The sequence below is a fragment of the Centroberyx gerrardi genome, chromosome 24 (genome assembly GCF_048128805.1).
Source record: "Centroberyx gerrardi isolate f3 chromosome 24, fCenGer3.hap1.cur.20231027, whole genome shotgun sequence".
In the NCBI taxonomy this organism is placed as follows: Eukaryota; Metazoa; Chordata; class Actinopteri; order Beryciformes; family Berycidae; genus Centroberyx; species Centroberyx gerrardi.
In genome coordinates, this window is record NC_136020.1 from 3,755,285 (window position 1) to 3,899,463 (window position 144,179).

Below are 144,179 nucleotides of genomic sequence, written 5' to 3' on the forward strand. Positions count from 1 at the left end.
TATTCTGATTGGACATCTAGAGATGAGGTCATGTTTTCTCTCTCGTAGACCGATTATTACCGGCTTCATGGGACCGTTTTACAACCGACCCAGCTCTCCCACTTTGGAGAGCCTAAAAATAAGTGGAGGTGTCACTGTGCTCCGGAGCCCCGGGTCAGGCCAGTCACCGCCCCCCTGCTCCGGTGTTACCCAATGGGCACCGGCCTCCCTATCTCCGTAGGATTAGAGAATACCCCCGCTGTAGTTGTATATGGTCATGACAGGGGCATTCCTGGGAGTCCAGGAGAGTGACGCCGAGCTTTTTAAACCCCAGCCTGGCCCGGAGCTTCATTTATCCACCCAGTGTCCCTGTCCTCACCAGGCCTCCAAGGCGCTGCTAGAGCGCGCATCTGTCATCCCGGACCAAGGCGTCTGTCCGGGGAAAACCACTTTTCTTCTACTACTACTACTTTTACCAGCAAACGAGCCGATGAGCCGCCCAGAAGAGAGGATAAACTGATTCCTTCATTGGCCAGGACACTAACCGGAGCGCATGGTTTCACCGCTTCACCCCGCAGCGCAAGTTTGGTAGCCGCACAACTTTCCCATCTTTTCTTATTCAGTTCTCTCCTCGTTGAAGTTTGTCACTCCCAGCGGGCTTGGCACTGCCCCGCAACACGTTTTTTTCTTCTCTCTCTCTCTTCCTTTCTTTTCGTCCCACTGATTGTGGTATAAAAGGGGGCACGGGAAGCGGCGACATGATGAGCAATAACAGTTACTACGAGCAGCAGCTGCAGCCGCAGCCGCAGTACTACCAGGGCACCAACAACGGGGAGGAAGAGGAGGAGATGCCGGCCACCGAGAAAGACCTGGCCGAGGATGCGCCCTGGAAGAAGATCCAACAGAACACCTTCACCAGGTGGTGCAACGAGCATCTCAAGTGCATCAACAAGCGGATCAACGACCTGCAGAAAGACCTGAGCGACGGGCTCAAGCTGATCGGGCTGCTGGAGGTTCTCAGCCAGAAGAAAATGTACAGAAAGTATCACGCCAGACCCAACTTCAGACAGATGAAGCTGGAAAATGTGTCCGTCGCGTTGGAATTCCTGGAGAGGGAACACATAAAACTGGTATCGATAGGTAAGTTGCGCAACGGGCACCGTGTTTGGACACTTTACGCAAACATTACGCACCGCATTTACCGGAACAGGCAGCGATAAAAAAGTTATTTTGCCCAACTCTGCATGGACAGTATGAGCGAATGGTTAGAGGGCGTGTGTGAGCCGAGTGAGAGGCAGAGATTCAATTGCGTACAATACATGAAATATACTTTAAATATACTTTCATAAACAATTCAGTTACTGTCATGCGCCTGGCTGAAAAACAACATATAGAGATTGCAGTAAGGTTTCTCAAATGTTTTATAGTTAATTTATCTGAAGCAGAGTGCTATGCAAGCAGTAGGTGAAGTCATCTATATTACTATATTATTAGTCTGGGAAGAGTCTCACAGCGCTGCTCCATGCATGCTTGGTATTAATACTAACTCCTGCATTAGACACATTAGACCTGGTCCTGCCAGTAGAGACCCATTGCAACCTCAAGTTTAAACCTCCTTGTGTGTAAACAGCTTGATGATCTTAGAGGGAAGGGACAGATTCCAGTTTGTACATGAGTTAATGGATGCGGATTTCTGACTTTCTGACTGCATGAATCAATGGCAGCAGTTTAAAAATGGGTTTTCCCAGTGCTGCTAATGTGATTTGGGATGGAAGGATGAATCAGTGAACAGATATAACACAATTTACCGCATAATTATATCTGGCGCTCTTTACCATGTTCTAAGAGACTCTTGGAATTCATACAACTGTATTACAGAGGATGATGTCAGATGAAGCACATTTGGATGAAAGTGTTATGATAATGAAATCAGGGTGCTGTTTTGTCCCTGTTGCTCTTTTGTGAAGTTTGTGTTAACTTGGGAGGAAAAGTTCACGGGATCCTGTCAGTCTCTTGATGATGAACTTTGACCAAAGTTTTGTTGTGTCATTTAATCAGAACAGAGTCATTGGAGAGTATATGGAACATTGATACTTTAATTTTTAGAGGAAATAATGCTGGTCTCATGGTCGTCTTCTTTAATTGATTGGCTGTAGTGGTGAACTACTCAGTTGACCCACTTTTCTATTTGCAGAAAGTTTAACCAACTTTTTAGGCCAATATAAATATTGAGAGAGAAAAGAGAAGCACACTGGCAATCAGTCAGTAATCAAATCACATAGTCAGTATGAGGTAAGGCTAAAATATAATAATCAGTCTTGTATTGTTTCTATCTATTTCTTCTATTTGTTTGTTTCTATCTGTTTATTGCCTATGATGAACTGCCATTTGTATTTTGTATTCTGATTCTATTGCTGCATTCACATCATGTGGGAAAGATGATAGATACAAGCAAGAAAATACTGTTCACCTCAGCTTTCAGATGGCAAATACTAACTTGGGAACTCGGTTTGTGAGGTTTTTGGTGATGGACTCTGATAGTCAAGTGTAGGGAATTATATACTCATTTCAACCAAAACCAACAGAATGACACATAAGTCATTTTGTGATTAGAACAGAAAAAATGTGTGTTAAGTGTGAAAAAGCTGATCAGGAGCATCCATAGTCTACAGAAAACTTCAATCAAGGGGTCTCGTGTGAACACTTCCAAATTGTTGCTAATATGGTTATTCCCATTTCCCATATGACGTAAATGCAACGTTCAATCTTGTTATCAGGCAGTCTTCACATTGCAGCCTCTCTGAATGCTATGCCACTGATTAGCGGCCATCAATGTCTGTATGTGTGTGGGTGTGTGTACATACTCATCCCATCTCATCACCTCTCCATTATGTTGCTTTCATGTCGGTTGCATGTCTGTTGTCAGTTGGATGATTAGGTGGAATATTAGCCTGTAAACACATGGAGAGATGCTGCAGCTAAGAGCTCCAATTTCCAATCAATAAGGAAATAGTGGGACTGTAACAGTATAACAGAATCAATATGGATCAATAATCTACTGAATGATTTGCTACCACTTATGTGCAGTAAGTGCATTTTTGCGGAGACAAATCAATGCTGCATATTCTAGTTTTACGTGTACTTTTACTTAAGGATAATCACTTAAAGACATATCAGATTTGATGGACATAATGTGTCTTGTTCTACAATAAAACAATAAATATGAAATCCATGGGTGGAAGTGATATAAGAATTGGAAATAACTCAACAACCCTTTACGGCATGGTGTTGCCATATGACAACAATTACTTTTGCCTCGCGCACCTTCAAGCCAATCTATTTTTACTCTTGTTTTCTGATTTATTTGTGAAGAGGAAGGTCTCAGTTGTCCATTGAAGCACTTTGGTTGACTTCAATCCCTTTCTTCTACTATCTGTGGTGCTTTTCCCTTGCTAACACAGCTGAGTTGGTGGCTAAGCTGGACTTTCCTCCTACAATTGTACAGATTTTCTACAGTCCCACGGTGAAACTGTGGTGATGACACATAGACCTTCTTAACTATCAGTTTTGAATGATAGTTAAGCCTTCATAGCCTTAATCTCCTCATAGCCTTCATCTCTTCTATGGAAAAAACAATAATGTTAAGCTACTTAGCTTGCTAGCTAACATTAGGAACTGAACTGTTAGCAGACATATAGCATATTACATAAATACATAGAAACACGGATTATACCACAATGTGTTTTGTTATAAAATGCTAGTGTATGTGTTGTCTTACAATCATAAAAAGATATCACAATATAGATAACTATATGGCAACAGTCCATGTAAACTAAGACAAAGAACCTAGAAGTAAGTTCTCCTGTCGAAACTCAATTGGATATGAAGAGGATTATAGGAGATTACAATTACAGCTAAGGTGTGAAGTTGTATTTTAAGTTAAATTTTCACATTAGAACAACTTATATTTTGTTTTATTAATTATATACTGCTCAATAAAGAACAGGGTTGATTTGAAATTGAAATTGTGAAATTTCATAGCTGCTAGAGGAGTGTCTCACTTTCTGGTTGCCCTGACTGAATTTGGCTCTTGAAGACCTCTGCTGTGGTGAAATACTCAATCTATGGTTAATTAAGAATCATATTGACAAATAACAACAACATCTAACTAAGGAAACAAAATATACAATCAGACAATAGGCGAATCTATACACAAGATTGGTCTGAGACACTTTTTAACTGAAAGAAATGCTGTGATCATCATTATAACCCTAGTCATTAGTTTGCCTTTATGTATTGTCTATTTGTTTCATTTTTGTATGTTAAGAGCATGAATTCAGCCTCTTCCATTGGTGTCCATTGTAAGCTGCAAATATTGCTTGGATGTCATTTTATAGTCTCTTTACAAATCTGTCATGTTTGTTCATAAATCTTGAGCTACAGCAGAATAAAATAAATCAAGTAGCATAGATATGACAGAGGTCTACAAAAATGGTGGAAATATATGAAATATGACGGAAATGCATAATTTTATAACATGGTCCATTTGTCACACAGTGTCCCTTTATGAAAACAACAAATATTACACAATTTTTTTTCATGGTTCCTCTGTAATTCTTGTAGTTAGGGTAGAGGAAGGTAGGATTGTAGTTCTTGTAGGGTTAATTAACACTGGCTGAAGTCTTTTCCAAACAAATGGGGAGAAGTATTGAGGGCAGCGCAGGTTGGTAACCCAGGCTGACTGAGCGGCGATGAGAGCGGATCCTTCCAGAAGGGCAACTTCTGTCTGTGGCAGAGTGTCGAATAACAGAGGAACAGGAAAACACACACACTTAAACACACACACAGCGCTGATCCAGGAAGTAGGCGAAGTGAGAGTTGGAAGTGAGCGTTTAACACATGGTCACGTTCTTTCCAATCTCCGCGCTCTGCCAGGGGAAAGCCAGGCTAGAGTTTCCGTATGCTCTCCTCTGATTCCCCTTCATAGTCCCGTACGTCACTCACCGCCCCGGCCTCCCCTTCCCCAAGTCACAGAAACACACAGACGTTTCAAGGCACTTGCAGTGGCGGTAACATACAGGACAGTAACAACTAGGGTTAGGGTTAGGGTTAGGGTTCTTGATGAGTAGTGGCAGTGTGGGATATAGGGGCTTTAAAGTCTTTGCAGTACCTCAAAATGACAAAAAAAGAAAACAAACTACTAAAAAGACTATCCAAATCCAAATCTACTTGAACTACCACTAAGCCGCTGCAAACTGCAATTGAACTACTAGTGTAATTACATGTAGTTACACATGTAGGGGCCGGTCCAGACGTGGAGATGGGGGAGGACTTGGGTGGGTGGGTGAGGGGGGAAGGGGGTCGGGTTGGTGGGGCTGATTGATGGCAAGACAGCTGAGCTCTGGTCTCCCTCCACTAACAGCTGCTTAAAATAGACCCCAAAGGCCTGGAGTGGCTGTGGAACAGAGGGAGAGAGAGAGTAGGGGGGTAAACCATTAGCAAAATGCTTAGGGGAATGAGGAGGAAGAGACATGTTGGGGAACTGGAGAGGGTTTAGACCCGGGGTTCTCGAATGTTTTCATGTCCGGGACCCCCAGAGAGACACACATTAGACCCCACGCACCCCCATTATGATTTTGTCCCAGGGACGCATATGGGAAGATTTTTTTACTGTTGTTGACTTAGTGTTGGATTGTATAACTGTCTATACCATAGGTGGGGGAGATAATAGAGATGAGAGCAAAACCTGTGATTACAATAGTCATTGTCTAATTTCTTGTCAATTAAATTATAGTGAAATTGAATTATTCCTCATATGGGACCCACTGGAACCCCCTCAAGGACCCCTGGGGGTCCCCGGACCCTACTTTGAGAGCCATTGGTTTAGAGACTGCTGCGGTACAGGAGGTGTTACATGACACAGCAACAAAGACACAAACAACGGGTTAGTTTGGGGAATCTTGGGTAGAAGCACATGTACTTGCAAGTGGGTGCCTGAACCCTGAAACTCCATGCCTGAACCTATCCAACAGTATAGACAGGTGATACTCAGAGGTACTGTGGGTGAGTCAACATACAACAACAACATCAGTAATAATAATAACAACAGTAATTCAACAATAATAAGTCAAATACTAAGAGTCAGTCCCTGTCTGTCAGTTTTCTCTGGTAGGATCATATCATTCCTGTCCTGCTGGACTGGAGCAGCAGCTGAAACAACTGTGTCACGAGATTGACAGTAACAATAGGATGCTGCATCGTCTCTTCTCTCTCTCTCTCTCTCTCTCTCTCTCTCTTCCTGTCTCTCCATCCGGCTGACTCAGTGATGACGGAAACAGCAACCGAGTGATCTTGGCATTTTCTTACGGCTCACATTCGCTGCTTTTTAGCTCGCACCACGGCTGTGATTTTAACAGAGGAAAGTTGATGAATCTCCAGGTTATGCTCCGGTGGTAATGTGTGTGTATGTATGTGTGTGTTTTAGCACCCATTTTCCTGGATCACTACTCAGGGGCTAAATGTCTGTGGTTGTGCGAAGGGCCTCAGCAGTAACTGTTATGTGGTGGAGAGCAATGATAAAGAAAAGGAGAACAAGGTGATGCAGTTCTCTTAACAAATATTTCACCTGGTTTTGACCTGTAATTGTAGCGCCCCCTTGGGCCAATCTGTGTAATATTGAAAATACCAGAGTATGGCGGTGAGATGCATCATTCCCCCAAGTTTCGTCAAAATACATTCAGCAGTGTCTGAGATATTGCGTGTGATCAATGGACAACGGAACAAACGGATGAAGGAACGAATGGAATTTCATTGTGAGGGACAAAACCAGCAGGAGACAGACAGAGAGAGAGAGAGAGAGAGAGAGAGAGAGAGGATGGGGGTCGAGCGAGACTGTCAGTTTGGAGGTCACTCTCCCATGCGAGCGCTATACATTATCTGTATAATGACACAGCGAAGCAGTGTAGCGACCTCTCCAAAGCAACTTCTCCAGTCTTTGAAATATGTGTGAGTCTCGATGGACCAATATTCTGGATCCTTCTTCCACTAGCTCTCCACAAGCTGCACCCCCCTCCTTCTCTCTCTCTCTCTCTCTCTAGCAGTATACCTAATTATTACCATGTGTCGTAGGCAGTCAGCACAGAAGAATGTTCGAGCAATGCCAGGACCCCCTCTCTGTACGCACACGCACATGCACTACACACTGGGTTAGACCGATATATCAGTTCGCCGATATATTGCCGATATATCAGTTTGTGGATATATCAGTTCGCCGATATATTGCCGATATATCAGTTTGCCGATATATCAGTTCGCCGATATACCATAAATCCTCTAATATTGGCCCGGGCCTTTATTTACCTCAACTGCAGAGGGTACCAGGCCTTTATTGGAAGCAGGCTTATATTAGAGACAGGCTTTTATTTCTAATTCCCTCTGTTTGATAAGTATATTTGCTCATATTTTAGTACGAAGCCTCCTTGTTTTCTGATCTGCTTCTGTTGGGGTACGTTAGGCAGACCTTTTTTTGTTACTACAATGCATTACGATAATTACGGTAATCGACGACGGCATGCTCCAGAGACTTCCGCCGGCCGAGCTATCCTGTGGCACTTGTACGTTACTACAAACTACAGTTACAAACAGGCACCAGGAGTTTACTGGTATCTACCGTTGTTTGCATGTAAGCTGAAGCTAACTGAAGCTAACTGAACCTAAGAATAGAATCTATACAGTTATATCATATCGGCGTTTATTTCAATGCATATGCGTGAGCTCAGTCCACCTGACAGCCCTCTGTTCTGTCGGCGGAGAGAGAGACACAGACAAGCATGGAGGTTTTGGCGTGCCCCCAGAGTTTCCCGGGGGCACGGTTCCGGCCAGTGCCGACAGCTGGGCGCCGATGTGTTCCCGGTGATCCGGCCGAGATTTCTGCGGGGGTCCGGGGCTTGGATCGGGAGGATCAATGCGGGCCGTGGGCGTGGTGGAGAGGACAGCGGCAGAGAGAGGAGACGGACACGGTCCAGCCATATACTAGGTTTTGACCTAGTCTTGTTTCCTTTGTTTTTTTCCCTGGCCTGCATTTGAGGCCGGCCTTTATTTGTTCGTGTCGACCACGCCCCCGGCCATTATCGGAGACCCGGCTTTTAATTGACTACAGGCCACTATTAGAGGATTTACGGTATTGCTGATATATCAGTTCGCGGATATCTCAGTTCGCCAATATATTGCTGATATATCAGTTTGCCGATATATTGCCGATATATCAGTTTGCCGATATATCAGTTTACCGATATACTGCCGATATATAAGTTTGCCGATATATCAGTTTGCCGATATATCGGGCCGATATTGGCCTTTATTAAAAATCAAGCAGTCAGCATCGTCCACCTCTGATATGATGGATATGATGCAGTTTGTTTGGTTGCAAATTTATTGTAGGATTAGATCAATACTGCAATAATTGTCCTTAACATGAATTGATTCTAATGCGATATTTTGATAAGATTCCACACAAGAATGCATGAGTTATTTTTATTTTTATTCCACCCTGCCAAGAATAAAAGTCTGAGGGAAACACTGAATAAAGGTATTGAATATTGCCACAAAATATTACCTACTGGCAGTTTTAATCTAAAAGTATCGGTATCAGTATCAGCCTTCAAAAACCTGTATCAGTCGAACCCTACCACACACACATACACACCACTCCCCCCCAGCAGCGATAAAGCAGACTGACCAGTCATTTGCCACATCATGACTTCAATCAAAACACCTCTACCCCTGCAATATTTCTTTATGAATCTGTTTCTTTATACTGGAAGTCCCCCGCACTTTCAGTTTTCAGCACACATGTCGATGTAAACTGAACTGCTATAAACTGAGGAAAAAGGCTTTCAGCACCTACATAGTTGAAAATGTCCCATCATTATTGAGCCTGGTGTTTAGTGTTGCTGTGTGCACAGTGAGAAGGGAAAGGCCTACGTATTGACTGAGACTATTTCTCATTACTTTGCATGCTTTTGAAAGATATGCATTTTTGTATTTCTCTAGTAATGGTTTCTGATTCAGAATGAGGTGTAAATGCTTGAGCTTGGAGGGAACAGGAGGCATTCTTTCTCTGCTCTTGATTTTTTCATTGCTAAAAACCAAAATCACTTGAATGCATAACAAGTTGTACTTTCAACTTCTGAACTCATAAGTACGAACTACCTAGGAGTACTTGAAGGCAGCATAACATAAACAATTTGCCTGTCAAAGAAGTGCCACAAAGGAAATGCAGCATGATGTTAGCATATTACTAATAGTAAAGATAAATGCTGTTAATTAGGGATGGAGCAATATATATCGAAATTCAATATATCGCAATGTAAAAATGTGACAATACGTATCGTGGGGGACAAAAATGAATAGTGATATCAGTTCCATTTTATTCTGTTGTAGTAATCACAAATGAGATGACTTGCCCATCACAATTTCACAAACTCTTCATCCAAAATATATTATTTGCTCTTTGTAATGACATTTTTAAATTGTTGTTTACATTCTAGCAGCCAATGGCATCGCTAGAACGATTTGTGGCTCAGAAACAATAATTCTGCACAGTCAGACTTTGTTGTCACTGAACTTTTATTTATTACATCGTATTGTGGTTGTATTGAATTGTGACCCCATATCACGTATCAAATCGTATCCTCCCATCCCTGCTGATGCTAATGATTAAGAAAAATTCAACTTCGTTGGGATGGAAATAAAATCGTTAATAATATGAAATAGCTGACATTATCTATTATGTTATACCTAACATCGGTTAATGTTATGAACATCATGGATGTTCCTTCAATCCAGTTGCTGTAGTCTTTGATTCTCCAGCTCTCCTCACCTCTCAACAATATTGAATGATAACGTTTATTTTCCAAAGACCAGTTGAGTTTGCCTCTGCTTCACTGCCTTCCAGGTATGATGTAAATACGTTTGCAGGGTGAATAAGGTGAATTGTCTCTGATTTTTAAAGTGTGTGGAATGACGTGCAAGGGCTAAACAGGCATTTCCGCAGATTAAATGTTCCAAACAGCTATCCTTGTTAAACTTTATTACTACCAGAACCACAAACATGGTCAGGCCAAGTACCTGGACATATTTACAGGAGAGGGAGCAAGGCTGGACAAACAGAAACAAGAATGACTGTACATATCATGATTCTAAGGTGTTAAACAAGCTCAAGCTCTTTTGGGTCCAGTCATTCATCGCTATCAACTGTCATTTCCGGTTTGTTTTGCTGAGACATAGTCTGGCATTCATTCTTATAGGTAATGGATGATAGTGTCTTCAGCGCTCTCTCTTATCCGCTCCCTCGACAGTGTTTAACTCACACTGCATACCTATTAGTTTGTTGCTCTTTCCAAATTACCCTTGCACAAATGCTGTTACCGGAGTCTCCGGGGCATCAGGAAGGTTGCCAGATTTTCCAGTTCTCCCCCTCCTTCTCAGCTCCTGACAGATGGGATGACTTCATGGTTCCTGGAGGAAACGGGGTATCGGGGGGAAAAATCCATGTGGGCCTCAGGATTAGACACTGGTTATTAATGATGAGAAGGTGACGTAGTGTTATGGTATGGAGGAATGGATGGAGATGGAGAGAAACAGGACAATGGACAATCGTCCCGTCCTGCTCTTCATAGCACCCTTGCATTTCAATCAAATCAAGATCAAGTTTTGGACATGTATTACTGAACAACTATTATCTGGACAAGTAGTATATGCCAGATGTTTTGAATCTTACAGCTGAAATATCTCAGCTTTCAAAATGTCCCTGTATGACTTTTCTAGACTATCTGTATAAACCTTGCTGGCCTTCTCTCAGCCCCCAAATCCCTTGGTCTTTCTAGTGTTAAATGTAAGGTTGTCCTTTTCTACATAACACCCTTATATTTAAACCAAACAAAGGTCATCTAGGAGTCAATGTTAAGTTACAACCTGTGTGTAACATGTTCAGGGAATAAGGTTTGTAATGCTGCATTCATATTACGGACTGCAGAGACAGCACAGTAGGTGCTGGCTGAGAGGACTGGAGAGTGACTGGTCACTGTGGGCGGTCATAGTAGAGGAGTGATGAATACTGTGGTACAACATAGACTAGAGCAACCTATGGGGCTCAGAGGTCAAAGGTCAGGGGTCAGGTTCATAGTGGCTCCATGGTAAGTGGAACCGGAGATGGAATTAAGCTGACCTGGCGACGGTTGTCTGGAGGAGGGGATGTAGAAGTATGCACTTGTGTGTGTGTGTGTGTGTGTGTGTGTGTGTGTGTGTGTGTGTTCCATCGAAAATGAGTCACTTCCATCTGGACAATGTGAAAGGTGACATCACTGGCTGCGTCTCCATGCATGGGGAAGTCCCTTCTTAACCCGGTTACTCCAGTAACCTGGTTTTGGGTTGAAGCATGTAAACATCATAACTGGGTTAGTAAGTTCATACTGTGATGATGACAAACCTGGTTAAGATGCCTGGCTTACTCCCATATTAAACTGGTTATTGTGGCATGGAACCATCTTACTGCTTTAATTTTTGGTTTTCATCATCAGCGAATACTCAGACTCATTATGGATACAGTTTGAAGTAAACCTCAAGTCGACATCTTAACCTGAATAAGACTTTAACCAGAGTATGGCCAATAGCTGCTGTGCATGTGAACATAGCCAATAGGCTGACAGGAAACACTTTGTGATCTTTTAGTGGAAGGGTCTTGCTCTTTTTACTTTATCTGTCTCTCTCGTCTCTCCCCCTTTTCCTCTGGTTTTCGTCTCACTCACTTTTAATGAGGGCATGGGTTAGCTGTCGCTTTCTGCTTTGTAGCTGCCTGTCTTTGTTTACATAGGATGCAGCACAAGTAAAGATAAGACATCCCGGCTTTGATGGCAGTCCACTAGCCTTGTCTAAACAGCCTTTGCTGCATCCCAGAACTGAACCGCATGTCAAAATTCATTCTGGGTAGTTGGTATCAGGCGCAGTAGCTGTCATCAGCTGTCCCACTCAATGAAATCAGGGGGAGAGGCTATGGATCGGCCTCTGTTCATTTGTCAGTTTGTTTGTTCGTTTATTCATTTGTTCATTCAGTTGTTTATTTGTTCCTCACTTGATATCTCAGACACCGCTGACTGGATTTTGACGAAACTTGGCCGAATGATGCATCTCACCACAGGATTGCAGCATTAAAGTACACTGATTGGCCCAAGGGGGCGCTACAGTTGCAGATGGACCAGTCTCTATTCATCCGTTTGTTTGTTTGTTCATCTGTCACATGTGATATCTCAGACATTGATCGGATTTTGATGAAACTTGGGCGAATGATGCATCTCACCACTGGGTTGCAGCACTTCCAAAATTACACTGATTGGCCCAAGCGGGGCGCTACAGTTGCAGGTGGATCGCTCTCTGTTCATTCCTTAGTTTGTGCATTCGTCGCACGTGATATCTCAGACATTGATCGGATTTTGATGAAACCTGGGGGAATGATGCATCTCACCTCTGTGTTATGGCGTTGTCAAAATGACACTGATTGGTCCAAGGTGGGTGCTACAATTCCAGGCCAAAACAAGGCGACATATTTCTTACATTCGCCCAGAGAGGGACTGCATCATTCGCGGGAGACGACATGTTTACCGTTGCCTTGCTTATTAGGGATGACTAAGTGCTGCGGCTTATGTTTTAGTTATGAGCGTTTCTCTCTTTTGTCCTACTGTCATCAAACCCCTCCAAGAGACGCAGAGAAATCACATATTCCATCAGTCCACGTAATAGTTGTTCAGTAATTCATGTCCCATATTCGCCCACAGTCCTGCTTCCTTTGAAGCTTTCCAAAACAGCTGGCTTCGAGTTGTGGGGAAGTGTAGAGGGAGTTGATATTGGAAACCCCTCTCGCTCCATCTGTTGCTCCTGTCAGCTGGTGTCCCACTGTGCTTTCTGAAGAGCTGACAGACTTTGCTTTCCTCTGATGAATAGCTGTTAGGTCTGGGTGGTGGGGAGGGGGAGGGGGGGGTGTTTGAATGAATGAAGCTTTGCCACTCAAAATATGTTTCGTTTAAGGGCCTGTAAACGCAATTGACCTAGAAAAAAGCACATGGACACACGTATGCACACTCACAGAAACACGCATGCACATGTGGACGCAAGCAACGACACACACACACACACACACACTCATACACACCAGGCCTAAGGGCTGCCATGTGTTTCCTGTTGCAGAGGTGCGGTGTTTAATGGTCCCTCCTATTCCCACTCTAACGACACATTCTAACGACCTCAAAATGTTTCCTGGATGAACGGCTGATGAATTCCTAAGATCTGATCTTTATGTTGTAATGCGTTATGTCACTGTATGTAATGTGGCTGGAGTGAGTGGCTGCCTGAGTCTCCCCCTCTGTTACTCTCTCATAGTCATCGACTATGTTTACATGCAGAGAGTAACCCGGCTATTATTCATACTCTGGTTAAGGTCTTATTCAAGTTAATCTGTTTACATGAACCTTTGATACCCAATGATTGAGTCTCCCTGTTACCATGAATAAACCAGTTAACAGAATATTCTCCCTCCCTCTTTGACTGAGCAGTAGTAGCTTACTGCTAATACAAGGGGAATAAATGATAATAGTAATAGTAATGGGTAATAGTAATAGTAGTACTGCTTGCTGCCATGTTGTTTGTTGACATCAAAATGTACCCATAATGCTGTGTAAAAACCAAAGCTGGAAGGAGTGCAGCAACTGGATAATGTAATAACTTGTCAAAATGCAAAATGTCCCTCTAAATGGGTCAAAAATGTAATAACATCACATTATAACATTATCTGGTGATTATTACTTTATAAAGAGTGTAAAATATGTTGAACTGATGATGTAATAATATTGACTATTAATATACCTTGAGTTATTACATTTGTGCTATTGTCATGAATTATTGCATTAGTCAGTATTATTATAACATCATCTCTAAAAATGTGTTATACCCCGTATGACAGTAATAACCGTTACATTACGTTTTACATAAAAAGGTTTTATTACATTTTCAACCCATTTAGAGGGATATTTTATTACATTTTGACAAGTTGTTACATTATAAGTTGCTACAAGCACAGAAATGTTTCATGCCAAAATAAACTGTTTGATATGGGAGAAAGTCAACCAGGCTTCTCATAATCAGAGTATGAGCTAAACCAGGTTATTCTAACCAAGTAATGATGTTAACCTGATAACATCCAAAATCAGGTTAAAGGCATGTCACACTAGACGATTTTTTACGTTGACTCTAAGCCATCCCAACTTGGGCCTGACAGTCAGTCAGATTCTCCTGTGGTGTGAATAGATTCAACATTCCCGACAACTCCAGACCAGACAGGATTTTTTCCAGCGTGTTTGATTCGTTTGGTCAAGTCTCGCTGAGGCGGTCCAAGACTCACCAAGACTGAAATCTGGCAGTGATTCTGGCAACAGCCAATTGGGATTTAGCTCAAGAAGGAAGAAAAAAAGAATAGAAGTCAACTCCCATTGACGTAGATCGTCTACATCTGTAGAAATTCCCAACTCCACTTGCTCCACTCTTGGTAAGTTGCTATTTATTTGGAGGACCAAATCTCATATAAAATTGGTATAAAATACCAACATGCCTGGATCAATCCTTATGTTATCAAACATAAGTATGCAATTACAAATTAAGTGAAAGAAGTCTCATACAAAATTCTTTATCAATGTTATTGTTGCAATACACTAATGTCACTTCAAAATACATTTGTAATGTAAATGTATACTGTAGCTTCTCTACCATGAAGCAGCTATTTTGTAATTATATTTACATTGAACTGTTCTGGACAAATGGGAAATGCGACGGCAAGCAGAAAAGTCATGTAGTTTGAACCAGGCTTAACTTGAGTAACAGGGTGATGAGCTAGATTCTCCCTGCATGTAAACATAGCCAGTGTGTGTGTGTGTGTGTGTGTGTGTGTGTGTATGTGTGTGTGTTTGCCCTCTCTACTGTCTGCTGACTGTCACACTGCTGACCTACCAACTCATCTCTTCCAGCATTACTGTGTATTTGGCTCTCACAAAGCGGTCAAAGGAGCGCGAGGCTAATAGCATGATTCAGTTTGCTCGTTTAGTCGCTGTCGGCTGAACGCGTTGCTGCAGAAACCGCCATGGCTGCCAGTCCAGGCCAGACCGCATGGAGGGGGGGGGGCAGGGAGGGGCAAGACAATGCTGCCTGTGTGTGGGAGTCAAAGGGAGGAGTGGAGGGGCGAATGGTCGAGAAGACAGTGAGTGTGTGTGTGTGTGTGTGTGTGTGTGTGTGTGTGTGTCACTGTCTGTCACCCTCTCTAGGATTTGTTGACCCCTCCAGCTGTTGGCTGGAAATGCCTTTGAGCAACTGTGATGGCAGCTGACACTGCATGGGAGGGTCACTGGTCAAACACACCACCGAACACACACACACACACACACACACACACACACACACACACACACACATACCACGTACGCATAACGCATCATAAGCACTTCATAAGCACCTTGTGAGTGCATGATAATTGTTATAATCAGAGCATGATGTATTAAACACAATGTGCAAAATATTAAGTGGGTTGAATACTTTATGGGGCAACAGTGTAGTTAATGACGTGATGTTAAATTTGTAATTTTCTGATGTTTGTCTCACAATTTTACTGCAAGATAAGTTTATCTGTGCTTCTAATGGGCTTATAATTAAATACATCATTTGTAATGCATCACAGTGCACTTCAAGTAAACTGTTACCTTTAAAGGGGAAGGGCTCCATTTTTAAAGGGGAAGGGGTGTTTGTGCTTGTGTCCAAAGTCGATCACAGAATGTGCTTTGGTACAACTCAAATCAATAATAATAATAATAATAATAATAATAATAATAATAATAATAATACATTTTATTTGTATAGCGCTTTTCTAAATACTCACAGACACTTTACATAGTAAAGGAGATACGAAACACATAACAGACAATATCAATGAATAAGACAGAGAATAGAACATTTCAGACAGGGAGAAAGACAAGAAAGTTTAAATTAAAAGACCAGGGGGCCGAAAGAAAGTTAGAGATTAAAAGCAGTTTTAAGTTTTTTGTGTTTTAAGAGATTTTATGAATGGAAATCAACTAAAAACGCTGTAAAAATACACTATATTCATTTGAGGCAGAAATAATCAGAGGGTGACAAATCATCCTTTTCCTAAAATTGATGGGGACCTGTTCCCTTTTCTCCCTCCAAATCTACCTACAAATTTCTAACACTCTGTTTTGAAGCCACTGCTGACTTTGGCTAAACTTTCCCGAATCAAATCTCTTCCCTCTGCCCAGTGTGGCCAGACAGGTGACGAGTCTCTGCCGCTAAATCAGACCGAAGAAAAGCAGGAAAGACAGCGATCTGTTTTTCCACTCCACTTTTGTGTCGGTACCACGGCTGTTTTAGACACACTTCTGGTTTCCTGCGGGCGGGTTGGGAGAGTTTTGGCCCCAGAAAGAGAGTTAAAGTTTCTCTGTGACAAGATTATTGCTAAGTGTTATATAGCATTTACTTTGGAGTCGGCGTCAGGGCAAACACTCAGCGTCCTGAGGGGGAATCAGGGAGTTGAGTAGTGGCTCTCAAAGTGGGGTCCGGGGACCGTCAGGGGTCTTTAAGGGGGTTCCAGAGGATCCTTGAGGGGATTCCATGGGTTCTTGAGGGCTTGATCGGGTTTTAGGTATCCTTGAGGGGTTCCATGGGTCCTTGAGGGCTTAAGGGGGATTTGAGGTCTTCTTGAGGGGGTTCCAGGGGGTCTTTGAGGGGTTCCACAGGTCCTTGAGGGCTTGAGGGGGTTCCACGGGGTCCTTGAGGGGGTTCCACAGGTCCTTGAGGGGTTTCATGGGTCGTTGAGAGCTTGAGGGAGTTTTAGGAGTTCTTGAGGGGGTTCCAGGGGGTCTTTGGGGGGTTCCAGGGGTCCTGAAGGGCTTGAGAGGGCTTTTGGGGTCTTTGAGGAGATTTTAGGGGTTCTTGAGGGGGTTCCACAGGTCCCCAGTAAATTTAGGAATATTTAATTTCACTAACATTTTATTCACTAGAAATGATCCCAATTAGAGAAAACCTGGTATAAGAATAGCAATTCAATATTAAATCAACAACAACAATCAGTAGGACTTTCCTTGAAGCATATTGTGATCACTGTATTTTAAGCATATGCACAATTCTTACATTAGATTCCGATTTTTTTAATGACAACTTTGATAAGTCACAGGAGGTGTGTGTGTGTGTGTGTGTGTGTGTCAGTGTCTGTCACTCTCTCTCGAGGATATTGACCCCTCCAGCTGTTGGCTGGAACTGCACTCTTAAGTCTTTTATAAGTCACAGGTGATGCGCGCATGTGTGTGTTAGTGTGTGTGTGTGTGATCCCCTGTTCTTTAAATAGCCACGGGTATTTTAAAGCCATACACTCTCATGGCTGGTCAGGATAAACAACACACACACATTTATCCAGCTGCTGCTGCCACCTATCCACTTATTGTGTGTGTCTTTGGGAGGCAATGGGTCATCAACTGGCCTGCATCTGTGTGTGTGTGTGTGTGCGTGTGTGTGTGTGTGTACATGTATGTGTGTGTGTATGTATGGAAAGCAGAGAAAGAAGAAAGCAAAGCTAATGGGATCTGTACTATGTCTGTATATTTTGAAATAATGTGTATATGAATAAACTATTTAAGTGTGTGTGTGTCTTCTCTTGGAGTTCAGGCTTTTGTCTGATTAGTGACTGCTAACTGTTATAACTGTCAGATAATAGTAATAACTTGTCAAATTGTAATAAAATGTCCCTCTAAATGGTGATATATATAACATCATCAGGAAAAAAATATAATATCAGGTTTTATTACATTTTTGACTCATTTAGAGGGACGTTTTATTACATTTTATTGTTACAAGTTATTACATTATAAGTTGTGACAAATCTGAAGTCTGAAGATGTTATTACATTATCTGGCAAGTTATTACATTAACAGGTTTTTATTACATTTTGACTAATTTACAAGAGCATTTTACAACATTTTCACCAATTACATTATCCAGTAGTTCGTACATTATGAGTCACTACAGTCACTAATCATCCTGCTTTTGCTGTTAAAAACAGAGTTGTGTGTGTGTGTGTGTGTGCGCGCATGTGTGCACAATCTCACTCTAGCAACTGTTTGAAATTGCCTCCAGCTGTAGTGTGTATACAGTATGTGTGTATGTGTGTATGTGCATGTGTGTGTGTGTGTGCGCGCATGTGTGTTTTCATATTTGGACATGCTTGCGCTGACTTTGGGAAATCCTGTGGAAAATATGTGTGTGTGTGTGTGTGTGAAAACTCTAGTTCACACACACTACCCGTTTTTTTCCATTGTCTTTTCCCTGTCGTGGATACAATCATGGAATCACATTTTCCTTCTCTAGGCTCAAATGTCTGTTATTCACTGTGTCCTTTCCTTTATTCATGTTGACATGAGTGTAAGGGGAGAAGCACACATAAACAAGGACAAGGACACACACACACACTTACATATCTACAGGAAAACCCAATGTCCAGTGATTACAAAGTGCTAGTCTGCAAATATGTTGTGAGCAGAGCGTCAATCTAATCCTTCCCCAGTTGGCAGGAAACAGGAGTTGCTACAGAATGTGTGGTTTCTTCATGGAGTCCTCATGTGTTTTTGCTGCTCTGGCATTGCCGGTAATATTGTGTGTCGTTTTAACGATTTAACATAGCTAGTTGGCAAGTGCTAATTAGTGTTAATCAAAAATAAACAGAAAAAAGATGGATCTAACCGTTCTCCAAGCATTTTTGTGTCATTTAGTCCTGCAGTCTTTCAAAGAAAAGTTGTAGAGAACTGGGAAGCTTTGAATTGCTGGAATCAACTTCTCCATTTTGCACTTGCTGCTGGGGAAACAAGGAAGGAAGGACACAAATTTGATTGGCTGTTGACTGACTTTGTACGCATTTACCACAAGCAAACTTTTACTGAATTGGAACCATTATTTACATGTTTGGAAAAAAAATACAGTTTTGTGAATTTTACCGACAGTTGTAAATGTGTCATATGCTGCGTTTGCTTGTTGTAAATACATACAAAGATGTGGCATGACAAGACAATAGCCACCTAATGGTGCAAGACCCTCATTGCACAGGGCAAGACACTAAAATACTCTCTATGTGTGCCTAGACCAGGCTAATCCAGTCAAATCCAGTCTAGCTGTCTTGCCTGATAGCAGGTCAGGAGTTCTGCTGTTACACTTTACACATGTAAGAAATGAGTGAAGTTAACATGAATGCTTGAAAATGATTTGATCCTTCCTATGCAGTCTGGTGTGGTGGTAGCCTTGGTTAAAGAAGAGGGCTTGTGACTGAAAGGTTGCCAGTTTGAATCCCCAGACCAGCTGGAAAAATGTGGATGAGGAAAGTGAATGTGTACACTCTCCCTTAACTACTGTCAAGATGCTCTTGAGCAAGGCACTGAACCCCCAAGTGGTCACCAGTAGACGACTGTGGTTATCCTGGGCATCTCCCAGTATGACTGTGTGAAGCTGTATGAATGTAAAGCAGGGTGTTGCGGGAAAAGAGTATGGAGCTCAGTCAACAAAGATTTAAAAATAATTAGCGGGCAGTTATAAATTGCTGATAGCATGCCAGTTGTATAAGACCATTATTGTACCAACACAGACATTATCCACTTCAGCAGTCAGAAGCAAGACAGGCAGTGGAAAGCAGAGAGAGAGAGACAGAGAGAGCTGTTGAAGAAAGAATGGGAGCTGGTGTTCTGCCAGACACCCTCTCAGCTCCACAACAAGAGGTTTGTTTGAACACAGCACGTCCTGTGAATGCTGTTCACCCATTAGGGTCCGACACCCACTGACAGTTACAGCGGATGGGTGACATTCGCCGGTCGCCCAGGGTTACCAAACAAACAACTGACCCAAACGAGAAACTTAAAGGTCACCTCGCTACAAGACGGCGGGCAAAACAATGGCCTCCGGATAGAAAGGCTGCATTGTCTGTGGAAAACAAGCTCCCTTCATCGTCACCCCCCTCCATGTCTCTGTCCCTCAGGGTGACTGGAGAAAATGTGTAATGTGTGACGTTTTGAAAGCAGGGCTTTATGGGACTGTGGAGTAGAAAGCGGAAAAGATGGAGGGAGAACGGAGTTGGTGGGAGAGTGGGAAAGAGGAAAAGGGAGCTGACAGAGTTCGAGAAAGTACCAGAATGATGACGAGGGAGGGAAAGGATTTTTAAAGAGCAAGGCATCAGTAAACATGCTGTCCCCCACGAATGAAGTAGACCCCTTCTGGGCCAATTAGAAACAAATGTGTCACCTTATTTTGACCTGTAATTGTACCCCCTAATCAGAACAATTTAGAAAATGTCAGAAAAGTGGTGAGATGCATCATTCCCCAGAGTTTCACCAAAATCCGATTCGTGGTATCCAACGTATTGTGCATGACACATATACACAAATAATGTAGGGCCTCCCTTAGGTTAATCAACGTAATTTTGAAAATGTATGAACGCAGTGGTGAGATCCATCATTTTCGCAAGTGTCTTCAAAATCTGCTTAGCGGTGTCTGAGATATTGTGTGTGACATAGATTAAGAAGTCACCTTTTTTTGAGCTGTAATTGTAGTGTTTCCACCACCTTGGGTTAATCAGAACAATTTAGAAAATGTCAGAAAGTGGTGAGCTGCATCATTCCCCATAGTTTGGTCAAAATCCGATTTGTGGTATCTGATATATTGCGCTTTGGGTCAATCAGCTTCATTTTGAAATTGGCTGAACGCAGTGGTGAGATGCATAATTTCCTGTCAAAGTAGCGTCAAAATGCGATCAGCAGTGTCTCCTTGATATCCTGTGTGACAAATGAACAAACAAACAAACTGACGGGCACCGATCCATAAACGATTTCATTGTGGGGAACAATGAAAAGCTGTAGATGGATGAATGTAAGAAGTCCTTGAAGAGCTTTTGACAGACTGAGAGACTCCAGATGTCTCCAGAGGTGGGGTGTGTGTGTGTGTGTTGTAGTCTTTCTTGGCAGGGTGTGTTGATCAGCGCCTAGCACAGAGCGGTACAGCATGGTTAACATCAGCGTGGGAGGTTCTTCTTATCTGCTCACCAGGCAATCCCGAGGTCAAAGACATGTGCCACGGAAACCAGAGAGAGTCAACTAAGCTTTCAAACTCAGATGGACATTGTGTGAAAAAAGATGTAGTGTTTATGTCAGAAACACCCAGCTTCTCTACTCTGCTCTACCTGTTTCTGGCCCCTTCGTGGAAGTTAAAAGTTACTGCTATTGGTTCTGTTAAGATGAAACTTTAATGATCCCCATGGGGAAATTGGGCCACTGCAGCAGCAAATGGTAATAAGATACAGTGAAGAAAAGCTAAATATAAACTAAAATATAGCCAATGAATGAAAAGTAAGGGGGGAAAGTATGGATTACAGCATTATCAGAGTATGCTACAGAAAATGAATGTAATGCAAAAATATCAAAATATATGCAATATATAACAATGAGAAGGATATGGGAATATGAAGAAAAACATTAATTTATAGTAAACATACATGATGTGCAAAATGTGTGTGCGTTTATATAAATAGGTCTGCAGAAGGCCATACATATGTATAGAGAGTGGCTAGGTGTATAGATGTGTATGATATAAACAAGGGTTAGACTGCTATATGGGGCTGCCATTGGACTTTTATTAAATATCAGATATTGGCCTGTCAGTATGGTTCATCCTGAAAATCCTGACATGAAGTTGTTGTTGTTGTTTTTTTTAACATTTTATATATTCATTTGATTGTTCAATAATATTTTTGTAAAATAATTCTTCATTTAAAGGCCTAATATACATGATTTTTTGGCATGAAAAATTAAGTTAAAGATATTGAATGTCAGCACAAAATATCAGCTATCAGTTTAAAAATATTGATATTGGCCTTTAAAAACCGATATCAGAACTTCACACCATGTTATTATATCCACTATTTCCATTTATCCACTCTTTCGCTCTTTCTGATTCTGTTTGAAATCCTGTCTCCCTGTCTCGGGGTGGTTCCTGGTTCCCAAGCCGTCACTCCATCACTGTTTATTGTTCTAGGCTGACATGCCTTCTTCCATGCCTGCCTGCTGTGTTTGATCCAAACTGAATTCCTGACCCCATGGTTATTAACATGGGCTGTTGTTTGAAAGCAGTTTGTTTGTGCTGTCTGAGGTCAGCGTGAAGCTGAGCGAGAGGAAGCGACTCATTCAGTCAATTATGGTTTGGCAAGTGGGAAGTGTGCAGGTCTGCTGCCTGGAGTGGTCAGCTGTGTCCGGATAAATGAATTTGAATTACCTGAGCCTGGGTAAGATAAAAATTGGGTTATTGCAACGGCAAATAGTGGTAGAATACAGCAAGGAAAAATTGAATATAAAACTAAAAATAGAATATTAACAAGAATATAGTAAATTGGGGGTTATATTAACATATGCATCCAACAATTTTAACAACATGTTAATATGAATGTATGTGGGAAGTATGAGAAAAAGTCTGGATTACAGCATTAATAAGGTGTGCAAAAAAAAAGCACTTATTGAGGTAAAGAAGAAATGAGAGCATAATATTTATATGAAAAATAGGACAAAATATGAAATATAGTTATAGATATAAATATATGTAGTATAACAAAAATGAGATGGATGTGGGAGTCTGAAGAAAGCAGATATGGGAATTTACAACAATATAAATGATGTGCAAATGTGCGTTAACACATGAACAAATCTAAGTCTCTCTCTCTCTCTCTCTCTCTCTCTCACACACACACACACACACACACACACACGGACTGACCACTACTCTGATGCAGTCTTACACCACTGACTATAATGTGTACACCAATAGTATATGACTGAATAAGCACTGCTGTCTCTTATTGCATTCATTGTCCGATCTATGTGTGATAAGTGTGTGTGTTGCTGAAGTGTTAGCATGGAGCACCGGAGCCAACGATCTACCGTGGACACATGGATGATTTTGGTGTCTATGTCTCCATCACTTAACCGCAAGTTGACCAACAGGACAATCTACCAAAAACACAATGTATTCCTTTAACATGCCTCATAGGGAGAACATGAGGTTTTCATCACGTATGTTCTGAGCGTTCAGATTAAGGATAACACTGTTCCATATGGTGAAAACATAATGACCCAGATCCAGTGTTGGGGAGAAGAAAGGAAGAGAAAAAATAGATAGGAGACATAGGGAAACAGGATTGGCAGTGTAGGGTCATGTTGCAGAGGTTTGGCTAAGATTGAGGTGTGTGAGTGTGTGTGTGTGTGTTTCTTATTTAAACTGACCTCATTCCAGAGACCTAGGGTTGAATGACATCATCCTGTAGTGCTGCTGCAGTTCTACTTTGCTGTCCAGCTCAATGGATACCTCGCATTACAGCTCTGTGGGAGAAAGTCTCTTGACATCTGAAGCCAAGCTCTCTTGGCGAGCAGTTCTCAGCCTTTCTGGTGCCAAGGCACACTTGAGCAAAACAGAAGAGTTGGGAAACCAGCTTATATGATTTATTGAAACTGCGCCACAACATCATGTATGATCACAGAACAAGAGAAATCACAATGCACTGCTGAACGGCTCCTTAGATTGCTTTAGCTTTGAGTGTGCAGCGTGATAAAAAACCTCTATGAATTGAAATTTAATTAGTTGAATACAGTCAATTTGAATTTTAAGGACTTCAATACCCAGAAATCCTGTAAGGTGACGTCAGTAAACCGCACTCATGTTTGTGATTTAGGCTTGATTTGTACATAAAACATCTTGCCTAGTGCAGCTTTAAGTTTAGCTAATTATCAAAGAACAGCTGAGTTTACTACATGCTAATGCAGCCTGGGTTCAATTGCAGGTTGAGCACTATTTAAACCCCTTACAACTACATATACTTTAAAATCTATTAGACGCACACAATCGGGGGACAGACACAAACACTTGATGTAAACCCCACACTTACCAAAATGGAGGCCAAGCAAATCCATACAGACCAGACGCAATGATCTGCATGTGTGTGTGTGTGTGTGTGTGTGTGTGTGTGTGTGTGTGAGAGAGAGAGATTGTGTGCAGACTATGGAGGGTAAACAGCATGATCATGAGTAGAAGATGAATGAAGCACTCAACGCTGTGAGTGATTGTGTGTGAGCTGTCTGTGTGTGTTTTCAATCTCGTACTTTTGCTACACTGATCACAAGCAGCAGGGCCGGCCAGGGGGGCAGCAACAGCAGAGTAAATACAGATGTGTGTTGTTGTGCCAGCAGACTGGGGCTGAAGACCTGATCCCACAGCTCTGCTCTGCCTTTAAAGCACATTGGTTTCCTTAATAAGTGAAGGCTAAGGCTGCTCTAGTTCACTTGGTGTACAGAACGTTGAGACACAAGCAAATGTTAGCAGGCGAGATCTGTGCAAGTCTGGTATTAACTGTTAACATACAGTAAGTTCAAAAGGTCCAATAGGTGAGACAGTTAGCCACAGTGGTGAATGAGGTCTTGGGTCTTTACATACAAAACAGGAGCCCGATGACTGATGGATGATCTTGTGGTGCCTGGGAACTTGATTCCTTTCTTGATAAATCTCAGTTTCTTATTTTACATAAATGTGTGTGTGCTCACTTGCAGTAAGAACCATTTACTCTCCTGCTATCCAAACAACATCAAACCTGTGCACCTGTGCATATTTATGAATATATTTATGAATTGTGTGAACCACCACCAATGCAATTCCACTTCCCCCAATGGTTTGGGAGTGTTAGGGCCCAAAACAACAAGACCAACCTAGACAAACTTAAAGCACCCATACTGGCTCCAACAGTAGCTTTCTGATGAAAGAGTAGAGGCACTCTTTGTCCCCCTGCTCTACCTGTCTCTCTGACTAAACACTTAACCCCTTCCTGTCTCGTCTTCCCCAGACTCTAAAGCCATTGTGGATGGGAACCTGAAGCTCATCCTGGGTCTGATCTGGACCCTCATCCTCCACTACTCCATCTCCATGCCCATGTGGGAGGATGAGGATGACGAAGATGCTAAGAAGCTCACCCCCAAGCAGCGTCTGCTCGGCTGGATCCAGAACAAGGTGCCCCAGCTTCCAATCAACAACTTCCATCGGGACTGGAGGGATGGCAAGGCCCTGGGAGCCCTGGTGGACAACTGTGCCCCTGGTAAGAACAGGCGTAGGCCACAAGAAGAGTAGTTCTATCACCCAGTTACTCTAAATAATAATAGATTAAACTGAATTTGCTCAACAATGCCTCATATTAAAGGAATATTTCACCCCAAGATGAAAATTCTGTCATTATCTACTCAACCCAATGTCAGTGGAAACTCCATTGAAGTTTGTACAACCACCAAACACAAGTTATCTACGTAGCTCCATATCAGTTTTCTGTAACACTTGAAGTGAACAGTATGGTTTAAGTTCCAAAATGTGCATGAAATGACCATCAAATTTCTCTAAACAACTCATGCAGCACAAGCTAAGTGTTTTGTAGCAAAAAAATTGCACCGTGAGTCCAAAAGGCCTAGGTTTACCTCATTATGTAGCTTTATTTGAGGTAGAGGAAATAGTAACTTCTTCTTCTGAAACAAGGAAATGGTCTTGTTTACAACCTGCCAGCCAATAGGAGAGGTTGGGGGCAGTGCAGTGGTTGCCACACTACACATGAAGAAGAAGTTTCAGTTTCCTCTACCTTGAATAACACTGCATAATGAAGTAAATGTAGGCCTTTTGGACTCACTGTGCGGCTATTTGACTGTATTATGCTGAGTTTTTAGAGAAATTTGATTTGTCCTTTTTGGACTCTAAACATCCAGACCCCATTCACTTCAATTGTTTAGGAGAAGGCTGAGATAGAACTTGCTTGTTTGGTGGTTGTACAATACAGTTTCCCGAGAGTGAATAGATGATCACAGTTCATTTTCATTTTGTGGTGAACTGTTCCTTTAAGAACAACGACAATCAGAAATGGAGTCAGTTCTGCTCTCATAAGTGCTGAAACAGGATCTGCCATATGATGCCATAATTCCAGAAGTCCTTGTTTCCTAAACAATGAGCAGAGGTTAGTTAAGGCAAAATTGACCTCACTGACTGACTGGTAGCCTTGCCTGATGACAAAGGCACTGTTTATTTATCTAACATATGACATCACTCAGGATATCCTTGGGTGGGCTACAGAGGAAGCAGATACTATGAAAGTGTTACATGAAAAAGATTCTAAAGTACACATTGGCCGCTATTCCGTTGCTTAATGTGACTCATAAACCACATTAAAAGGAGAGCTGTTTAATAGAATTTGTTCTACAAGTCTAATCAGACCACTTCAGATCACATGAGGCTGCAGTGGATAAGCAAAGTACGCTGAGTGGTGGAAGGATGGGACAGACTCTGTCCCCTGTGCCTTTTCCTACCCACAATCCTCCCTCGTTCCCTCTCTCCCTCCCTTCATTCATCCTTCAAAAATAGAAGCAAACTTTCTGTCACTCTAAAGCAATCAGGTGAGATGAGAACAGGAGGGAGGGAGAAAGATGATGATGGAGAGGAGGGTGTAATAAATGGATACTGACATTCAATCCTGCAGCCCACGAGAGAAAACGTTGCCTGTAGCTTGAAGTCATGGGGGTCAGCCAGGGGGGACTTGTGCAACAGCTGCCCCTGACTGAATGATGCTCAGTGGGGGAGCTGTCAGTACTCTAGTCCCTGGTCTTGTTGTTTGCGTGGAAGCTGCCTTTAATTTAGCCCACGTTCCTGGCAGAGAGTCAGCATCCCTAAGATCCACGTCTAGAGGTCTTTTGCCTGACCCCTCATCAGTGTAAATGTCCCTTATTCAACCGAAGGCTGATGATGCTCCATTTATAAAAATGAGTTTGCATTACATTGCATTTATCATCAATAATTGATTGCCGCACAGATAACTGCCACATGGATGAGGCAGTAGAGAGGCTGTTTCTCTTTGTTTGCAGTATATAAGCATTTGTTTTAACAGTGGGTTTGTGAGATTATTTTGTGGCCATGTTTTTATGTTTTTTTCATGAGGGGGTGAAAGTGCTGATGTAAGTGCATTGTTTGTGTGTGTGTGCCAAAGTATGTTTGCTTTGGAGAGAGGCTGAGGAAGCAGAGCAAACAAGACTCTATTCTAACTTAAATAATGCATTCACCTAACAGGCTTAGGGTCATAGAGTTGGTATCTGTTTATGTGTTGAATTTTCATGTGTGTATGTGTGTGTGTGTGTGTGTGTGTGTGTATCTAAGTGTCTATAGTGGTAAATCACTAAGATTAAACAGCCGATTTGTACTTGCATATGCTATTCCCTGCAGCTGCACAGAATAAACTAATTTCCCCATGGAAGTCACTGAAGTTTCATCTAATCTAATCAATTGACTGGCTGTTAGCATCTGCCCCTTTATATTCACAGAACAGTTACATTGTACCTCATCATTTAATTTCATTCATCATTGGTTCAAAAAGTTATCACCTAATTGGATAAAGCTAATTTATTTAAAGCTAATTTGTTTAATTTAATCGGACAGCTTAATGTCACTTTTGTTTCCATTTTCCATGGAATAATTGGGATGTGCTTATGCCTGCTGAAGATAATACAAGTTACAATCCCACAAACTTTAAAAAAAAAATACACATAGAACATACATACACATAAAACATTAAAAAGCATTTTTATTATTTGAGTTTGTGAGATATAATTAATATATAGTGACCAGTAAATGGGCAGTCACAGACAAAACCCTCTCATGCAAACATGTTTGGTTTTGTTCTGTTACCTCTCTTCAGTTAATCAGTCGTCCATCACTACATTGCAATACTGCTACACATTCTATCCTCAGTCTGTTTGTGTTTAGCAATGTTTGTTACATTTTCCATCAGTGCATTTCATGTTAACTGAGTGGGTAAAAGAATGACACACAAGGTTTAGCTTCAGTTTCCTGGTGGGGAATTAAGAAACACCAAGGAGTTGCAGGCTCACCTCAAGGACTTGTATGACAAGAGGATGCACCACAAAGAGAAAACAGTCAGATATCATATGCCGTTGTCTCGGAACAGCTCTTGAGGAATTCTAAACCCTGGGCTCTGCACACCAGAAATGTCTGATGCCTTTCTTGCCACGGGGTGCAACTCCAAAGGATACAGTAGCACCAAACCCAGTTCATCATCCCATCCTCTGGCACGACTGTTTGTGGGAATGGGCTTAGGGCTAGGACTTCTGACAGGCAAGGCCCTTCCACTCTGGAATGTACCAATGTCTAGGAGTTCAGAAACTCCTGAAGTGATACAAGAGTGTGGTCAGCTAGGGCATTTCAAGGCAGACTGTCCAGGGTTGCCTTCGAGCAAGACAGCTGTCAGACATCTAGAAACTGTTGAGGTGTCCAGAATACCACAAGGAGGAACACATTACTTGTGTTCATATTGCCATTTGAGATTACCAAGAAAGTGGGTCCTGTGATCTATGAATGGCACTTGCCTGATACATCGGAAAAAGCACGTTTTTCATGTGCACTTCTTGAAAGAGGTGCATCAGAGCAGTGGTGGGCACACATTGTTGTTGATAAGGAATTGCTGCAAGAGCAGAATTTTCCCTCCTTGGCTGAAGTCCTGATGTTTCATGATCTGAGCCACCTCAGATCAGCAGACTGCCAGGACGAGCTGGGGGCACACATGCCTCAGGAGCTATTCAGCACACAGCCTTGTTGTATAGACCTTATCAGGCATGAAATCTGTCTCCTCTCTCTACAGCAACCCATCAGGGAAACCTCTTGTAGGGTTCTGGCTAAACTCATGCCTGCACTCTAGGAGTAGGTGGAGGATTTGCTACCCATGAGAGTCAATGGACCCTTTCACAGTGATGCAGCCCAGTGGTGCAGCCCTGTGTTGCTGGTGCTCAAAAATATTCAAGATTAAGGTTCACTGTCAACTTCTCAAAGTTGAATGCATGCATGCATTTCAAACCTTTGACGTATACCCTGTGCCTCTGGTCGACGAACTGATTGAGCCCATGAGGAATGCCAAGTACCTGTCCACCTTGGACCTCTGTAATGGATGTTCTATTGTTCCTTTAGTCTTTGTTTTTATAAGTTAATGTATGCATGTGTTTGGAGGCACTGTACATAAATCATTACGCGTGGAATGCGTCCTGTTGTCCTGAGTTTACCTTGTACCACCTTCCTAGACCCTTTGGCTGGGGTAGCTTACACAATGATCTTAATGTTACTAATGCATGAGTTGCATTCTTTCTCAGTAGCACGACCTAGGGCAGTGGTTCTCAAACTTTTTGAACCAAGTACCACCTCTGATCAAAGCAAAGCGTCCAAGTACCACCTCACCTACAAGCCAACATCTCAAAGCACAAATATGACAAGTAGTATGAGCGCATAAGTACGGAGCCTGGGAGTGGCCATTTGGAGAGAAAAAAAGTTATATCGAGTCCACGATTTACTGTAACGATACAATTCGTTCCCTCGATTTCGTTAAACTGTGTATTTTAGGAAAAAATAAACGCGCACGAATAAACCAAAACGAGGGCTCATTTTAACCAGATCGAGGGAAAAAGAAAAACGAGAGCTCGAATTGCGCGCACGTTACAGTAAATCGTGGCCACGACATAAATTATTTTTCTCCCGATGGCCACTCCCGGGCTCCGTACATAAGTCATTCGGGCAGGCAGAGCCAGTGCAAGTACGTGGGCTGCGTGGGCAGAAACCTTGGTCAATTTTATAAAAAATGTAAAATGTAAAATATGAAAACATTTTAAGTCTTTTTAAAATTTTGATTATGTTGGTAAATCACAAATTAAGAATTTATAAACATTGTAATGGTTTCAGATGGTTTTTCCAAATTCTCAGTGCAACAAAAAAATTCCAGTCATCTAGCGTACCACCAGGGGGCGCTCCGCGTACCACTGGTGGTACACGTACCACAGTTTGAGAACCACTGACCTAGGGTATCCCTGTTCGTCTATAAATGGTACAATTCTGGATGAGATTCAAATTGCCCTCAGATTTATTGCTAATTGGTCATGACACCTTGGGCCCCCTGGATACTTCAAGAACGTTCATTTTGTCGAAGTGTGCACTTCCTGCCACAACCCATTTTATTGAGTGTGTGTGTGTGTGTGTGTGTGTGTGTGTGTGTGCGTGTGTGTGTGCGTGTGTGTGTGTGTGTGTGAGGAGCAATAGGAATAGGGCTGAGATGTTAAAGGAGCACAGTGAAAACAAGGCCTATTGTCTTCCTTCATTAAATGAAGGAAGGGTTTAGGTTTGGCAGGAGTCCATGGCTTGTCCTACAATGAAGCACTAAGCAACAGCTAAGACGGGATTTGCGCACAAGCATGCACATGCACACACACATAGGGCAGTTAATTAATCTCTCCCACTGCCTCTCCCAAATGCCTTGTAAAACTATCTTTGCATACAAACTTGCAAGGCTGGTACACTTGCATTTCGCCCCAAATGGAGGCACATTAGGTCCAGGCTTTTTGAGAGGGCAAAATCTACCAGTCAAATTACAGCGGCTCATTAAAGAGAATGTTTGTGTTTATGAGTGTTTGTCTGTTTACCACAAAGATAGAAAGGCTACATATTATTCTCTGTGGCAGCAATGGTTATTCTAGAAGAATGCTTTGTGGTTTATTATGGATGTAGCTCTCTCATTACATTTTGCTGTTGCTCCCCACAGAAACTCTCTTTCTCTTCCTGCACTCTGTTTGTTTAACATCCCTCTGCCTCACACCTCTGTTTTCGTTCGGCCCCTGGCAGCTAGTGAAGTTTGCTTTAGGAAGCCGCTCTGTGCTGCAAACTTTCTAGAACAACAGTAGAGGTGGCCAAAGCCAACTAGCCCGGGAGGAAGAGAAATGCAGGCAAAGCACTGGAGGGAAACTTCAAACAATGGACTTAGAAACATGTAGACAAACCTCTCCCTTATTCAACCCTAGACCCCCCCTCCCCCCATGTCCATAGTCTTTCTCAGTGTGTCACTCCTGGTAAATCCTATTACAGGCATTATCATACCGCATGCGTCTGTGTATATCCTGCATGTATGCATCGATCTCATTCAGTAAGACACAGTGGGTTAGCGGGGAAACGCTTTCACTCCCTGACCTACTATGTTGGTTGCTTCCTTCTGCTGATCAGCACATTACTGCTTGTTTCCACTGGAAAGGTAAAACACTCAGGGGTTTAAATCTGTGGTTTAAGGATTACAAGGGGAGTAGTGGACTGGACTGCTGCTTTTGAATTTTTGAAAATTGATTATTATCCTACAATATGTCAAGAGATGAGCAGACTCGGGTTAAATTCTTATTGATTGTCAGCATTATCAGCCTGTATCTTTAGTATTAGTAAGATCTTAACATGTTTCAAATCCTTGGGGCACTTCCTTAACAATCAAATTGTTTATGTTAGCTTTGTCTGCTAGCTAGTTAGGTGACTTTGGCTTGTTAAAACTGCTACTGTTAAAACTAGTTGTTAGCTACAACTTAGCTACAACCTAGTTAGTTTGGAGATAAATATAACATTGAACTTACATGAATTAGCTGACTACTAACATTAGCTAACACTATGGATCAACATCATGGATGTTCCTTCAGTCCAGTTGCTGTGGCCTTTTATTTGGACCTTCTCCAGCTCTGCTCATCTCGACAACAATAGTTTTTTTGATGAATATTACATTTTTTTGCACAAAGACTGTTTGAGTTGAGCCTCTGTTTCCATCTGCTTTGCTGTCTTCCGGGTAGGGTTACCCAACCCTGATTATGATGTCTATCAAATATGGCCGCCGTGTAAATAAAGCCAGTGGTGCAGACTCTTTTACTCACACCTCTTGTCTCCTCTCCTCCTGTCCTCCAGGTTTGTGTCCGGACTGGGAGACATGGGATCCTAGCCAGCCAGTGGAGAATGCCAGAGAGGCCATGCAACAGGCAGATGACTGGCTCGGTGTGCCACAGGTAACAGAGAAAACAATATATCCAACTCTGAACAATAGTTATTCAAAAATTGACAAAGATAAATCCTCTGTACTCTCTCTACAGAGAGATGTGCTGCGGCAGAAAAGACTTTGCTGTACTGTACTCTACAGATGCTGTTGATAGGTTGCCTGCTCTAGGCAAAAAAATAAAAATACACCTGTCTTGTCAGCCTAAATCACAAAGTGGGGTTGCAACAAAGATGAGAATTCCATCCACAATAATTGAGATGGTATAGAAATCCAAAAGTGTCTCCTAATGTTAGATCTGTTGTCTTTCTCATCCCTTTGGTATCCTTTGGTATAAAGCATCAGACCAGCTGGGTTATGATACAGGGGCATGCCTCTATCCATCCTAACATTGTGTACTGTAGTTGTCAAGTTGAATGGATCCATTCATATAAAGTGGTATCTGCAGGAGTAAAGTATGATGACATTTATGTGCAGCAGGTCCTGAGGCAAGTCTGTGTCTTTGTTTAATGTTGTCAGTATAGGAATTTCCCTTTTCTAATGAAGCCATTGCAAGCAACTAGGAAAGGTTAAGCTGGTCAAATTCTAGTTATTAAATGACCAGTTGTATTAGTTTGGAACTGCATTTGGGTTTGAGACAGAGGTTGATTAAGCCTATATTGACATGGTCCTTGGAGCGAGAGTGTGTTGGTTGGCACAAAGTAAGATCCAGATCTAATTCGACATGTACTATGTTTAACCCACAAAGTTCTCAGTAATAAATACATCAAGAACTGCTGCATATTCCAAGACGAGAAAAAATGAGTCTCTGACCTGCGCTTTGTCATGTTAAAAGAACTCGAACACTTGATGCAAATGGACTTAATCACGATCATTTCAAAGTCAATGGTTGCAGGCAGGATTAGAAAATCTGCAGAAAAAAACTCTATAAAGAATTCTGCTTTGTAGTAGTAAAGAGAGGCTGAAGAGTGAGGAGATAAATTATAGCTGTTGAGATCATGAGTGGCCTAGCCTTTTTCTCAAGCTGTATTCACAGTGTATTCATGTGTTTGGAAGGAATGGGTGGACTGGGGCTTTGTGCATGCTAGCTGTGTATTTAATAGATATTTTTCTACCTACTCTGACTTTAATAGTACAAATCAAAAAGTAGTGCTGTGCTGATCTGATCCACTGGCCAGAGTTCAACACCGCAGCATCAGGTGCTGCCCATTTAGACGTGCTAAATGCCAATATGGGCTATTTCCAGACATGCCCCATGGCCCTACAGCCAAGGGTTTAATTTAGCTGGACCACGACACAAGCCTAACAGCATGGAGGGAGAGAAAGTGAAGACAATGACTCGGTGAAAAGGGAAAGGAGATAGAGAAAAAGCAGGTTGCTCATTCAAGCACTTTGGGACTTGATGGATACAAGCCCAGTTTGCCACGAAATGTTTCGTCAAAAATATTCATTACAAGTCTAGAAATTCTCTTGTACAATACAAATAAATATGTTCAGTTGTAACCAACTACTTCAGCCTTGACCAAAATCAAAACTATAATTTTTCATCTATTTCTTTTCATTTTCATTGATTCTTTATTTTAGCAGTTAGTCTCACTGAGACTAAACATTCATAAAAATGACAAAGGAAATACACGATACAGTCCCTTGTTCCAGCTGTCAAACAGTCAGCAACATACAGAAAACGTGAGATGTTATTGCTTAAATTCTATTGAAAGGGACATGTTCTAATTTACACACCACAGAGTCCCAATGCCATTACAAAACAGACAATACACACACATACAGAATCACTCTGTATATTTGACATGAACACTCAGGTGGGGTCTTATAATAGCATATTAATTAATAGGACAAAATTATATTTGTTTTTGATGGCCGATACCGATATTTTTGTATTCAAGCTGCCAATAGCTGATATATTGTGCTGACATTTGACCATTATCATGCCAAAACATAACAAGAATTGTACTCTTGTCAGGGTGGAAAAGCAGCTCTTTAAGGCAGAGTGACCCACCTTAAATATTCAATGGAAAGGAAACTCTATACATACATTACTGCCTTTAAATGAAGTATTTACAGAACAGAAAATGACTGAACAATTAAATGAATTAATAAAATGTGCATAGAAATGGCTGATAACTGATGTTTAATAAAAAGCCTATAATGGCGCAACATATCATCCACCTGTCTGGCAGAGGGTAATGAGGAACAGGGTCCAATATAAGAGCAGCTATTTAACATTTAACAGGTCTTTCGTGTGTTTACCAGCTGCTACAGAGCGCTCAGCACTGACTCACTAACTACTATGTGTACACACACACACACACACACACACACACACACACACACATACACACACACGCACCTACACACACACACACACACAAACACTTTTACTGGCTGCCCATTATTACATTATTTTGTCATTTTTGGCTCTGGAATGACTACACTCATAAGAAGGGAGATTGTCTAATCAGTGATTACATTATGTGACTCTAAAACAATTTAACCCCGGCATTTCTTTCCACTCTCATCCCAGTCTTCTTGTTATGCCGCAGCCATCAACAGAAAGCGCATTGTGATTTTGGACACAATACAATTAGGCCTAATATCACCAGAGCCTTTTGATTTTCCACTGCTGGTTTTTGGACTGTTTCCACTGCCTATTAATTAAAGATGTTCTGTGTAGGCAGATATATCTGTTCATTAGCCTGTGCCCCCATTTAATTACCCCCTTTGATGTGGTTTTAGCAGAAAGACACTTCATTTAGCTCTCAATTATGGCTTCAATGGAATTGCTTAGTTATTAATGGGATTATCTGAGACTTGACAATAGAATGCTCAATGTGTCTGTGTTCTTTGAGGTAACCTTACGCCCCTTGTGTTCATCCTCTCTTGTAGGTGATTGCCCCTGAGGAGATTGTTGATCCCAACGTGGATGAGCACTCTGTAATGACCTACCTGTCCCAGTTCCCCAAAGCCAAGCTCAAGCCAGGCGCCCCGCTGCGGGCCAAGACCCTGCACCCCAAGAAGGCCAGGGCCTATGGACCAGGTGAGGAAGACAGGACCAAAGTCAATCCAAATACCTTAGTCCATGTGATTAGTTTGTATTTATTATTATTACAAGTGAAAATTAGCTTGAAAAGTGACCTATATCAATAACAGGTCATTACTACAACTTAACTAATGTTACTGCTAACATTCACTTAGCAAGGCCCACTACACTTACGTTACATCCTCAACGAAGGATTAGCCCACTTAAAATAAAAAAGAGGTCCAACAAACAATATACAAAACCTAAATCAATCAATCTAATATTGTGAAATTATATGAAACCAGGGAACTTGAAATTAATCCTCTACTAGCTAGCCAAACGCTTCCACAAGCATTGGCCCGATAGGAGTGTATTGGAGAGCCGCACACCCAGACAAGCGAGGAGTATGTAGCTCTATAGTGAAGGAGTCGATATCATATTGTTCAGTATTGAACAGTATGATGGAAAATGATAGGACATGTGCTTCATGAGTTATAAGCTATACTTGCCAATGGTTCAGTTGCTAATCTTAACCAGTAAGCAAAGTGCACAGAAAAAAATAAATAAAAAGGGTCTTGCAGCTACGCAGTTAGTAAAACAAGGTAAGGTTGATTTAATGCTCCTTCCCTTAACCATGTAAAAAAAATAAATAAAAGGTTGATATAATTTAACTAATGACTATATACTGCAGAGAAACAGACAGGCAGACAAGAGTGGAAAAAATGGAAACCAAAAGTATCTGCACCTTGCAAACATTAGAATTCGTCATTTGTCAGAATTAAAATCATTAGATTATCATCATTAATTATTATTGTCTGATTCTGAAAATATGTTATTTGCTCATTCCTCTACTTTTCTCTGATTTCGTGTGTTAGGTATTGAGCCTCGAGGCAACATAGTGCTGAAGCCAGCTGAGTTCTTGGTGGAGACGGTGGAGGCTGGTCTCGGTGAGGTTCTGGTTTATGTGGAGGACCCAGAGGGACACACAGAGGAGGTATTTGCTATTTATGGAACTCTACTAAACTAGTCTAGTATGTAACTAATCTAGTACATCTCTACCATTTCATTCTTTATATAAAACATACTATCCAACCCTCTTCCAACTAGGCCAGAGTGATCCCCAACAATGACAAGAACAGAACTTACTCGGTTGTCTACCTGCCCAAAGTGGAGGGTCTTCATAAAGTAAGCACATAAAGAGCATGCAGCTTTAGTTCATCATTTACTTGAGGAGTACATAGTAGATAGTCTGACAGGTCTGTGGTTTCTGCTCCTGCTAGGTTAAGGTGTTGTTTGCTGGGCAAGACATCGACAGAAACCCCTTTGCGGTGAACGTGTCCAAGGCCTTGGGAGACCCGAACAAGGTGCAGGCCAGAGGGCCGGGACTGGAGCCTGTGGGCAATGTGGCAAATAAGCCCACCTACTTCGACATCTACACTGCAGGTAACTCAAATTGAAACGTATTGATTATTGTACTATACTGCATGTGTCTGCAACAACCTAAAGTTCTTACCATACGTTCGGACAGGTCTTTCTCGTACAAGTTTGATCGCTTGACTTTAGCTCAAGCGATCGCAGTAGCTAAACTTTCTTAACAAAACTTACCTGAAACTCTGAACATCTTGCTGCCCTCCTGCCATGCCTTTCTCCTTTTTGTTTCTCTCTCTTCAAATAAATGACATTGTCCCATAGATCTCAGGGAAACCACACTATTCACCTCAGTTTGTCCTACCTGGGGCAAAGTTGTGTCCATCTCGTTCCGTTCGCCTCCTTCCATCGACTTTGCATGCATTCAAGCCTCCTCTACATTTTTGTTTATGTTCTGTCTGAACTTAAGGTTAGACATCATTCGTTTCAAATAGATCAGTGGCTCTACGACAGCTATTTGATACCGTACTAACAACTGTCATGTTCTTCCCAGCAGCCCAGTTTTTGAAAGACCTGTTCTGCCTCTAAATGTCCACCAGGTGCGGGTGCTGGAGATGTGGGTGTCATCATTGTGGATTCCAACGGCAGGAGGGATACAGTGGAGATTGTTCTCGAGAACAAGGGAGACAGTATTTTCCGCTGCACCTATGGGCCCGTCCTGGAGGGGCCTCATACCATCTATGTGACGTTTGCTGGGCAGCAGATTCCCAGAAGCCCTTTCACTGTCCACATCTCCGAGGGTAGGTTACATACATATATACAGTACATAAATACATGTACTCACACAGGCAGGTACACAATTTACACATTTGTTTTAATGATAGACATTGCTAATCCTGACTTTTTTGTTCCAGGTTATCCGTGGGCCCTTAAATAGTCTGAAAAAGTCTTAAATTATGTAAACGGAATGCCTTAAAAAGTATTAAAATGTCTTATTAGAGGTCATATTTTTTATGTAATGACAGGTTTATTTCTGCTGCATGTCCACTCTTAGATGAATACAGAACAGGGTATGTAGTTCAATATTCATTGTATCTCCTTTATTGAACACAATTGGACTTCATGTCCCTTAACAATTAGTTTCACCGTGTTGTTTTTCTTACACGGCCCATTTATTGTTTCACAACTTTCATTAGCTGTGTTCTATGGGAAATAGGTCTTTGATTCAATTCCAGATAGCATTAAAAAGGTCTTGAAATTTCTGAAACATGCAGATACCCTGTATTCACTCAGTAGTTATATCAATAATCAGCTTTTTGACCCCCCCTTCCCCCACATCTTCTCCTCCTCCTTTCTAATTAGAGTGAGTGTCACATGAATTCTAATGTCCAGACTGACTGACGAAAGAACTAAAAGTTTTTGATCTCCATAACAGTCTAGGTGTGAGTCTGAAACCTACAGTAGAGTATGTCTGGGTCCAGTTCTGCTCTCATCTCATCCTGATGGGACAGTCTGCCAGCCGCTGTCCCGGCTTCTCTGAGTAGTGGGTGTTTGGCTGCAGCTGTGCGCTCTCATGGTTTTGGGCTGCGGTGTTTCGGCCTTCTTCTGGGCACTCTTCTGGTCCAATGGTACGGTGGTCTGGAGGTCTCCGTCCTCTTCCTGCCTATGTATGTGTCAATACTGTTGTTCCCTCCCTCAGCTCCACAGAGCGGCTCTCCGGTGCAGATAGTACCTCAGGCCATGCGCACCCCACCCTCAGACAAGACAAGGAGAGCCCCCCCTCCAACACCACCCAAACCCAGGCGACCAAGTTAGTACAGGCCGGGGGGGGATGTGACTGGAGCCTGCTTGCGCTAGCCTGGTCCCTCCTACCTCAACTCAAAACCATCCCCTGCCTCAGACCCCTCTAGAAGGGCTTTCCCAGCTTGATAGCATGTGCCGGCGCTGGCTTTAGCCCTGAGCGGCTTCATCCTCCTCTACAATCCAGAATAGAGAGTGAATGACTGTGTTAAGCCCTCTCTGGACAGCATTACTATGACCAGAGGTCTGGCGATTGGTAATCCTCAGGCCTCAGAGTTTTATCCCGTATGTAACGAACACGTCAATGATTTTCTCTGGCTATTATTTTACTGTCCGGATGACAAAATCAAATTGCGGACCTCCTCTGGTAGTACTAGGGGAGGTCTGGTGATTGGTTATTATTACCTCAAGACCCTAGAAAGTTTATTACATTACATACATTACAAACATGTCAGGGATTTTCTCCACCTAATCTGGCAAAATTTAGAGTTAACTCTGATGTCTTGCACCCTGCATTTCAATTACAAGGTCTAGCCTTTTTGCAGGGATGGGACGATATATCGAAATTCAATATATTGCGATACGGAAATGTGACAATACGTATTATGGGGCAGAAAAATGAATCACGATATTCGCTACATTTTATTCTGCTGTAGTAATCACAAATGAGATGACTTGTCCATCACAGTTTCACAAGCTCTCCATCCACATTATAGTATTTGCAGTTTGTAATGACATTTTGAAATTTGTTGTTTACAATCTAGCAAGCCAATGCCATTGCTAGAAAGATTTGTGGCTCAAAAACCTCTGATCGAGGTTCTCAAATTAAATTCTGCACAGTCAGAGTTTGTTGTCACTGAATTTTTATTTATTACATCGTATCGTGGTTGTACTGAATCGTGAACTCGATCGAATTGTACTTTTTGGTTTTTGCCGCGTTGTTCGTAAAAACTACCAGTGCCTAGTAATGTCGTCTGGAGAGGGCTTTAGTGTGTGTGTGTGTGTGCAGGCCCACCTCATCTTAACATCTGGAGGCAGCACCAGCCAGCTTTTGGTTGGTTTGGACGTCACCTTTACAGTCGCTCAGCACATGGAACATACCTATCATGTGATTCATCAGATACTAAAAAACATTGCAAAAACACTACTGATGTAGTATTTTTCACTTAGTCAGAACAATTCTTTTGGTAAACATATGCAAAACATGAAAGTTTAGGTTCCCTATGTTGGACTAATTCTGCTTTTTGATTAAGAACTAATGAGTGAAAATAACATGGTTAATAGAATCTAAACAAAACTAACAATTAAAAAAAAACAAAAAAACGGTTTTAACTGCCTAGTATAATTTTTCATAACAGCAAGTGACTTTTCTTAAGTATGGATCAACTGAAAATAGAAAGGGTCCCTTGTCATTTTTTGGCCCTTGCTTTCATTTGATGAGAGTGAATGTCAGTGTGACCATTCAAATGTGTGAGCTGTTCACACTTGTGCCTTCACCTTCATCGTCATCATCATCATCTGCCTGCCATCCCCTTTCCTCCTCAGACCAAAATTCCCCATAACCCATTCCTCCTCCAGCTAACCCTGACATCAATTTACAAGCTACTTAATTACTTAATTAAGTATAACAGTGTCTGTTTAGATAACAAACTCTTAACACTAATTATTCAAACACTGTGATTTAAATCACATATTGTAAAAAAGTGGAAATCTTTTGTTCTAGGAAGACTTTACACTGAATCTCAACTTTGCCATTTATTTCCAAAACATTTTACCATTAAAGAATAGACCAAATTATCTTGTACACTTGGATTACTGTGGGTACAAAATGGTGTCAAATGTTCTATACTTCTATATTCTATTTCTATATAAAATTTCAGAGGTTTTGAACATTTTGCCAGAACAATTGCTGTCAACAGTTGCTGTCATTTCCTTGTTTTCATTCTTTCCATATCTTCAAGTCCTGAACCTGAATATCCAACTCCTTGCTCTTTGTCTCGATGTTCTTCAATATGATAACCCCTGTTTTCATTTCTGTCCTATGCCCATCTCTCCTGCTGCTTCTCCCTGGCAGCTGCAGCAAACTGTGCTTCTCGTAGCCGCTGTTCAACTGACTAACAGCGAAACCTCTGCAGCAGTGTGTGTGTGTATGTGTGCTCAAGTGTGTGTGTTCTTGTCATTTATCCTTGTAGACTGAGGACATTTTTCTGAGGTGAGATCATTTTGGCCAATCCACACTTCTACGAGGGGTTAGTTTAGGATTAAAACTTGAGTTTAGGGTTACTAAATTAAGATAAAATAGGTAAAATAGGTAAGATTAGGATTAGGTTTAGGTTAGGGTAAGAGTTTCTGTAAGGTTAGGTTAGTTTAGGGTTAGGATTTGGGTTTAGGGTTAAGATTAGAATTAGGATTACATTTAGGTTAGGGTAAATGTTTAGGTTAAGGTTAGTTTAGGGAATGAATTAAATAAATGGAAGATCCTCATAAGGGTAGAAATACAAGGATGTGAGTGTGTGAGTGTTTATGTGAGTGTATCTGTGAATACTTGTCAGACTCATTATCATCCATCTCCCAGTCTAACCAGTTCTCCATATCTCCTGTTGATGGTTCCATAGCCTGCAACCCCAATGCTTGCAGGGCGTCGGGAAGAGGTCTCCAGCCGAAGGGGGTGAGGGTGAAAGAAGTGGCTGATTTCAAGGTCTACACTAAGGGAGCAGGCAGTGGAGAGCTCAAAGTCACCGTGAAGGGACCAAGTGAGTCGATCAGGATAACGTCTTTGAGTATGTCTGAATGCACGCAGCTTCAAAATGTCTTCAAACATGTTATGGAGCGGGCTCAAGAGATTCACCCTCTATAAACAAATGGCGCCGTCACAGTTGTACAAAGATGTTTATTCGGTGGTTCCAAAAAAACAAAAGTGCAGATGGATGTCTAAAGACTAAGTATTAACAGAACATGACAAGTCCTTAATTGACAAATGTTCTTCTACACTAGTGCAAAATATATATTACATTATTCCCAATGTTAACTACAATTTAACAACAAATAAACATTTCTCATTTGACATTTTCCGTGGTGTTTTACGTATTAAAACAACATAAGTATTTTACACCAATTAATCATGGTGCACATGTGTAACATGAGGTAGGGGCATTATAGCTACCCCAGATGCAGCAACAAGCACTTTTGGCAATTTGCCTGTAATATCAAGTAATGGCTACGTGTACATTTCCCTCCTGTATATATGGTCATATTTTAGAAATAAAAAAAATAGAATTTAGAAATAAAAAGTTTTATAGCATGGCATTTTATTTCCTTTGTACATTAGGTTATTAGAATGCTGTGAATGCAGACAGCTATGACACTGTGTGTGTGTGTGTGTGGACAAAGCATTTGAAGTTTACCACTGCTCTTCTCCCTTGGTCTGATGTTATCACTGCAGTGTAATGTAAATTTGAAATTCAGGATTACTGTACTTGACTGGGATGACCAACTGTGGGTGACCTTTTTAATGCAGAGGGCCTCGAGGAGCCAGTGAAGGTGCGTGAGGTGGGAGACGGCCTGTATGAGTGCGACTACTACCCCATCCTGACAGGAAAATACATCATCACCATCACCTGGGGAGGACACAGCATCCCACGCAGGTTATTATTGTGTCATCCTCATATAATCACACTGAACCACACTGTAAAACCTATTAAATTCAGTTAACTCAAACAGTTTGAGGAAGCTGATTGCCTTGCCATTTGAGTTAACCCAACAAATATGTTTTTTAATCTTTTCTAGTCCTTTTACTTGCTGCAAATGAATCTGCCTGGGATGATAATAAAGACTGGACTCTTGTGTATGTGTTTCCTGCAGCCCATTTGAGGTGGTAGTGAGTGAGGATGCAGGTCCTCAGAAGGTGCGGGCCTGGGGTCCCGGCCTGGAGACCGGCATGGTGGGGAAGAGTGCTGACTTTGTGGTGGAGGCCATTGGCACGGAGGTGGGAACTCTGGGTACGTCTGACAGTATGGCCTACACATAGATACATAGAGGAACGCAAAGGACATTCCAACACGGGAACCTTGTTTTATTGTTCTAAAACCTAGGTTATGGGTGTTTTTCCACTGCTGCCACCATCAAACTTACACTCATACACTCAAAACCCATCAAACCTACACTCCAAATGACCCTGAACAACAAAGGACTTATTGGACGCATTGACTCTGCTGGGATGTAAAACAAATATTATTCAAGTACTCTAGGTCTGTCTCTGTGCACATAGTATTTATTCTCTATGCTAGATACGGACATTCCAAAAGATTTTGTGTTTAACCACCCGTTTCCACTGACTATTTACAGGGTTCTCTATCGAGGGTCCGTCCCAGGCTAAGATTGAGTGTGATGATAAAGGGGATGGATCGTGTGATGTGCGATACTGGCCTACGGAGCCTGGTGACTATGCGGTTCATGTCATCTGTGACGATGAGGACATCAAGGACAGTCCCTTCATGGCCCACATCCTCCCTGCAGCCAATGACGTCTTCCCAGAGAAGGTTAGAGGCCGCTTAGGACAGATTTTTTGTCTCTCGGTTGTAAATATGCTCACTCTAGAAGATAGCGAAAGGACAGGGTATAATGATAATGTATAACTGAGACTATCCTGCTGACCTCTAATGTCACAGGAACTTGTGCAATCCAATGTGCATTATACGTGCTAACCCTAACCCTAGCACCCCAGATGGGACCCCAGCCAACTACTTCATGAGACTAGACCAGATGTACATTCCCTCACCTCTCTGTCAGCAGCTTCCCTAACAGTTCCAGGACAGCCCCTTGGCTGGCAATCTTGGAAGATTCAAGACATCCAAGAAGTTAGAAGCCCTTGTGTATTGGCCCAAGATAAGCTTGGATGTTAAACATCATGTCCAGTGTGTCAGATCTACAAATCTGAAAGTCGAAGGCTTCCTGGGAAACTACAGCAGACAGCTGGACCTCATGAGACCCTTCCCTAGGAGGAGAGTGGAAATGTTTACCTACTTGTTTTTGTGGATCATTGCTTTTTATTTTGCTCTCTCTTAACAGCAGAGGCAGTGTCCTAAATACTAACTAGAGAGATTCTCACATGCTCAGAAGTATCAGATTTTGTCTGATCACGGTTCTCAATTATGTCTGTTCTGTGTCCGAAGAAACCAGTGGAATTTGATATAGAAGACTGCTGCTTACCACCCACAAATGAACCTGACAGGAAGGATAAATTGCAATTTAAAGTCCATCATCCTATGTGGGAGTTTAGGTTTGCTCTGAACTTGGCATTTCATGCCAGTGAGACACCAGAGGAGCTCAATCTAAATCATACCATTAGAAGTCCCATGGATGTGATACTCCATCCCTCCATCTTTGCACTTTTGATGCTCCAACCTACAACGAAGTGGCCCATATATTTGAATTTCAAGAGTTGGTGTCTGAAAACCTGAAAAAGCCAAGAACATGTAAAAAACTATGACAAACACAGAAGAGAGGAGAAGTACACAGACCAGGTCAGAGTCAGGCTACACACACTCACCCTTATTCAAAGACATAATTTTCAGACAAACTTACCCCAAAATGGAAAGAACCTTATTGGGTCGTCCGGAAAGTTGGTCTGCTTAACTATGAAGTAGTGTTGGAAGACTCTGGAGAAGATCTTAGTGTTTTAAATGAGGCTCGACTCAAACCCCTGCTGTCCTTCACCTGAGGAGTTGGAGATGGAAGAGGGTCCTTGAAATATTTGAAGAGGAAAGTGACGAGGAAGAGTTCCATGGTTTCACTACTTCAGACCAAGAGACAGAGAAAAACCCTGCCAGTGAGGATGGATAATTTAGCACTTACAGCTGCGTAAAATGTTGCCTTCCCTCACGCAGGATTTTCTCAAGAGGGGAGAAGCGTGATGATTCAGACTTTCACCAGCTCTCACCAAGCATTTTTTGAACTATGAAGTATTCTTGAAAGTTGAACTGTTGGGTTCAACTGGGATTTATTTGGAAAAACTACAGAACAGATTTCTTGGATATCTATTTTGTTGAACTGAATCTGGACTGTACTCTATGAACTCTTGCATGCACTCATCTATACTGATTCTTTTGGTGTCTTTATTATAATATATTGCATTGAACATGTGTGGTTCTCATTTTCGTTGATCAAACTGTCTATTTGGTTGGTAAATGGTTGTTATAGTGTTGCAAGAGTACATGAGTTGAATCTTATGGCTTAAAATAATAATAATAACTTAAATATAACCTTTAATATAACACATCTGCCTCACCTCACTGTAAACTGGCTGTCATTGGCTGTTGGCGGTCTCTGATCCACACACTACAGGACTTGTTGAGGACCCTGCAGATGTCAAGTTGTAAATACTAAACATGTTTGGTATCACTGGGGCGGCTCAGACTTTCAGTCTGTTCAGATTGCATCTGTAACTGCCTCACAGTACCAGATAATCTTCGCTGACATTGATCCCAACCAAGCCTCTGATTGAGATTTCACCTGTGGATTGTGAGGATGGGAAAATCTGATGTAAATCGCTCTGATAATCCTCTAGCGTCTCCCCAGCCTCACTGTCAGCTCAATTTACATATCAACTAGACTTTCCTGCTCAGCCACAGTATTTGTAAGTAATTTCAGTTTTATACGCTTTCTCTTGACAGCATTCCTGACTGTGTTAAATATGCTCTCCTCCTTAGGTGAAATGTTATGGCCCGGGTCTGGAGCCGACGGGCTGCATTGTCAACAAGCCTGCTGATTTCACTATTGATACCCGAGCAGCTGGCAGAGGAGAACTGAAGCTCTATGCTCAGGTGTGAATGAAAAGTCACTACATAACAGTTTTGGGATCATCTTATTAAATAGTGCTTATCCGTTTTCTCTGTTAAGGCCATTTGACTGCAGCCAAAGTCAAATCTGTGTTTGTGCTTACAGGATGCAGAGGGCTTCCCCATTGACATCCAGATTACAGATAACGGAGACAGCACCTACTTCTGTGTGTACATTCCCAGCAAACCCATCAAACACACCATCATCATCACCTGGGGCGAGGTCAACGCCCCCAACAGCCCCTTCAGGGTAGGGCACCAATACGAATTCAATAACACACTTACAGATTTAAGCCATTGTAGAAGTCCCTCTTTTTACATGCTTGCCACACTGCTGCTGCACCACTTCTCCGCCCAAACAGGAATTGTATGGAATAAGTTGCAGTACTAATATGATAAGATGAAACTTTAGTGATCTCCATGAGAAAATAGGGTTGTTGCAGCCGTAAATAGTGATGGGATACAGCAAAGAAACTATAGAATATGAACATAAAAAATAGAATATAAGCAAGAACAGAAAATTGAGGTTATATAAACATATCCAAATGACAATTTCAACACGTTTAGTAGAATGTATGTAATGCTGGATAACAGCATTATTAGGGTGTGCAAAACTTATAGAGGTAAAGAAGAAATGCGTGCGCAATATTTATGACATAAAAAGTATGACATATATGCTATATATGAATGTAAGTATAGGTAAATATAACTTAAATGCAGAATACATGCAGTGAAGAGGAACTTGTACAATGGCTACTACTGTAGTACTAAAAATCTATATTGATGCAGTTGATTCATATTCATATTTGTTTGCTTTTAACTGTAGCATTTTTGTCCATCAGTCTTATAGTGCATTTTTCTGAATCAGGTGACTATTGGAGAGGGCAGCCATCCAGAGAATGTGAAGGTTTATGGTCCGGGTGTGGAGAAGACAGGACTGAAGGCCAATGAACCCACCTACTTCACTGTGGACTGCAGCGAGGCAGGCCAAGGTTAGCCACACTATGGAATAGAATAGATAGTGTTTTCCATTAAACATGATTCTATCATTTTTGGTAGATTGTCCTGTTATTACCTGTTAAGTGATCAGAACATGGACACCAAAATCATCCATGTGTCCCCAGTAGATTATTGGCTCCGGTGCTCCATGCTAACACTTTAGTATACACTATGTTGAGTGATAGTAGGCCACTAGCATCATCCAACTTACGAAGACTGATCTTTTAGTAATAAAAGTGTTAATTAATGTCATTATACTTTGTAAAACTTGTTTTTATAGACTTTTTTGTTATCTCTTTTATATTGTTTTTACAATTACATTGGTTTTATTTTATGGTTCTGTGTTTGTGTTTTTACTTATGTGTGATGTTTGCTTTTGTTTGTTAAAGCACTTTGCAAATATGATTCCACCCAGGTGATGTCAGCATTGGGATCAAGTGTGCTCCGGGCGTGGTGGGCCCTGCAGAGGCTGACATTGACTTTGACATCATCAAGAATGACAACGACACCTTCACAGTGAAGTACATGCCCCCAGGTCATGGACAATACACCATCATGGTGCTGTTCGCTGATCAGGTGAGACGTCTCAACAGAAAATGTCTTTTTAAAATGTACCCTGTTAAAATAAGCCCTCACGCTGACCTCTCACCTTTCATCTTGAAACAGGAAATTCCCATCAGCCCCTTCAGAATCAAAGTGGACCCTTCCCATGATGCAGCTAAGGTCAGAGCTGAGGGACCTGGACTCAGCAAAACAGGTGAGGGATATCATGACATCACTATGACCGTGATATGAGTTATATTAGAGGTGCGGTGTCTAACCATACATTCAGACAGAATGCAAAAAAAAAAATTCAGAAGCCATGCGAATACATGCAAAGTCAATGGAAGGAGACGAACAGAGCGAGATGGATGCAACTTTGCTCTAGGCGGCACAAAGTGACATTGACATTGGCCTGATGCAGTAAAGCGAAAGCCAATCAGCTTCAAGAACAACTCTATCCAGGCCCCTGTAAATTTGTGAAATAGGTGGTGCTGCAGCCAAGAATGATGCAAAAGGATTTAAATGTAGCATGATAGAGTAAAAATTACAATTCTGAAGCAGAGTTTCAAGTAATTTCTTAGTTTCTACAGTGTCTCACCATTCCTAACCTTTACGAAGTCCAGAAAGATGTCAATCAAAACCACTAATCATAATCATAACCCATGATATAAGCAATACATCCTGGTGTACTTAATTTGTATATCAGTTCACTTTATTTCCCATTAATTCTCCAAGGTGTGGAGGTGGGTAAACCAACTCACTTCACCATATACACCAAGGGAGCAGGCAAGGCCAAGCCTGAGGTCCACTTCACTGGAGCAGCTAAAGGGGAGGCTGTCAGAGACTTTGAGATCATCGACAACCATGACTACTCCTACACTGTCCGTTACACTGCAGTACAACAGGTAAAACCCACTATCCTTATGATTTATTATATAGCAAATGTATTCCTATTTCAGAAAGCTGTGATAAATTATGTGTGTGTTTTTCTCTTTGTATCTCTCTCTCTCTCTCTCTCAGGGAAACATGTCCATCACAGTGTGTCATGGAGGCGACCCCATTCCCAAGAGCCCCTTCAATATTGCTGTGGCCCCGCCACTCGACCTCAACAAGATCAAGGTGCAGGGGCTGAACAACAGTGAGTACGGGCCAGCGTGGACATCTGATCCCACACTGATGTTTTGTTATTGGAACTGCAGGGAAATGAGACAGCATTTGTCATGTGGAAGAGGTTGACCCTGTGAACTCAAACCCTTTTGTCAAAGAGTCTTACCATGCAGGGAGTAACCCGGCTATTGGCCATACTCGGGTTAAGGTCTTGTTCAGTTAAGTTGTTTCTGTGAACTTTTGATACCTTGCGATTGATGCTGCGTTCCATTCAAAGTAGGAAGTCAGAAATTTCCAGTTGGTAGATTGTAATTACAATCTCTGTGCGTTGCCATGGTCCAGCTCTGAAAAGCTTGGGAAGAAACATCGACACTTGTCAGATTTTCTTTGCCCAACGTACATAAAATACCGTTACAACCCCATGCAACAGCTGTTATGTTGATGATATTTCGCATTGGCCATCTGCTATTGGCTGGCCTTTGGTGCCAGGTGATGTTACCTTCTATATAGTACAACAAGTGGTGACATCACCTGGCACCAAAGACCAGCCAAAAGCAGATGGCCAGTTCAGGACCCTACTTTTCACCATTAGGTGTCAGGCTTCACCACAGATTTGGGTTTGGGGTTTAGTTACTTTTTAACTAGCTACTAAGCATAGAATGCTACTGTAAGTGCAACTTTCTTTTCATGATACATATAAGTCATGTAATGCTGAAAATCGATCTTAAGTGGATTTTGACGATTCGAAACATGTGAAAAGTAATTCTGTGTAGTGTTTACAGTGTATGCCGCCATATTGACATCACGTTAGATAACTGCATCTTCACCTCAGGGCTGAGAAATATTGATGAATTTTCCTTTTTGGAATTCTGGCTTGAAGGGCCATACCACTGCATTTAGTAGTAGGTCAGGGAACGTCCAACTTTCTGACATCTCTGGAATGCAGCATGAATAAACCAGTTAACAGAATATTCCCCCTGTGTGATTCTCTGTGAAATCCTGGAGGGATTGTATTATAAATATAACTGTGGGTACTTTTCAGTTGCTCTGTAATGACTGATCGCCATGCTTGTGTGTGTGCGTGTGTGCAACTCACAGAGGTGGACGTTGGTAAGGATCAGGAGTTCACCATCAACACGCGTGGTGCTGGTGGCCAGGGAAAACTGGACGTGAAGATCACATCCCCGTCGCGTCGGCCAATCCCCTGCAAGCTGGAGTCAGGCACAGGCAATGACATCCACACTGTGAAGTACATTCCCCCTGAGGAAGGCCCCTACAGAGTGGAAATCAGCTACGACGGAAACCCCGTACCGGGAAGTCCGTTCACTGTGGAGGGTGTTATGCCCCCAGACCCTTCAAAGGTAAGATATACCAACCCAGGAAACAACACAAACAGGTTAGGATTAACCCTAACCCTGTGTATATTGGGAAGAAGTGGAAGAACGGGATGACATCTTATTGCTACAATTTGAAAGAGTTTAACTCGTTGGTACACCCACATCCTTGCTTTTCGTAAGTGGAATTGATTGTATTAGTGTGAACTTAGAATTTTGATTTTTATTACCTTGGACTGCGTTAATACACTTCCACAATTCGTGACCCCAAGTGGGAGATATCGGAGCCTACAAAAAGTTCCCACATGCCCTACTTGTAATCAATAAACGTTTTTTTTATTTATGGTGAAACCGAAATGACTTGAATACAGCGTTTCTTGACATGTTCTCAATAAATTGCATTTCAGAGGTCTTTAAGATAGGATGGAACTTTATTGAGTTGTACATTTTAGAAAAGCAATAGCCACTAAAGGGTGTGTAATATTGCCTGAAAGCGCTCTATAGTCTTTTCACAGCTGGTGGTCCACTGTGGACTGTCTAGAGTGGGGAAGTTGTGGACTGCAGATATCTATTTATCATTAGTATGAGGAGTGCAGTCTGTCCCTGGTGGCACACATATAATTACATCCAGTTTCCATTTCAGCAACTGTCAGAAAGTCTCCAACTCTCAGCTGGATGTATCAATTCCAAAATCCACCCTCTCTCTCTGCCTTCAAGTTCATCACACATCTGTACTTTTGCTCTCTTTTTCTTTTCCTTTCTGCATTCTCCTTCACTATTCTCGCTCTCCAAGCTATTTCTGTTCTCTTCCCTCTCTCACCTCTATCTATCCTTCACTCCTTTTCTCCTCTATCTTTTAGCCAGGCCTTAGCGTTAACTTGCCTGCCTGCTGTGGTCTGGTGTGGAGAGCTGGAATAGAAACGTTAATGAAACATATTCATCACTCTGATCACCTGAGAGGCCGGACCATATCCAGACTTTGTGATTAGACATAAATCAGGAGGTTTAGCGGGGAAGAAAGAGAGAGAGAGAGAGAGAGAGAGAGAGAGAGAGAGAGAGGAAGGGAATGAGAAAAGAAAGACATAGAAAATAAGTACATGTGAGCATATATAGCTATGGACCCGCATGTCTTGTGCAGGAAGCTACTTTGAAAGTCTATTTTTACAAGCTACCAGTTACTTTACATCGGAATAAGTAACTACAGCTTCCCTTGAGAAATATAGTTTTGTTGATTAAAGTTATTCAGAGAAAGTAGTTTAGAATATTTAAAAAACAAGGGAATGTCAATGTCAAGCAATGTCATATAATAAAAATTACATGACTGCAAAAGATGTCTTAGATCCTGAGTTTAAATCTGCCTGGGGCTTTCAAAGTCTGACTATTTTCTCTGCCTCTACACACAGTACATACTACTTCAAGATGGCATCTTATGTCTTGCCCCTTCGCTTTTGTCTTCCAGGTTCGTGCCTATGGTCCAGGTCTTCAGGGTGGCGTAGTCGGTAAACCAGCACCCTTCGCCATCGACACCAAGGGAGCCGGCACCGGTGGGCTGGGCCTGACGGTGGAGGGGCCCTGCGAGGCCAAGATCGAGTGCCAGGACAATGGGGACGGCTCCTGCTCCGTCTCCTACCTGCCCACCGAGCCCGGGGAATACGCCATCAACATCCTGTTTGCTGACCAACACATCCCTGGCTCTCCCTTCAAGGCCATGGTCCAGTCGGTGTTTGACCCCAGCAAGGTGACAGCCAGTGGGCCTGGGCTGGAAAGGGGCAAGGTCAACGAGGCTGGCTCCTTCACGGTAGACTGCTCCAAAGCCGGGGAAGCCGAGCTCACCATCGAGATCATCTCGGACTCTGGGGCCAAAGCTGAGGTGCATGTCCAGAACAACAGCGATGGGACCTACTCCATCACCTATATCCCGCAGTTCCACGGCATGTACACCATTACCATCAAATATGGAGGACACGCCGTGCCTAAATTCCCCGCCCGCGTACAGGTGGACCCTGCTGTCGATACCAGCGGTGTAAAGGTCTATGGACCAGGAGTTGAACCCAGAGGTGAGAATTCGTTGATACTTTCGTAACCAGTTCCAGAGCAAATACGGTCCTATTCAGACTGTAGAAACACATTAACACTACACTATTACACCAGGAATCAGTGAGCCAGAGGGCACCCAATGCTCATGGCTGTACTGGTGTGTAAATGAGTTCTTTGATAAAAAATGGTATGACTAATATGTATGAAATCCCAGCTGATGAGTTCAGTCTGTTCTATGCGTAGTTCACAGTCACGTGAAGCATGTGGTTGAACTCCTAGTTTCCTAAATGGCTGCAGTTCTGAGGTCTGCTTTATTATGATCTGAATCTAGCCTTCCCGTGGGTGTCAGTTGTGTGCCAGTTGCCATACCTTGCCAGCCCAAGTGGGTCAAAAATTTGATCTTGTGTTTTTTTCATTATACCACAGCCAGCCATTACACTGAACACAGGCTAGAGTCTCACTGTAAACTAAACAAACCCACAGGTTGGCCAAGAGGGATCTGACCGCAGGATGACTGACATTACTGGCTCACTTGGCCATGTATGGCTCTCATTAGCCATGGCTGATGGTGATTGGTCACATCTGAGAGTGATGGCTGGAGGATGGTTTGCGATTGTCTACCTCCGCTGTTGATTGGCAGTGATTGGTGTAATGTTCACAGTGGGTGTAAGCTGTACGACACACAGACATAGCTCTGTCAATGGTGTTTTATGTTAAGTCAGCCAGACCCACAGCTCAATTAGTCCAACCTCTTTCCCCTAGAGAGAAAAAGATTCTAAGGAATGAGACAGGGAGAGGCACACTGAAAGAGAGACGGGGAGAAATACAGTAATGAGATGGACAAAGACATATTCTATCCAAAGGCCGTACGATACAAAATAACAGAAACACCACATGAAAAAATGACTTACTCAATCCCAATTACAAAGGCAGTTGTTGATTAAATTCTGTGGTCATTTTTGAGGCCGTAGATTTGTTTGTTTAGCAACTCCCTTGTTAAGCATCTGTCTATCCATGTCAGTGAGCTTCGACTTGTGAAAACTGTTCCTCTTGGCCGATGCAGTTTTGGCATATGTTGTCATGATTTTCCAGACTTTTCCCCCTTGCTACATTAAATAATTTTGCAGTTTTTGTGTCTGATGCTCCTGTAATTCGGTTACCGACTGTTTGGCGTCTTGGGAACTCTTTTAGTCGAAAACTCACATATATCTGATTGGTGGTGATTGTCAGATCATTATTAAAGTCACAAGGAAACAGCATTCCAATGGTGATTAATTTGTAATTCGATGTATTTCTGGCTGAAACAGGATGTTGGGGCAGGGCATAACGTGGGGAGGGACTGTTCAAAAGTGGATGGGTTGGACCAGAACAAACATGGAAAGAGAAAGGCAGTGAATCTCATTGCATACTCAGTGTAGCTGGTGAATAAATCCACAGTGAAATGTCACAAATTCTGGATTCTTGAAAATGAGTAAATTCCAGCCACCAGGACACAACCATGGTGTCTTGGGAAAAGGAAACAGGCATATCATGCGGACACTGGTGTCACTTTGAAAGTTGCATATTTCGTATGATGGGAAGGGCAGAAAAGGGGTTCTGTGATGGTGTTATTAGTTGGAATTTGTATGTACGTCTACTGGTACGCCATGAATTAACCACTAAAATTTTTAATTTCATTTAAAACTAACATAAATTGTCAATTGGCATTCAACTTAATATGACTGACATCTGTAGCTGCCTTTGTAATTGTGACTTAGTTACTTCAAAGCCTTGAAAAAAGTCCCTTTATCATGTGCTGTTTCTGTTATTTTCCAGGTGAATGGAGGTTGGTATAATCAAAAGCTTTCTGCTTGACTCATGTCTTTTGTGTTTGTCTCCTCCACAGGGGTCCTGCGGGAAGTGACCACCCATTTCATCGTGGACGCCCGCGCTCTGTACAAGAGCGGCGGCAGCCACATCAAAGCGTGCATTGTCAATCCCTCGGGTTCCAACACAGAAGCATACATCACTGACAAGGGCGATGGGACCTACAGAGTGGAGTATACCGCCTACGAGGATGGTGAGGCTCTGAATATTATGGTTTATGTACCATTACATGCCGTTTCGTAGGGGCGGCAGGGTGGCCTAGTGGTTAGAGAGGTCACTCTTCAACTGGACCTGGGGAACCAGGTTGGCAAGAAACCCTAACCCTAACCCCTACTGAAGTGTCCTTGAGCAACACACTGAATCCCTACCAGCCCCAGAAGTGCTGTTCTGTAGCTGACCTCTGACTTCCCTGCCAAAAGAGAATTTTCCAATCTGGATCAATAAAATACTCATTTATTATTGTCATTGGACAGTGACCAGATCATAATATCTGGCTGTGCTGGAAAGTGCCTCTGTCAGCAAATGGGACAATCAGGATTCTCAGCAATTGGCTCAGCTACAGAGGGGGGAGTATAGGCGGTAGGAGGGGCGGTCGCTGTTTTATGAATGTTTTCCCAGTGCAGCACATCATAATTTCGAAATAAAATGCCTTGTGGCTTTCATAACATTCCTGTTTTCTCTCCCCCACAGTAAAGGGGAAAGAGGCGAGCAAGGCATTTGTGGCTTGAGTGACTTGAACACTTGAGCTTGTCGCTGCAGAATGATTTCTTCCTGTGTTAGGCCCTTAAAGGGGTAATCCTCAAGATCTTCTTTTTGTTGCGAAGCGGTCGTTGCTGTGCTGCTTTCTTTATTTTGTCTCCATCTTTGTTGCTCAGCGCTCATTGCTGTGGTGTTTCTGCACTGCACTTTCCAGAGATCACCTGTCAATCATGTGTCCAGTACTGTGACGTCTTTCTCCTTGGATTTTCTGTTGATGCAGTTTGAGTTTCTCTTTTCTTTGTCTGTTCAGCCATGGTGGCTATCACTGCTCATGCTAACTACCCAGTTCTTCTTCTGTTTATTCCAAATAAACCAGAAACGTAAAACACATCACTTCCTGTGCGACAGAGGATTTTTCCCAGTAAAGACACCAGGTGTTTAGAACAGCAAATGTAAAAGCTTTCATGAACTGGATATAGGTTGAGTCACTATTGTTTTCTATCAATCAGCAATAGAGAGTAGCAAAACAAACTTTTATTTATATGAAAACTCTATGCATCCAGAGTGCCTTTGAAGAGATATGGGTGGAATGAATATGCAGACCCTGCTCAGAGATGACATGAGTGGAGGGAAGAAAGGGAGCGATATAAAAAGACCTATACTGGCAAAAGAAGTAGAGGAGAAGTTGAGAATACAGGAATGTTGTACTGGGCCTGGAGAAGTGGGCTACAGGCAGAGGGGAAATTGGATAAAGGTAAAATGAATTAAGCCAGCGGGGCCTTTGAATGCTCTGTGAAAGAGAGAAAGAGAAGGAGAGGGAAAGGTGGGTGGTTTGGGTGGCTGGTAAGGTATTAATAGCTGGTGCCTGTCTGCTGAGGGCAGATGGTTTTCCACTGATAGCGACGTGTGTCATGTTCAAGCCCATTGGATTGTGGGACAGAAATACACAACCTTGTGGCGGCTTCGCTTGCCTGGAATTTTAATGAAAGCTCATTCTCCCTCTGTCTGTCTCTCTCTCTCTTGCTGTCACTGTGTATCTCTCTCGCTTTTCTTTCTCATTCTCTCTCACTCTTAAACACACACACACACACACACACACACACATTGAACTGGGCAGCTTCCAGTGTGAATGTGTGTAACTGTATGAACGTCACGCAAGGTGTTGCTGGAAAATAGCATGGAGCTCAGCTGACTTTCCCTGAATAAATAAAGGTTAAAAAACATAACAGCATGCAATGGTTATATAAATTGATAGTTGAGATTTGGGGTCAAAAGGAATCAATCAAACATGCTCAGGATATTTCATGTTCATCCTTTTCTTTTTGTTTATATTTATCTTTTCCCTCATTCATGGTGACTCTCTCTCTCTCTCTCTCTCTCTCTCTCTCTCTCCATCCCTCCCTCTCTGCAGGTTTGCATCTGATCGAGGTGTTGTACGATGAGGTTGCGGTGCCTAAGAGTCCGTTCAGGGTGGCGGTGGCGGAGGGCTGTGATCCCAGTCGAGTCCGAGCCTACGGCCCCGGCCTGGAGGAAGGGCTGGTCAACAAACCCAACCGCTTCACAGTGGAAACCAGGTACTCACTGCACACCGAGACATACTTACAAGAAAGGTCCGCAATGTCTAGGCAAAATGGAAATAAATTGTTCACATTTGCATAAAAGCACCAAAATGTTGTATACATGGACAGTTTGATGCCCTGAACATTTTCAGAATTGGACCCATATTTACAATGAATTTGCAATTATAAGAGAACTGAGAAAGATAAAATTTTACTATCTTTATGGTATTTTAATCATCAAATTTCTAGGCTATTAATGATAATAATTATTACATCTGATGTTACTATTCAAGCATTGGAAGAAACAATGGCCATTTGGTGTAATTTGCTCATTCCTGCTATTTCTATTTTGTTTTACTATCCTACTGCTAGTAGATTATAGGTTCATAAGTTTAAAAGCTTGCACAATTGTGATCTAAGCAACACATGGTGCACGGCAGGTTGGGGTGAGGAACGTTTTTTGGGGGTGGGGGTGGGGTGATATTTGATATTGCGATTTTTCCTAGCCCTGACTAATAGTAAAGTTTTGTTCAATAAATTCCTTCCCTCCATTCTTCTATTCTTCCTTTCTTTTTTCCTTCTTTCCCTTTGCCCTGTCTCTTCCTCAGGGGTGCTGGCACCGGGGGTCTTGGCCTGGCCATCGAGGGTCCGTCAGAGGCTAAGATGTCATGCAAGGACAACAAAGATGGCAGCTGCAGTGTGGAGTACATCCCCTTCACCCCTGGAGAGTACGATGTCAACATCACCTTTGGAGGCCTGCCTATTCCAGGTAATGGGTCTTTCTGAAAATCTGGTGCGGGACCTCTATTTTTTTTCCGCACTCTGTCTGAACGTAGGTTAATGCTTTACAGCTGTTTTCCCCAAGTTGTTATGAAGATACCTGTTGTTAAAATATCTATAACTGCAATTCCTAATTTCAGCCCAACCCTTGTGTGTGTTGCAGGGAGTCCATTTCGAGTCCCAGTGCGAGAGCTGGTGGATCCCAGTAAGGTGAAGTGTTCAGGTCCAGGCCTGGGCAGTGGAGTCAGAGCCCACGTCCCCCAGACCTTCACTGTAGACAGCAGCAAAGCTGGGGTGGCCCCCCTGGAGGTCCAGCTCTATGGGCCTACTGGTGAGACACACACATATATGTACACACACACACACACACACACACACACACACACGTATGTCTAAATATACTTGTGAGGATCTTCCATTGAATATATTCATTACCTACCTCCCTAACCTAAACTAACCTTAACCCCTAACCCCGTATTTTAAAGGTGCGACATGTATCATTTTAGTCCTAATCCTAAACTAACTTTAACCTTAACCTTAAACTGGTTGCTCCTCAGGTGTGGCTGAGCCTGTCAACATCACAGATAACGGTGATGGTACACACACTGTCAACTACACCCCCGCCAACGACGGCCCGTACACAGTGTGTGTGAAGTATGCCGACCAGGAAGTCCCTCGCAGGTCAGGGCAAAGTCTAGGGCAAACAAGAATTTTTTAGTGTAGATGAAAGTAGATTTTAATCATATTTGTCCATTTCTCACTTTTCAAATCCTCTCCTTTCAGTCCTTTTAAGATCAAGACTCTGCCAGCTCACGATGCCAGTAAGGTTCGTGCCAGCGGTCCAGGTCTGAATGCGTCCGGGGTGCCTGCCAGCCTCCCTGTTGAGTTCACTATCGATGCCAGGGATGCTGGCGAGGGACTGCTCACTGTTCAGATACTGGTGAGTTTCCTCTTCCCTTCCTGTCCTGATTTAGAACAGGTATTGCAAGGCCAGAAACAAAATGGACTACACCTAAATAGGCTTGGGTCGATATTCGATAATATATAATATTCACAAAATATCGCAATATTTTCCACGGTATCGAATATCACCCCCCAACCCCACCTGGCCGTGGCACCATGTGTTGCTTAGATCACAATTGTGCAAACTTATAAACGTATAAACCTATAATCTACTAGTGGTAGGGTAGAAAAAACAAGAATAATAATGACAGTGGTATTATGTATAATGTGTATTGATGTACCCAAAACATGTAATTTAGAAGAAATAAAATAAAATACCAAATCACTTTTTTTTAAGTGTTTTGGTATTGTTGAGTCAATTGTTGAGATAATATTGTATATCGCGATATCTTGGCGGGACAGCATTGTGATATTAAATTTGGGATATCGCCCAAGCCTACACCTAAAGGAGTTCTTAGTTCAGGACTTGGCCTTATTCATGCTTTTGAATGTGGCCCTTAGAAATGTATATAAATTAGGGATGTACCAATCAGGAGAAAGGAGGAGAAACAGCAAAATTTCAGTCTAGCACTGTGTTAAACAGATTGTTCTTATGGCTGCATGACACTGCTGACCTGACCATGTGGAAATAAATCATATTTTTAATCTATAGTTATTACATGTTACTGTGTGCTTGATTCACATTAGCATAGGGAAATGGTTTTCATCGAGGCAGTACAGACTCTTGCCCTTCGTCCAATATATTAAACTGTTTCTAATCATATAGGCTATTAAAATTCATAACACAACTGACCTGAATATATGTGAGCTGTCAGAGTTTATTATGAGTGGAAAATAGCAAATTGATTCAATAATCAAACACTCTCAAAATGCTGTCTTCAGAAAATGAAGGCCACTTAAAGAATGTATGGGCCCGTTCTTTATTAAAAAATGAAAAGACCATATTCAATTACGATCAAATGATACATGAGCATAAATATCCACTATAGGTTATTATGATTGATGGCAGATTGATCGGTGCATCCCTAGTAAAGAATATTTGTTCTCCAATCTTGGTATTCTTGCTCTTCTTTCAATTGTTTTTGTTCTACTACTCCCTTAACCCACTATACAAACTCTACACATCACTTCCTCTCCCACCCATGGGGGCTTGTTGCTGTTGCTGCAGGGTCCGGATGGGTGCAGGCGCGAGGCCTCTGTGTTTGTGGAGGACTGGGGCAGGAGGGTGTGGGAGAGACATATAGTAAAGGGCACCATCCCCTTCCGTATTCTTAAGAAAGGCTGTGTAAGGCCTACTCTCTCTTCTCTGGCCTCCTTTTTTTCACCTCCCTCCTCTCACCTTGTCTGATGTCTCCCCTTGCTCCCTTGTTCCCTTCCTCCCTGCCACCTTCTTCACATAAATCAGGGTTAGTTCTTTTTATTAGATTGAGAAGTAGTTTCTAGTCCTGCTTTGACAGAAATTTTAATAAGTCTTTTTAGAAGGAATCATTAGAGACCAGTGACCCTCTGGCTTCACCCTATTTACAATGTTTTTGTTTTTCTGCAACCATCCCCCAGTTGCTCTTGAGTGAGGAGTGGAAGCAAATTATTTCTATTTTGAAGACTGGGCATTTGTAATAGGTTTCATAGGGAATATTTTTTGAGCTAAAACCTCACTATTATGTCAGGCGAGCAAAGTGAGCTGGGTGTCCTGAAACTGTGCACATCCAAAAGTGTGGTGGCTGGTGGGACAGGAGCAGGAGTGTTTTGGATGTGGAACTTGACGTTTCGACTTTTGCCGAAGCAGCGGCTGATAAGCATAATATGCCCCAACCTCCATCCCCCTTCCCCCTCCCTTGGTCTATGTGGACTGACCTCCATTGAGTTTGGCTAATCGGCTAACAGGCAAATGTGGTTTTCAACACTCCACTAACCAGGATGCTTCCTAAACCTGCCGCCACCACCGTCCATTTCCACCCCCTTTGCTGCATTCTGTAGAGCTCGAGTATGTGTGATGTCATGTTGAGATGACAAACATGGGACAGTACATGTGAGTGCTGTGTACACCAGTGATCTCCAACCAATTCTAAACGAAAGTCTACAGCAGCTGATTACACTGATTTTCACTGACCTTCAACCAGAGAGTAAGATATAAGATAAGATGTTTATCTGCAGACTTTAGTGGTGTCAGTGATGCTGGTGGCAGAGAGTGAGGGTCACATCCTCTGAGGACTTCAATGTATTTGAAATATTTCCTTTTCTTGCCAAGTCCGGTGACACATTTACTCGTTCATGGTCGCTTGTTTATGTAGTCTGTGGTTATAATGGAATTCTGTTTTGGGAGTCAATTTGTATGGTGGGATCAACAAAATACCCCACTGCAAGTCATGGATAGACTACTATACCACAGACTATCAGACTATAGCGCTGTATGGACGTGATGCGTCATTCTCGCAATGAATCTTTGGGCTTCTTAATTGTAATCGTCAGCCAAGTACCCATTCGATGCAGCCTTGGATGGCAACTTTCGGGATCTTTATCTGCCCTCCATCCTCAGCGTTCTTTTGTTTTGGAATTGTACTTCAACTATTTTAAGCCATTTTATGCATCATGGAGGACACAAAAATACACAAGAGCGCTTATGTTGAGAAAGACAGAGGGCTGTTCGATTCCAGAAATTTTGGAATTCCAAGAGTCGATTCTGACGTTTTGTTGTAAGCTGGTCTTTTGTCGCAAATTTGACATCTTACTTTGTTTTCATGTTTCTCAACTAAAATACCGTGTAGAATTTGGCCTTTTCTCAACAGTCGGCAACAGTGTCTAATACCTGGTCTAATCTCTCCCTCTCCCGCTCTCTCACTCTTTTTCCAGGCGAACTTGAGCCACTTGTACACTTATTAGAATCGCTAGAGAGGAATTCAGCTCTGGGATCGAACATGTGCGTACAGGGAATCTACATCTTCTGTACTGTGTGGAATCGACTCCACAGCTTTGGAGTCGGTTCTCGATTTCCAAATGCCTGGAATCGAAGAATCGATTCTTTTTGGAATCGACTCCCAGCCCGAGAAAGACCCTTGCATACACATGGCACATGGTTGGAGACCGCTCGTATACAGTGCTGTATATGTGTGTACTCTCTCTCACACACACAATCACATGGAAACACACAACTCATTTCATATGCCTGTGCCTCCAGGATCCTGAGGGCAAGCCCAAGAAGGCTAACATCCGGGACAACCGGGACGGGACGTACACGGTGTCCTACGTACCAGACATGACAGGACGCTACACCATCACCATCAAGTACGGAGGAGATGAGATTCCCTACTCGCCCTACCGCATCCATGCCCTGCCCACCGGAGACGCCAGCAAGTGTCTGGTCACAGGTCAGCCTTCCCATTCACTCATGTACCGTAGAATGAGACTAACTCTAACCCATGACATGTGAGATGTTGCAGCGTCACATCCACATGGAATCACATATTTTCCTCTTATTTTTCTACAGTGTCGATTGGAGGACATGGATTGGGTGAGTATTCTTTACACTCACATATTCTACGAAATCACTGCACAACCTTTCATTAGATGTACTCTATGGATTAGGGTTTGACCGATATGGATTTGTAAAGGCAGATGCTGATAGACATTTTTGGATTGAAGCTGCTGGTAACTGATATTTTGTGATGATATTCAATATCTTTACATTTGGCCATTTTAATGCCAAAAAATAAGGTAGAAAAGCCTATGAAACAGCATTAGACCATGAGACACTAAAATTCTTCATTGAAACCCTGGATAATATTAATAATGATAAAGAGTACATATTCATGCATACTTGCATAGAATCTGATCAAAATGTTGCATTAGAATAAATTCAGGTTAAGGGCTGATATTGCAATAGTTTCTGGGATAACATCACAATATTCAATATAATAATAATAATTATTATTATTATTGATAATAGACTAGAAATTTGATGTAATTTATAAGAAATAAAATAAAGTACACATTGTATATTGCAATATTTTGGCAGGACAGCATCGCAATCTAGAATTTGGGATATCGCCCAAGCCTAGCGGATATGCTATCTTACAAACTGCATCATATCCATTATACCGGAAGTGGTGACACTGACCAGACCATATCTGTATTTTAATAAATGGACAATATCAGCCCGATATACAGTATGCCGGCAAACCAAGATATTGGTCTAACCCTAGTATGGATATGACAGGGCAGGTCCTTGGCAGCTATGATTAGCGTCCTGATGCATCGTCCATCTTGACAGGGTCAGGTCTCGGCCCCACCATCCAGATCGGAGAGGAAACAGTCATCACTGTGGACGCAAAGGCTGCTGGGAAAGGGAAAGTCACCTGCAAGGTGTCAACGCCCGATGGGGCAGAGCTGGATGTGGACGTGGTGGAGAACGCCGATGGAACATTTGACATTTACTACACAGCGCCAGAGCCGGGGAAATACGTCATCACCATCCGGTTTGGTGGAGAACACATCCCCAACAGCCCCTTCCATGTGGTGGTGAGTGTTACATGTTCTGACATGACCACTGATAGTGAGCATTGTTGTTGTTTGGACGGATCTCTTGTGTGGATTTTAAATGATTATTCCAATGCAAATCTTGACAGAGTAACATGGTACCTTTAACAACATCATGATTTATCATAAGGATATTGAGTAGCATGGTGTGTCTCTCATAACAAGTGAAAACTTGCTTAATGATAGTTTCATGCTTGCCAGCTGTGAGCATCTTGGCTAACAAGCCGTCTAGATTACGACAAATCCAAGACAGCCAACAATGGTCACACAAAATAATAACATTTACAAGCAACCTGAAAATGTAACAATGAAAATCAAATCACCAGTAATATCTCATTACTACAACTTAACAACTAACATTACTGATAACATACATTTAGCAAGACCCACTATGCTAACGTTACGTCCTCAACAAAGGTCTTAGTCCACGAACAACGAAGAAGTCCAACAAACAATATGCAAAACCTGACTCAGACAATCTAATGTTGTAAAATGATATGACTTAGCTTAACCAGGCAACTTGAAATGAATCTTCTACTAGCTAGGCTAACACTTCTACAAGCAATTTGAATTGTAGAGAAATGTGAAATGGAAAATAAAATTTTCCAATGCAACTGCAGTGAAAACTAATCTCAACAGGAGCATCAACTGGTCTATGAAGGTTACTAACACAGGCATTTCAGACCTGGCAGTTCAACAAGGACCTAATGAAAATCCTACAGGCTCTTAAACACAGCAGTACATGGAGATGCTGGACACTTCTGGCAAGCATAAAAACCCTCATTAAGATTATAATTGTGTGTGCATGGTGGTGTGGGTTCCCTAAACGTGTACCTTCCTTCCCTGCTAGGCCAGAGATACCATCCCTATAATAGAGGAACCATGTGACAAGCTACAGTTACAGCAGCCCTACGCTCCCTATGTGGGCTACCCCCCTCACTGGGTATACACCTACGTCTCCAAAGTCTGCTCTTGGGATCACCAGACATGCAAACTTTTCATACAAACTGTCCTCATCTGCATCATTTTTTTTTCATGCGTCACATGCATCTTGCAGTCTCTCTATCTACCATGTTGTATCCTGGCTTACAGGCGTATACAGCATTGCTGGTGCTTTTCCAGACCTTTCATTGTCAATAACAACCCGGATCCAATTATAGACTTTCCCCCTGTTGCCCCAGCATGGTGCCAGCATGAGTGCTTTATTTGCATGATCGTTACCTACCCGTTGCTCTGACCGCCTCTTTCAGCCTCTCTGCAGTCTGGCCTCTGACTCTGGCCTGTCCTCAGTCCCTGCTGTGATTCCACCGCCAACCCTCCCTTCTCTGTCCTTCAGCTGGCTCATATCCCAGAATTCAAATAGTAATTGCAATGCCCCTCCCCCCTGGCTCCGGTCTAGGCCACTGAGGATCCCATCACCCCCGTCGACGGGATGGAACCCATGCTCCGCCCCTTCAATCTGGTCATTCCTTTCACGGTGCAGAAAGGAGAGATCACAGGTAAGATTGTGTTTGTATACATGGCTATTTTTGAGGGGATAAAATGAATTTATCAAATTTCAGAGTAATCAGAGTATAAATGTATGAATGTGATGCAGGGTGTTATTGCAAAAGAGCATGGTGCTCAGTTGAATTTCCTTGGATAAATAAAGGTTTAAAAGTGTGACATATCAAAGAAAGATAGGCAAAGAGAAAGATATAGGGTTCCTCTGGAAATTTTTTAAATGTCATGGAATTTTGAAAGACTGGGAAAGTCAGGGAATTTGATCAATTTGATCAGTTCTTTGGGGGAGTCAGGGAATCTCAGGGAATTTTACAAATGAGCCACTTTCCCAACTGATTTACTAACCCTAACCCTCCAACTTGTTTCACATATTCATTGCATTAGCAGGCTTTCAGCCCAACTGGAGTGGAAACCAAACTGAAAAGCAACATTAACAAACCAGGGAGGAAGAACATGTTTAGGTCACAGAATCGCACTCACATCAGGGCCACTTGACTGTGTTTTGTCCACCAGGTGAAGTGCGCATGCCCTCCGGTCGGACCGCTTGTCCTCACATCACCGACAACAAGGACGGCACCGTCACCGTGAAGTACTCCCCCACCGAGAGAGGGCTGCACGAGATGGACATCAAATACGACGGCAACCACATCCCAGGTAGAATTTGCAATTCCAACTGTCAGGACAAATGAAATAGAAATGTATGAATTTGAATCAAATTGTGAAACAACGCATGTATACAGAGTTTCTTTGTTTTCTCCATCTCTTATAGGAAGTCCACTCCAGTTCTATGTAGATGCCATTAACAGTGGCCATGTGACGGCCTATGGTCCTGGTCTGAGCCACGGCATGGTGAACCGACCCGCCACCTTCACTATTGTTACCAAGGATGCTGGGGAAGGTATCCTACTATAACGTACTGCAACTGTACTAGATTCACTACATTTTACATTTTGAGCTTGGTGGCAGTTCAGCTAAATTCAAATTTGGATAGTATTTTTAGTAGTTTATTACTTTTTTGTCATTTTGAGGCTTAGTTAACTCCTGCAAATACCAACTGTTTTTGGCTATAAAAGAAAAAGAAAGGGAATTGCATTATTTCATCGGTTATATCAGACCCAATGTGCAGCCTCAGATCCTCAGGGAGGATCTTTTAAATCTCTTCCTAAAAAGCCCTTTCATGAACAAAGCTTTTTATATTTTCCACTTTATTTCATGCGTTGTGTATTTTTCTATTTCACTACCTTGATTTTATTTATTCACTTGTATTTTGCACTTAGTGACATTCTGCCTTTTTCATGCTGTAAAGCACTTTGTAACATTTGTTTTGGAAAGCGCTCTATAAATACAGTTTTTTTTATTATTAATTACACATTAATTACAATTACGCAATTGCCAGACTGAGTGTAAATGTAGGAGTGATGGACATTACATCCAACAGATATTGTGATGAAACTAGATGAGTTACTTTGGTTTTGGATTCTGGCAGGCAGCTTAGAAACACAGTCAACATTCCTTAATTTTATTTCAGATAAAATATATTTTTTGTTAACATCCTAATCTGTGTCATTTTTGCAGTAATGTGATTTTATATTATATGACATTTAATTAGCAAAACGACACTGCCTCGTTCCTTCTTTCGCCATTTCCTCCTCACTCGTCTTGTGTTCTCTCCTGCTGTCTGTCCAGGCGGTCTGTCGCTGGCTGTTGAAGGTCCCTCTAAGGCAGAGATCAGTTGTAAGGACAATAAGGACGGGACCTGCACTGTGTCCTACCTGCCAACTGCTCCTGGAGACTACAACATCATCGTCAAGTTTGATGACAAACACATCGCTGGAAGCCCCTTCACTGCCAAGATAACCGGTACTTAGCAGTGTGTGCGTGTGTGTGTTTATGGCTTTGTGTCCATCCAACTGTCAAGCGAATTTTAAGCGAACTTTTGAAATGTTGCAACAAATAAAATTAGCTGCGGTTCCATCAGCTGAGTTGAAGAAAATAAATCGGCTTCCTTATCATTAAAAAAAAAACATCCACAAGAAAAATAGAGAATATTCCAAGAACTGATTAGTTTTGAGCAAGTTGCTATTCTTTAGTGTCAGGTAATGTTGGCCATATTTCATGCTTTCATCTGAAGTTGCAAATGAATAAACAAAACACTTTTCTTATTCAAGTGAGCTTAAAAGCTTCTCTGCGATATTGAGAAATTTTATTGAAATTTGTCCTTTCAGTTTGGCTGTCATCACATTTCAATTGCAGTATAACAAATGAGATCATCGAGTGGTGTTTCTAAAAGATGAGAGGTGTTGTCTGTATCCATGACTGTTGTAGAAACACACTTTCACTTGTTAAATTATCTGCCAAGACGCTCACAGCTGACAGGCATGTAACTCTTGCTGAGCTAGTTCTCTGTCTGACCTCTAGGTGACGACTCTATGAGGACGTCTCAGCTCAATGTCGGCACGGCGACGGACGTTTCTCTGAAGATCACCGAGACGGACCTGAGCAGTCTGACGGCGAGCATCAGAGCGCCGTCCAGCAACGAGGAGCCCTGCCTGCTCAAGAGGCTGCCCAACCGTCACATCGGTCAGAGTCTTAGCAGGGCTGCATGCAAAGAGTTGAGGAGTTGGTTCAGCTTGACCTAGGCTATGATGTTCAACACAACCTGTGTCCGACTCCGTGCTGTATCTCTTTCCCTCAGGTATCTCGTTCACGCCCAAGGAGGTGGGCGAGCATGTGGTGAGCGTGAAGAAGAACGGCAAGCACGTGACCAACAGTCCGTTCAAGATCATGGTGGGCCAGTCGGAGATCGGCGACGCCAGCAAGGTGAAGGTTTACGGCCAGGGACTGGTGGAGGGACACACCTTCGAGGTGGCCGAGTTCATCGTTGACACCAGGAACGCAGGCAAGGCAGTTTCAGAGTTTATGGTGACTGTATAAAAATAGGTGTTGAGTAAAAAACCTCAAGACTTTCCAATAATTCTGAAAACTATTTTCCAATTGTATGTTTGAATGGTCTTCATGCATCCATGTAGACATTCAAATTAAGGTGAGGGACCACAGGTGAAAATGACAACTTTTCAAATATCATATCAAAAACCATAAATATATAATATATATATTTTTTATACTAGCTGCATGAAGAACACCAAGCACAAAATTACAAAAAAATGCCATTTTCCCAAACAGGACATGCAAAACCTTATTTTTCAACTTCATCTCTTCTTGTTTCTGTTTTATGGGGTGAGATTTCAGCCATTTTGTTTTTTATTTTGTAAATCAAATCGTCTGTAAATTACCACCTATTTGGTTATTCATCATGAAACGTAACTTCTATGCAAATTTGCAATTTTTTTTAATGAAATATTTACTAATTTCAGTATGTTCATAACAATAGGACAAATGAATTTTTTCTCCCTGTTCACCTGTGGAGCTTCACCTTAATTGTGTGGAAATCAACAACAATTGGAGTTACCCACTACCACTTTGCTCATCAAAAACTCCCCTTTCTCTGTCAGGTTATGGTGGTCTGGGCCTGTCCATCGAGGGCCCCAGTAAAGTGGACATCAACTGTGAGGATGTGGAGGATGGGACATGTAAGGTCACCTACTGCCCCACTGAGCCGGGAAACTACATCATCAACATCAAGTTTGCTGACCAGCACGTCCCAGGTATGAACTGGGTAGAACTGGACAGGGACCTAGAACAGAGCCTCACTGTGCCGTATTCCCAAATATTATCTCTGATGATCAATTATGACCAATGATAATATTTAGTATTTCACAGAGCATGCAGGTAGTTAGTTTGCAGTTGGGGCAACGGTAGCTAGGCTTGGGCCAATATTCGATAATATTGAATATCCCGATATTTTGCGAATATCACAATATATTGAATATCTTAATATAATAGGATATTAATCATAATAATAATAATTAGAAAATGATATTCGTTAAATGTTGCAATATTCAATATTAGGGATATATTAGGACATTCAAATTATTATTAGCCTAGAAATTAGATTAAGTAAGTAAAATAAAATCCCCCCAAAAAAATTTAAAAAAGGAAAAAAAAGAAAAAGAAAAAAAAGAAAACAATAATGGCCAAGCGATAATATCTAATATTGTGATATTCTGGCTGGACATCATCATAATATTCAATTTTGGATATCGCCCAGGCTTTAACAGTAGCCTAGGGGTTAGAGAAGCAGACTTGTGGCAGAAAGGTTGCTGATGGGAATCCTTGGATTGGTTTAAAGATTAAGACTTGTTTCAGCACTTAATCTCGGATTGTTCTATCCCAACAGGAAGTCCATTCACGGTGAAGATATTTGGCGAGGGCAGGATGAAGGAGAGCATCACCAGGAAGAGACAGGCTCCCTCAATCGCTACTGTGGGCAGCACCTGTGACCTCAACCTGAAAATACCAGGTGGGAACCAAGATTCGGGTTGATATTTCTTCCACCCAGCACGACCTCTGTCTATCCTCTTTGCTTCCCTCGTCGCTCAGTACACACTCCAGCCGCCTTCCTTTGCTTTGGTCAAAGCCCTTCTTATCCCTCGCTCTCCCTGTCTCCTCTTCCTTTCTTCTTCCTTCCTCCTCCTCCCTCGCTCCTCCCCCCCTTCCCCTTGCTATAGGTAACTGGTTTCAGATGGTCTCGGCTCAGGAGCGCCTGACCCGGACATTCACGCGCAGTAGCCACACGTACACGAGAACAGAGCGCACGGAGATCAGTAAGACCCGTGCAGGGGAGACCAAGAGGGAGGTCCGCGTGGAGGAGAGCACCCAGGTCGGAGGAGACCCATTCAGGGATGTGTTCGGAGACTTCCTGGGCAGAGAGAGCCTGACGGGCTTCAGCGGGATGCAAGGCAGCAGACAGCAGCCGCTGCAAGAGGGTGTGTGTGTGTGTGTGTGTGTGTGTACTCCTATCGTTGTGAGAACCAGTTTGAGTTTTAGACCTTCGGAGTGAGGACATTTTTGTAAAGGAGGTCATTTTGAACGGTTCTCACTTCTACAAGGGGCTAGTTAAGGATTAGGACTTGGGTTTAGAGTTAAGATTAGAATTAGAATTAGGTTTAGGATAGGTTTAGGGTGAGGAAGCTCCTCACAATTAACACAAACATAACTCTTTATATAGTATATGATTACTAATATTTTATATTTTTGCATCTAAATCCTGGCCCAACATCTCATCATACTAATTATTAAACTAGGGACAATGATAGCACCTTGATTTCTAACATCTTAGTCAGTTATGATAGGCCTATGGTTATTTTACAACCTCACTTTTAATTTAATGCTGGCTATTTTTAGTAGGTTTCCAGTGTGTGTGCATGTGTCTGAGTGTGTGTTAGATCGGGAACATTCTCCCTCTTTCTGCTCTTGTCCCAGATTGGAAAGTAATGCTGTCTGCTATAAAGCAGTGCAGCGGTGTGCTAGTGGAAAATGTGACCCACCAAGTTTGGATAGCTTAACCAGACTATCACACAAAGCTGGATCACACTTACGTAGCTGCGTTTACATGCACAGAGAATTTCGTTCTTAACCTGGTTATTCAACTAACTTGTTTTTGTGTTGATGCATGTAAACATAACTGGGTTAGAATAACACAGTTAAGCTCATGCTGTGATGATGAGAAACCTGGTTAAGATGTCTGGTTTACTCCCATATTAAACAGGTTACTGTGGCATGGGAACATCTTACTGCTTTCACATTTCTTTCCCATGTATGAAAAGTACGCTTGGGGTATCAAAGGTTCAGATTAACCTGAATAAGACCTTAACCAGAGTATGATCCACAGCCAGGTCATTCTGTGCATGCAGACGTAACCAAAGACTCTGAAGACCTCAGTCACGAGGACAAACCATCTGATCCACGTCCCTCTTTTCCCTCCTCCTCCTCCTCTTCCTCCACTACCAATCCCTTTCCCCTGTCAGGTGAGGCAGGGTCTCAGGAGATGACGGCTCAGGTCACCAGTCCGGGAGGGAAGACGGAGGATGCTGAGATCATCAAAGGAGAGGACAGCACCTACAGCGTCAGGTTCATCCCACAGGAGATGGGACCTCACACGGTCAATGTCAAATATCGGGGTCAGCACGTCCCCGGCAGCCCCTTCCAGTTCACCGTGGGGCCGCTGGGAGAGGGAGGGGCGCACAAGGTCCGAGCCGGGGGCACCGGCCTGGATAGAGGAGTGGCCGGGATGCCAGGTAAGTTGTAGAACTCTTATTTTATTTGTTTGTTTTTTGCAGGTATTAGTCAGATTTCCCTTCCGCAACCTTTTACCGCTATTCTTTTTCACTGCTATACATTTACGCTTAGGCTGGGGACACACTAGAAGACCGTTTACGGTGTGATCACACCAACAGTTTACTTCCTTTGGAAAAGTTGACTTTGTTGTATTTTTTTATTTGGTTCCCACTGCCCAATTACAAGTGAAGTGCTTGGAAGAGGGCCAAGACCCAAATTTTTAGGCAGGATGGGCAAATCTGGTGGAAATTGGCCCGATAATCTTGTAGTGTGTCACCAGCCTTATGCAGTACTGGGATGCACCACTAGGGATCAGTGTGTGATATGTGTGTGTGTGTGTCTGTTGTTTCGCAGCCGAGTTCAGTATCTGGACCAGAGAGGCCGGCGCTGGCGGCTTGTCCATCGCTGTAGAGGGACCCAGCAAGGCCGAGATCACCTTTGAAGACAGGAAGGACGGATCCTGTGGAGTGGCCTATGTGGTTCAGGAGCCTGGTGAGACACGTATAGGCTGTAGTAAAGGGATTAGATTAGATTAGATCAGATCAGATCAGTTTAGATTAGATTAGATTAGATTGGATCAGATTAGATTAAACATTCTTGATCCCCGTGGCGAAATTGGGTCGTAGCTGCAGGTAATAGGATACAGCAAAGAAGAATAGGATATAGATAAGAATAGAGCAAATGAGGGTTATATAAACATACTCAGCTGACGATACCAACACTCAGACATATTAAGTGGAAATGTATGAATGAAAATCTGCAAAAAAAAAGTCTATGTGCAATAAATATATATGTGCAATATATAGCAATTAGATGAGTATGAGGGTATGAGAGGGACAATGGGCCTCATTTATCAATACGTTTGTAAATTTGTGTGTACATTTCTGCATACAATAATATGAACTAAAAATCCACATTCATGAAATGTTCAGAAGCATCTGAACATTCACTTGTATATTTTGATGAATCCCAATCACTCATAGATGGGATTCGCATTCACAGGACCTCAGAAATGCCATATAAGGCAAAAGAGAACACCCACAAATATAAGGCTTATCAGCATACAGGGTGTGCAAAAATGTGCTGGTATTCACATTAACAGGTCTGAAGGAGGCCATACATACTGTATGTACATTAGTGTCCAGGCATGTAGATGTGTGTTGAGAAAACTATTCACCCACAGTTACCTGATTTCAGCTTAAGATTTGTGAGACACTTAAATCATTTCTCATTCATTATTAACAAGTTTCATTGCATCTTCAGCCCATTTAGAGGGACATTTTAATACATTCTGACAAGTTGTTACATTATGCTCTTGGTTCTATTCTCCAGGTGACTATGAGGTTTCCATTAAGTTCAATGATGAGCACATCCCAGACTCTCCCTTCATCGTCCCCATTGCCACCCTGTCTGATGATGCTCGCCGCCTCACCATCACCAGCCTGCAGGTGAGAAAACACATGCACACACACACACACACACACACACATACACACAAATACAGGCAAACAGGATGAAGAGCGTGCAGAAGCTATTCCTCAGCTATTCCTCAGCTATTCAGAGATTTGACAGTTTATATAGTCGCAGTTGAGTTGCTGAGGTCACAGCTATATGAATAGGCTCCTCTCTCACATGAACTATAAACTCTCCATATTAAACCCACTGATATGTCATCCTCTATATTAGAGGTGCCAGTTTGATTTGCTATGAATAGATTTATTATTAGTGGATGGGTTTGGCTGGCTTCTCTGAAACCTATATGGGAGGGGGGTATATTTCTGTGTGTGTGAGGCTTAGTGTTTGTGTGTGCTCTTGTGGAAGTGAACCTCTGCTACCTCCCTGTTTTAACTAAGCACTGTATATTTGGCGTTTGACCTTTGTGGTTAAGAGTGACAGTTAAAGACTCATTAAAGCTTTCCTTCTCACTACTTCATGCACCGTACCTCCTTCTATTTTAAGTACTCTTAGCTCATTTACAGCACATAGCGCACACTCTCTGTTGACTGATAAAATTGCTGCTTGCCCTCCCTTCTCCCTCCCCTTATTCCTCTATTCCTTGTTCAGGAGATGGGTCTAAAGGTGGGGCAGGAGGCCTCATTCGCAGTGCAGCTGAATGGAGCCAGAGGGCTGATTGATGCCAAGATCCACACCCCGTCCGGAGCTATAGAGGAGTGCTACATCACCGAGTTGGACACTGGTAAGACCCATAGATCAAGTGTTACAGCTGCACTATGCCAGATTTGTATGTAAAAACACACCTGTCTTATCAGCCTAAATCACAACGTGGGGCTGCAACAGAGAAGGGCGTCCCACCCCAACTAATTGGGACGTGACAGATTTGCCCAAATGAAATTCTGGTGTCAGGTATGGTCGCTGGTGGGAAATCTTCTGTGCACAGGACGTGACAAATCAAAATTTAAAATGAAAAAGAAAAGTATAAGGTATCAAGTTACTTAAACGGAAGACATGTCTTTTGCCTCTCTTGTCCCTTTGGTATAATTTGGTATAAAGTAGACAAGCAGTGTTGGCAACATTTCTAAGGTAAGTAGCTATTTGCTGTACAAAAAGTCGCTACAATTCATCTAATGACATCGTGTGCTAATCTGCATATCAATGTATTTGTTTCACCGAGAGAGGAAAAAGAAGGAGAGCTTGTCGACGGGTCCTCTTTCTTCTCTCATTAGCTCAAACAGGCATTTCTTGTTGCCAATTGGGGCTGCCAGCGTGTGAAAATTGCATAGTGCTGTGTTGAAATGTTAAGCACAGCCATTTTCAGCAGTGGCCATTAAGGTGGTTGAAGGTGTAATTTAGCTAAAGACAAAACAGATAATGATAGAACTGATGATAGAAAGCCTAATTTCCAAACTAAGTTGTTATTCAAGGTGATAGATCATAGAAATGTGTCAAAATCCATCATTACTGGTCAAACCCCATGCGTATTACTTCTTATTGTTCTCTTGCTACAGACCAGCATGCTATCAGGTTTATCCCAAGGGAGAACGGAGTCCATTCTATTGATGTTCGCTTCAACGGGAGCCACATTCCCGGCAGCCCCTTCAAGATCCGAGTGGGAGAACCAGGGCAGGTTGGAGATCCGGGCATGGTGTCCGCCTTCGGACCTGGCCTAGAGGGAGGATCCACGGGTAGGAATCATTCACACTGCAGTCTGCAGCCACACACATACAGGCATACTCAGTCTTTCTTATGTGCTGTTGGCAGTAAGCACTACAGTTACATTAGCGTTGACATTATTGCAGCGCACTTACATTTTGAAAGCTGAGAACTGATGTGTTTATTCCTCTGTCCGTCATCTCTGTCCCCTCCGCTAGGCGTGGCGTCAGAGTTTATCGTGAACACGTGTAACGCCGGGTCAGGAGCTCTGTCTGTTACCATTGACGGGCCATCTAAAGTGAAGATGGACTGCCAAGATTGTCCTGAGGGCTACAAGGTCACCTACACCCCCATGGCTCCAGGAAGCTATCTCATCTCTATTAAATATGGAGGTCCCCAGCACATTGTTGGCAGCCCCTTCAAGGCCAAAGTCTCAGGTGGGTCATGCGGACAGCAACACCACATAGACTGGTGATTGGATTGGACCAGAATCAATATTACTGTAAAGATGGACATTGAAAAAACAAGTGAAAACTTGTTTTGCGCTAGTTACATTCTTGCAAAGAAGTCCAACAAACTATATGCAAAATCTAAATCAATCAGTCTAATGTTGGAAAAACACTAATTGCTGATGTTTCCACAAGCAATATGAATTGTAAAGAAATGGAAAAATCAATCTTCCAATGCAACTGCAGCGAAAACTAGCAAGCAAGAGCTTCAGCAGGTCTATAAAGGTTACTACCACAGGAATTTCAGACATGGCAGTTCAACAAGGACCTAATGAAAATCCTACAGGCTCTTAGACACAGCAGCACATGGAAATGTTAGCTCCTCTGGCAAACACAAATAGGAAGCTGTTTGAGTGAAGTAAGTAATGCCTTTGTTAGACCATTGTGAATCTCAGCCTCTCAGAGTCTCCTTATCCCTACTTGACTTCTATATCCTCCTTTACACAGACAGACACATACATCATATAGATGTATGCCGGGTAAATAGTGGAGCTGACAGAGGTTTGATTTGTGTGTAAAGATGTGGAGCCTGAGACAAGGACATTTAAAATAACCCGCCACTGACCTACTTCACAACCGAGTAGAAAAGCAGAAAAAAAGCCCGACCGGACCCTCTATTTGTTCTGTATAAAGTAAATGCCATGCTAACCATATGGTGCCACTGCAAGCCTTCCATCACCTGTGCTTACGGTGTACATGGAAGTTGGACTATCAGTGGGAAACTATGGCAGGCAGTGTTGCCGTCTACTCAGATTGAAGGAGAACCATTAAAAACCCAGAGCTAGCTTGCTTGTTAATAGCCTACTGAGACTACAATGGCCAGCAGTGAGATAAAAACACAAGTTGAAGCGGCAGTGGGAGACTCCCAAGGTCTATCAGGCCATTACTGACCGCTTTCACGCTAGGGGCTTTCAATGGAATAAAAACCAGGCAATGATGAAACATAAAGCTACAATATGCCAGTTTTCTCCTTGAGGCAGGAAGTGTTTTGACAGTCCCACCCTCCGCCTCCTCATTTGGTCAAGTTCCCTCCCCAACACTTGTCACTCATCTTGATGAGCTGTTATCTAGCCTGAGGCTGAGGTAACCAGCATCCATAAAACCTCCACAGCTGTTGAAGAAGCAGATGGAGAACACAGCCAATCAGCAATAAACAATGCAATGGTGATTGATTAACACCGCGTTTGTGAACGTTTAGCTTCACTGTTCTTTCTTTTCTTACTATCATTTTTCTTCCATTACTTCCATTGTTGTTGTTGCTGTCACCTTGATGGCCACCACCAGCTCACTGTTGGAAAACATCCATATGACATACCCATATGACGCAAATAGTATACGCCCCAAAATGTCCCAATGCCCCAACATCATTGAAACTCAGCATGATTTTTTACCCAGGTCAGCTGTGTACAGAGGGCTTATATCTCTTCAATTCTCTCTCTCTCTGTAGGAGCTCGTCTATCTGGCGGCCACAGTCTACATGAGACGTCGTCCGTTCTTGTGGAAACTGTCACCAAGACGTCAGCGATGGGCGGGGCCTTTGCCTCCCTGCCCAAATTCTCCTCGGATGCCAGTAAAGTAATCTCCAGGGGTGCTGGCCTATCAAAAGCCTTTGTGGGGCAGAAGAACATTTTCACAGTAGACTGCAGCAAAGCAGGTGAGGGACAACACACCTACAAACCCACAAGTGCTTGTATGCACAGTAGTGTTCAGACATCAGAATTTTGACTTCTATACCAATACTAAGTTTAATAGCAAAAAATTCTCAATGTCACAGAACAACAAGTTTCACCAAAATCACCATGGAAAGCACCATACATTCAATATTAGTGACTTAAATAAATTTTCAACTCTGCAAAATAAATATATCAAGAACTTGAATAAAAGTGTGCCACGGAATTTCAGCTTGCCAAACACATTTGGTCAAAGTATCCACTGTTTATGAAATTAAATATTGAATTCAGTCTCTCACAATGGTATCAAAGTAATATTTGGATTATCATGACAACGCAGATGCTCATTAACGCTGATGACTGATCGTGCTGTCCTTCCCTCCGCAGGCACTAACATGTTAATGGTGGGGGTCCACGGGCCTAAGACCCCCTGCGAAGAGGTGTACGTCAAACACATGGGCAACAGGATGTACAACGTCACCTACACCGTCAAAGAACAGGGCAATTACATCCTCATTGTCAAATGGGGGGATGAGAATGTCCCTGGCAGTCCCTTCCATGTCACTGTCCCTTAAAATGGACCCTTGTACGTCCCTCTACTGTAGCTCCAGACCCTCCTACCCTCCCACATGCACTAAAGATGCAAAGACTGTTTTTTGCCTGTTCAAGGGGACAGAACTGACTATTCACGCCTGGTGCCAAATTCTCATTTATGTCTTCTTTGCTTTCAAACCACTCTTGGTGACATTACACACCTGCACCGACAGCAGTTTCATATTCAATGGGAAACAGGTACATTAGGCTTCAGTTACATACAGTGATGTAGTGGTAAATAAAAAGGAGGGTAAACTATGACCTCCAGTAGGTGATCATCATATGGCGTCACTACCACCAAGATAAACGGAAATCAACGGAAATCAATAACTTACATCAGTTTTATACTCCTTATGATGTATACTATGAATTTACATCATAAAGATGTATGTCAGACTAAAAAGGTGGTAAAAACTATTCTGCAAATAAAAATGTGATGGTTTTAGATGGGTTTACCCTCCACTACATCCCTGGTTCTATACTATACAATTACAATCCATTGTATTCGCATGACGTCAATCACCACAGCCATATGCTGACATTAGTAGCAAGAAACGTGATCAAATGGAGATCACGCTGGTTTGTGATCTTACCATCTCAAACCACAAGCCTCCACTGATTCTACAAGGAAGTTGTCAGGTTATACATTAGTCTACTTGTTGATTATTAAGTGCATTTCCTCCACAATCATGTCATGCATGTCAACAATATGGAGGTACTTCCGGGTTTTGCGAATACTATGGATTGCAGTTGTATCGTGTACGTTTTTTCCCCCCTGTTAATTTATGCATTTAGTTTTAAACAGAAGATTGTATAAAGAGGAAATAGAACTGAAATGGAGTATGTCATGTCTGGTCAAACCTATGTGTAATGGTAACAGTTTCACAGTACACAGGTATACTGTCACCCTTTACTGCAGGTTAGTCGTCCGAACAATGGCCCACAATGCTGCAGAAGGCCAAAGTGATAGCCAAGGATCAGGACAAGCTGTGATGTGACTGTGTTTCATGGAAAAACTCTATGCTTTTGATTTTATTTATTCAGACCTTCCTTTGTTTTCTTTGACAGAAAATGGTCTTATTGTTTAGAAAGAGGAAGTGCTCAGTTGATCTTTTTTCTTCTACATCGTGCCATCTGGTGACCTGGCAGCCGTTGCCATGGACAGAGAGATATGATGGGCTGAGATTTTTTACTATAGGAAGGAAGTGCGGTGTAGCAATCAATTTATTTTGTGAATGTTGAAAAAACACAGATGTTACAGTGAAACAATATTATAGAGTGACATTTTATAGTGATTTTGTATGTATCAAAATGAATGAAAGAAATGAATTCTTAATTGTTTGATATATTAACCTTCAATTTGGCAAGATTGTGCAGGCATAATAAAAGTTTATTTGCTAACTTGCCATTAAGAACCACTATGGCTTGTCTGGTGTCTAATTTAGAGATTAGAATGAAACTGAAATCTAAGGAATCTCTAAAGAAGGAAAATTAGGATCCATCAGAGCCATGCATGCGAGTGTTACTTGGAGACAAACTCTAAGGTCTGCAGCACAATTTGTATTGTAGCGGATATAAAGTCCATACCTTTAGTTTTTGAAGCTTAGTTTTGAGTTTCAAACTCGTTCTACCAAGGCAATGATACCACTAGCTGCTAAAAGATATTGCTACAATTTCAGAGCGCTAATTAGCAAAGAGTAGGCTAACTATTTGGTTAGCAAAAAACAAACCGGTCTGATTAACATTACAGATTTTCTTATTTAGCATTACTCAACAGAATAAGCTTGAGTGAAGTTAACGTTATTTGCTTCCCTTCACATTAGTGGGTGAAGACGGTCACATCCCAGAGTTGATACATTTATCCGTCAAAATTTACTATGCAAACACCCCAAACATTAGCTTGTAAACTAAATATCAGATTACTGTAGGTGTAATTAAGAAAGAAAATCTGGAATGTTAATCAGAGCTTCAGCTTGTTTTTGCTAACCAAATAGCCTACTCTAATTAGTGCTCTGAAATTGTAGCAACAATAGCTTTTAGCAGCTAATGGTGTTGTGTGTGTTTATTTGATGGTTTACAGCAGAGAAAGGCACTATTGGCAGAAAGGGGGAAGACGTGCATGACAAATATTTCCTGACAACCTGTTGTTGAGATAGACGCTGCAACAGTGTCACAAACATGGAAAGGTTAGCTAATGGTTAGGCTTAGGGTTTTAGGCCACTAAAAGTTAAGGTTTGGCAACTAAAACAATTTGGTTAAGGTTAGGTTAAGGTTTTGGTCATGGTTAAATTAAAAAACATTTGCTAAAAATGAAAACTTCACTCCCAGTGGAAAACTGGAATATGTTTGCATTTTAAGACATTATGCTCATGTCATGAAATTTCAAGAGAACTTCTAGCAACAGTATTCACCAATGTACTGTAGTTTTGCTCTTTTTATAGCTTACTACAAAGACCATAACCCCCTGAAACATGACAAATAGGATGTCTGTCTGAAAGGCAGGACCATATGTACAAATGCAAAGTGTAACTGACTTCGTAAATCCTTCTATCGGATCGATATCTAAAAGTATATATTGAATTCACCAAAGGAGTTTTATGGGTCTCTCACCTATGGCTTCTCTGTATTTAGAAGGTTGTAATTCATAACTGTAAGGAGATATCAATTTGGTGTTTTCAGCGGCCTCAGGATTTTTCTGGTGGCTTACTTTGTCCAGTGAATTATTTTTATGCAACCATCCACTTTTTAACAGCGATACTTAACAAATTTAGGAAATCATGGTTATGCTTTGTTCTACCCTGGGTAGGGGTATCTCGAAAAATTTTAGTCTCTGCCTCTGCACTGTCAACTGAGCCACCAGGACGCCCCCATGTGGCATTTATGGAAGATGCGGGACAAAGGGAGGGAGATCTGGGTTGGATTTCTTGATGTCCCTTTGGCGAACGATGGTACAGTCAAACAAAGTGAATTTTCTTTCTAACTTATGTCAAGTGAGGGAGAATTAACATTTCCTTGACCTTGGTCCCTCATTTATCCTACTTTTGGAGACGAGGTACAAAATGTAACCTTCCAAACATTCCGTGTGATCTTGCTGAAGAAAATGAATAAGTTTGGCTACCGTAGGTCTTGGCCAAGTTTTGAGAGGTATAATCCTCAGACTCACTCACCAGTAGCTCACTTTTCTTGTTGTGTCTCCCTGGAATCAACTCTCTTTCTCTCAGATGTGTTCCTGCTGTCTCAGTCTACCCGGTTTCCCCCTCGGGGATCTTCAAAGTTTCATCTAGTCGTATCAACAACAACCAGGGGTGGAAAAAGACATGCTGCTGCTGCTCAAGTAGAAGTACTGTTGCTTTGTTGAAGTTTGCTTTTACTTAAGTAGAAGTTACTGGTGTAAAAATCTACTTAAGGGAATGTAAAAAGTGGCTCATTTTTTTTTTTTACCCAGAATTTTACAGAAAGGGAACATTCGTCCATATGATCCTACCCATGCAATCTAAAAAGGACGACAGGGCAAACTAGATTCTTTCAATTAAAAAACATCTTTACGAAATAAAGCGTATAAACAAAGTAAAGCCAGATTACTCTTTTCTTCTCTGCTTAACCATTCATTGTTATTGGTTCCATAATCAGCCAATTTACAATTCTTGGAATTATAAGGTTCTATCTGGGTAGAGTGCAGTTCTGAGTTATTGAACATTAAGGGTTTGACAAACCAGCTGGCAAAACCGTTATGTACTTTCTATCTTATTAAATATGTAACCCCAAAATGTAAAATGTAAGCTTATAATTTCAAACTCACGATTTGTCGAGCTTCTGAATCATTGCTTATGAAAAACCTACAATTGTTCTCTGTAATGAATGTGATTTAAAATGTAGCGAAGGATACGACTTCAGTAAAACTACTGGCTCGAAAAAACACTCAAAAAAGTGCCAGTGCACAAAAAAGCTACTCAATTACAGTAACAAGAGTAAATGTAATTCACGACTTCCACCCTTAACACACACACACACGCACACATACATCACACGCACATACTAGAATCCGGCCATGTCTTTGACCATGCCCAATTGGTTGCTAATGGAACGTGCACTGCTTCCAATCCGTGCCTCATCCATCATTGATAGTGAGTGGAATTGATATTCTGCAGGATTTATGAAATGGAAAAGGCCTCCAGCCACTGGGGAGGCAGGACCGGTCTAAATGATTAAGCCACAGTTATAGAACCTGAGGTGTTTGTGCAAGTACACTCTGTGAACAAACTGGATTTCCTGAGAACGGGCACATATTAACATGCTGATTTACACGGGTCCCGTCAAAGATAAGGCTATCATATTCACACTCTCGCCTGTAATCCTTTTTATTGACTTGCCTTGTGTCAGGTAGTAGAGATGCAGCAGGCGGCGGCTAGGTGGCAGCAGAGCTTTAGGAAACGGACACACCATGAAACTCAGCATGCAAACTACAGTATTCCAGTGATGGAGATAGGTTAGTGGATCAGAAGGCGGTTAGTAGTGCTCGTTTCAGATATTACCACATGCAAGGTAATGTATTTACTGGGCTATATATGGTAAGAATGTAGGTTCACTAACATGTAACCCTTCATATCCAATGCCTTTGAAAGCAAAATAGCATAAGTGAGGATTTGTTGAGTAGCAGGAGATGAGTCAGAGATGGAAAAGCGGGAGATAAAGAGAAGTGTGAATAAAAAGATAGGGAAGGAGAGGTGTGGTTTAATCGATTAATGCGTTCCTGTTGGCTGCTTGCGGAAAAGGTAAAGCGAGAAAGAGAAGAGATGAAAGATCAGAAGAAAACGGATGAATAAATGGAGAAAATGGAGTGAAAACTGTGGCATTGGGAGCTTTATATCTGATATGGTCTTGCTGTCTCATGTAGTAGGTGTGTGTGTGAAGTGGCTTGTGTGTTTACTGTCTCTCCTCAGACTACTTTCTGACACACACACACACACACACACACACACACACACGCACACACACACAAACATGTCTGGTTATAGAATGCACTATTAATTTGCATAATTTTCCCATCCTCTCTCTGTCCAGTGACACCAGGGGAAACAACAGCGGAGGAAATCGAACTTTTCACCGTTCGGTTTTCTTTCCCCAGAGATGTTCCATGGCTTGAATGATCGTCAATAATCTCCCACTGAACCACCCTCTCTTTGCCGAGGCCAGCCATGTTATTTCCTTTGCCACTTCATGCCTTTAAAAACCTCAAATCATTCCACAACTAGAATCATTTTGGCTGTGAAAATTATTTCAGTTTGAAGTAGCAATTTGCAACATTTGCTCTGACTGATGTAACACAACTGTGATTCAACCTACAGCCAGTTCATGAAAGCTTTTACATTTGCTGTTCAAAACAGCCGGAGTCTGGTAGCTCTTCTACCAGAGCAGCGATAGCCACCATGGCTGAACAGACAAAGAACAGAGCGCCACCTACAGAGACTCAAACTGCATCTACAGAAAAACCAAGGAAAAATACGTCACAGTACTGGACACACTGTTTGATTGACAGGTGATCTCTGGGAAGAGCAGTGCAGAAACACCACAGCAATGAGCGCTGAGCAACAAAGATGAAGAAAAAAAAAAGGTATTAGTTGGAATTTTTGCGTACACCTACTGGTGCCCCATGAAATAATCACTTAAAATATATTTTCTAGGATGTAAAAGTGATGAGATTTTTATGTAAAAATACATGAAAACACAATTTTTATTTTTATTTTTTTGAGCATTTATTGTTAAATGGCTGTACATTATGATACCATGCAGAGATCTTTTGTTCATTCTCTGAGCCTGTTGCTAAGTGAGAATATGAAAAGGACCGAGGAGGACGTGCCAGTGTGTACACATGTTAATGTATGTACAGTATTATGGCCCCCAGCATGCAGGAGGCATTACTAAAGGGTATTATTAGGCCAAGCGGATGGCTGGTAATTAATGCCTCTCAGAGAGAAAGAGGGGGAAGAATGGAGGAAGGAGGGACGGCGGGGCAAATGGGTGCTAAAAATAACTCCCCCTTCCTAATTTAAGCAGCCGGATTTCTAATCCAGGAGAGGAGGGGAGGTGATGTATTGTCGTTGTCCACCCCCCATCCCACACACACACACACACACACACACATACACACACGACCTGTTAGCAGCATCGTAACACCCTCCTCCTCTTCCTCGCACCTCTATTCTGTCTATCAGCCTCGCCTATTCCTGCCTTCATCCTTCACCACATACCTCCATCGCCTCCCCCCCCCTTTTTTTTTTTTCTCTTTAACCAAATATCCAGTAATGTAGTGGTAAATGAAAAGGAGGGTAAACTATGACCTCCATTAGATGATCATCATAAGGCAAACAACCACCCATATGAGCAAAAATGCATGGTACATTCAGAAAAAGAATTGATTTTTGCATTTTAATTCTTAAAAGTCCCTATCTTCATTCAACTTCATTTTTGTTCACTATATATAGTCTGAATTTGCATCATAAAGATTTATATCAGCCAAAAAGAGGTGGGCAAACAGTATTAAGCAAATAAAAAGGTGGTTAAAATGAGTGTAAGTGGCTTCACCCTCCACTACAATATCCCACTTGGAGTGTCGTCCATATTGCGTATTATATTCTTTCTATTTCTGTGGTCCATCTACTGGAAAAGATGCATTGCAGAACATCCCTCCAGCATCTCAAACACACTCCCATGACCATCTTTCTCTCTCTCTCTCTTCCTCCCCCCTTCCCCCCACTTCTCACATTCTCTACTTTCCCCTTTTATTTCCTCTCTCACTTCCTTTCATCTCTTAACCCAGATTCGCAAGTTCTGACAAAGACTAAAACCTGAAGGAACCGGGTCATCTGTGTCTGCAGGGGCACAATGACGCTGTGTGTGTGTGTGCGTGTGTGTGTGTAAGTCCACTGTGTACAGCAGCGTAGGGGCGGACGAGGAGAGGGGATTCAGGAGCCTTTTCTCTGAAAGATTAGCTGGCAAGAGGATCAGTTCGCTCTCATTGTTCACCAGTGGTATTACAGGATTACAGGTATTACCCAGCAGACTCCGATGTTTGATTTTCGCAAAATGGCTCGCACTCAAACACGATCGCACGCGCACGCATGCCGCATTCAAAACAGACACTCTGCCCGAGTGCACTCCAGGTGTGCGGAGTGCTCCTTGGATGGGTTCTTCTCTCTCTCCATTGACGGCGTAACGAATGCGGCACGGAAACCGGTGAGACCGGGAGAGGACGGGGTCGCCGCGTGGAGAGGGAGCCGGTAGCCCCGTGTGGGAGGACGAGCTGTTTTGCATTTGCTAAAATGTATAAAACATCCGCGATGCATTATTCAAATGATTGAATCGTTGGCCTCCGAGCTGCGATCCCAACGGTTCCCTGGGAGGCGCGGATCCTAATTGAAAACAGCCTGGATTTGAAAATGATTATCCCTCTCTTTCTCTCGCACCCCCCCTCCCCAACGACATCACCATCACGAACAACAGCCACACACACACACACACACACATCCTCTCCGCACCCACACACATTCTATAGCAAACAAGGGAATACAGTAGTTGTTTTGCATAAAGTTACGAACTGTCAGGGTTCTTACAAACCTCAATTTTGATGATTTTCATGTTGCAACTTTAATTGAAGAATCGCATGCTCCTCTACGGCAGTGATTCACAACCTTTTTCATATCATGGACCCCTACTTTAGTCCACATTAGAGCCACGGACCCCCATTTGATGAGATGATTTTGTCTCTCGGACCCAAATCTGAGAATATTGTATATTGTTGCTGTTAGATATGATTTTGTCCAGAATTCCATGACTATCTGTATTGTAGGTAGAGAGATAACAGTGAAACTATGGTCAAAACAGTCATTCTTCTACATTCTCTAACTGTGTTAACTTCATGTAAATTAAATAATGGTGAAATTTAACAATTCATCAATTTGCTGGGGACTCTTGGAACCCCCTCAAGGACCCCTGGTGGTCCCCGGACCCCACATTGAGAACCACTGGTCTACGGGTTGAGAAAATGTACTTATGAAACTCTTTCTAAACCCGTTCATGGTGGTAAAGCTGTAAATACAGCTGTTCTTTTGAGTTCCTGAGAAGTTTTTGGAGATACAAGGTTTTCACCAGACAGCAGCGATACGTGGCTGGCTTCTGGCCAGCACACCAGCTAAATTAACATCTCAAGCCAGAGCTGGAAAGAGGCCAGGACACAATAAGTCGGATTGTAACAAAAGGAACAAGTTGGTTCAAAAAGCCAATGGTAGCTTCATAATCCATTAGTGTCTGGATTATGCTTGGTGGACTTTGTGGTGGAAATGAGGCGAAGGCTTGCGGTGCTTAGTACAAAATGGAGGTTCTACCCAAGAGTGCCGTGGCCAAGCCTCGCCTCGCCGCAGCCAATCACGGCGGTTCTGAGTGAGAGGTGGAAAATTGGGGTGAGCAAAAGAGCAGAATATTTTCTCTCTCTGGGTGCGCATTCGAGTCCTCGTGGATTTTGGAGAAATTGGAGAACCACGCCTGAGAGAAGTGTGTGTGTGTGTGTGTTGGGTGTGTGAGAGGAGAGGAGAGTCGGGGTGAATTCTTTCATCTGACAGCGAGGGAGTGAGTAGCGGTGACAGCAGCGGGGTTTACCGAGCCAATCTGAATGTCCGGCGGTGGGTCAGGTCACCTCTTTGTTCTTTTATTCATTTGCACACGCTCAGTTCGGACCTGAATGCACCTGGCGGGCTGAATTGACTCTCATGGCGCCACTGAAGCCGGCATGACTTCATCTTTTTACGACATTGTGAGTGTTTGTTTGAGCTGATGTCTTCTTTTGGAGAAAAAAAACAACAACACGTTGCCACCGCGATGGCACACACACACATGCAAAGACTCAGCCAGGCATACACTAACACACACGTTGCCTTCGCACAAAAACACACATTCCCTACTCTAAGTAGCTACTGACAGCCAGTCAAAACTGCCTGGGGTCTTTTGTTGCTCAAGCCTGTTGCCAATTAGCTACTTTGTTCTAGTCAGTCAAGGGGCGCTCGTTCCAATTAATGTACCCACTAAGCAGGCGAAGATGAAGTAATTGTTAATTACCTAGCCTGTCTTGCTTAGATTGGCCGGCCTGATCAGTAAATCGTGTAATTTCCACAGCGGCTGGGCCGGTTGCCTACATCACAGAAATGGATTCACTGTCTCTTGTGCATTGTCGGGCGGTAAGTGCCATAATGGTGAGTACACTTCATCTAGAATCAAATTAGTGAGATCACATTTGCACCGTTGTTACACCGAGCAACAAAATCCCATTCATCACCTCAAGATGATGAGCAAACACATTCGCACGCAAATACACACAAGCTCATCTGCGTTCATTCAGGCATGCAGGAATCTTAAAAGTAGAGCTCATTTGAAAATTTTGTGTTAAACGAATGCATTTATGTATGAAGAAGTATTCAAGGTTTTGGAAGACAAGAGAACGTCTCGGATTATGATGCATATCATGATTGCGTGCTAGGCTGACTACTGTTGTTGTGACCAGATAATATTGCCCATTTTGACAGTCTGGCCACTCCACATTTTGCATTAGGCATTTCCAGAATCAATGAATGTTTTTTCATTTTTTCCCTCAATTATGGCTATGGATATTTCTGTGTGACTTGCATTGATGGAAGCATACAGTTTGTCTGTATCATCTGTTGTGGCTAACTGCCGTCAACAACTCCCCCAACTCAACATCTAACATGCTCTGTCTCACACACACACACACACACACACACACACACACACACACACACACACACACACACACACACACTCTCTCTCGCTCTCTTTCTCCCCCCCCCTCTCCTCCTGGAAATGTCTATACTGTGGGACTGATGGTCAGCATGAGGTATTACAGCTCAACTGGAGTTTCAGCTGCATTTCTGAGATTGCACCAGCTCAGTGGATGGAAAAGTTTAAAAGCGCAATGTCTGAATTTTACAACAGCAAAACCCTGAAAATATGGTGTTTTTTCTTGTTTTGGCTCACGTCCATAGACCATTTCTGTACCCTGTACCCTACTGTTCACTCTGAGTGCCTTACTGCAAATGCTACTTACTGGGAACTTTCACAGTTATCAAAGTTGCAAGCACGACCACTTGCATCATCCTATCAAAAATCGGTGCTTTCGCTGGGTGTGTTTTTTTTTATTATGTAGACCTACTTTATATTTTATCCTTTTCTTCCTTTCATTTGGCCAAATATAATCCATAATCACGGGCACGTGCGGGGGGGTGGGGTGGGAGCTCTGAACAAAATGCCCCTTCCAATATAAATGTATTATTTTATTTTACTAAAATTGCACCAAAATGTTTTTTTAGGCATTGTTGGGTGCAAAAACTCGGAGAATCTGAAGTCGTAGCAATGTGTGTTTTTAGCCTTAACGGCTAATCTATTCTGACAAAAATCATTTTTGCTGGCGAATGTTTTAGTTACAACTAGAATTCAAGTTCAAGTTCAAGTCGTTTACTGTCATATGCATTAAAAAAGCAGTGCATTCCAATGCAATGAAAAACTTGTGCTCTGACTACTCTGGATAAAAAAAAATACCATATGGCAATCATACAACAGAATGAGCAGAATGAGCTTAGCAGAACTGTGTTTTGTGTAAAAGGTTTGGAATTTATCTAATTTGGCCGCTAAGGAGCAGCCGCTCTCTCTCTCTCCAGTGTAGAGTGAAGCTCCCTCGACCAAAAGGCAAAGGGAACGCCCAGGCAGCTCTCTTGAACTGTATCACTACAGAAAATGCAACAGCCAAAAGCTCCATTTTATTACAGTTGTTGAATGTTAGGAACATCATGGTGGATGATGAACATAGTACTCAAGAGTGATACTAAATAAGAAAATGTAGCCTACATTTTTAACTGGGTTGACCATCCCTTTAATAAATTGTAACGATACGACCAAAACTATTTCAGCAAATGGAAAACATAAATGAGATCCGTCTCTCTCTCTCTCTCTGTCCTTCTCCCCAGTGCACTGGGCAAAGTTAAGTGCAGTGCAGACAGAGCTGCGCTATCAGAGCAGGACAACGAGCCAGGAATAGGCCAACTACTGTGATAGGTATCGGTTAGTTTAATATGTGACTAGTTGCAGTCATTACTTAAACCTGGCGATATAACATATCCTGCAATTATTTCTTAGGCTGTCAATGAATCAATATAGCTAACTGAAACTTGGTATTTGAGTAGTCCTAGCTAGCTTGATGCTGCTGCTAATAGTGACTTTCGTAGCCTTGTAGCCCAGAATCTCTCGTTTGCTAACATTAATTTTACATTTTACATATTATATAGTGAGTTGCTGCCCAAGAAAGCAAGAAGAAATGAAAGCAGAAGGCAGCTAGAAAGACTTAAAGACAACAGGTGAGAGGCAGACTAGAGAGTCAGACGGCAAGCTAGGACAAGCTAATTTACCTTCATATTTATCATGCAAGGAAAAAAAATAATTTAGTCTTTATCATAAAAACTACCCAATGAGGATTGTTACATTTTGTTTACATTTGTCAGCGTGTACTATTATGATAGAAATAATATGATAAGATAATGGAGGTTTAGTCACTAAGATAACTTTTGTTTTTTTATTTAATTTGATATTCTGACACAGCCTTAATAATTCTTTATTGCATCTTCCGTCCAAAAACGACATGGAATAGGAACACAAATTTAAAGAGCGTGAGATTTTCAGAGCTGTATTTTTGCCCTAATGTGACTGGTTCTCACGCCGCAACCATTGTGCTCTCTTGCATAATATTATACTTTTTCAACTTTTCTTGCATTGTGGGCCTGGTTCGCGCCACCACCCATCCAGTCATGCCCGTTTACTTGCTATTCCGCCACCTATCCTGTACACATTTGGTCACTCGCTTCTCACAGACAATGAATACAACTGTTTGCCCCGTGAAATCGTGGGGTTGTGGCATTTGATTCATGAAGACGTCTGTCAACAAGACATTTGAATGGGATCCTATGAGCAGCAGAAGGTAATGTAAGCATGAATCTCTGACTACAGAAACTGAAGAGACAGAGAGAGGAGTGAATAACTCAATAACACCACATTTTTCCTTAATGATGTCATACCATGTGTTGGAGCCATTTGTAACTTCTATTTTGCTCAGCTAGATTTTGTATATTATTATTATTAACTATTATGTATGCAGATTAGTTAATGTATGAAATATTAGTGTAACCCCTAGTACAAAAACTGAGCAGGTCCTGGACCTCTTGAAGGTAAGCAGCCAGACACAGAATTATATTAAAAAAACACTAGTGTCATAAAGAGGCACGTTGGATATCCAAAATAAAATACAGTTCCTTGAGTACAACAGATGTTCAAATTTCAGCCCAATATTCATAAATGCTCCATTAATAAAGTGCATCAGTGCCACAGGCATTATACAAGCTAATACAAGCTACAGTGAATGCCAACTAAAGCGAACATAAACAACTGTAGGCTAAAGCAGTGACCATCACACATGAACAGTCCACAAATGCACACAACAGGAACCGTAATAACCTCAATGCATAGAATACATACCAAGCTATATAAATGAATACAAATACATTTACTACACGCAGCAGCAATGCCCACTCACCCACTATGGTAGACTATGCTCTAGTCCCTGGAGCTACAATGGACCCAGGACCAACAGCTAGGGCAACTGGTGCTAGGATAAACCACATCCAATTAGCCTCGCTGACACAATACATAATACAATATAATCACATAGCATACCAAAGACATACAAACAGTAAAAGACCTGCATAGCAGTGGCTTATGCATACCACCCTCCGTGAGGCTGCATGGCCAATAGTGCATCTCTGAAAATAGTTTTCTTTGTAAACTCAATTCAGTAATCAAGACACTTAGAACAAACTTTACCGAATGTGTAAATATTCAAATCATACTCACGAGGCAAACGGACTGCACAAGCCTATACTACGCCCGACAGGCCACCTGACTTGTGTTCCTAGTTCCGCCTGGCTACACTCACCCCCCCAAAAAGAGTCCCACTGATGAGGCCTACTTTCTGCTGCAAGCCCAGTACAGATGACCCTAGAAACCACTGTACAACCATGCTCAAGCTGCGATGTGCTAACGTGCTGCTATCACTGTAGACCTGCTCTGTCAGTAGGAGGCGGCATTGCAGCAATGGCCTTGACTTTTGCCTCATCTGCTTTCACTCCCTCTGAAGTGACAATATGGCCACTCTTCGTCCAGCTGATGTTGTATGGCCCTATTCAGATCGCTGGTGTCTAAGCAGACCCTTAGCTTGTTTTTGTTTTTCTTTCTCATCAAGGGTGGTTTTGAGTTTGTCCAGCACCACCAGCGGTATTTTCCTACAACCATGTATGACCGGTGTGGCATCAGGATCAATGTAAATATGGTGCTCTCCAGAGAACTGTCCAAGTCCTTCAAACACAATAGGACGCTGAGCTACCAGCTCTTCACTTGTAGCTGGTGAGTTCACATTAAGTGTGTTTATGTCTACCCTCTTTACTAGGTGCATGTCTTCACATGTCTGTCTGCCTAGTATAGGAGTAGAATAGTGTTTCGATACATAGAAAGCTTGACTTGAGCATGATCCATCCTTCTGGTTTTAGTCTTGCACCTCCATATGCGATCAACATTGTTTTTGTGGGCTGCAGTTTCAGGTGTGTCCTCTTTTCTCATCTCACTCTCCTTTTCATGTACTTGAAAGTGCTCAGCGGCAGAACATTGGCCTCCGCACCTGTATCCAGCTTAAATTTAACAGGTACATCGCCAACAAGTATCTCAGAGTACCATGGTTTGTTGCACGGCTCATTGGTGTCCACTGTCCCTGTGTATATACTGTCTATTTCAGGACTTATGTCATGGACCTTTCCTCCTTGTGTTTTAGCTGACAGGCACATTTTTGCATAATGGTTTTGTTTTCCACATTTATGGCAAATTGAGCCATAAACTGGACACTGCCTAGGCGGGTGTGGTTTTCCACATTTTTTGCACATCATGTGTTGAGGACTGCTGTCAGTGTGTTGAGCCTGTTTCTGTCCATGTTGCGACCAAAATGAGCAAGAGAGAAAAGCAGCGTGCTAACGGGGACACGCTCAGGCGCCTCGAGGGACTCCCAAAGTCCCAAGGCCAAAAAAGGTGAATGACATCACGCACCCAACTCGAGTGAGCGATTCAACTGGGTGATGCGCGCACACAGCAGCAGATTCAGATCTCAATTCAGACTCTCACCGGATGGCAGAGAAAAACCACCTGCTCACATCACCACCTACGAGTAGGCCAGATTAGGCTAACACGCCATCCAAGCAGCAAAAAGAATCATCAAAGACTATATCATGGTACTATTGTTCCAATTCCCCTTTCCCTCCATTAGATTGTATTTAATAGGCAATACATTTCTGCATTAATTGAAGAACACTTTCTCCGCTTGTCTTTTCGAAGTGTCACTATTGAAGCTGTAACATTGGTGCCGAAACCTGGGACGGATTAATCTACGCCAAACTCGAACCAGAGGGAACCATGGATTGACGCGGCTGGTAAAGATAAAGAAAGGAGCCATGGCGGAGAATATTTCCAGGCTGACAAGGATCAGAGGGACCATTTGGACAGCTAACAGTCCATTCTTCCGTGATTTGCTCCTTGTATTTCTTTGTTTTCACTGCATGTACCACTTTATCTTGGGGAACTGCACCCATAGTCTGTATCTGTGCCCTGGCGATCTCAGCGGCTCTACACGTGTCTATGGCCTTTTCTAATGTGAGATTTGGCTCACGTAATAACCTCTCCTTCAGGCGTTGGTCATTTATGCTGAACACAATCTTATCTCTGATCATGTCATTTACTGTAATGCCAAATTCACAGTCTCTACTTTTCCTGCGGCAAGTACCTTCTTTTCACTTGTGGTCTCGATATCCATGTACCAGCAAGTCAACCGAGTTAGCCAGTGTCTCCCGCTCTCCCACGGGTAGCGTCTTTATTTTATTTTTTTTATCAGTTACCTCCTGCCAGAGCATGTGAGCGGAGCGGAGCAAGAGCGAGCGGGAGCGAGCGGGGAGGATTTTGGGTGGAGCGGTGAGCAGATTTTTTAAAAAGCTGGAGCGGCGCCTTATCTCCCGCTCCATCCCGCTCCAATTTCGCTCCGGTACCGCTCACACCATGTTGAAGCATGCCCGAGTCCGACCCAGAAATGCATCTGCGCACCCACACTATTTTCTGTCAAAAATCGGCTGCTGCGAGCGAGCTCCACAATGGAGTTCATCAAGTACTTTCACAAGGAAACTGATGAGTCATACAGGTGTACTATTCCTGTAACAGTAACAGATGACGATAATGTGGAACAAGAAAAAGAATGCGGCGACATTGTTGCAGGTAAAGATTCATTTTGGAATCTAAAAAGACACATTTCTCGGAAACATGACAGTGTGTTACACGAACACGTTGGGAAGAAATCAAAAGGTGAGCTAGTTGCTGGTTAAATAGGCCCTATATATAGCCCAATATGATGTTAAAATAAATTTGTTTTGTCATTCAAAGTATAATGTTCGTTTAATTTAATTCGGACCGTCCGTGAATTTGTATTTTATAGAGAGAGAGGCACAGCAGCAGCAACAAGAGAAAGAGAAAAGAGTGGGTGAGAGTTTCTTCACTGCACGCAAAGGCCCAATGACGTGACGTCTAAATTTTCTGTCCGACTGCATTTTTTTTCAGTTAAAAAAAGGTTTAAATGCATAAAAAGATACCATATATATGTAGTACCTCTCCCATATATGTACTCACTTTAACTTTTCAAAAACCATTAGTTATTTGTAATTTTTCTGTTATTTAAAGTGTCAAAATATCATGTGGTGCAACCGTCTGGCCATGACTGCTGTTTTGAAAACTTCTTTGAAATTACTCTAAATCTATTCACATTTATTTTCTGCCCTGTTTGGCATGATTTCCAAAGTGTTTTGTAGTCCTGTACAAAATTGCAAAGCATTTGTATTTATATTTCCATCATAATATACAAACAAACTTTGTCCGATGATGTCCATTTTATGAAATATCATGTGGTGCGACCATCAAGAAATGACCACTTTGGGACTTTTATTTTGAAATCTATTCAAAGACAGGATGTTGCATCATATACCAGTTTGCCAAGGACCCATGGAAGCAGCAAGCAGGTTTGTAACTCTCTCTCAAATTTGGAAAAAAATAACCTTTTTAACGGCTGGTATGTAGTTGCCACATTTGGATATCATGTGGTATGGCCTCAAAAAAACAATGAATATTAAGTTATTTCTACAAATATATATTTTGATTATAAATTTCATAGTGACCTTTTGTGGGAAGCTAGCTTGTTTTGTTTAGGTGGCCAATTCTGTGCCTGTAAATTTTGAAAATATAATGTGGTACGACCAAATTTCATGTGGTGCGACCATTGCAGAGTGTTTTCCATGATCAATATATGTCCTAGATTGGCATTTTTTGTGCTTTTATATTCAATTGATGATTTATATACATAAAGTACTTTATTTTAGTATTATTTGGAATAGATTTTTATGCAATTTGAGTCATTTTTTCTAATATTTCAGAAACAACGGTTTATGTTTAATCTTTGTACAATATTAAGAGAAAAATGCAAAAAAATGATTTAGAGCATGTAATTTCACTTTGGTAATTATGCATTTATTATTTATTTATTTATGTATTTATTTATAACTGTTTTAATCTATTTTACCAGATGCCACTGCCAAGCAAAGTAAAAACCGCTCGCCATAGGCAGCGTGTTAATTCTGACCCTGCAGCAAGAGCGGAGTACCTTGCTAGGAGAAGAGAAAGGTATGTACATATTGCTCTTGTGTGTTTTTCATTACCTGGAGGAAATGCATTTTTTCGTTAACATATTCATCTGCTGTCATCTATCATTAGTCCAAAATAAAATAGACTATACACCGTAGATTTATGGCATGACGCTATATTACATTACTGTTTCAGCTACCAGAGAAGAAAATGGCAGGGAAAAATTCCATATGTAAAGTCAAGTAAGCTGCCAGAGAGAGAGAAAAAGAAACAGAGAGAGAAATGGAGGGCTGCATCCAGTGCTTACAGGGAAAGGAAAAAGATGGCAAACGCTGTGTTAGACCTTACACTGCCATCTATTGAGAACATTCCACCAGTTCTGGTTGATGAAGATGTAGCACAAGAGCAGCCACAAGAGCAGCCAGAAAATGCAGGTCAAGCTGTGGTAGACCCCATACCACTGAATGAGGATTTTAATCCACCAGTGTCATCCACACTAGAGAGAGATCAGAGAAGGAATCCATCTTCAGCAGAGAAACGTGGCAAAAGACTGCAGAAAGAGAAGTGTAAACTGAAAAAGCAGTCAAACATCTGAGGAAACAGCTAGCAGAGATGAGAAAACTAAAAGATAAATTCAGAAAGAGTGAGAAGAGGTTAATGGCAAGACAAAGAGTAGGCCTAAGTGAAAAATTCAAGCGAAGGGGGTGCAAGAAACTGTCAGCAGAGAGAAAGCAAGCTGTTATCAATTTTCTGTCCAGAGATGAAAACAGTCATCTTTTAGCTGGGAAAAAAGACACCATCACCAAAAATAAACAGAAAATGCAAAGAAGAGTTCTAACAAAGCCCCTCACTGAGCTCCATGCACAGTATAAAACAGAGGTGGAACAGCATCTCTCCATGTCTTACAGACAATTTGCCAGAAAACGGCCTTTTTATATCACAGAGCCGAAGACCAGGGATAGAGATACATGTGCATGTGTGGAACATGAGAATGTCCGGCTATTGGTTAACAAACTCGCCAAGAGAGGGCTGTTGAAGACAACCAGCATCTCACAGTTAGTGAGTATGATTGTGTGTGACCCTAAAAACAAAGCATGCATGGATCGTGTATGTCCAAAGTGCTGCTTTGACGAAGTTGAATTTCCTGAGACATACTGTACTGAGGTTTCTTGGGAACAATGGGAGCGGGTAACTTCAACGAACAGAGAGAAAACCTTTGCAAATGTTTTAAAACAAACATACACAGGGACAATCCAGGACTTAAAAGAGCTGTTCCACAAAAAGCTAGAAGCTTTAGCCATACATCAATTCAACTGGATCCACCAAACAGAACAGTTTCGTGACCTAAAACAAAATCTCACTGAATCTGAAGCTGTTCTTCACATTGATTTTTCGGAAAACTATGCCTGCAAGATGAGTACAGAAATACAAGCTTATCATTTTGAAGGCAGCCGAAAGCAGGCCACAATACACACTGCTGTCCTCTACACAGTCCATGGCACCAACTCGTATGCAACACTGTCAGACAGCCTCCACCATGATGAGCGGGCAGTGTGGAGCCCATACTGAAAGAGCTTCGGGCAACCTGCCCACAGATTACAGTTCTACATGTAATCAGTGATGGACCCGTTACACAGTACAGGAACAAAGCAAACTTTTACCTCCTTAGTACTGTGCCTTTCCTTTCTGGGTTCAAGCATGTTACATGGAACTATTCAGAAAAGTCCCATGGAAAGGGTACCCCGGATGGCATTGGTGGTGCCGTAAAGAGGGATGCAGATCTCTATGTTCAATGAGGAGGCGAGCTGCAGACTCCACTGGACTTGTATGAGATTGTAACGACGGGTCGCCGTTACTGGTTCCCTAGTGAATAGTAAATGCTATTGCTAGATTAAATAGGTTAATTGATGCACAGATTTGCAGATATTGGTACACAGGTTAAATAAACACACACGTGGTAAGGTAATAAATGTACTTATTTATTGATTGTTTGTATATTGCAGCTCGCATGAGTCGTGTGTTTCACAGCAGGGACGCTGGGCTGTTCCGCCTCGTCGTTCGCCTGTGAACATAAAATAAGGTGCATTGATTTGCAATTCAATTGTAGCAAGATATTTGAGGAGTATAATGTGACTCATGCGATGCTAAATAACAGTACAATGAAATGTATTGTCATGCACAAACTTACCTCTGCCTGTTCTCCTTCTCCCAGGGTGTTTGGGCAAAAGAATTCCCCGGGGACCCGCGCACCTATTATTAGTTCCGGGAGGGTTACAGCAAGCGGGGAAAGGGTAGAGGGGAGTTTGTTGTACTGTTTGAATGTATTTATTGATGTAGGTTATTTATTGGTATTTTTCATATCTATTTTGGGGTATGTAAATATTTATTATAAATGTAAATATGTGTGGTAATAGTTTATGTAAATATTTATTGTCATTCATGTGTGTAGATATTTATGTGGGTTTACATATCCCTGTGAATGGTATGTGCCAGCTCATTAGTAGAGCCAACACCCTTTATAAGGGAGGTAGTCTGTATGTGTCGGGTGGGCTGGAAGGTGTATGCTGGCAGGTGTTGGGCAAGTGTGTTATTCACGGTGCAAGAAAAAATAAATGTTTCTTGTTGGAACGCCAAACCTGGTTTGATGCTCTCCTCATTTGCCTTCTTGACCGCTCGGGCAAACCTTACAGAGATGCTGGCCAAAAAATCAGGGTCAACTATAACTCACCATTGGGTAAGTGAAGAGAGCATTCAGAAATATGATGAGCTGATTCCAGGCAAATTGACGGCTGTGAGGGGCACCTTAAAGATACACCAGGTTTTGTCTTCACAAGCTGCACAAATTAGTCATAGGGAGGTGTCATGCTTCTGCAAGCATGCAGAAATGAAGACATGCCTATGTTACCAGCCAGTAAAAGTAGACCTGAGGGACACCATGTGCCACACTGAGGATCCCTCAAGCACTCCTGAGCCACCAAGGGAACAAGCTAGTGTTCAAGACTTGTTTTGTGATTGTAACCTATGATGAGCTTCCATATGTAGGCCAGGTCCTGTGACATTATAGAACAAAAATATGAGATCATTATTTACAAAAACTCAAAAGAAATGCAAATACTTTGTTTCTAAACACTTTATATTACTGAGAAATTAATTTTAAGATAAATCACGGTAGCACCACATGACATTTTTTAAGGCTACGGCCAATTCATCTAGATGAAAAAACACTAAAATCACTTAATTTAAAATTTTAATATGAATTAATGTGTACACAGTATTCTTAATGTTTGAACAATTGCAATAGATATTCTTATTTTTTGTATTTTAAAATTGGCCTAAGGGAGCTGGATGAAGCATTTTTTAAAATCATTTACATGGATTACGAACCACTAAGTAAAGGAGAATGTGAAGGGATGCAACACTTCGCCAGTGCTGCCCAACCAGGCTACACGCCCCCCTGCTACAATACTGTCCGGGACACGCTGATGCCACATGCCCTAGAAGAGATGGAAGCCAAGCTGCGAGACCTACTGCAAAAAGGTGATGGATTTGTTCTGTCAGCTGACATTTGGACCAGTAGAAGAGGGCACAGCTTCCTTGGCATCGTGGCCAGTTTCATTGATGGGAGTTCCCGGGGGCACACGGTTTTGTTAGGCTGTGAGCACATACAGGGGCACCATACCGCAGATCGCATTTACCAAAAGTACGAAAGTGTACTGAAAAATTGGAACGTGCAATGACGTGTGATTCGGGTAGTGACTGACAGTGCCAGCAACATGATCAAGGCATTTAACCTCCTCCCTGCTGGCATTGAAAAGGAGGCCGAGGGCGAGGAGGCTAATGAGGTGACCGCAGGTGCCGCTGCCAGCAGCAGCACTGAACATGAGGAAGAGGAGGACGAGGGACTAGCTGCGCTCTCACAGGTCCAAGTGGAAGAAATAGCCAACAATGTACAAAATATGATAAACCAATATTTTACCGTGTCAAATTTACATCTGCGGTGCCCAATTCACATGCTTCAGCTGGCTATCAAAGACGCCATTAACGAGCAACTGTTACTGAAAGTCGGGCAGCTGGTGAAAGGTGTATGCAAGAGCACCCTGAACACTAAGGAAACCGACCGATTGGGAGTACACCCCACGCCTGCTTGCACGACGCGATGGAGCAGCCAACTGCGGATGATTCAGTCGGTCCTCCGGTTGTTCCAAAAAGACCCATTATGGCAAGGCAAAATCAAGTCTACTGCTCACATCACCCTAAACGAAGTATGCCAGCTGACTCTTCTTGTCAATGTATTGACACCGCTGGCAGACCTCACAGACAAAATGCAGAAGGAGCTGGTGAACCTAGGGATGATCCTCCCTGCTGTCACGGAAATCAAATCCCTGCCCTCCCGCTGCTGCACTTTCATTGGGCATTGCTGCTTTTGCAGTAACGCTTGTCAATAACGTGTCAACTCGCTACGGAAGGTACTATACCGATAAACACCTCATTTTAGCGTCAGTGTTAGATCCCCATTTCAAGACAGAGTGGGTAATCCGAGATGAGTCGTTATGCAACAAACTTGGAGAGATCCGTGACCTCCTCATCGAAGAAACCGAGATAATTAATGCTCCCGGCGCCGTGACACCACCTGACACCTCATCCACCGCCTCCCCGAATCCGGAGCCTGGCCCTGAACCAAGCAAAAGAGCTCGCCTGTTCGGGTCATACTTCAGTGAGCAGCAGCGCTTACCTGGAGACGCCAAAGGTGAAGTCGAAAAGTACCTCTCCTCTCCGAGACAGAACCCGGACACAGATGTTATTCCATTTTAGAAAGAAAACTCCACGTCCTTTCCGCGCCTGGCTAAAATGGCTCGCACAGTGTTCAGCATCCCAAGCGGCTCTGCAAGCGCTGAAAGGGTGTTCTCCGCTGCTGGCCTGCTGTCAAGACACCACCGCATGAGTCTGAAGCCTCAGACTTTGGCCAAACTTGTATTTTTGAAGGTGAACTCAAAATAACTGTAAGCAAGCAACTCTTCTTTTTATTTTATTTTAAATTGCACTTGACAGCGAACATAGGCTAATTTAATTTTATACAACCCATATGCGCATTGCGCAAGCAATTTATTTAAGTCAAAGTTATAGGCTTGGCCTAATAGTTCATTTAGTTTTAAAACTTGGATGACTTTGTAGCCTATATATAATTATTTAATTAGGCCTATTGATTCATTTAATTTTACAGATGACTTTGTCTTATTTTCCTTACGACATAGGCCTAAGTCTGAGAGAAATCATTTCTAGATATTTGGAAAATGTGGCTTTGGCTGCTCAGTTCTTTTTGGCATCCAACCAGCCATCATACTAGACGTTTTCTTCTGTTTATACAGTCAATGTGTGAAACAAGCAAAGCCTCTCTGACTTGATGCTGCTGCTGCTGTCACTGTGTTACCAAAAACTAGCAGTTTGTTTTCCAGCTGGACCTGACTGTGGGTTAATATTTTATTTTATTTTATTTATTAATTATTCTGTTTGTGGGAGGGTCTGAGTCTGAGACTGAGAGGAGAATTCTGAAGAGAGAGACACACAGAGAACTCATAACGGACTCGGAGAGAAACAATTTTGTTGAACTTGTTGGTTGGTTTAATAAAAAAAATGTTTTCAATTAATAACATAAGGTCTGACTGTTTTTATTAAAATAAAAACGAATAAAAACAAATTAAAAACGGAACATTAACCTTAAGTTTGAGTTGAGTTGGGTTGTGGTTTTTTAAATGAAATGAAACTTTAAGTAGCCTGGAAGGAACCAGACGAATCTGCGGAGCTCATGTGTTACTTGTGAATTAGTCTGGCGATGCCAGGCTAGTGTTTAAGCTATAATTAAAATACAACGCAGCTTTTTTCTTTTTTGGAGCGGAGCAGTGAGCGATTGGAGCGGAGCGGGCTGAAATCTGTGTTGAGCGCGGAGCGGTATGGAGCGGAGCGGTATGGAGCGGAGCGGCGAGAACTGACAGCTCCGTGAGCGAGGAGCGGAAATTCTCACCGCTCCGCTCCGCTCACATGCTCTGCCTCCTGCTAGCTTAATTCAAAAGTTAGCTAGCCATGTGAGATTTGACGCCCATGAAACAGTGTAACTGGTCCAACTTCTGACACCATGTAATGAGTTTCTATGACCGGAGTATATAGTTCATATGCTCTATGAAAGAAACATCAAATGGACCTTACTCAGACTTCAGGCTCATAACTTTATTGTAGAGCTTCACCTCAGCATGGTGGCGCCCTCAACTAACTTGAAGCGGAACATAACACAGTGTGTCCTTACAAATCCACTTCACATATTAGTGCGCGGCACTATATACTACAGGATCAAAGAGCGCCTGGAAAATATTGGTGATGAGGACGACACTGCACTGAGCAATGCAGCCGAGGATGGCTGCAAGCTAGATGAGCTGGACCCGCCCGATGAAACACTGATGCCACTGCTTATTGCATCATTCATAGACCCAAGGCTCAGAAAGCTTGACTTTCTTATAGCCGAGGCCAGAGCCAGCGTTGACTGTAAAGAGAGCCTGTATGCAGCACCAGCAAATGTTGTGGACATGGAGATGGAGGAAATAGAAGAACAGCCACCACAAAAGAAAAAAACAAAAACACAGGAGGCCTTGGATCTTCTATGCTGTCAGAGACAGACCTCTGCACATGGCACCTCCCAAGAGGACACCATTAAACGCGAAATAGCTACTTTCTCCACTGAGTCAGCAATACGTACAGGATGATCCAATGAGGTGGTGGAAAGGGAACGCAGAGCGCTTTCCGTTGTTCGCCAACCTGGCACAAATGTTTTTAAGCATTCCAGCCACGTCTGTCCCGTCGGAGCAGGTGTGCAGTAAGGCAGGACGGATGGTGAACTAATTCCGGTCCTGTCTGAAACTGAAGAATGTGGACGCAATTCTCTTTCTGAACAAAAATCAACATGCTTAATCGTGGATATGACATTCTGTTTATTTGTTTTTTGTGTCTTTAAAAAAGTGACTAAGAAAGAGTTTATGTTTAATTTTAAACAATTTAATCTCTTTCTATGATTCTTACTATGTTAACGTTAGCTTAAAATTAAGCTGTTTGGTTTATCCTCGAGTCAGCATTGGTTACTGAGAAATGAGTTATGTTTGTTCAAATAATAGTTTTACATGGCAGCAGTTTTCGCCAAATTTAATAATTCTCTTTAACTGAATAGGTCAGGAGTTTTAAGGAGAGAGAGAGTTGAGAGAGAGATTGAGGGAGTTGAGAGATTTCACGTGTTTAGTCGTGACTCAGGCTTTGTCGCCCCCCACTGGCAAAAATGAAAACTGTCCTTGAAGTAGAATGTGAATATTGAACTGTTGACTACTGTAAAAATAATAATAATATTTTTTTACGTGAAACTGGCCTTCTAGCCTGCTCTGGTGTAGCTTTACACAGACGCACCACAGAAGGGCAGCTGTCATTATTAGCGCTAGCTCTGCAGGTCAAAGGGGTGTGTCCTTTTCCAGCTGTGCGATTTGATTGGCTGGCTGCAGAGGTCAGTCGTCGTCATCTGTTCGTGCTGGGTGAAAGAGGAGGCCATTAGTGTTCAATTAGTTACCCCGTGGGCCTAAAGACACACACACAACACACACTCACCATCTGGAGGGAGGAGAGGGGGGTAGGAGATGGGTGAAACAAAGGCAAAGGAACGAGGCACCTGGAGCTAAAGGGAGTGATATCTACAGCTGTGTTTTAATATGTTTAATAAAGTGAAGTGTTTTTTTTTTCCACTGCACATCTAGACACTGTCTGTAAATATGTATGGCCCTCTGTAGATTAGTTAATGTGAATACAACGCAAATTTTTGCACATCACTCACTCAATTTCTCCGGGGGAATCATTTAAATTTCATCTTATCTCTCTTAGAGGCATACATGTTTGGCAGACTGATATTGTGAGTGTGTGTGTGCGCGCGCGTGTGTGCGTGCATGCACTGTATGCTCACGTCCTGTGTTTGCTGAACTTATTACTCCTCATCCACCAATCTAGTGTGGTCCTGCACAAGGGCTGATTACCTGTAACACAGGACATCTGATATGAATTTTTAAGGCCTACAGCTCATCATAATGATCTGTTGAGGGAGAGAGAGACAGACAGAAATTGAAACACAGAGTGAGTAGAATCTTTTTTTCTTCTTTTTTTTCCTACAGTTTTAAACCTCCATCTGCTTCTTGAGTCTTAATGCCATTCCCTCCTGTGTTCCCGGCCTTCAAATAAAGAGATAAGCACTACATTGGATCATTAGCGCCGTCTCCCACCAACACTCATTCTTCCCCTGCACCCTCCACTATTTATTTGCCCTTTCTCTTTCTCTTTCTTCCCTGCTGCCCTCCTCACCACCTCCCCTCTCATGCAACCCCCATCAATTTAGGCCGACAAAATTTGATTAGCTCATACCACCCCTCCATATTGCCATACTGGCTTCTGCTCATACCTCCTCCTCATTATCATCCTCCACACTCACACACACACACACACACACACACTGCCAGCTTTGCGCAAACCCTGATGTGTGAAATGGAGGACCGAGTTATAAAGCAAAATACCTAACTGAATAATCACTGTTTTTATAGAGCAACTATATCCCCAACCCCCTCCCCCCCAAAAAAAATCCCAAACCTGACATCTAATGGTAAAAAGCCAATAATAATGGTAATTGCCATCTGGTGTTGGCAGATTTTTGGTACCAGGTGATGTCACCACCCACTCTATAGAAAGTGACATCACCTGGCACAAAAGATCAGCCAATAGCAGATGGCCATTTCAGTAGCATGCTTTTTACAATTAGATGTCAGGCTTTACGCAGATTTGGGTTTGGGATTTAGTTCCTCTTTAAATGTGGAGAATTGCATTAAGTTGTGGGCTTGGTTCATCATGGTTAATTATATTTGATTATTATTATTTTTTATTGCAATATTGCAAATGTCTTTATGGCTCATCTGGCAGTGTTTACTTCCTGTGAGATGTAGAACAGACACTTAAACAGCAGACATGCATGAAGGGAATTTGATTTCGTAGTGTTTGTTTCATTGAAGAAGCACTACAGCCTGTGCTGTAATGGCATCCTGAATGGGCTTGGATGGCTGTAGGACAACACAACAAGAGCCAGCAGTCATCCTTCATCAGCCAGAGTTGGTCAAGTATGTGTTAGTGTTCAGGACATTGTCCATGTGGTTGAGATGTGTGTGAATGATATGGTTGTGGTAGCGCTTCTCATTCAGATGGAGGTCAACCTCGAAGGATTGGTGTGGACGTGTGTGTGTGTGATGGATGAGGACTTGAGGCTAAGGTATATATCATGAACCCTTCAAAGACCCACATGTAAGTCCCCAATTTCCCCATGGAGATCATTCATTTCAAGTTTCATCTTTTCTTTTAAATCTGCACTAGGAAACTTCTCATGTTGGCGGCCCCAAATGGCACTGAGACTGCATTACCCAGAAATCATGTAAGGTGATGCCACGAAACTAAATGTCGTCTTCATCGTTGGTGAGCCCAGCTTTCTCTGGACAGAGCAATCACATACTGTTCAGGACACGCTTTTGGATTTCACTCTTAAGTTTGGATTCATCACCTCATTCATCAAAGAGCTGGAAAAGTGTGCTCAGTTGACTTTCCCTGGATACATTTTAATTTTAAATAAATGCGCATGTGTATGTCATCATGTACACATGTCTGTGTCTCTGTGTGTGTACAGTTTAACCCCATCAAACGGAGCATCTGCTCTGGCAAGGTATCATGGCGTCACAGCTGTTGTTTGTTGGACTCAGAGGAGACATGGAGATGATATTTTCATCCTGCTGCCCAAAAACTGGATTACACATCAATTCGGTAATGAATCAATTTACAGGCTGCTAATGTACCGTCGTTACAGCTCATTAACTTGATATTTATCACTCACCTCACATTCTATCATGGTCATTACCATTAAATCTATCTGAAAATGTTTACTAAATTAACACTAATTTAACATTATTAATCAATACTTTTTATCACCTTACTGTTTTCCTATAGATAAATATACCAATACTGACCTATAAACATCTGAATGAGCTATATAATATTACCACACTAAATAACTGATCTTTATGTCTGCTTACGGTTGGTTTCAGAATAACAAACCGGTAAGGACTGTTAAAGTATTGAGTAGTTAAATAATTTAGGCTTATACCTGACTTCTAATGCAAAGCATCCATTCATTACAGTCTGATTTAAGCTTAATTTCAAGTAAACAAATCAGTATAGCCTAAGTTAATAATCAACTAATTTACTATAACATCTGTGTCCGTAGCTACTTATTGCGCATTACTGTGTCCTTTATGTGAGGTGAGTGATATATTTGAGGTTAATGAGCCATAACGACAAAATTTGCAGCCTGTAAATGAATATGTTGTCCACCAATTCCCTTCAGTAACCAAAGGCCCTACCAGTGTCCTATAGAGGGCTTTCAGGTGACTTAATGTATCCTCTGGCGGCCATATTGGAGGTCCTCAGCTCTTGGGCAACACTGGCTGTGAAGAGCTCATTTCATTTCTAAATGTATGACTTTGCTGTCTCATCAGAATTCAATGACTGTTTTTGACTGGAAACAGATCATTGCACCACTGATATATCTTAATTTTGTATTTTAGATCATGTCAGCTTGTTAGCTACCTAACCTTACCTGTTTAGCTAACCACCACTGTTTTCTTTTTAACACATCTAATTTGTTTACTAGCAAACATAGTAGAAGCCAGTAGTCGCATGTTAACAGTAACAACAGTGTCTTTGCTAAATTAGGCTGCTGGCTAGTTAGCTAGCTAACAGTTTGTTCAGATTAACTGAGCTGACTCAGAGTGTTTTGGAGTAGAGACTATTTGTGCACAGCTAATTCTCCAGTACTCCAGCTGTGGTTGATAGGAGATTTGTGATACAACTACAAAGCCACTACAGAGTAATGATACAGATGTCACTAGACAGAAAGTGAAACACAGGAGAGAGAAGGACAATTTAAAAGTAAACTTTAGTTTGTCATCAACCCCCCCACCCTCCTGATCATTTGTCCTGAGACCAGTTCGGACATCGCTTCCCACTACCCAGGGGGGAACATTACATTATAAATAATGAGTTGGTCTGTGTGAATGTGTGTGTGTGTGTGTGTGTGTGTTTGTGTGCATTTGTGTGTGTGCGTGTGTGTGTGTGTGTAATTACAAGACTGTTTATAGGTCCAGCGCTGTCCTCTGTGTCTCACACACAGCCATTACTGCCTGTCCAATGGAGGTAATGGATGGTGCTATAAGAGAGTGTGTGTGTGTGTGTGTGTGTGTGCGCGTGTGTGTGGGTGGTGGGGTGGGGGGGGTGGGGTGTCCTTGGCCAGGTGTGCTGATTTTCCTGCCCCCCCTCCCTCTCTTACTTTCTTTCTTTCTGTTTTTACCTCCATCCTTTTCTCTCCATGTTACACATTTCTCGATTTCACCACCTTGTCTCCTCTTCCGTCATCCATATTTCCTTCACTTTTCCTCTCCATTTTTATTCCCTTCATTCTCCTGCTGTTTTTTCTCTCTCTAACACTCCCATGTCCCTCCATCATTCCTGTATAGTGCTCTGTTTGACCCTGACTTTAGATTTGTGGACAGTTGTGGCTTACAATGCAGTTCCCAGGGGGTCATTTTGTGTGTGTGTGTGTGTGTGTGTGCGTGTGTGTGTGTGTGCATGTGCGTGTGCGTGTATACAGGGTGCCCGCAATTCCTTAAAAACGTAAATTGTCTAAATTTTAAATTTTTTAAATATTAACGTCTTAAATACAGTTATTAGAGGTCTTTTTTGTTTTATTCACATTGTCATATCCCTCAAAAAAAATGTAAGTCATATTTTACTTCTTTACTGCATGTATCTCATATTTTGTATAATTTCATATTGCATATTTTCATTCCTTTATTCTTCATTTATGTTTTGTTGTAATACCCCCCATCTTCTATATTCTTATTTATACTATTTGTCTTTGATGTATTCTGTTATTATGTACTACTACAATGACCCAATTTCCTTATGGGGATCATTAAAGTTTCATCTAATCTTATCTTATGTTATGTCCTTGTAAGAAACATTAGGAATTAGAATATATTTGGACATATACAGTGATAGAATGAATATAAAAAAGCTGTTGTGGTTCAAGCCAGGGTCAGGAACTCTATCTATTTTCGACTGCTAATACTGTCCCATGTGTTATACATTTTTTTGTTGTAGTGTATGTGTGTGTGTGCATTCAAGAGAGAGAGAGAGTATGTATTTGTGTTTGTGTCACACCCATCATGGGCAGGATTACTCTCATTCTGACATTTGGCCTTTTTATCTGTTTTTGATGCGCTCTCTCTTTCTCTCTCTCCTTTTCAAATACAATATAACCTCTAATACTGCCCATCACTCACTAAGAGAAAGACAGATAGAGTGAGGGAGACAGAAAGTCATAGTTGACTTTCATCAGAGGAAGGGGGGGGGGAAAGACATGGAATGATGATGAAAAGACAGGGAGGAATGGGGGGGGGGGGGGGGGTGACAGAGAAAGCGGGATGATGAACAGATGAGTAGAGGGAGGTAATGACTGAAGTAAAGGATGATGGAGGGAGAAGTGCTGCGAGAGCCCAACTCCTCCACAGAGTCTGTCTGTTTTTACTGAAGAATGGAGGAGGGGATGAAGGGATCATTCCCTCTCAAACGAGCCAAAGCGAGGGAGGAAAAACGAGTGCTGTCCTGGGGAAGCTCCTACGTGGTTGTACCATGAAATGAGCCACGCTAAGCTTGTCTGCCCACCGGCTTGTTACTGAAGTTGTTCTGTTCAGCTGGACTCCGGCACTACAATGGGCTTTTTGTAGCCCAGCATCAAAAAAAGAAAAACCTTGACTTGCTCATTACAAAGACTGGGCAGATGATGATAGCTGAAGGCAGACTAGTAGAGCGTTATAAATGGCGAAAATAGAGAAGGAAATGCAGGAGATGAATTTAGTTGGGGGCTATGGATTGGTCTTTGTTCATTTGTTCATTTGCTTGTTTCTTCGTTCACGTAATATCTGAGACACTGTTGATTGGGTTTTGATGAAACTTAGGGGAATGATGCATCTAACCACTCTGTGTTGGCACTGTCAGAACACTGACTGGCCCAAGAGGGGCACTATGTTGTTTGTTTTGTTTGCCCACATGTCACGCAAGATATCTCCAACACTGCTGATCAAATTTTGACAAATGTTATGTCCAGCCTAGGGGAAACTAGACATAAGCTGAATAAAGTGTGACTCCCCTCTTTTTACTCGCTCCCAAAGGAGACCAGCAAACAGAATGACAGTCAAAATATATCGGTTTTATTATCCCAGTTACCACTGATGACTTCAGGGTGGGCAGTGCCGGAACAATAAACAAAAAGGGTACTAAACCAGGCACTCTAACTTACCTGACAAAAATAAAAGAAGCCAAAGACATAAGTGACTAACCTAACTCCCTAAGGCAAAAACAGGAGAAAATAGGACACTCAAACAAAAACGCTACCCACCCCAACAAGCGTGGGACTGCTACTGTGGTATGAATTTACAACTATGTACAAGGTGTCATAAGTTTCACAAGACTTACAGCCTGAGGCTGTCTTACCCTGCATACAAGTTACTAGAGCTAGATCACAAAGTCAGCAACTGCAAAAAGCTAACTTGGAATAATGATGCATATCACCACTTCAATCCAGCATTGTCAAAATTACAGAAATTGCATCAAGGAAGCGCTATATGTTTGTTCTTTCAAATGTGTCACAATATCTCAGATAATTATTGGATTTTGATGAAAGAATGATGCATCTCACCACTGTGTTGTAGTATTTTCAAAATTACACTGACTGGCCCAAGGGGGCGCTAAATTTACAGATTAAAACAAGGTAAAATATTTTTGTTTCTGATTTGTTACTGGCTGTGAGGGGGACTGCATCTTTTGTAGGGGATGGCATGTTTACTGTTGCCTTGTGAATACAGTTTAATAGTTCCCTAAAATAATTTCACTCCCTATAGGCTATAATATACTGTATGCTAGAATGGCACAAATGAAAAGGAATAAAGGCCATTCACCATTCTGTGCTCTGCATCCTCCAGCGAAGACCAGATGTACAACAATATTTTTTTCCGTAATGTTCTGCCCCACTGTGTTTTTGTCAGTATGGATTGAGAAAGAGAATGGAAACTGAAAGCAACTATGATGTATGACATTGTAAGAGACAACATATAGACAGATAAGACAGACAGAGGTGCAATCTGTGCCTTACAGAGAACTCTGCCCTGTGTACTTATTGTGGGCTCCAGTCTATTTTATCTATGAAGCAGGGAACATAGGGTCAGAGTCGATAAACACACTGAGAGATGAGAACATCACTTGAAAATGAAAGATATGGGTAAAAATGAGGGATGCAGAGACAGGTGAAGGGAAGATGAATGCAAGGAGAGTAAGGGCAAGTTCACACTATTCCATTTTTTTTCCAAACTGCCAGTGTCTCTTACATGAAAGTCAATGGGGAATGACTGCAAGGTGGATGGAAAGCAGACACTTTGGAAAGGGGCTGCACCTGGCGTCTTTTTTTCAAAAGTTGACAGCAACGTTTTAGAGGAGAGCAAATGATGTCAAGAACAACAACCAAAATGAAAATAAAGAAAGTACTGGTAGAAAAGGTGGTAGTAGTTATTAGTAGGGATGTGCACAAGTCAATTTTCTCATGGTCAATCTATTCAATGCATGGTCTATAGAAAGACTCAAATATCCAGCCAAAATTTACAAAGGCTAAAGTAGATTATAGGAGAAAAATAATCACTTCCATCACTTTCTGCTCTCTATGGTACTGATCGATTACATTTTTTATCGATTATGTTGGCAGTGAGGACAGAGATTCTTTCAGTTCGGCTTCTGTCAGACAATTGTTGACAATATTGTCATGTTTGGCTAGGCCCATGTTCCTGGCTTGTAGAAATAGCTGGATTCTTTTTGTGGTGGTAGAACCATGGTACCTACATAGTTATGGTGGTAGTTGTGATATTACGTTGTTTGCACTGTTAAGGCCCATTCACACCTAGAGCGACAACTATAAAGATAACTACAAACTATAATGATACACTGTTGCTCAAGCATTCACACTACAACGATAACATGGGCGCCGAATATTCAGAGAAAAAATGGAGCATGATTACTTTACCGACGTGCTTTAATTTTATTTGCTTTCGAAAGTAAATAACAACATAGCCGAAGGATTTGGGTTCATGAACTGCAGCAAAAGAGAGAGGAGCTGGCAAAATCAATAATGCTCTTTTACGGCGCTTTCATGACATTATTGTGCTTTGGTTATATGAGAGCTATTAGTCACCAAGTGAAGCTGTTCATTTCTTTACCAGTAGGTGACTCCGAACACCACATCTACTGTGGATCAAAGAGGCTAGTTGCCATGTTGAGAGAAACATCTGTAACTTCACCGTGGCTAAACAGGTTTTCAATAGGCTACTCATTACCTTCCAGTCATAGCCATTAAAAAAATAACGCATTTGCCCTCGGCAGATCAGGTTGGCCAAAACATGATGCTATTTTGTTAGTTTCATAGTTAGCGAGTATATCCAAGTCAGTAAACATGCTTTACCACTAATCCCAAGAGCTCTTCCAATCCTGATCGGTATGTCACGTTTCTTTTCAACATTTTTAGAGGCGATGGTCTTTGTCAAATAGCGCTGGGTTCCTCTGGACTTCTGTAATCAGTTCCTCAGCAAGCAATGCCATCACTGCAGTGAACTACCGAATTCTCCCACCCCTTCCTTTGTAGAACTTTATTTTGATTGGTTGAAAATGTTTTATCATTGACTCTACATCCAAAAAAATCACTCTGAGATATATAAATATATCTGTTTTTGCGATCCATCCCTAGTTGTTAATTTGATCGTCAAAAGTCAGTATGGATCACATCAGCTGTGTTGAGTTGTCCTAGTTGGACATGAGTACTGTTTGCTGATAGTGTGTGCGCAATACACTTTTCCAAATTATCAGCAGAAAATGCGGTCTACAAAAAAGCCAAATACAACCTAAGGATACACAGAAATCAGAGTGGGCGAAAGAAAGGGAGGGGATGTAAGTGCTTGCCTAGATAACTTGTAAACAACTTTCTGCAGCGGTCGGTCACTGTGGCAGCGGTTAGCAGGCGTTGCTGGACAGAGGGCGCATAACTTAGTTCCATTCCATTGGGTGTAGTAATGACCCATTCATGCTGCGGTCTTCTAGGGAGCTGTTTCACATTGCTGTTCCTCATTTGTAAATGTTTTTTCTCTGCCCTCTGCCTGTCAACAGCTCAGCTCCCTGAATACCCCCCACACACTGCTCTTGCCACTTATTGATCAGCTTCCTTGTTTAGTTTGTCCTAGACCGGATCAAATGTCCTCCCTTATTTGTCTCGAGCCGATGGGCACACTCACGTCCGCTACAATTAAAAGTCCATGCTGCCATAGCACAAAAGCAGCTCTCTTGACTCAACACATACACACACATTTGGTTTACTATACTTGTGAGGACCTTCCATTGACTACATTCATTCCCTAACTCTAACTCTCACTACTACATGATTAACCTTAACTCTTACCCTAACCTAAACCTAATCCTAAACTAGACAAACCCTAACCCTTGAATAAGTGAGGACTGGCAAAAATGACCTGACTTCACAAAAATATCCTCACTCTGAAGGTCTAAAACTCAAACTGGTTCTCACAAGGATAGAAGTACGCACACACACAGACACACACGCACACACACACACACACACACACACACACACACACACACCAGTTCCATCTCACCTTGGTGTCACCTCAGGATGGGAGCCGTAGCTCTGACCACTCATGATGGCTGGGTAATTGGTTTCCATTAGACCGCGCTGTTCCTTCCTTCCCATCAGGCCGTTCAGGAAGGGGCGTGCCCTCAATTCCCTGCAACCTAGACGCACACACAGCTCCTTGTCCGATAACCTCTTGCAAGGGGGAAGTCAGATAGATAATGAGGAACGTACATCCAAACTAGAACATCATTTACTGGCTGGTGAGGTACAGGGAGAGGAGGATGCAGTACTTTTCTGGTTCACAGTTTTCAGTAGGATCCTGACCTCCATGGGTTGCTGTTGGAGCTACAAGAGCCACAACATGATGCCACTTATATTACAACAACCATGAAGCCCTACTCTGGGGATGTCTAGATATACTGGTTATGATATATGGGACATCTGAAATCACAGTGGAAATTTCTCCACGCTTTCTCCATCTACAGGGCATGTCTCTGAGTATATCCTCTGGCAGTGTTTACATTCAGCGAGTAACCTGCCAACTGTCCATACTGGCTAAGGTGTTTACATGAACCTTTAATACCCTGTGACAGAGTTTCCCTGTTGCCATGAATAAACCAGTTAACAGAATATTCCTGTCCACTGCTAGAATGGTCCAACAGCAAACAGGTACAATGCTGCCAACTCTCTTCCAACAAAAGTGGCTATTGGCTGCTCAAAAAGTTGCTAGAAGTAGCTAGATGGCGGCATACACAAATTTGCATATAAATATATTTGCTACAGCCCCCTGGTGTTAGGGGAGGGAGAAGGTCAAATACTTTAGCATAAAAAATACTTTTTGCTGCCAAATTCTTTAAGAGTCAGCACATTCATATTTTTCCCAGTGGTTGGAAAGAGTCACTAGGTTTGTTGCTAGTTGCTTCTCAGAATAAAATCTCCAGGGGGGTCTGAAAAGTAGCTAAATGTAGTGACAGCGTCATCCACCAGCTCCTCCTCCATCTTTGACTCAGCAATAGTAGATTACTTCTAATACAGAAGACAGAAATTATCCCAATACCAATAGTAAGTACTGCTCACCACCATGTGCTTTTTAGACATAAAAATGTGCCCATAATGCTGTGTGAGTTTTTGCAGACAGGGAAAACAAAAAGTGAAAGCAGTAAGTTGTCACAGTGTGCCACAGTAAAGCCCGAATTAGACTTCTCTGTCGAAGTGCCGCCGGAGCAACAGCATAGGTGTCTCCAGCAGTCCAAGCATTTATGGTTCTCCGTCGGTGATCGTGCAGTACTGCATGAGTTGTAGTAGTAGTAGTAGTGTTTACATTCTCTGAAGCTCGTGTTCTGGGATATTTACACCATGAATTTCAGTGACATCTAGTTTGGTGTCCTACAAATCAATATATTTGCAGCCCTCCTCAGCTCGTCTCTCTTCTATCTGCTCCGTTGTCTTCACTATCGGCGGACCGGATACAGGTAGGAGGAAATACGAAGCGGGCCAATCACCATTCTTGTGGTCGTGCGTCACCCTATGTGCAGTTACATTTTTGCAGAGGTGCACGTAATCTACGTCGGGTCCCTCTGCGGGCGACGCTGGACCTACTCCGTACCCCCAGCGGAGCTCCGGCGTGGTTTGACGTGGAAGTATAATTTCCGCTTAAAGGTGCTTTCAGATGGAGCAGCAGATTATCAACCTTTCACCCCACTAGCCGTCGCTAGTGGGGTGATTCTAGGGGCCCACATTCTAGGGGCCAACAACAATTCCAGAAGGATGTCATACATCCTTAATTATGTATTAATACATACATTTGTAGAAGTGGCAGGAATGTGGAGACGGACAACGTCTCTCGTTGACTACACCAACTCGTGTGTCATTTATTTGAAACCCACAGAGCAACACAATTTACATCTTGCTGCCCAAAAACACAACAACACTACGTCGAGCTGACGTCACTCAGAAAACCAGACTTTCTTAAAGGGACCGTGTCTCCTTAACCCTGAGAAGCACACAATATAACTGCGTGTGTTAAACATACCCAAACCACAGATTATTGTGAATAATGTCCATACAGTCCGCCACACATTAATGTATTCTATAGATCCTGCAAAGGCATTTGATACTTAAGAATAAAAAATAATAAAACCACAAATGATACAATATGTGATGAAAGCAGTTCTAATTTTCCCCTCCAAAAAAAATGGTTCGATCCTCTGCTGCGCGTGTTCGTAAACTGATAGAGGGCAGAAGTGAAGTCGGGGTCGGGACTGCGGGTCAGACAGCATCATGGCAGGTAAAAACGTAAATCGGGAAGTCAAAAAAGAACAGAAAGGAAGGAGAAGGAGGCCAGGAGCAGTGCACGGAACACAAGCAGCAGTGCAGGGGCGCAGCTCATCACCTCATTCTTTCTAAGAAAGGTGAGTTTATCAAGCAACATTAGCAGACAGAAGCTAACTAAGACAGGCTGGTTAGGCTGCTGGCTAACGTTTGCTAAGTTAACTTGTCAACTACCGGACACCGGCAAGGCTGTATGATATGGAATCATCACTAAAGAAGAGCTAGATGTTGCGTTCCTTAATGAGCCAAAATGGGCCACGATTTGTTCTGTATTTCACTATTTAGGGATGAAAGTGAGAATAAAATGGATAGATTTGATAGAAAACACTACAGCTGGTCACCATCTCTCTCTCTCTCTCTCTCTCTCTCTCTCTCTCTCTCTCTCTCTCTCTCTCTGACAGTGTGCGTGTCCGCATTGGTTACGGAGTTGGGAACGTATTGCCTATTATTGGAATTTTTGTTTCCATAACTATTTTGTGTATCTAGTAAATATGCAAAAAATGGATCCTCTGTAGAATGTGAAAAAGTAAAATACTTGAAAGCCTTTTCTGTATTATTTGCAGTATTTCTATCGTGTATAAACTTTTCTTCCAGTGTAGTACATAGTAAAACAAGATGTTGTTTTACGAGCAAAAGTAAAATAAGCAAATTATCTACAGTATACATATTTTATACTATAGTATCAACTAGGGCTGAAACGATTCCTCGAGAAACTCGAGTAACTCGATTACTAAAAATCATCGATGCAAATTCTTTGCATCGAAGCTTCGTTTAATCCATATAACTATATACACACTCAGTGTTTCGCACGGATGATTATTACTGTTGCACAACGCGCTGGAGAAAGAGAGAGAAAATAGCGAGGGGCGAAGAGAAGAGACAGGCCAGAGAAAACGACAGAAAGTGTCCAAAGTTTCGGATCCAGTGTTGCCAACTTGGCGACTTTGTCGCTAGACTTAGCGACTTTTCAGACCCCCCTGGCGACTTTATTTCTCAAAAGCGACTAGCGACAAATATGCCGACTTTTTCTGACCATGGGAAGCAATGTTAAAGTGTTGAATCCCAAAGCATTTGGCAATAAATTGGTTCGGCTGATGCCGGTTTTCTCTACTTGCTTGTCTAATCCAGAGAGGTCTGATGGTCACAGCGCTTCCCACACACAGCGTAGCTCCCTCCCTCCGCTGAGAGCAGGGACTGTAGGATAGGGTCCACTTGTAATTGCTACCGGCGTACCCCGAAACTGGCCCGGGTGGGCGGAGTCAGCACTTAATATTAAAACGGGATGAGATGAAGGCTAGTAAAGAATGCACGTTAATTATGGCTATATGTAATGGCTAGTTAAGAACGTAAATCAATATGGTGGCTAGTTATGATGTCCCTAAGTTAGCTAAGTTTTGCTCAAGAAAATAACCACAGAAAATAAAATGCTGCAGTCAATTTGTGAAAGCCTGAGCTTCATTCATGTTATTATTATGATAGTCACACACACACACACACACACACACGCACACACACACACACCTACTCCCCTCACAGTGATGCATAAAATACCCCAGAAAGCAAAATATCAGGTGGTGTAAGTAGCAATTGAAGCCTAAAATGCACCAGTCCAATACAGCAGGTATATTCAGTTTAGTTTGATTGCAGTGAGTAGGGTCAGCAGGTGTAGGGCAACCCTTCAACATAGTAAATAAATGTACATTAGCCAGTCTTATGAACTTGTATGATATTTAGGCCTAGTAATAAATATCAATAATAATTATTATTTCACCTCGTTTTCAGTAAATCACAGTGTCGTATGGACAGCTTTGTGCGGACAGCTTTTCTCTTTTGTATATTTACTATTGCTCTTTAATAAAGCAAAAGTATTTTTTATCCGATTACTCGATTAATCGATGGAATAATCGGTAGAATACTCGATTACTAAAATAATCGATAGCTGCAGCCCTAGTATCAACCAAAGATTTATATAACACAAAGCCTCACTGCAGTATTGATCGCTGCTCTTAGTGTTTTCTTTGGTCAGTTTGACAGTATCTGCTGTTTTGGTTCAGTTATTCAATTTTGGGACGTGCAACTTCATTGTTGAGAGCTTGATTGCTTTCAAAACTGTGGCCTTTTCCAACTATCTGCCAGCTATGGCATTGATAAGGCAATTTGGGCTACCTTGACACTTGCTGCTAATGTCAATATTTATAGCCAGTTGTAGATCAATTACTCTTTAAAGCATGCATTTGAGTTTTGAGCCCACATGCAAAAGCAAGATACAAGTGAAAAATCCTGAATGCACTGCCTCCATTGCTAAAACTATTTCTATTCAAATTAACTATGTCAAATTTGATTGGCTGTGAGATGATGCAGTTGCAGATTCCACTTGGAAAAGTTGAATCAATGTCAACGTCGCCCTCCCCAACACAGCTGAGTGGATTTCTTGCTCACACTGCACTGACTGCATCGCCTACTCTGGTGGATTTAACCAACAAACATCTGCCTCACGCTAGTTGCAAGTGAATGGCATCTAGCGAATCTGCTGCTCCATCTGAAAGCACCTTAACCCATTTAATATGGGAGCAAGCCAGGTTTCGCATAATTGGAGTACAAGCTTACCCGGGTCATTTTAAACCAGTCATGAATTTTACTTGTGTCGGCCCAAAGCCAGGTTAGTTGAGTAACCAGGTTAAGAAGGGAATTCTCTGTGCATGAAAAGTGACCTTACACTGGAAACAGCCTTGTTTTTTCGAGAGCAGAGAGAGAGAAAAGCCATTGTGTGGATAAACCAGATGGGAGTACCATGACAACACCCATCATGGTCGGTGAGGATTAGGATTTGCATATATCCATTCTGATGAAGTCAAGGCTGTTTACCACTGCTGGTGGCCCTGGAGTCTGATTCTACAACGCAGCCCTGGCTGTAGGATACCATCTGACTAGCCTGGCACTAAGCACTATACTGGCACAGGCCAACCCATTACCATTTACAATGTCATGGACAGGGTTGGGGAGTAACAGATAAGATGCAAATAGAGACAGAGATGTTGATAGCAATGAGCACCACTTATAAAGAATCTGCTGGTTTTAATCAGTAGTAATCAAATATCAGATGCTAGAAAACAGATAATTCAATAACCCAGTCAAGCCACTTTATGTTGGTTTACATCTTTGGTAGTGACAAATCAAGTTGACGATCTAATTCTTATGTTGTAGGATGGTTCCTGCAGTATGCAGTATTACCTTGATTTTAACAAAATACCATACAATAACAATATTCCTACTCTTTATGGTTCACAAATCGTCTTGGGTGCTTTGTGAGAATTTTGGGTGTGTATTTCTGTTTGTGTCTGTCTGCTCGTGACTGCCCAAGCCTGTCAGGCTCCTCACCGTTATTATCTCACTTAGATAAATAAAGCAGCTAGTGGGAGTCTGGATGAGGCATCTACAATAAGTCCCCTGTGGACCAAAACCACTGTGAATCTAACAGCAGACATCTAAATTGGCCTTAAAGTGGTAGTTCACTCATGGTAATTTCTCCCAATGAGTTCTTGAACAATCAACACAAATAGTGAGTAGTAACCATCATTACTTTCATTTCGAAAACCCAGTCTAAAAATCATACTGTTAATACATATGGAATAGACATAATTTGACATGAATAGTATGTACTGTATATAGTAAAAATCTCATATATATACAGTGTGTAGTATATGGAAAATAACTTTTTCTATCGTCTGGTGTCATGACATGGATATCTGATGCTGAACATACTGTACAGTTGATACCCTCAATTTAAGTTCGCTGACATTTATTTTATTTTAAGCTTTATATATCCAGGGAAAGTCAACAGAGCAAGCTTCCACTTTTCCAGCAACACCCTGCTTTACATTCATACCTGGGTGCTGCCCAGTACAACCACAGGTTCAGTGCCTTGCTCGAGGGCACCTTGACAGTCGTTTTTGAGGGACGGGAGAGCGTGAAGTGCAGCTGTGAACATCACTAGTAACAGAGAGAGCAAGAGGTCAAAAGGCTCAAGGAGCGTTACATCATTCTCATTGCTATGCAACACAGTTTTTGACAACTCAAAAGCTATTTAATTAGCGTTAGCAAGCTAACCTCGCTTCACAAGAAATTCTGCGAATTAGAGAAAGTATAACCATGTTCACACTACAAGCAACTTGGTTGATGGGTCACTCTATTCTGAAATCTAATTGGCTGTTAACAGCCGATGGCAAAAAGTTCAGTTGATGCCAATTATTCACAGCCGACAAGTTTGTTGACCGTCCACACATCGCCCGAGCTTCCCTGGTCGCTCAGCTCTATAGGAAATGGACTTCCAGTGACTGGAACACTTCCAGTGTTGCTCCCAGTGTGAATGCATGGTAAGAATGACTGTTCTCGTGTAGACAGTTATACAGTTCAATACTGAATCAACAACAACAACAATCCTCAGTCAATCCTTGGGACTAAATCTTATCAAACGGGGGTCCGTGTAATATGTGTCTTTGAGGGTCTGTGACATTAAAAGGTTTGAGAAACCCAGGTCTAGCTACTGCAAACCCATCAATTGAAACTGTACTGTGGACTCCATTTGGACTCGGGCTCTTTTTTTTTTCCAGAGTGATTGCGGCCAGAGCATCTCTCCCTGCTCCATTACTCTGCCACTGCTGAGTCTTTATCTGCTCCTCTCACTTTTCACCTCCATTTAGACGGCTCACAACAAAGCTACTGTAGCAGCACAATGTGCGAGATGCCCGGGACTCCCAGCGGTAAACAAGACTATCAGAGATAAACGTGGAAACAGAGCAGAACATGAGCACTGCTGTCTGTCAGCCGCGCTCAGCTGTGGCCTGATCCCTCGGAGACAGGTCGAGCCTGTCTGAGACCCCGACGCCACAGCTGGAGAGAGAAAGGGAGAGAGAGAGAGAGAGAGAGACATCTGGAAGATAATGTATCTCCCGAGTCGCACCGACCTTATGTAACTTTAATAACCAATCTGTCCCACAGATCTAATCAGAAACAGCTGCAGGAATGGGTAGAGGGTGGGGAGGGGTTTTGGGGTTGGTAGGGGGTGGTGGTGGGGGGTTGAAGCGAAGGGTGGGTGTCACGAACTTCATTTAAACTCCCCCTCCCCTCCCCTCCCCTCCCCCACACATGAAACGCTTCATCAGGCTCCCTTTCCCTTCTTTTTTTGCAACACTTTTTTGCCTCTAAATCTTTCTGCTCGGCTGTCTGCCCCCCCTCCCCCTAACTGCCCCTACACCCCACCCCCACCCTCACCCCACAACCACCACAGTGTCATTCATTATCCGGAAGGTCACGTTTGAACTTACGCATGGCACCCTCTCCCTCTCCCTTTCTCTCTCTCTCTCTCTCTCTCTCTCTCTCTCTCTCCTCCCTTTTCTCCATACAGAGAATGGGGATGATTTGAGAGTGAGGTGGGGTGATGGATGAATATTAATGTGCTGGTTCAGGGCTCAGGATGAAAAAAAAGAAAAAAGGAAGCAAACACCATCTCCCCAAGGTCCCAGCAGAGACTGGCTAAATGTGCTGACATCATGGATGCCCATGAAAAGGGAAAAACGTCCAGGCAGAGGCCCTTGCGTAATTAAAGCCATTTTGGTGTCATGGCTTCATTTAAACTTATGTCACAACATCATTATTCGGTATTAATGCAGGGTATAGTTCCAGTTATTAGAGGTCTTATTTTCTTCACGATGCAATGTCAGGTTTCTTTGCGCTGCATGTCCACAAAGCAAGGTTAGCAGTACAGTATGCATCCTATCTACTGTACTAAACATAGTTGGACTCCATGTCCCTTATAGGCATACTGAGCAGGATTTTCCCCCTTGAAATAGCATAAACTCATCCAAAAATGATCCTACTCAATCATTACTCATGGCCCATTGGTAGTCTGTGACAGTGTGTATGTCTGCAGAGAGCCTGCCTTTTGCCTGGATTCTCTTATTTCTGAATGTTCGGGACGTTTCTGGGCATCCACCGTTTAGCAGTGCTAGCCTGAACCAAAACCACTGCTAAATCGCTTTATATCTAAAAGCTCACTGGCTACGGTAGCAGTCCTGAACTTTAATACAGAGTGACTGGAGTTCTGGTCAGAGCTAGTGTGTGTTGTGCAGCTAGCTACCGTTATTAGCGTAGCTTTGTTGTAGTAGAAAAAAAACTGATACCTAGGTAGCTAAGCTAACTGGCACCTACCTGTCCAATTCACTCTGGATTTGGAATGTGCCTTGTCTGCTTGGCGTTTCGCCTCACTGTAGCTACTTGCATTTTTTTACCATTGTGGCAACCGCATTCAGGGGGCGTGCGTCATCTCGTTGAGCTAGGGAGGAGGGATCAACAAGTTGTGTTTACAAGCCACAACCGGCAAAATCCTACTGAGTATGCCTTTTTTTTTTTATATTTCCTGGTGTCCATTTTCTTTTTCTGCCCATTTATATTTTCAGAAGTTTCATTAGCTATGTTTATCCATAAATATGCCTTGTTTCTTTATTTTGGTTTTTGAATTTGTCATAAATTCAATACCAGGTAGCAGTAAAAAGGTCTTAAAACATCTTAAATTTTGCTTTCTGAAAGCTGCAGATACTCCATAATGGCATAAAGCACTGAGTTTGTGAGTTTGAATACGATCGTAACTGTGGTGTTAGCTTCCATATGCTTGAGGGACTGGACGCTGCTGACTGGCCAGCAGACACGTACCCATCCATGCAAATGAATACTCTTACTCTTAGACACAACTTCAAGCAGTAGCCACTCACACACACACACACACACACACACACGCACACACACACACACACACACACACACACACACAGACTCATCTTTCCAGCTCTATTTATCCCTGGTCGACCCTGAGAGACAGTCCCTCACCCTTTCCTCTCGCCCTCATTTTGCCCATCTCTCCTCTCTCATTCTATCTCTATATTTTCTCCCTTTCCTTCCCATTAGTGTTTGTTTCCCTTCACCATCTCTCTCTCTCTCTTTTTCTGCTTACACAGCTTTTACAGTTTCAAAACTAGAAAACGGTCTTCTGGGAATTTCACATGTGCAGCGCTAAGATGTGTCTGGGCCACAACAATCATGGCAAATCCTCCACATACCATGCATGGAAACAAACACATTTGCACTTGCACGTGGACATCAGTACACACACACACAGAAATACACACACATGCATGGATGCATACATCGGTACACATACACACACAGTCTGCAGTCTGGCAACCAACAGTGAATGCTTAGTGACACAAAATTGCCGCCCTTTTCAACCTATTATGGAGCTTAAGACTGTGGGGCAGCTGGTTACACACGACAAAACAATCCAGGGTCATTGCTAAACTCTTCCTGGATAAATCACTCACTCGAGGACACAGTGGGAGGCGCACGCAGGCATGGGTGTGTGTCTGTGTGTGTGCGTTAGGCTATCAACAGCAAGGTTTAGAGGGGTCATGTATCCCTCTCTGTGTTATCCCCAAACCTGAACAGTCACTGCTTCATTAAATGAAATTAGTCTGTGGTGAAATTAAAAGTGCTGTGCATGGGAGATGTATGAGAGAGGATCGGAGAAGGGGAAAAGAGAGGAAGTTGTACTGAATGAGAGATTGCCAAGTAAAAACAAGTTGCAGAGTGATCCCAGCAAGCTTTTGAAGGACAGTGACACGTAGGAGGCGGACAAGTTCAACCTCAACCCAAATGACCACAACATTTTTGCATTATGACATTATGGCAGGGTAAAAATTCACATTAAAACAGCTTCAGAAACTGTTTTGAACTGATATCAGACAGATATTTAGGTTCTGATTTCACTCAACGATGCAGGTAGCAGCTATGGACGACCACAGACATCATCTCAAATTTCATATTTACACTTCATATTTAACTTGTCCAGAAAATATGTCTCAAATCCTACTCCTCTTACCCATGGTGTTTATAAATCCTATAGAAATAAATATATTCATTCCATTAGATCTGCAAAAAAGAAATACTTCAGTGAAAAGTTTAAGAGGTGTTCAAAAGATATTAAAACCATGTGGAAAGTAATAAATCAGTTGTTGCAAAGAGAAAAGACTACCCCAGAGCTACCTTCAGTCTTTTTAGATGGTGAAAATTCTCTCAACAATCCATTTGATATAGCTCAAAAATTTAATGAATTTTTTGTTAATATTGGTTATGAATTAGCTAACAAAATTTCTGCTTGTCATGGAAATCCACTGGATTTTATTCCAAGAAATGTTCCTATTATCTCTTCTTTTAAGCCCCCTGATATCCAAGAAATAAGTGACATAACTGATGAATTAAAAACATCTTCAGCTGGTCATGACAATATTTCTGCATTCCTTGTCAAACAGGTGAAACAAACAGTCAATATTGCAGCCACTTGCTCAAATCTTTTCTTTGTCTTTGAAAACAGGCGTTGTGCCAGAGGATTTAAAAGTTGCCAAAGTTATTCCTCTGTTTAAAGCAGATGATCCATATTGTTTTAATAACTATAGATCCATATCTATTTTGCCATGTTTTTCAAAAATATTAGAAAAAATTATATACAAAAGGATTCTTTTTCATCTTGATTCTAATTCAATTCTTTACAAACACCAGTATGGTTTCCGGAAAAATCACTCCACTTATATGGCTCTGCTTCACCTGATTGACAAAGTTACCTCTGCACTTAATAATAATGAATTTACTTGTAGTATTTTCATAGACTTTTCAAAAGCTTTTGATACAGTTAACCATCATATTTTATTGGAAAAGTTGCATAAATATGGTTTTCATGATACTACGTATAAATGGTTAAAACATTATGTCTCCAACAGAAGACAGTTTGTGTTAAGGGTTCCTTAAGGGTCTGTGGGGTTCCACAGGGGTCCATTCTTGAACCATTATTATTCCTTATCTATATTAATGATTTGTCTAATGTCTCAAATATTCTTTCTCCAATAATGTTTGCAGATGACACAACCCTAGTTCTCTCTCATTCAAATTTCAATTCATTGATTAAGGATGCCAATGTTAGTTTAACTGCCTACGCTACATGGTTCAGATTAAATAAACTATCTTTGAATATAAAAATATCTAACTTTATCATTTTTAGTGGCAAAAAATCATACTCTAAGGATTTATCTAAAATTACAATTGAGTCTGTTGAGATGCCTCAAGTGTCAACTACAAGATTCCTGGGAATTATTGTTGATGAGAGTTTGAGTTGGAGAGAACAAACTGACTGGGTTAGCAGAAAAATAAATCTATTGGTATAATAAGAAGGGTTAGTCATCTTGTCACCACAAACTGTCTCCTTACTCTTTATTATAGTCTAATTTATCCCTATCTTTCATATTGTAATATAGTTTGGGCGAGTACTTTTCCTACTACTCTCCACAAAATTTTGGTCCTCCAGAAACGTTTTGTTAGGATTGCAACCCGATCAGAGTCATACATCTCATCTGCTTCTCTATTTCAGAAACTCCAGATTCTTACTATTTATGACATCAATATTTCTCAAATATGTGTTTTTATTTATAAGATACATTCAAGTGAAGGGAATATTCCTGAGCAGTTCAAGACTTACTTTAAAGCAAATCCACAGAGCCATTCTTACTCAACTCGTCAATCTTCAGATCTTCATCCTCCTAAATCTCTCAATTGCAGAGGTCAATTTTCGATAAGATTTAGGGGTACCAAATTATGGAATGGCTTTTCCCACTTGGCAAAAAACTGTTCCTCTATAAAATGTTACAAAAGATGCTTAAAAGACCATTTAACTGCTATTTTGTAACTGCTTTTCCCCATGTATTGTTGTCCATGTATCCATGTTTTATTTGTTTCACTCATAGTCAATACAGGTGTATAAACCAATATCCCCCTCACAAACATACGCACGCACTCACACATACACGCACGCACGCACGCACATTCACACACACGCACATATGCACGCACACACGTGCACACACACACTCACTCATACATATCACACACTTACATTTTTTGCTTTTATTTTGATATCCATCACTTTTATGTAGTCATATTATTTTCTGTATGTTATTTTTGTGTTCTCTATAACATTGTGAAATTTTAAAATTTTTTAGGTGGAGGCTTCAAATAAGCCCATTGGGTTTTCTGCCTCTCCCTGCACTGTATATTATTTGTTATCTTTGTCATTTGTGTATTTTTTTAAATTGTGCAAAAATAAAACTAAACTAAACTTGTTAAAGGATAACGCTGGTGTTTTTTAATGCATTTCTTACCGTCAACAAATCCTATGAAAATAACAAAATCAGCAATGATTTTGTTTTACCAACAAGTCTCGTCCATGTAGCTGATGCCCAATGAAGCCATGTCCCAGCAGCCATATTAAAAAAACTATTAAAAACACGTCAAAGAGCCATGCCGTTGCTCTGGCAGCATATTTCATCATCACAACGCATCGGGCCGGCCGACTTTTTCCTCAAACAACTTAATAAGCTGACCGTAAACACGTTTTCCATCTCAGGAAAGTAGTTCCGTAGCACCGAAAATAGTCCCCGGCGTAATGAAGAATTTGTTCCCATTTGAATTTGATTTGATAATAACTACAATAGCCTGACTTTTCGTGGTAACAGTTAGCGATTTTTAAAATGTAAACTATGTCTTTGTGAGCTGTATTTAAAGGTTTTTAGCTTACAATTGGAGCCAATGACTTCCGGGTTGAAGGCTAAAAATGGTACGTGGGAAGTCAGAAAGTAACGGGACTAGAGCAAACGTATTGTTGATTTTGTTATTTTCATAGGATTTGTTGACGGTAAGCAATGCATTAAAAAACACCAGCGTTATCCTTTAAATATGAGACAATTGGTTCATGTTGTGTACCTCAGCAACACTGTCATGACATTTTCCAAAGTGGCATCATCAAGCGGGCGCGTGCTGCCCATTGTGCTAGGAACCAGTGTTTGGGTTCAGGCTGAGGCCATGCAGCTGCCAAACTTGTTTTTGTTCCAGAGGGACGTTTTTCCAGACTTGCGACCTCATCTGTCTCCCCCAGTGCGGATATCAGGAGAGCCCATTCATCTGGTGGCACTCCTCCCCACGTCCTCTCATCAGCCTGCCTCATCACCCTCTTAAAGCACATTCACAAGATGAAGAGGACGTGGAAGGGTTATGGATGGCACCGCAGCCAAACTTATTTACTTATCCCTGTCGAAGCAAGGCCCCTCATCCTCATATGGACTCAGATATATGGAGTACATGGATAACACCCACTTGACATGCCCAATGCAAACAACAGTGTCGGATTAACTAGCAAAAAAAAAAAAATGAATAGCCTTTAAAAGACAACACTGAGCGTGTGTTTGCAGTGAGTTGATTAACTGATTGTTATGTAAACCATACAGAAGGACACTGTTAATGAGGCAATGCAAATGAGCACATGAGAAAACGTACACACACACACATCCACATGATTAAACCTAATCCTAATTCTAATCTTAACCCTAAACCTAGCTCCTAACCCTAATCTAACTTCACCCTTAAAGGGGTATGTTGCACAATCTGATGCCATAGCCGTTTCCTCTCTTTTGGCGCGACGCCTTATTTTACTTAATTGGAAAGCAGTTGCCCCTCCATCACACAGGCGCTGGGTTGGGGATGTGATGGCACACCTAAAACTTGAAAAACTCAAATACTCTACTTGGGGATCTACCAAGAAGTTTCACAAGGTTTAGCAACCATTTTTGATTTACTTTGACCTTAGAATTTCCCTCTAGAGATGTAGAACCATAACCAAATCCATGTAATAACCTTTTGATTTTGTCTTTTTTTTTTTTTTTTTGATGTATCTCTATTGTCTGTGTATGTTTTTGCTTCTAAAAACCCAATATAAACATTTGAATAATAACCCTAAACCTAGCTCCTAACCCCTAATCTAACTTTATCCTTAAAGGAATATGTTAAATTCCAGGAGTTAATTTGTGATGAAATGTTGTAATTTACTTTTTTTGGTGTAGCCACTTTGATCAACCTGCCTCGTCTACTTCAGTTAGTGATTTCCTACATTTCCTAGAATGCCTTTCCACAGTCCCCAGAGAAGCGGGTTCACTGTGCTGCATACATGTAGGTGGAGAGAGCAATAGTAATAGTGTTGTAAATGTATCTGGTCGCGAAAAAGTGGAGTCGAGTGGAGAGAGAACAATGCCGTGGTGCCAGTTGTTCAAATTGAAAAAAAGCTGTTAGAGGGGCCGTTGTATTTCACATGCTACCAACGACAGATCTGCAACGATGTAGCTGTGGCTGCATTACATTCTGGTCTATTGAGGATACTGTAGGTGGAGAAATTGGTCTCTCTGCCTCTTCTACGGTGGATTTCTCCCTGTATGATTGTTGAACGTCGGTGCAAAATGGAACTCTAGAAAGAAGCCCTCGCTCTGTTTTAGATAGCAGAAAAATGATAAGCTATCAACGTTTGGCCAGTTATCCACGGGAATAAGAAAAATACACCACCAAATAACAAAATGGACTCAGAAATGCACGCTACATTGCAAATAGCTGTTTTAACAGTGTCAGTGTTTTAGGATGGATTTTTCCTTTAACCCATACCCTAATCTAAACCTAATCCTAATTCTAATTTTAACCCTAAACCCAAGTCCTAATAAGTCCCATTGAGGCTCTCCAATGGGCTTACATTGCAGCAGGTCTTATTCCAGTGGCATAGTTCATTCTTCTGGTCTCTCCAAACAGAACCCCCTAAAAAACAAGGGTAGCATTTGTTTTTTTCTACTATAAACCTAAACCCAAGTCCTAATCTTAAACTAACCCTTGAACAAGTGAGGACCGGCCAATAAAACCTCACTTGACAAAAATGTTGTCACTTTGATGGTCTAAAACTCAAGTACACGAAGAAGAACACACACACTCACACACACACACACACATACTGACTGAATTTCTCAGCCATGAAGATAATGACCCAACTCTAACAACCTCTCCATCCACAGCAATATCACCTATGCAAATGTATGCAGACAAGTGAGTATTAAGTAGTTTAATGTTACAGTGAAAGATGTGTTTTCTCTACGGTTTGCCTGCGTCAACAGGAGGTTAATCATCCCTTTTATCAGATGGGAGACTGTCTGGCTAATTCATCTTCTGTCTCACTGGGGAGATAAATGAAGGAAACTAGCACCCGCCCACATAATGCTTCAGGGTGAGTGTGTGTATGACTTGCCCGACCTCAAGTCATTTAAAATATAGGGGTGTTTATTCTCCAGGAAATGACATTGCTCCCACCTAAGGTCAACATACCGCGTGGAATTTGGATAAAAGCAGCGATTAATACCTTTATAGTAAAAATGAATCACTGATAGTAGACATAGCCTTATAAAAAATCCATGTGAAAACCCATGTGAAGTCAAAGCACATGTGAAATTTCCATGTGGGTTTTCATCTTTTGTAAGGGTGACTGCTTTACTGTGGGGTGGCAGGAAACAACAGGTTATATGGGAAATATGTCTTTACAGAAATGTGGTAAGTACTGTAAAAATGTAAAACAGACAAAAGCCTTAACTGCCATTCAAACTAACAATAATGCTTTATCAGCTGCAACACTTTGTCATCTATTGCGTAGAGCGGTTGTTTTTATGTCAGTAGGACAAAACAGAGTTGAGAACATGAATAAATAGTGTATGCAATCAGGAAATGAGGATTAGCTCTCCCATGGCAAAACATCACAAACAGCCCAGATTCCCTCAAAGCAATTGGAATAGAGCCTGTTCCTGAGGGTATTAGAGGAGGTGTTAGATGTAAAATAGTTCCTTCACTGGGGAACTTTCTGGATTTTTACACTTAATGCAACTAAATTGCCTGGTTTGAATTAAGAATTTGACTTTTTTTGTCCCCAGCAGAAAGAACTGTTCTTTTACCAATCAATATTTAAAACTTGGTGTTTTTATTTAGTATATTTTGGTTCACAACCATCCCTTTTTTATATTATGCATCCTGTCTAAGCTTGATTGATGTGGTTTAACTTGTTAAATATAATATGATTACCTGTCCACTAGATGTCACCATGCTGAGTTTCACCTGTAGCCAATATTGTTTCTGATTGTGTACTATGAATGTTGTCTGTCTTTCCATTTTAACCAAGATACCTATGCTGACAGGCAAGCACCCATAAACATGTAAATAAGTATGTATTCAGTATATATCAAGTCCGTATATAGCAGAGTAGTAGTGTTCTTTTTTTTTTTTTTGTTTTTTTTTTGCGACTATTTGATGTCCACGCTCTGTTTTTGGCACTCTGCTTTGTGTAGTTGACCCTTTTGAACAATGCAGTGGCAGACAGGCTCTTCTCATAGCACTCTGGTAAACATAGATGGAGTCACGATGCTGATGATCACTAGTTTGAGACACAACATATTCAGGCTGGAAGAATACATGGTGGGAGTAATTGAGAAGGAAAGCTTGTGCAACGTCTTCGGCTTTGATCCAGTGGTGTCAGGTTTTCGATTGCAGATCGAGACTGTGCTGAAACATCTCTGCTGGAATGTATTTGATATAACCAGAGGCGAGGTGTGAAGCATGAGGCAGAGAGCTAGGTAGTTGTTGATATGCCCGGTGCAGACTCGGAGCACAGTGATTGAAAACTTTGAAATTGTGTTTAATTTTCCTGTTGAGATGGGAATTTGGTCTGGACACCAGCGTGTTAAAGCTGCCGTGTGCAACTTTTTTACTTTTTGATAAAATCCAGTAAACTAGATGGCACTCAGTAGAGCGCATACCTCTGCCAACGCTGTGCAATTAGCAAGATATGCTAGTTCCATGCCCCATTACCAACCTATTTCACATTAGGACATACACACATTTCATGACTGTAGCTGAAATGGGACATGAGATAGGCCTGTGAAAATTTTTGCCACTTTTAAGCATTTTAGCCGATTATTGCAACACCACTCTCCAGTGCTCCCATGTTGTTTGATTGGGCCAATAATAGATGGTTTGCCTCTTCTGTCCGCTGATAGGCACACAAAGTTGGATGGCGTTACGTGAATCCGCTCGGAAGTGTGGCTTTTTGTGAGAAGGCATGCCCAATGCCACACCTCCCTTTGGCCGACTGGTGTGAAAAGTTAATCAGTTCTTCTTTGCCCCATGACCAATCTTCCCACAAAGTTTCGCGTAAATCCATTCATAACTTTTTGAGAAATCCTGCTAACAGACAAACAGACAGATGGAATGGGGCGACGTAATAAACTGGATTTATCATACATTATCAGTTTGTGTCTGTCTGTGACTCTGTGTGTTCATGTCCGCCGCTTACCTGAAATTGGCTTTTCAATGATGTTGGGATGTTTTGGGGTATATACCATTAACTGCCATGTCATATGGGTATGGCCAGCAGTGAGCTGGTTGTGGCTATCAAACTGAGGCTAGCGGCCACAGAGCAGGGAAGTCAGAAGTCAACAACAATGGAGGAAAGCAGGAAGAAAAGAGAGAACCGTGAAGCTATGCTTTCCATAACACGGTTAATATTGGAGATTGGCTGCTTTTTCTACCTGCAGATGCTTTACGGATGCTGGTTACCTCAGCCTCAGGATAGATGACAGCTCATCAAAATGAGTGATAAGTAATAAGTGTTGGGGGATGAACTTGACCAACTGAGGGGGAGGAGGGCGGGACTAACAATACACTTACTACCTCAAGGAGAAAAGTTGCATATTGTAGCTGTAATAGAGCACAATGCTGTAGGGACAGTGGATCAGAAGAATGTGAGAATCTCTGCTCTTCAACTCTTTTCATGAAGTAGCGGGAAGGAGGGCAAAACGTATCGCAAACCGGCAGTGAGAGACAGAAAAGGTGAAGATGAAATAGAATGGATTTTTTTTTTCAGGCTTTTGACTAGATGGTCGGTGCTTTGAATCCCTGGACTGGCTGGGGGGATATGTGGTAGGGGAAAGTGAATGCTCTTTGGTTGAAGTAAAAAGCTGCAAATTTAAACTCGGATTAAAAGCATGCATTAAAGGGTATTAGTGCGTAATTAAGTCAAGTTATATTTTTGATGGCTTTGTATTGACAATGAAAGCACAGTTTGAGAGCAATGAAAGCGATGCAGTGCAATAGCTGTGTTCAGTTCAACAGTGTACCCTCTTATTATGATGAGTTTTGAGTGTACTCACTCTACAAAGCCAGTGGGTGCTGTACTCTCCACTGGCACACTGATCCTTATGTCATGCTCAAAGCCTAATTCACATTGGCAGTCAACCAAACCGGTATTACCCTTTTCACCATGACTCTGCTTCGCTGCCATCCTCTTGATATCCTGACCCTTCACTCTCTCTTAATAATGAAAAAAGTTTTTCTCTCAACACAAACATGCAGCATTTTAGCTGTATTTACAATGATTTTAATAGAATATCTAATATATTGGTGCAAGCACTATGGAGGGTTTAAAAGACTCCAAGCAATAAAGAAAATCTCATTTTTGAATCGCAGCAGTATCTCATCGAGGGAAGTTTGAAAGTATGAGAAGATGCCAATGTGGGCTTTAATGTTTGGGGCAAGTAGTTTTGGCAAATCTATTTTGAAAGTCTAATTTTATAAGCAAACACTTCAAACTAAAATAAGTTGAACTGCAGCACAGCTTCCCTCACGAGAAATATAGTTTTGTTAACTGAAGTTACTTAGAAAAAGTAGTTCATGCTATTTAGTAAAAAAAAAAAGATAATATAAATACCAAAAAAATACCACTGATTAGGGTGTTAACAAAAAAAATATTTTATTTGAAATAAAGTGCAGGAATATTGACTGTGTTTCTAAGCTGAGCTAGAGTCCAAACCAAGTAACCTTATCTGGCTTCATTACAATATTAACTTTCTGTTGGATGTAATGCCCATCACTCCTACATTTACACTCAGTCTGGACCTCAACCCAAACCAAACTACACTATTTGGGCTCTTTGTAGGAAAAAAAGTGAATGTTAACTTTCAGTTGTACGGAAAAAATAAATTATTAAAAGGGTATTTGCAACATCTGACAACATTGATAATTAAAGTAGTAAAAAATATTTAAAAAATAATGAGGATGAAAAATGCAATCCCCTTCTTTTCTTTTATAGCTGAAACAGTCAGTAGCTGCAGTTGTTAACTACACCTGAAAATAACAAAAAATAATAAACTACTACAAACACTGTCCCAATTTGAATTTAGCTGAACTAGCAACAAGCTCATGCAAAATGCAGTCAAAGAGCTAGTTTAGTTCCATGCAGTGAAAGTCCTCCCCATCAATAGAGGCACGATGTGTCACAATCTGGAGAGAAATCCCAGCAAAAGGACTCATTCACTGTAATTCAATGCATCATTTTGCAAGTTTACAGTCCATCTGAATAAAACTGTGTGGAGAGAGAAGGGAAGGAGAGAGGGAGCTGGGGGGGGACTTTTCGTTTAGTATTCCTCACAGTGAGCGCTCATTGACTGGAGCTAGTAAATATGAGAAGCGACAAGGACCAACTGTCGCATCATCTCCAGATAAATCATCAGTGACTCATCTGCTGCTCTTATTCACTTGCACCGCAGATTAGACCACTCAGCACATTTGACCGCGGCCCAGAGTGGAGGCTTTGCCAGCACAGAGAAGTGGCCAGGTCACTTCAACGCTGAGAGACTTTCTGATCAGATCACTTTCCTACAGGAGAGAATGCATCCCATTAAAGCCGATTCGATCAATTCACTTTAACGTGGTAATCCTTGAGTTCCTCGTTTGTTTGTTTTTTCTGAACTGCACTCCCCAGAGATCACCTGTCAATCAAACAGTGCGGGCAGTACTGTGACGTCTTTTTCCTTGTGTTTTCTGTTGATGAAGTTGATGAAGATTGCTGCTCATGCTAACTACCAGTTCTTCTTCTATTTATTCCAGACAAACCAGAAAAGTAATACGCATCACTTCCTGTGCAGCAGAGTATTTTTCCCGGGAAAGAGCTACCAGACACCGGGTGTTTAGAACAGCAAATGGAAAAGCTTTCATGAACTGGATATAGGTGGAATCACTATTGTGTTATATCAATCGGTGATAGAGAGTTGCAAAACATCATGGATTATTACTTTGACTATACCTGATGTTTATTGGACTGGATGTTTTCATTCCCCCATCTGAGTACAGAGTTCATGCCAAGAATTATTTCCAGTCTATCTAGGATACTCTGCCCTAGATTCTGTTTCATCATACAGGTATGATGGCGAGGTTGGGGAGATCTGGGGCTCTGACACAGCAAAGGCAGTTAAAGGTACACAGATAAAAATGAGATAGATCTCTGCATCCCACAACACTTCAAATCGTCCAGGAGGGGAGGTGGCAACACACATTGATCTAAAGATGTTGCTATCTATTCTTCTTTCTAGGGTTCGGCAGTAAAGTCGACCTAAAATTCATATGATACAATCTGAAGCATGGGTGATAATGGTACATATCACAACATATTTGTTTTTCTCAAAAATTGAAATGAAAAAATTACTCTGAAGGCATAAAAGACTCTGGTATGTCAACCTTGAGGGCAGCTATTAGAGTTTCTGTACTATAACTGCTGTATAGGCCATATTTTACATAGAACTGATATTTTGAATTAAAATGTACTTGTATTTGCCATACCACATACCTTAAATCCAGTGTTTTGACCATTTCTTCAAAACCCTCTCTCAACTGGTAGAAAGGGAACATGTCCGATACAACTATAGCATATACTGTATAACATTGCTCTACTGTTTACTTGTTTCCCTCGCAGCGTCAACCTTTGGAAAAAGCTTAAGAAAGCAACGTCTGAACTGCAGAGCAAGAGTTTCTCTTCTCACTGCTGCTCCACCATTCACTTGCTTTTCCCTATTGTTTTCCTTATATTCCACAATGTGTTTGGATTTGAGGTGATTAAACAGAGTAGTTATATTACCAGCCTTGCGAATGACTGTGGTGCAACTTGTTGCAGTTGATAGCTGTCTGCTCGTGGCCTCCAAAACATGTTCATATATCACGTGTTTTTCACTAATTCCTCTTCATTATTTAGAGTGCTTTTGGTCACCATCTCTCCTACATTTATGAACAAAACAACAAAAGCATGGCTGTACAAGGCAGCTGGCCACATGATTGGCCGGAGTAAGCCAATGACAACAGTTTTTGGATATTGTTTCCATTACAAGTCAAGTGAAATGACGAGTCTAGGGCCAGGATCTACTAAAGGTTTGCAGCAGTGCAAATCGCATTGCGGGTGCTAAAACCTTGTTTTCTGATCTACTGAGCCAACGCACAGGGCGTTTGCGCCTGAAATCATGGGTTGATCTGTGTGCGCCGTTTTTTGCGGTTTGGTCTAATTGCATATGCGTTTGTGGGTGTTCCAAGGCTGAGGCGCAAAATAAAGGGAGGGATTAATGGAAATTGGAAGTGGACGTGATCATCAATTTTGATTCCTTGAATTTCAACTAACAGGACCTTGCGCATGAAGAGGTTTGAAGCCTAATTTTTCATACACAGCAGAGACTTTGACAGAAACCTTTCCACTCACCTTCCTACCTACTATTAATAATAATAAGCACAATGGGTTCCCTTATGCCCACTTTTTTCCCCCAGCTCCATCTTGTGAAATTGCTGTTGTTTTGTGTCATTCATTATAATAGTTTGTTCTTCTTGAGAGAAATACGCAGCTCTGGATCTGTCCATGTTGCTTGTGATTGGCTATTCTTGGCTTTGTTATAACTGGATTGGAAAATCCTAGATTGACAGAGTGAGTCTAGTTAGCTGGGATTGACATTGTTAGGTTTTGTGCAACCAGTTATCGCAAATATACCCTGATTATACTGAACTTGCTTTGTGAGACAGTTCCTAGGTGCTGAGATTTCTGGCTTTCAAAACTCACTTTCTGGCCCTGGAACTTTGGAACAAAAACTCCCCACCCATTGCAGTTTCAAGGCACTTCCAAGTCCCATTCTCGGTCTGTTTCTTGCCTCACTGTTTGGACTCCTTCAGTTTTCTACATTGGGCTCAGCAACAATCAGCTTGTAGTTGTTTGTATTTGCAGATCAGTTCCATGAGGGAAACCTTGCCTGCATGCCTTGGTCCCCTCTGCTTGCACCCTGCCTCTCTCCTAAGGACCAGAGCCTCTCTGTGTGGGTGGCACAGAGCTCTTTGTGCCCGCCAAAATATGAAACACATCTTATATTCTTTCATATCCCATTGCCCATGGCAAGGTGAAAATACGATTTTCATTAGAGAGGGGATGAAGAGTGGAGAGGAGTGCGGCAGGGAGGGAGGAAGGAAAAAATAACGCAACGCGAGGGAACAGTGAATGAAAAATGAAGGTGCGAGCGAGGCATGGTAGTAATAATGGATGTGGAGGTGGACTCTGTAGGCTTCGACTCTCCAGTTACTCACTACAGCCGACCTCTGCAACGCTCTCCTCATTTACAACCAGACCCTTTCATCTGCACTCGGGCTCTCGTGGAACTCACACACACACACACACACACACACACATGCACACACACACACACACACACACACACACACACACACACGCACACACACGCACACACACACACACACACACACACACACACACACACACACACACAGCAGCAGTCCTGAAAGTCTTGAAGCGTCTCTTAATGGCAAGAAATGCTTCCTTCAAGGTCAAGATCGTGCTTTCCACTTTGGTATTTCCCAAAATGAAATCAATACATTGCACTTGTATGCACATGGAGTGAATACACACACACACACACACACACACACACACACACACACACACACACACACCACTTTGATAGAGGGGGGATAGAGAGTGATTAAATGTGGTGAAGGCTATAAAATTCTGTGAAGAATTCTGACAGTCCATATGGTTGATGGCACCTGAGTTCCCAAAAGTCTTGATGTGTGTGTGTGTGTGTGTGTGTGTGTGTGTGTGTGTGTGTGTGTGCGTGCGTGTGCATGTTTTGCCTGCTCCACTGACACTGTGGATCATTTTGGGCCTCCATGTCTAAGAGTCTCCGTTGAGTATTTAGTAGATGAAATGCAGATGAGAGGAGGGAGGATGAACTGGGGAACAGATGCTCGACTGTCTTAATATCAAAACCAGGCTTGAAGGTGCAGGGGTGAAAATGCTGGTGGAATGGTTTATTTGTCAAGAGAGAAGGAAATGTACAGACTCTGCATGTTTCCTTTGATACTTTTGACCTTGGTTGTTGACTGGTTTTACTGGTCAGAATGTAAAATGACATTACACATTCTGTGCACACACACACGCACACATAGAGTATTTGGCCCACTGCACTGAAGCCCTTGATTCTGTGTTTGCTATTGATCTTATAGAATAGTCACGAAAATGTCTTAAGGGTCAAATATTGACATAGGAATCTACATCATTGTTAATAGTACTACTGGGATACCAAGTTACTGCAAAGGAGGGAGAGAGACAGAGAGAGAGAGAGAGAGTTATGATTGTTATGTTATGATTTATGTGGAAAAACGTCAATATACACACATATCAGTCAATTTATACATTACCTGAAGTTGTGGTATGTGTACACATGTACCGGTCAGTTTGTACATTTACCTACAGTGTGGTACATGTATACATGGGAACAGTACATGATCAGTTTGTTATGGAAGCCCATTCCCACCACTCAATAAAATAAAAAAACGACTAAATTCTGACTTTATATCTCACAATTCTGACTTTTTTTTCTCACAATTCTGACTTTATTTCTCAGAATTCTGACTTTACATCTCAGAATTCTGACTTTATATCTCACAATTCTGACTTTTTATCTCACAGTTCTGACTTTATATCTCGGAATTCTGACTTTTCTTTTTTCTCACGCAAAAAAAAAAAGTCAGAATTCTGAGATATAAAGTGAGCTGTGAGAGAACCTGTAGATATAAATAACTTCCACATGAACAGGGGTATGTACAGATAAACCGGGATATGTGGGAATTGTTGGTGAGCTATTTACCACATCGCTGGTAAATGTACACCTTGATAAAAGGACACCTTGATAAAAGCTTAGCCTGGCATCTGATGGAGGTGGTGGGGCTCCGTCAGCCCTCCCTCATCCCTCACTCTCTATTACCCAGCATGACCGAAGACCCCCCTTCATCACCGCTGCCGCTACCATCATCATTATTTAGTTCCCTGCCAAAACCACTTGACCCGGACGCTCATCCATACACACTTACTGACACAGATGAGGTGGGAAATGCACTGTGAGATTGTGTGTGTACATACGTGTGTGCATGTATGCGCATATGTGTTATTTTATAGTGTGTGTAAGGTGTCAGACAGTACCTCACAGTGCCTGTGGTGTGTGTGTACGTGCATGCAAGTGTTTGTGTTTGTGTGTGTGTATGTGTGTGTGTGTGTGTGTGTGTGTGAGGCATCCCGCTGGTTCTCTGTGTGTCTGAGAGGCGATGCGGTAAAGGCCTGGTGAGGAGAATGTTTATTACCAACACAAGCAGGTCAGAGCTGGATGGGCAGACACAGCATCTCCTTCACCTGAGGCGGTACATGGAACACAGTAGCTAGCGTTTCCATGAGCTGGGTTGAAGGAAGTAAATTGGCTTCCAGGATGTCAAAAATAAAAACAGATCCACCAAAAAAAAATAGCAAAAAGACTTTTCAGAATTGATTAGTATTGGGTGAGTTGTTATTGTTCTTCAGTGTCAGCTAATGTTGGTCATATTTCATGCTGTTTGGAGACAAAAACAATGAATTGAAGTCGGCGATATTCTCATGTATCAACAAATGGTCATATGGACATTTTACAGACGTGCAATGAAACTGAATCAGTCATCAGGTCGATCAATTAAGCCGACAGAAAATTCTGCATATTGTACTTCGCACGTTGGCAGCCTCAGATGGCAAGTAGGTGATGTGTGGAAGTAACTGAAAAATTTAAACATCACTCTCCAGAAATCATGTAACGTGACATCAGCAAACTGCACACAGCACATTCATGTTACCAACCCGGCCAGTCTGTGATGCTTTATACCAAAGTATACCAAAGGGATGAGAGAGGAAAAAGGAACTAATGTTAGTGCGTCTAGCTTTCTCTGGACAGAGTGCTCACTCACTGCTGTTTAGGAGACAGTTTGGATTACACTCGTAATCTTTGATTCGGCACTTCCTGTGCCCGCGGGCCATTTTGATTTGGCCCGCCAGAGGGGTGTCAGAAATATGAGATAATTTAGAATAGATAAAAACTTGTGTATAAACACAACGGTATATTATTCGGATAGCAAAAATATGTGATTAATATATTTTGTTACATTATAAATATGTAGCCTAATTGTTTTTAGTTTCAATAAAAGATATAAAAATTGAAATATTGATTTAACAGAAAACCCTTGTTAAAATGTTGAATAAACACGAGAACTTGTTTGGGACATTGGGAGAACTGTTGTATAGAGGTCATTGAGAAAAGAATATTGATAACAATTATATGAAAGTTTGCATTTCAAAATTATCATAAGATGCTTATATGTTTTGGCCCACGGCTCACTGGTGAGATTATATTTTGGCCCACAGAACCGAAAACTTTGGGCACCCCTGATCTATAGCATCTCAATTGGTGGAGATGGTACGCTTTCCTCTGTTGCAGCCTCACTTTGTGTTTTAGACTGGCAAGACAAGTGGATTTTTACATAAAAAATCTTGCCTAGAGCAGCTTGAAAGGTTGAAAGTGCAAATTTGAGTGTCCAGGGATACCATTAGTGCGCTCTCGTCTCCTTCGTAGTTACAAAGCAAATTCAGTGGATTTTATTTGTATGTCAAGATGAGACAAGATGATAAGCTTTGGCCCAGACAGATTAGAGTTGGTTAAGTTCAGGGTGATAGGCATTTAGTTTTGATGTTAATAGTAAGTCTTAATTAGACTTTTTTCTGCTGTTAAGAAAAAATATTAAAAAATAAGGAGGCAGGCAGCAAGAGGGGAAGAAATGGTGAGGGGAGATGAAGGTCTAATAAAGAATAGGAAGATGGAAAACAGCTCTGCACTTGGCCTTGAAGATGGCTGCACCTCTCTGCTAGATTGCTGCTTGATCTATTCAGACGACACTACACAGGAGCCAAAACATTTTCATTTGGGAAACAGTAAGAACGGTAACAGTAACAATGAGGGTTCATCATCCTATCAATGGTGACACAGATGAGAGTATAAGGAAAACATTTTGAATTTGTATAATTCTCCATCTTTTTCATAATGCACAAATCTCACATTTAACATCCTGTTAATGCTGGAATCCAGATTTTTTTTGCACATTTTCATTCATACATATCTGCTTAATATGTCCAAAAGTCAGAATGTCCAGTTGCATATGTAAATATAACCAATTTACTATATTCATCTTAATATTTTATTTTTCTTTGACATATCTTATTACTACTTACTGCTGCAACGACCAAATTTCCCCACAGGTATCATCAAAGTTCCATCTAATCTAATCCAAACTAATCTAATCTAGTCTAATCTAATTAATCTAATCTAACACTAGAGCAGTGTATCTAATCTAACATTTAATAAAGGTTTTTTTACTTTTTGTGAGTGCCTTGGAACTCTCTTTTTTCTGTGAATTCTTTGTTACCCCTGTTTCCAAAGAGCACCACTAATTACGTTGTCACACAGTTGAAGCGCACCTTGTACTTTTTGCTTTAGCTATTAATTTAAAGCTATAGCCTATTTGTTGTTGTTTGAATTACGGCCAGATGGTCATCAGTTATTGTCATTCCGATGAATAGCATTGCCACAGTCATCTTTACTCTCCATTACAAGCATGCTGTAGCAGCAAATGAAAAATAAGCATGTCATCCCCCACGAACGATGCAGGCGCCCCTTGGGCCAATCAGTAACAAGATGCATCATCCCTCCAAGTTTCATCAAAATCAGATTGGTGGTGTAGTAGCTTTCAAAGTTTTAAATTATGACTTTATAACATTGATTATAGCATATCAATTGGACTTAAAGGATAAATTTGGCGATTTTGGACCTATATATAACTTTCCTGAACTTTCTTGAAAGATCCTGTTGCCTCTTGCTGCTAACAATGAGTCCAAATGGTGTTTGTAAAAATATCTCCAAAAAAGCCGTTTGTAAGCTCCACAGAGAGAGTAAACATGACACAATTCCACCATTATGCACACTTTCACTAATCAGGAAATCAGCACAGACTGCTGTGGGGTGAAAGGTGGTTACTGGCGGCGTGATCTATTTTTGCGGACAGTCAGGTCAGAGTTTGGTAGAAGACTATCCACTGAATGGAAATGGTGCGGTGCTGCTGCTTTCTGGGCTGTGGATATAAATACGTTGGTCGGTTGCCATATCTTTTTCACAGACTGACTTTTTTGACAAACGCCGTTTGGAGTCATTGTTAGCAGCAAGAGGTAACAGAGCTCGTTGTTTTTCAACCGACAGCTGACTCTGGAGTCAATATTGTCTGCGGGGCCAAGTACTACAGGTATGGAAGAGACAAATTATATGTAGGTCCAAAATCGCCGAATTTATCCTTTAATGGTGTAGGCGTTAGGGCCTTAAAGTTGGAAATTTTGACCTTTAATTATAGCGCCCCCATCAGGCCAATTAGTGTAGTGTTTTTAAACACCAGAACAGAGATGCAAAATGTATCATCCCTCCAAGTTTTGTCAAAATCAGTGGTGTCTGAAACATCACGTTTGACGGACAGACGGACTGAGCCCGATTCGTTGTCCCCCTCTCCCCCTTTCCCTCTCTGTACCTGTTGTACTACCACTACCATTCCTTTCCTTGTCGACAGAGTTCTTCTGTGGTCTTTCTCCTTGTCAGATCGTTGGGGTTCGGTCCTGGTGGCGTGTGTGATTCTGTGTCAGCATTAGCCAGCCAGGTGATGGATAGCTGCAGGCTTACAAACATTGTGATTTCATTACTGTCCAAAGCTTGGGTCCCCCTCCTGTCTGAATACCAGCTACTCTGGTCTATCAATATTTCACCCTGGCCTGTATACACCGAGGGCCTTGGTGGGCTACAGAATGCTGTAATTTTTCCTGTCAATTACATGTATGCTTGAACTGCAATTTGTGTTGCATTGTGGGAATGCGTGCTGTACAAATTTTTGATTGTACTGAAACCTATGTACAGGCTTTTGTGAAGTCCTTATACACAAAATATAAAAACATATATAAATGCTTTTGTGAAGTGTATAACCCATTAAAGCCATTTTAAATAGATCATTGAAACACTGCTGAAATGGAAAACCCACATTTTATTGGTCAAAGTGACTATGTGGTGACATTTTACCTTTGAGCCAATGGATTACTTCACCCTCCTCCACCCCAGCCCCTTTGAGCTTAACCGTGGCTTTTCCGGTCCCGTGATGGTGGGGTACATCACCATGGTAACTTGCTAACCTGGTCTGAGCAGGTTATCTTCAGGCTATCGGATCCCCATGTATAAAAAGTCTTCCTCCTCACCAACACAGATAGTGCACAGATAGTAAGGAAATACGTTTTTTTCTTTCCCTGATGATTTATTATATCAGACAGAAACATTTGTAGCGTTTCCAGGCCATTTGCCCACTCTGGCTATAAAAGAGGGCTTCTGTCAAATAGCAGGTAGCTTAGCCTACATTAGTTGACTACAGCTATCAATAATGAATGAAAGTTCCTGTTGCATATTAAGTGCATTGTAATTATTATTCCTGAGTCTAATAGATTGCATCCATATTCCCAAACAGGGAAGGGAGGTGGACTTTATGAATAGAAAATCTTTCTACAGCCTCAGTGTGAAGACACAATATTGTGGCCTATCAATGAAAAGTATGACCACTAAGCCCTATTGACGGGCAGTGATAAGCTTATTTATTTACATTTTTACACTGCAATTTTCCTCCAGCAATCCTCTTCGTCCCCAGCAGCAACACTGTTACTTTTCACTGTTACAGTGTTTTTGTATTGCTCATATTTATTCAATAATGTGTTCTTCTTGAAAGAAGAACATATCTCCATTGTTTCCCAAACTTCCCACTTAATTGGCAGCATGTTTACATAGCCCTACAATTATTTATACCCTACTTTATTTATAGCTTACTTTTATTGTTTTATTTTTTTCTACTAGTTATCTAGGTATTGCTTATTTTTATAATCTAGTTGTGCGCTTATATTCTGTTTGCTTTTCCCCGCTGAATCCTACAAGGCTACTTTTACTGCTGCAATTTCCCCACAGGGATCAATAAAGTTTCATTACTTCGTTATTTTATTTTGTATGTTAATACGCTGCTCTGGATCTGTTCATGTCCATGTCCAATTGTGAGAAACCCTGCCACTTTCATGTGAACGCGTTCATAGCTGGATTGGTAAATCCTGGATTGAGAGTTGATTACCACCTTTGTGAAGCCAGCTATCACAAAGATACCCTGACTATGTTGAACTTGCTTTGTGAGACATACGGTAGTTACAGTTCCATCCATAGGCCTACTCTCTGCAGTTAAACCATCTTAAGTGTGGCCAGAATGGCCAATAGCCGGTTAAAAATCCAAACAAATTAAACGACTTCACATATTCTAATTTTTATAACATCAGGAACAGCATATATGTTCAATCAGGATTAGGTTAGGGTTAAGATTAGGGTTAGTGGTTACAGAATTAATGTAATGGAAGGTCTTCACACGTGTAGTAAGACAAGCGTGTGTGTGTGTGTGTGTGTTTGTGTGGGCAAATGCCTGTGTTGGTGCTGGCCCTCACTACTGTGCATTTCTGACTGATGAGTTTTCCACGCTTTCCCCTCCCATCAGCACTAAATCCATCATAGCCCGGGGCTAAGGGATCGTAAACATGGGATCTCATTCACTACAGGATTGATGTGTGTGTGCGAGGACTGTGGCAGCACTCCCCTCCGTGCACGTTTGTGTGTGTACGTCTGCATTTTTAGGTCCGCACGTGTGGAAATCATGACTGCGACGACTTCTATGTCATAACATAATAGTGTGGTGCCACAAAATGGGAATGCGTGTAAAGATCCAGCTTTCTCAGCTCAGAATCACTGGTGTGTGTGTGTGTGTGTGACACGTTAAATTGCCTGAGACAGACACAGCTGTGGTTGGTAAATTCTGATCTTGGCAAGGCTGGTTCCTGGTACTATGCTCCTTTTAAACGCAACAGATGACTGACTGACTGACTGACTGACTGGATGTGTGACAGCATTGAATATTTATGTATTTTGTTTGTCAGTTTTCTGAATGTTTTTTGTTCTGAGGTCTCTCCTGAAAAAGATCTTTTTCTCAATGAAACTACCTGATTAAAGTCACAAGGAAACAACATTTCAATGGTGTCTTGCCTCCGTAATTCAACGTATATTCCAGTAGAAACAGGATGTTGAGGCGGGACATAACGCAGAGAGAGACTGTTCAAAAGTGGGCAGGTTAGGCCAGAACAAACATGGAAAGTGACTCAGTGCTTTGCTTATAATCTTGAGCTTCACAAATTCCTGATTCTTCAAAATGATTAAATTCCAGCCACCGGGACAAAACCATGGTGTCTTAGGAAAAGGAAACCGTGTTTTTACCGATGTGCCATATTGCCACTCTGTCACTTTGAAAGCTGTGAAGTTGCAGGTTTTATGTGAGAGGGGCAGAGGGGGGATTGTTCTAAAATCTGTGATGGTAATATTGGTTGGAATTTTTATGTACGCCTACTGGTTTGCCATGAAGTAACCATAGCAAGTTTCTCAAAGTTTCTAAGGATCTAGCACTTTTCCTCATGATCTCTGATGAGCAGCTATCACACAAGAGGGTCAACGCTGCTCTCACAGCATATGTGGAATATTTGCATTAAAAAAATCTCCATATTACACGATCCATTTCAACTGAAGTCAGATTATACGTTTTACATACTCTTATGAATATTTAGCTGCCGTTTCAGCCATAGTCTTTGAACATACATTCCTTTTAATTTTTATTACTCAGTCAGCGATCTGGGCTGTAATACATGATTACTAAAGAGATGAAACTGCCAGATGAGAATGCCACAAAAAAAACGAATTTAACATGCTTTTTTTAATGTGGTAATTTAATGATCAAGTGCACGTTATCATTAGTATTAGTATTATTATATTAGTATTTTTCTTGATTTCGGCATTCTTCATTCAGATATTGGTGTGGACGTTTTTAGTACTTTTTTTTATTTTTTTGTCTTCAGTTCAATTGTTTTCAATTTCAACTACACACCAAAAGAACCTCTTACAACTTGAGTAGTGCAGCTTCTTTTTCTGGGATGTTCAACTATACTAGGCTGTAGGAGCCTTGTTTCTGGTGGGATTCAGGGCGAATGGTGAGAAGTCATTCATGATGTATGGGGGAGTCCTGGACATCAGAGAACCCAAACATCATAAGGCAGAAAGGCAATAAGGCTTCTAGTCCGCTGGTCTTTACCATCTCTGCTCCAGATGACCTCAGGCCCAGAGGAGCATGAGGACCAGAGATCAATGGAGATCAGAAGACAAAGAGGACACGCTATGCAGCTGATATTACCTTTACATACAGTACATTTTGATTTGCGTAAAAGCAACAACACTGTTATATATATATACAGTTTGATGCCCTGAACATTTTCACAATTGGAGCCATTGCAAAAATGCTGTCATTAAATTTGTATCATAGATATCATATCATATATCATATTGTTGAGTTTATATCATTGAATAATCCTTAAATTTGCCATTACATGATGATCAGAACAGTTTATGTTTTTCCCACGGCGCAGTCGAGGGCTTCACGAGGCAAATTCAGGTCAGGCAGTCAGTCAGTCAGTCAGTCAGTCAGTTAGGTAACGCTTAGTGAGATGATGCGCTTTGTCAGATGGCCTCTAGAGGGCATTTTTGACTGTGCGATGCAGTGTTTCCCATACAGAGGCACAAAATCAAGTTGCTCACTGTATAGAAATGGATCTAAATTGATCTCTATGTGCCTGATGTTGCATCATGTCATGTCTGTAATGTGGATATGTACAGACAGCAGACCAGCAGCACTGAACTCAATCCACAGAGTCTCCTGCTGTGAAAACAAAAGTGAAACTTAACATTCCACAGTCAGTAACGGGGATTTGTAGACAGTAACTCGTCTTCGTGCCATACAGACTTAAACGGTAGGTGACTTTAACGTTACCTTGTAGTATTTAAGTAACATTAGTTGAATTAGGTAATTTAACCGTGTCGCAGTGCTTCAGTGCATAGAATTGAACACGCGCCGTGGGTCTGTACAGGATCTGTGCTTGTTATTAGTACTGCACCATTGTTTGAAATGGGAAAAGTACCATCTTTACATTGCTAAAGATTCATAACGATTGTATTCTTCATCATAATGACATTATACCTGAGTATCTGCAGTATCTTACATTTCTATAGCTCCTTGTCTTGATGTTCTGCATGTCATTTTGTTTTGATGCTCATTTTACGCCCCTGCACCCCCATTTTTTTGTCATTTATCTACTTTCTTTCACTTCTTTTAGCCAGTTTAATGTAATAAATCCTGGATTATACTACTGCATGTAGGATTGTTGAAAAAATGGAAACCTTAATAAACTTTAAATCATTAAAAAGTATGGTAACATTGCATTCCCTGGCCATCTAAACACAATTTGCAGGTAATGGAGGAAAGAAAAATGGCCACCACAGCTGATTGGTGCCACTTTTGCGGTGGCTACACATATCCGCTGTGCTTGCTAGGCCACACTGACCAAAAGGAGACGCGACATACTGCAGCCTTCACTATTCCAACACAAGTCTAATATTAAAATAACTGTCACTAGGGTCTCCCTGGTCTCCACAGATCTAAGCTCCCTGTACATAATTACACCCAGGCTGCTGTGCCTCATTGTAACTAGACTAATAGGTTATGGGGTCGTCTCTGAACAAGGCCACAGATGCTCCCCAATGTCTTTATAAAACTATGTCAGGTCCAAATGTTTCATTATTTATAAATGTATAACACAGAATCATAGGATAGTTAAGTTCAAATGCCTGATGGAGTTATGATGATATGCATATTTACAGTTCAATGACGTGATCTTGTCATGACATGAGTGAAGCTGCCAGCCTGGGTTGAAATAACCGCCTCTATCAGTGTTGTAATGACCAGAGGGAAATTGGCTTCTAGTGACAGATTGCCTTTCAGTGACTCCATTCTCCTCTCTACTCTCGTCCTCATTCCTCCCCCTGCCTCTCTCTTTCTCTCTCTCTCTCTCTCTCTCTCTCTCTCTCTCTCTCTCTCTCTTCTCTTTCTCTCTCTCTAAAACTGCTGATTTAGCTGAACATCCCTCGCCTTGTCATGCAGGAGACGCTGCACAACATTTAATGCTCTAATGATAAGCGATTAAGTGACATAAATCGGTCCCGAACTCTGGATGTTCATCATTGATAGTTGTCATACAGCTGCTTTCTCTCTCTCTCTCTGTCTCTCTCTCTCCCCCCCCCTCTCTCTCTCTTTTTGTCTGTCTAACTAGCAGTCTGTTGACAATTTGTCATGATAACAGTTTTCAGGGACGTACCATTCTTTCTATTCCGCCATTAATCTGCTTTGATCATTACCTTTAATGTTAGCTTTCATTGCCTCAATCTCTCTGTCAAACTCCTTTTCTCTCTCTCTCTCTCTCTCTCTCTCTCTCTTCCCCCTTTCTATTCCTCACTGCACCTAGCCATTTTGAATTCCAATCTCCCAGCCCAGTAGCTACGCTGGAAGCTCCTCACCTTGCAGAATTTGTTCATTTTTTCCTCCCGCCACACACTCACAAAATCACTATTTCTCTTTCTGTCCCATTGCCCCTGCCAACCCTGCAATAACAAATTACTTTGGTCTCTCTCCAGGTTTAATTTAGAGGTGGCCAGGGGGCTGGGGCAATGCATGAAATTACTATTAGAAAGTATGCAAGTCTGCCCTACAGTCTAGCCCTATGATATAGCCATCAGTCAAAACCCTCCCATGCTAAGGCCAGCTAGAGAACAGTTGAGCCTCTCGACACACACATCTGTCAATGTCAGCCAATGACCTCAGCATTAATCAACAGTTACCATGGCAATGCTGTAGCCAAGAGGTGAACATTGACAGTAGCGATAGTGGGCATCACCCCCTCTCATATTATAACACACATACACACACTTAAAGCTTCGGTCAGACTACAAGACTATTCACTAGCCTTGAGCCTCGCTGCAGAAGTGTTACCAGGACCTGTATGATAATGAGGAGGAAAGGAGACGCACAACGTGATTTATCAAGTTGTAAGTAAACAATTATAGGCTACTATGTAACTGCATGTTGTCGACCATGTTGCTATACACAACTTGGCCAGTTTGGGTTTCATCTAGAATCCCATTTCCCTGACTCCAGTGTCCAACTTAGTCGGGGCATTCAAGTGGTACTTTCTGGTGGGAATATCATATATCCAATAATCCTGACAGCACATGAATGCACAGTAAATCCTTGCTTTGTCATTGGAATGGTGTGCACACAAGGCAACAGTGCAAAGATGGGGTGTCACACACATGAAGATGAAGGATCACACACCTGATTCTCTCAGTATCTTGTCTCAAAATTCGCAAATCAAAAAAAGGCGGTCCAGAACCATGAGGCCATTGAAAGGCAAAAGAAAACAACTGCTACTATTGTTTATGCAATAGTCTGCCAACAAAAGCTAAACAAAAAAAGGTAATGTCCTAAACTCCCATTAGCTGTTGCCAGGACCACTCCCAAAGTTCAATCTTGGTGAGTCTTGGACCACTTCACAAAACACAAGCCCGCTCAGTCTGGGCCCAACCAAATGAAACACATTTGAAAAAATCTAGTCCAGCTCCGACTGGTTCGGAAGCTTCAGGAGGGCCAAAGTCTTGCAGTGAACCCAGTCTTGAAGCAAACTGAATATCAAATCCTAGAATGTCAAGTCAATACTTATGTCCTTGTGGAGAACAACCTTCCCAAGTTGTGTTGGAAAGAACAAACTTCTCAATAACTCAAGAACAGAGGACACATCCGTACAGTGCTTGACATCGAACAATCAGTTAACACACAACTGTTCAAATTTTTTCCCAGCTTTTTCAAGTGGCTCAATACTATA

The 144,179-nt window shown here is 41.9% G+C and overlaps 1 protein-coding gene across 4 annotated transcripts; it reads left to right on the forward strand.

Moving 5' to 3' along the window:
* Positions 1 to 737: 737 nt before the first annotated feature.
* On the forward strand, positions 738 to 76,462 carry flncb (filamin C, gamma b (actin binding protein 280)). Of its 4 annotated transcripts, XM_078282208.1 has the most exons (48): positions 738 to 1,119; positions 24,992 to 25,240; positions 31,933 to 32,030; positions 34,922 to 35,072; positions 35,930 to 36,048; positions 36,162 to 36,239; positions 36,335 to 36,497; positions 37,022 to 37,222; positions 40,838 to 40,975; positions 41,740 to 41,866; positions 42,084 to 42,220; positions 42,567 to 42,760; positions 44,930 to 45,043; positions 45,165 to 45,308; positions 45,927 to 46,050; positions 46,473 to 46,633; positions 46,724 to 46,814; positions 47,336 to 47,505; positions 47,621 to 47,738; positions 48,806 to 49,068; positions 50,501 to 51,098; positions 52,964 to 53,137; positions 55,055 to 55,217; positions 55,811 to 55,971; positions 56,146 to 56,313; positions 56,540 to 56,663; positions 56,766 to 56,922; positions 60,121 to 60,310; positions 60,430 to 60,453; positions 61,213 to 61,460; positions 62,329 to 62,421; positions 62,878 to 62,977; positions 63,495 to 63,635; positions 63,751 to 63,879; positions 64,668 to 64,841; positions 65,400 to 65,561; positions 65,677 to 65,880; positions 66,494 to 66,646; positions 67,279 to 67,401; positions 67,610 to 67,867; positions 68,909 to 69,178; positions 69,573 to 69,710; positions 70,551 to 70,666; positions 71,283 to 71,415; positions 72,185 to 72,361; positions 72,548 to 72,766; positions 74,286 to 74,492; positions 74,896 to 76,462. In XM_078282208.1, exons 1-48 carry the CDS (start codon positions 738 to 740, stop codon positions 75,081 to 75,083), a joined length of 8,214 nt encoding a protein of 2,737 aa, XP_078138334.1. In that variant the 3' UTR covers positions 75,084 to 76,462. The 4 variants fall into 4 exon arrangements, with proteins under 4 accessions (XP_078138334.1, XP_078138335.1, XP_078138336.1 ...); XM_078282209.1 differs by lacking the exon at positions 62,329 to 62,421; XM_078282210.1 differs by lacking the exons at positions 60,430 to 60,453; positions 67,610 to 67,867.
* Positions 76,463 to 144,179: the final 67,717 nt, after the last annotated feature.

Bases quoted from the DNA above. Each gene is read 5' to 3' on its own strand.
- flncb (XM_078282208.1), top strand. From the start codon at position 738: ATGATGAGCAATAACAGTTACTACGAGCAGCAGCTGCAGCCGCAGCCG. The intron at 42,761-44,929 runs GTTAGAGGCCGC...TCTCCTCCTTAG, and splicing joins ATGACGTCTTCCCAGAGAAG to GTGAAATGTTATGGCCCGGG. The intron at 53,138-55,054 runs GTGAGGCTCTGA...CCCTCTCTGCAG, and splicing joins GTATACCGCCTACGAGGATG to GTTTGCATCTGATCGAGGTG.